Genomic DNA, 144179 nt, shown 5'->3' with positions numbered 1-144179 from the left:
TGTTGTCAAGAAGTAACCTATCTAGGTCACTTATTGTCAAAGGAGGGAAGGAGATTGACCCCAGAGAGAATTGCAGCGATTGCGCGAATGGCTGTGCCACGAACCCAAAGAGATGTGCGTGCCTTTCTAGGTATCACGTCGTACTGTAGGCAGTGGATTCCAAATTTTTCATTGCTAGCGAAACCATTGGTGGCTCTTACGTGCAAGGATGTTTCAACTCCTTTACCATGGACGGAAGAATGTCAGAAAAGTTTTTCTGAATTACGTGATTCATTGTGTTCGGCTCCTGTGTTAGGTACCCCTGATTACAGTAAGCCGTTCACGTTATATGTTCACGAGAGAGAAGGTTGTGCGTTGAGTGTCTTAACGCAACCTTTTGGTGGTAAGCAACGTCCATGTGCATATTTTTCCTCGACCTTAGACCCAGTAGCTAGAGCATTGCCGAGTTGTTTGAGAGCAACTGCGGCAGCTGCGGTCTCCATCCGACAATCAGCAGGATTGGTCATGGATAATATGCTTACGGTGATGGTTCCGCATGCAGTCGACACTCTTTTGAATCGTACGAAAACTCAGCACTTGACGAGTGCGAGGTTGTCTGGGTACGAATTGACGCTCTTGGCAAGTCATATTCAAATAAAACGTTGTAATGTCCTAAATCCGGCAACTTTGTTACCAATTAGTGCAGAGTCAGATGAAGTAGCAGAACATGACTGCTACTTGAGGACTGAGGAGGAAACAAAAGGTCGAGTGGACCTTAAAAACACCCCATTGGAAGATCCGGATGGCACTCTGTATGTCGATGGGTCATGTTTTAAGTTGCCGAATGGTGATGTGACTACCGCTTATGCTGTTGTGACGTTGAATACTGTTGTTGAGACTGCGAGATTGAATCAGAATTCTGCCCAAGCTGCAGAGCTGATTGCTCTTACTAGAGCATGTGTATTAGCGAAAGGGAAACGTGTGAATGTGTACACCGATAGCCAGTATGCTTTCGGTGTAGCGCATAGCTTTGGACGATTGTGGCGAGAGCGTGGTTTCTTCACGTCACACGGCACGAAAATACAGCATGGCCAGCTTGTGAATGATCTTTTGGATGCATTGACTTTGCCTGCTCAAGTTGCGATTGTTAAGTGTAGTGCGCATCGTAAAGTGACGGATGATGTTGGTCGTGGTAACGCGTTTGCAGATGAGATTGCTAAGGAGACTGCCCGGAACCTTAGCACTCGAATGTATGTGACGAGTTCGGTTAGGTGGCCTACAGAATCAAGTATGTGTGTAGATACTTTTGAGAGTGTGAAAGCAATTCAGAATGAGGCCACCGATACGGAAAAGACGAAGTGGAAAGAAAGTACGGGAAAGTTGGATGCGAATGGTTGTTGGATTGATTTGTCAGATCAGAAAAGATGGATGTTGCCTGATGCATATGTGCTGGCCGTTGTGACAATGGCACATGGGTTAGCACATATCAGCGCGAAAGGTATTTGCAAGTTGTTGGCTGATGTGTGGAAGAATGATGGCATTACAAAGTGTGCTGAACGTCTGGTGAAGAATTGTATGGTGTGTATAATGTACAATCCTGGCAAAGGAACCCCAACTCCCCCTGGCAGTTTTGCTCCTCCTTCGTATCCCTTTGAGGTGATCCAATTGGACTTCATCCATATGGAGCGATGCAATAACTTGAAATATGTTTTGGTTGTGGTTTGCGCATTCTCCCGATGGATTGAGGCCTATCCCCTCAAAGACAATACTGCTTTGTCTACTGCGAAAATCCTACTGAAGGAATACTTTCCTCGGTATGGAATGCCTAGAGTCGTGTGGTCAGATAATGGAAGCGAGTTTGTTGGAAGTGTGATGAAGAGTGTGTGTAAGGGCCTTGGAATTAATCAAAAATTCCATAGCGCCAATCATCCCCAGTCAGCTGGATTGGTTGAAGGTTACAATGGTACCCTTAAACTAAAGCTCGCGAAGATTCAGGCTACGACTGGACTTTCGTGGCCTGACGCTTTGCCTCTAGCATTACTGTCAACGAGGGCGACTGTACACTCCCGAATAGGGCTTAGTCCCTATGAAATAGTGTTTGGCCGTCCTGCGAATGTGTGGGGGGTTCCTAGGCCAGGTATATTCGTTGATCTTGAGTATCCGATGTTGATTGACTACTTACATGACTTGACTGCTAAACTGAGGTTAATTCATCAACAGGTTTACGACGCCTTGCCGACGCAGACGGAGGGTCCAGGCCACCAGCTCCAGCCCGGTGATTGGGTAGTTACCCGTAACTTCTCACGCAAGAAGAATCTGGACCCCCGTTTTGTTGGACCTTTCCAGGTGCTCCTGGCCACGAGGACTGCCGTTCGTCTTGAGGGGCGGAAGAATTGGGTACATGCTACCCATTGTAAGAGAGTCCCTATTCCTTTGCCGGCAGACCCGTGGGTAAGGAAAGGCATTGCGTCAACAGAAACAGAAACATTGCCGGCGTTTGTGCCTTTTAGTGACGCACATCTTGTTGGAGAACCCTCAGCGCAGCAGAAAGCCACTGTTGAAAGATTGTCAGCAAAAGACTCAAGACCAAATCAACAAACTGATCAGCAGGACGCTGTCTCTTCAACGGATCCTTTGTTCGACGAGCAGACACGTCCTGGGAAACATCGATATTCCTTGCGTTCTCACACTAAGGACAAATAAAGTTTTTCTTGCTTTGCTGAAATTGATAACTGCAATATCCTCGTTTCCCCTGATCAACTTTGAACATTCGTATCGTTGAAACTTGTTTTGTACATACATCAAGCTTCTTCCTTGTATCTTTTTTCCTTCCACAGCAGAGAATTATTGTGCTAAATAAATACATATTGTGTATTGAGGGCCGTAGGGCCGCGCGCGTACTTCCTTCTGGACAGTAGGTCTTGACGCTAGGTCAAAGGCCGTCGGTTCCTAGGAACTCCTGGGGATTGACTATTGCTGCACAGAACGAAGTGCGTCAAGAAACGTTGCGGACGGTCGTAGGGAAATGGCATTTTCGAAGCTGAACGATTTGGAAGGAGCTCAGGCGTACAGAGTCAAACTGCAGAAACTCAGTCGTACTAAATGTGTTGTATTTCAATTGTTTGTATTGTTTTTAACTGCTTCTGCATTCTTGGCGGGTGGGGTGTATTACACTATGTCTTACTTCTTACTTGCTACCCCTACTCCTACTCCTTACCCTAACCTTACTTTTACTACTACTACTGCTTCTCCCCATTCCTTTCATATTTTACCAGAACACGAACAGGCTAGACGTGTAGAATTCCGCAACAATTCCTTTATCCAGCTCCTCCACCAGCATCAGTTAGTGGTTAATACTACTAATTGTTGGGTGTGTGGGTTGATGCCACATACTACGGGTAAGGGAATTCCATATCTGGTGTTACCGTATAGTTCCCAAGGGTCAGCTCGAGCATTCCAAACAATGCTTCGAAGCGCACTGGGTTTCCACCCCACTCCAGAACAACGTTCCCCCAACTCTGGTCCTACCTCGTATCAGTGGGTGCTGTCGATGGCAATAGAGGATATGGAAGATGAGATCTATGATGCTTTTCTCATCCCTAAAGAAGAGGTACAAGCCTATAGGGTCCTGAGTAGAGGGGAATATAGTATGTTCACTAATGAAAAGCAGCTTAAAAGCTCGCCTCCAATATGGGTCGTACCCCACACTGGTAATCTTTGTCTCGTGGGTCGTGGTTCGCAAGCCTCACTTGGAGTAAGTGCTTGCACTGAAAGTTACCTTCTGCCAATGTCCCCGACCCCTGTGTTTCTGGCTGCCAAGGGTACGTACTTCATCTGTCATGATCGTGCATACACATGGTTGCCCGTAGACTTTATGGGCTCATGTTTTGTTGCAAATTTGTTGCCTCCGACGTTCACTGTAGATGCCGATTACCATAAGACTAGAGTTGTACGAGGCGTAATTAGCGAAGAGGATACTGCCGGTCAAGAGGCAGGAGACTTTTTCAAGGGTTTCCTCCCGTTTTGGGGACCTATGGTTAATAGTAGGAACCTGAGACATTTGACTCGAGTGGTAGAATCGACAGCTAATGTTACTGCCAGTGCCCTTGGTAATATCACCACAGAACTTCAGGCGGAGAGACTTATGACGTTGCAAAACCGTATGGTTTTGGATGTCGTTTTGGCAGATCGCGGTGGGGTATGTAAAGTGATCCATTCGAGCTGTTGCATTTTCATTCCAGATAATGCTCCTACTGTCTATCAAGCCATCTCGAAGTTGCATAAGATCTCCGAATCCATACACGTGGATGTAGGGGATTGGACGCTACTTGGTTGGTTTTGGGGCCTGATGTCGACTTGGGGTTGGAAGATTCTGATGATCATCGGAGTTGTGGTAGTGTTCCTGTTCACGTGTTGCCTTTGTGTGCAGTGTGGTCCTGCCTTATGTGGCCTCTGTGCTACAACGTGTATGAGACAACCACCTGTTACCAAGGGGACTCGGTTGGACAGAGTTATGCTACAACGACATCTTGATGGTCTGATGAATATCGAATATGATTCCGACTAGTGCTTGCCTACATGAGGGCAAAAGGAGCGTCTGAGGTTCCGTGACAATTGTAAGTGGTGTTTCCGACTCGTACGAATATGGTCGAGTCTGGTATCTATGAACCGCAAATGACGAGTTTAAGCAAGTGTGCGCAGTTTCGCTGTGCTGACTTAAACCGATCGTTTGTTATGTGGGCTTTTCATCTGTACCCACGGGTTCCATCTTAGATACGGCATCCATTTTGTCTCTTGCCCTCAAGTAGTCAGCGAACGGACGCTGTCCGCTTCGCGACCCTGGGACTCCCAAGATATTTGCGGAAGACACATGTCCTTTGAAAGTGTCTTTATGACGAGGGGGTTGCTACTGTAAGGCAGGTGGTGCCGCTCGAGGCTCATCTTGCCGCACGGACTTATTGTCTCAGCCGTGCATCTCATTAGGCACGTCCCTTTGATGCCTGTATCTCGTGCTTCCCGACACCTCCCCTTTTACACCCTTTCCGATCTCCCCACTGTCTCCGTCTTCCTCTGCACCTGTCTTCGTTCCTGTTTCAATCTACTTGATTGCTGATTGGAATTTGCTAATGGTGGGAAGATGGGTTTTTACAGTTGGGAACCGCCAAATGTTTCCGCAGTTATGTCCCGGACCTTATGTGTTTCAAAGCGACCAAAGCGACCCCTCTGGGAGCTCGATGTGGGAACTGAGTTGTAAACCTTTGTGTTCAATGTTAGCCTATGGGTAAAAACTGTATAAAAGGAGCGATCCACATAACCAATTTGAAGCAGTCTCCCCGAACTACACTCGATGTACTTCCTGTGACTTCTGTGTTCCCTGCAGTAAATAAACCTTGACTCTTTGACGCCGAAGGAAGTGTCCCGTGTCTCTGTGACTTGTACGCCGGAACAGGTTACCCACGAAGGTTTCAGGTGTTGTGCCCTGGCACCGCTGGGTCCAAAAGAACCCAGTCCTTCACCTCTTGCTAGTATTAGTTAGAGGGAACCGAAACTTCCAGGCCGACACACTGGCCAGAGATGCTGAGGCTCCTGCATGCACACGCTCCAGCTGACAGAGGTCTGACACATCACTCGCGGTGTGTCCAACTCGAGACCAGGACAGAGTCCTACACTCTCTTGCTTCAGGTAATGGGGTTAGACTAAACCTAGAGGGATTCTTGGCTTCACACCTACTCACATGCTGGGTACACTTAGGTACATCTAGATAGGCATCGTAGGAGTATGTGCACTTTTATCATGCATTTTATATTCATGTATGTGTTCATGACTAAAATAGTAGAACTGTACTATCCTTTTATATTTACTGTACTGCTGCTCATATATATCTGCTACTAACTGTTGTTGCAGCACATATATTTTACACTAAAAGAACAACTGTGCAATAAATATTTATTGCAAACAGGCCCAACTGTTTCTTCTGTGTAACTCTCTGAGACAAACTAAGTGAGCATGAGTGACTGAGCGAAAAGTAGTACATTGTTTCCACGATTCTGAGGGATCAGGGTTGTCATGGTCTAAGGTTGCCAGAAACTATTCTCTCCCTGATAAGAAGAGATTCTAGTGGCACTGTGAGCTGGCTAATGCAAACAGGCTAACATACGTGGTGGGGGGTGCTCAAAGTTAGTCTCCCACCAATCCTACAGTTTATGTTATCCAAACGCGCAGGTCCTTCATGGGTACTACAAGAACTACACAACACTACAAAATGCTTAGAAAATGTTCCACTAAAAAGTGTGCTGAGAACCAACTAGCAGCTCTTGTTACTTTCTTCTCCGCTGCAGCAAATCCTTTTTAGTGAGACCCCTCGGTGAAGGCATCTGGCCTCGTAGAGCCCTCATCGGCTACAGCCTGCAGGCTTCCAAAAAAAGTGAGTACGTCTGAAGGTAAAACTCTTCACCGCAAGTTCATCCAGTGGCTCCTTAACTACGACACCTCCTCCTCAGACAATGCTTACTGCCTTGCCCCACTGAACTCTACCTTCTAATTGCAAAGGTAAGAGGAGACCAGGCCAGATCCACCTTGTGTATCAGACCCATGCCCCATCAAGGTCGGCATAAGCTTATGACTTTGCCCCAGATTCACACCTCCAGATACCCACGGTTGGTCCTTTGAAATTTTAGGAGCTATTTTAAACCACAAAATTAAAAAATTCATGACTCTGGATCTACTAATTGGATTTAATTTGCTATGGTGTCATTTTATTTATTAAAATGTTCTCTATTTTTCAATTTTGGGGGGGATTTTTCATGTGGTAAGTTTTCACTTTATTACTGTTTAAACGCTGCAGACATACTTTACTTATTGTTTCCTATTTAAGCATGACTGCTTTTGTGCCAAGCTTCCTGATGGTTAAGCACAGGTTAATATACTGGTGTTTGTGTTTCACCCTAACAAGGATTATGGTTGTTGCTTGAGTAGGGTTCTCCAGCCTCCTCTCATCCAAAATTCCAATTTCTTACATGCACTCAAGTTCACATGTCATTTCTGGAATAGGACAGGGAATTCCGCCTCTGGGTCATGGTGCTAGGGGCAATGGCATTTCCGGACAAGAACTTCTGGATCAGGGCCCATGGGTGATGTCACTTGTGAGCCATGAGCCCAAGAAGTGGTGTCCCTTCTGGGGAGGGACTCCTGCAATGTGGTACCTGCTACTTTTATTTCAAGTGTTTTAATGTTAAGACATTTGTCTTTAAAACATAAATACATAAACAGATTAAAAATGTATTAAAAATGTGGCCCCCTCCCTGACCCAACCCCTCGAATGTTCTAATGCAGATTAAATCTACTTGTCCTACCCCAGTTTGCAGATACTAGTGTCAGATATTAATACAAGTCCCTTCTTCCTTAGCCCTCACGACTCTCAAGTATCCAGCTAGATAAACATAATTCAAGGATCCTTACATTACTAAGCCAAGCATATTTTAAAAAGTTTTTCCAAGGCACATGTAACACCTAAAAAATCCATGTTCAACAAAAGTGTAACTGCATTATTTCGATGTATTGCATCGTATTTAAAAAACAGTAGTTTTAGATTCAAGGGTGAATCCCATTAAAATTACAACAATCCATTAAACAATGAACATTACATTGTTTTAAACCTCAATACACATGTGCAATTATTCTCCTCATTCAGAAAAGCATTACATTCCTCAGCCTTTAATAACCGGACCTTCAAAGCTACCCGGAATTTAAATAATAATAAGCATTGACAAGCATCTGGAAGAGCTGATATGTAGGGGAACACCCTCTGATTTCCACAAGATTTCAGCATATATTTTGCTGAGGGTTTTTTCCTACTTATTCCATATCAGCCAGTCTTGACTCCCTTATTCTGGCCATATTTAGTTCACTTTTTGAAAGGTGAGATGCCTAAGCCATCTTAAAATTTTCAAATTTTAGGGCACCATCAATATTATCTAAACTATTTCTGATCTGTACCACCCACCTTAACTCACTCCTTCCAATATCAAGAGACAGATTTTACTACTGACAATCAAACATTTTACCTCTCTTTAGTGCTTGTTTATGTTGGTCTGTTAGCCAGCATTCTGAGGCTGCTGCTCCATGAGACACATTTGTCTACTGTGTGCACACCACAAGGTATCGCAAAACTGCTCCTAATTTTCAATACTAAGTGTAGAGAGGCAGTCGGGGTAATGATGAGGCGGACACGGGGTACCTGTTCAAGTATTTATTCTCGTTAGTGAGAGCGCCGGGAACAAGCCTTCAGCTCGGATGTCGCTGGGCTATATCGTGACATCACTTCCGCCGGCGCCCCTAGCGTCCACCGTCACAAGATCACGGAGACACTAGAACGCTACACTACATATCTCCCCCCTTTAACAACAATAACACAATTGCAAAAACTACTGGGTAATAACTCAAAAGGATCAGTCTGAAGGTGGTTAGATCTTCATGTCGAACTCCCGATACCTTTTTGGCAGTTCCACGGTCCTGCCTGTGCGGGTCTGTCTCAACGTGGTGCCTGCCCTCGTGTCTCTGCTGCCACTGGCAGGGGCAGCGTTGGTCGTCTCCTGTGGTTGGTCCCTGGTGACCAAGTCACTCTCACTTTGGTCTGCTTGATATGCCTGCTGCTCAGAGTCCTCTGAATTCTCCTGTGTCCCGGCAGTGTTCGCCTCTTCTGTATTGGTGCCCTCCGTGCCACTGCTGGGTGTACGAGTGTCTCTGTTATTTTCCTCTTCTTCCAGGTTCCCGTAATTACTCTCTTCGGTCTTGTCCCACTTCATCACCTTGTTGCATCTGGACATTCTGACTAGGGACCATATCTTTCCATCACTCAATAAGGTAGACCTGGCGTACGCTTCTTTGACCTGCAGAGGTGTGCTATACTTGCTGTTGCCTTTCATTCTCAGTTGCGCAAGCTTTACTCTGACTCACTCCCCTTTTTCCAGGATAGTTTCTTTGACATTATGCCTCTTGTTGTAGTGGTCTGTGTAGATCTTTTGCGCTTTTTCCAGATTGCTGCGCACCACTGCTGGAGACCACTTGCTTTGTACTGTGCATTGTTTCCACACCATATTGTCCCTGGTGAATGCCCTGGTGAATGGGTCCCGGACCCTCAATATTTTGAATGAGCTGTACCCTATCTTAGTGGGAGTGATACGGTGGCCCATACAGTGCACTTTAGTTCCATCTTCCAATTCTTCCCAACATTGATGGATGGCATATCGGGGTGTATTTGATCTGTATTCCATTTCGGTCCATAAATGCATTCCATTTCTCAAACGTGAATTGGGGTCGGTTGTCACAAGTTATGACTCTTGGGATTCCTTCTCTCAGGAATGTGGAGGTGAGGTAGGCCAGTACAGCGTCGGTGTCCACTGACTCACATATCTTTGTTTCCGGCGACTTAGAGTACCAATCGACGAGCACGATGGCATACTTGGGTACACTGTTTGCATCTAATATGGTGCCCAATATGGCCAATGACAATTCTCCCCGGGGATTAGCTGGGTAGATGAACTTCCCTAAGGGGGGTCGCATCGTGGTCTGTGTCTTGTCTGCATTGCTGCATTGTTTACATTTTCTGACATGTCTCTCCACGTGGCTGTCCATTGCTGGCCACCAGTATGCTTGTTTGACTCTTTGTTTTGTTTTCACTATCCCCAAGTGTCCTTGTGCAGAATTGTGAGTAGCCGGCTTACCAGTCGTCCCAGGGGCACCACTTTGTCTCCTCTTAATACGAACATCTTGTTGTCTCCAACTGATAGCTCTTCTCGTACTTCATAGAATTTCTGCTGTTCTGTGGTTAGGTGTTTCTTTTCTGGCCACCCCGTGACTATGAACTGCTTGACAGCTGTTAGGCTTGTGTCCTCCATTATTGTGCGCTTATGACCGCCTCTTGGTAGTCCATGGTGCTATGGTGTAATCTTCTTCTGTAGGCACCAGTGCGTTCTCCATTGTCGCCGCCCTGCTGAGAAAGTCGGCCACTTTGTTCTTGGAGCTGGGGATGTATTGGACATCATACACATCATACCCTGAATCAAGAGGCCGTGGGGGCATTTTCGCTATGCGAGGCATGTCCGGCACGTGTCCACTTGACGTGAGTACCTTCACTAACGGCTTGTGATCTGTCTGGAGTAGGAATCTGGAGCCCCACAGGAATTGGTGGAATTTTTCCATTGCCCATATAGCTGCTCGCATCTCCTTTTCCACCACCCTGAATTTCTCTTCATTGGGAGCCAAGGACCGGACGCAAAGCTCATGGTCGTCATTTCCCCTTCTGCGGACTGCTGCATCAGGACGGCTTTCAACCCTCTGTCACTCGCGTCTGTGGTGAGTATAGATAACGCTTGTTGGTCAAATCCATGTAGGGGCACCGCCTTACATATATCTTCTTTGATTTGCTTGAATTCATCCTGCGTTGACTCTGACCAAGTGAAGGCAGTTCTCTCTTTTAGTAGCTGACTTAAGTTGTGTGTTTTGGTGGCAAAATGCGGTACCAACTTGCTGTAGAACTCCGCCAAGCCAAGGAAAGATCTGACGTCATCTTTGTTCCTGGGGGTAGGTGCGTCATTTATGGCCTTTGCGTTTGCCTGTTTTGTGAGAAGCCTTTGTCCCTTATTTCCTGCCCTAGGTACGTGACGATGACACCCCAAACCTGCATTTGTCCCACTCTGCTGTGAGGCCGTTCTGTCTTAATATGCGCAGTACAGTGGAGAGCTTAGCGTCATGGTCAGCCTTGGTTCGACCCATGATCAGGATATCATCCTGGAAGTATTGCACTCCATCAGTATCTTTGAAAAGTTTATGCATCAGCTTTTGGAAGACCACAGCGGCGAAGGGCATCCACCGGAACTGGTAGCATCCATACGGCGTAATGAACGAGGTCAGTTTCTTGCACGTAGAGTGCAGTGCGATTTGATGATAGGTGGAGGTCAGGTCTATGGTGGAAAACCACTTGATGCCCTTCATCCGGGCTAACATCTCATTGATCCTGGGTAATGGAAATTTATCCACTAAGATATTTTTGTTAAGCTCCCTAAAGTCAATGCAGAGGCGTACCTTGCCATTGGGTTTCCTGGCTACGACCAGAGGCGCCAGCCATTCTGCGCTCTCGATCGGCTCGATAATTCCATTGTCTTCTAAGCGCTGTAACTCTTGCTGTACGGCTTCCCTGCTTTGAAACAGAATGATGCATACTTTGTGGCAGACTGGTTTTGCCCCTTCCTTGAGGCATATCTTGTGAGTGAACTTTGTCAACTTGCCGATAGTGCCTCTAAACACTTGTGGGAATTCTGCCTTTCATTTGTCTGCTTCATATGCCTGCGCGGGGGCCGTCATCAGGACTTGCGTTGCGCCTCCCAGATTGAGTTGAATACCGAGTTCTCCCTGGTTTACCCATCCTAGGAATGAGGGTCCTTTCTCTGCCACGTAGAGTTTCCCTTCGGCCGTGTGGTCCTTGAATTCAAATTGCAGGGGACGGTACCCGAACATGGGAATGGGTTCCCCTGTGAAGGTAACTGGGTGGATGTACGGAGCTAGCAGATGTGTGCCTTTGGTTCACGCGAAGTCTCTGTCCCAGATGCTGCGTTGTATTATTGTGTATGGGGAGCCCCGAGTCGCCACCATTGCCACTTGGATCCCCCCTATTGTGAGTTCGCCCAATGGTTTTCTCATGCGGGAACAGTCAATGCCTAAGATCTGGTCATCTGTGCACAGAACACTTTTGTCGTCATCTTCGCCACCCCCTTCCTCCATTTTTGAGTCTTGTGCCACATATTTGACCGAAGTTTTCTTGGGTTTGCATCTGCAGACCTTCTTAAAGTGTCCCATGATGCCGCAGTACAGGCATTTGGCTCTGAAGGCTGGGCATCGTTTGTCAGTAGCTGCATGAGTTTGACTGCCGCACCTGTAGCAGGAGTTCTTGTCCTCCACTTGGGGCTTCCAGTTCGCCTGCGGCTTGGGTGTATACTTCTTGGGTTGCCTCAAGCTTCCCATGAATGACTGCTTGCGCTCCTGAGGGGTGGCTTCTTTTACTTTGCCTACCGTGGCTTTGCTGGCGCTTTCCTTCTTGGAGGTTTCGGCACACCGTTTTGAGAGTTCTGCTTTTTTTACCATAGCCACTATCTCCATGAGGGGAGCTGCTCCGCTGACCCATAACTTCTCCTGCATGGACGTGTTCACCGTGTGCATGGCGATCTGATCCCTGATGAATTCATCATGGAGGACTCCGAATTTGCAGGTGATCACTAGTCTCTTCAGCGCCGCCACGTAGTCATCCACCGATTCTCCCGTGTTCTGTTTCCGTTGGAAAAAGTTGAATCGGTTGATCCCAATACATACCACTGGCTTGTAATGGCTGTCCAAGTCCTCTATGGCGTGTTGGTACACGTCGTCGTCGTCCTGCACCCTGGTTTTCTTTGCCAAGTTCATGTACACTTTGATGCCCTCTGGACCCAAGTTGTGCAATAGGATCTTCTTTTTTTGTTTGCTCGGAAAAACTTCGCACCCATCGTCCTCTAGGGCCAACAAATAGTTCAGGAAGTACTCTTTCCAATCTTCCCATTTCATGGCCGGTTCCCCTGGTTTCGGTAGGAAGGGGACAGGGTTCATGAGGGAGAAGGTTTGGGCACACATGGCAGCTCTTTGTGGGGCGTTGTCCGTCCTGTGGGGAGAGCTCCCTGGCGCTCTTTGGTCCTGTGGGTCTGCTGCGTCTTCTTGTGCCCTGAGGTCTTCCGCCACGTTGCCTTGAGCCTGATGCGCCATGGTCAGGTAGCCACCGGTGGCTCAGCGTGCCTTCCGCAGTTGGTCAGAAGATGCCTGGCTGCTTCTAGGCTCCCTAGCTCCTTATGGGCCTGCAGGGCTTCCTGGCCTGAGCGTAGAAGTGCGGGCGGTACCTCCTGACTGCTCTGCTCCCCCGGAGTAGGCTGTTCAGCGCTTGCCTTCTGCCTGTGGAGAAGTGTGGCTCAATGGTTAGAGCAGCAGACCCTGGTGCAGAGGTCTGGCCCGGGAACAAAGTTCAATTCCCGCCTCGGCGGCTCTTGGGCTCAATTTACCCGGACCTGATCATTCTCGCCTCGGTGCCTATTCTAATCATGGGTCCCACTCTGCAACTCTGGGCAATAGCTTGCTTAATCTCCACAACAGCCCCGACAACGCTAGGATGCCTACTTCACCTTGGGGGTGCCCAGGAGTGGGCACTTCACAGGGAAAGACCAGGAAGGGTTCCTCAGCGGTATTCGTACAAGCGCCGAAATGCCTCATGGTGATTCGTGCGCTATACAAGTACCACTACATTACTACATTTACATTGCCTAGCAATGCAGTTCCCTCTACTGCTGGGCTGCCCTCTCATAGGAATGCATTGGGAATTCCCTGATAAGTGTTTCAGTGGTTATTCCTGATATGAGAGGAGCAGTGTGGTCAAGTTTAGCATATTTGGAATAGTGAGAATAAATGATACGAAATAATGTGCGCAGATTTATTATAAACATTTTACAAATGCCACTTTTAGAAGTTGCAAAAACAACAGTTGATGGACAGAATGCAGAACAATGTCATACATTCACCCCAGTACAGAGATCTGGGCCTAAAAAACGATGGATTTAGACCCAGATCTCTGTACTGGGGTGAATGTATGACATTGTTCTGCATTCTGTCCAAGCCTGTAATTGGGGTGCCAGAGGGTGTCCAAGTGACACCCCCTGCACCCTTGCAAGAATAGTTAATTACCGAATCGGTAAATACCAAAATGGCGGTTTGTCACTACCAGGACATGTCACACACTTACGGTACATGCCCTACCTTTTACCTACAATGCACCCTGCCCATAGGGCTAGCTAGGGCCTACCTTAGGGGTGACTGACATGCAGTAAAAAGGGGTTCACTTACATGGCACACACTTTAGGTGCCATGTCATAGCGGCAGTAACACTGCACGCACAGGCCCTGCAATGGCAGAGGCCTGTGGCAGGTTTGCAAAACTACTTTGGTGGGTGGCACAATCAGCGCTGCAAGCCCACCAAAATCATTTAATTTACCAGCTTCGGGTATATGAGATACCACTTTACAAGGGACTGACAGGTAAATTAAATAAGCCAAACAGGTTTAGACCAATCTTGCCATGTTTATTACAGAGAGCACCTGCACTTTACACTGGACAGCAGTGCTAAAGTTCCCAGAGTCCTATAACCACCAACACCATGTCAGAAAAAAACTAGGAGGAAGGCAAAAGGTTCAGGGATGACCCTGCAAAAAGGGACAAGTCCAACAGGAGGCTTTTCGACCGAGATCATAATAGGCCCCCAGGTCTGCATAATGGTTCACCCTAAAGGTTGGAACACTCAAAGCCAAGAATAGATCAATTGAACGTGGACAAGGGCAGCAGACCCAGAGCACATTTACAGAGCAACCATTATAAAATAATTACTCCTCCTGCCCCGCCTTTGCTTCATATCCCCCAAAGGAGGCCTTCAGAAACATCTCTTCATTTAAACCGCCTAAAACCTGCTCCAGAGAAAACGGTCCTCTCCCAAAACACTATTTGGTGCTCTAGCCACTAATTTTACAAAAAAGCAGAGGAGCTAAACTTCCTTCTCAGTTCAAAAGTGCAAAGAAACAACCAGCAGAAATAAAGACAGCAGAACATACCCAAATTGTAAGTAACATTCTTAGTACTTTTACCCCAAAACGGGATCAATCAGTTAATGTCAGACTGCAAACAAATCTGGATCATCAAATATCCACCTCCACTGGCTATTTCAAGGAAACGCGATTTATCATACATATTGCAGTAGCTGCATTAATGATTACCCGTAGTGTCTATCTCACTATGGGCATCATAACAAAAGAGCTCAAAAGTAATCTCTGTGTCATGAGCATAGTTGTAGCAAGACAAATTGAAGGATTGGATCAGTCCATGCAATGGACTGCTGAAACGCTTGAAATGGAGGTTAGACATGGTTGCCCTTGAGGTCTGTATCTAAGTGGTTGAGTTTGGAGGCTATGAAGGTGAAAGAGGGTATGAGATGATGTGGCTCCATTTGAATAGGAAGCAGGCATTCCAAGGTGATGTTTTCTTCTGTCCTACAGTTTCCCAAGTCTGGGCAGTGGTTGGGTGGCTTACCATGTCAAAAGTGACAGGGAGTTCTAGAAAGGTCACGGTGGCTGCTCCATTAATATTCACAAGGTAAATTCTTCTATTTGTGTGTAACCTGCCTTTTCAATGAGTTTAGCTAGGTTGCATTTGTTTACTATTTGTCTTTAGTTTGCGGGATTATTTTGTATTCAGAACCGTTTTTTTAGAAGGGGTGTGATAGATTATCTTCAACTCAAGAAGATCAATGACATCACAGCCAAACTGGCCCCATTCCTAATTGCAGTGAAAAAGTGAATGGCCGCCAACCATCTTAACCTCAACCTTGACAAAAACTGAAATCCTTCTTAGATGTGGAAACTGTGTACCTGCATATTGTCAGTCAGTCAGTCAATAAAGCTTTATTTCAGCCGTTTTCAGCCATAAAAGCTGAATACAAAACACAATATAAAATCTAGTAACATTTAAAAACTATTAATCCAAATAGGAAATATAAAGCTATACATAGGACCAGAATAAAACTACGAGGGGAGTCAAAGTGCAAATATGGCATATTATAAGATGTTAAAATGACAATAAAAAATAAAAATAGGCAGGGAAGCATGTAGCGTACACCAATTTACAAAGATATTTGAAAACAAGGAGTACTTGTCATTCATAACAGTTGATATGCAGCAACCTAACTGCACAGACTTTCTATAGCCTTAATCCTAGCTCTGCGAGTGCACCACATCGAAAACAGAAACCTTGAGGTGGCAAAGGCAATCAATGGGGTAGAATCATATTTCAGGATCCTATAAACTGCTAAATAGTTCCCGAAGCTCAAGTTGTTGCATAGTTGCCAAATCCACCTTACTCTGACTTTTTAATATAGGGGGCAGAACAGCACAACATCCGATTCCTCCTTTTCTGTGCAGCCAGGACAACCCAAAGGAGTGGTGAAGACACCTCTCCATTTGTTAGTTACAGCCCTTAACGGAAGCGTTCCATGCCTAAATTGCAGGTAAAGTTTCTTTGACATAAGGGGCTGAATGTTGTCCAGAATCTGCTTAAATTTATAACGTATTTGACCTCCAAAAAGCTATTGGTTAGGACACCCAATAGGCTATTCTGTGTTAGACTTGCCAAATTATATTCATTTAATGCCAGGAAAAGTGATTTCTTGGAGATAAGGGGACATGATTCCTCTGGTAAATTCCAGAGGTTAGGTCTCCCAATTTTAAAGCAAAGGTGTCTGATGTGCTGGAGCCATGGTAGCTTCCCCGCTCCCAAAGTGCACAAGACGTTCTTTAGTTCCTCCCTGTAAATGTCAAGTTTGAGGGGTGCTCCAGAGTCGTCGCCAAAAAAGGAGAGGACGATTGGCGATTATATCCCTTATGGGGTCAACTCCCAGGTCGAGCCTCAAAGGGACAAGTGGTGTACCCTTCGGGAGCCCCAAGAGGCATCTAAAGAAGTTATTCTCTGTCAAAACCAGTGTGTTATCAAAACAGTGGTCTGACAGTTCGACCCGGTAAAGGGCCCCCCTCTGGCTTGAGTCTTATAGATTTCCTCCGGGGGGGGCCACCATTTTCGAACTGCATTTATTGTGGACCTTTAAGAATACCACCAGAGGATTGTAACAATTTACGATTTGCTTTTGTTACTTGAGGCCCTCAATCTATTTGGTCATTAAGACTGACCCCCAAGTATTCAAAAGTGGACATTCTCTCCAATGCTATCCCATTCATTTGGGGATGGGGACAATTGAGAGTCCTTGCATGGAACACCATATATTTTGTCTTAGAGAGATTAATCTCAAGGTTTCTGTTTTTGCAAAAGTTGCAAAACTCTATCAAAGTCCTTTGTAATCCCATAGGGGACTTGGAGAGTAAGAGTGTGTTGTCCGCAAACATGAGTGCTGGAATCTTACGATTCACCAGCCCGGGAGAATCTAAGTCTTTTATGTCCAATAGATCGGCAATCAAGCCATTAAGGAAGAGGGAAAAGAGTGTGGGGGCCAGGACACAACCCTGCCTGACCCCCTTTTCCACCGAGGGGGCTGTTAGTTCCCCTTTTTCCCCAAAGTGTACCCTTGCGAATGTATCTTTATGCAGGCGCAGGCGTTCGATCTGGTGGCATAGGTATGATGGCACACCCATGGCCCTCATTATGGCCCAGAGCTTGTCTCGTCGGACCATATCGAACGCAGATTTTAAATCAACAAATGTGAGGTACAGACTACCCCCTTCCATAATAACATTCTTCCAGTAAATCAATTGCAGTCTGAATACCTGGTCAATGGTAGAGACCTTGGACCGGAATCCAGCTTATAACAGTGTAAGGATCTGATATCCTTCCATCCAAGACTGAAATCTCGCCAATAAAAAGCGCGCATATAATTTCTGGGGGACATCTATTAAGCTAATTGGGCGATAATTCGCCGGATCTAAGGGAGAGCCCTTTTTAAATATGGGCACAATTTCTGCTCCCAGCCAAGTTGGAGGTAACGGCATGCCCTGGAGGAGGGCATTGAAGAGTACCCCAGATAGGGGGCTCAGACCTTACGTTCACTGCGGTGCAAGTCGCCAGGGATTTTATCCAAACCCGGGGCCTTTGCTGGCAATAAAGAATCAAGGGCCACCTCGACTTCTTCCAGAGTACATGGAGGAATGCTATTGTCTATACTACTAGGATCGAATGTACCACTGGGGGTCGTGGGGCGGCTGAAGAGTCAGAAGAAGTATCTTCCATGCCTATAGAATACACATTTTTAAAACGGAGACTCCAAACTGTTTCACTAACATTGGGCTCGATTGCTGGTGCTCCCTCAATCTTGCCAGATTTGACAAGATTCCAAAAAGTCCTTAAGTCTTGATTGTCGAGGGCAAATGTAATATTCTCCCATCTGTCTGCCTCCCATTCCCACTTTGCCTCAGCGATAATTTTCTTATAGTGGGCCCTAGCAGCTCTTATACTCGGGGTGTTCCTCTTTTAATTTCCACAAGTAGGGCGCGTTTGGCTAAACCGCAAAATTTGTTGTGCCATTGACTATTACTATGGGCTCTTGCCTTAAAATCAGCAGTAGTATTAAAAAAAAACGCTAATTTACCACATAACTCTTGGTGGATTTTCTGGAAGGAAGAAAGGTATGCCTGGCTAAGCTGTCATTTGATAGGCTTAAAGCATTCTCTAGAGAGGGAACAGCAAGGTGGTATAATGCAGCAACCTTATCCTCTGCCTGTACAAATTTGCTCCATCTAACTCTTCTCCCTCCATTGACAGCTGTTAAATTAGAATGAGGGACAAGCTCCTCAAAAGGATGTTTTTTACTGTGTCCTACGAGAGATTTCAATTCCAAGACCAGTGAGTTGTGATCACTGTCGGGCCTAGACCTTAACCTGAAGTTTTTTATGCAGCTCCAGAATTCAGAATTGACCATGATGTAATCTATGGTAGAACTGCTTCCAGGCCTGTTGTAAGTAAAATTACCAGGGATATCCAGAGGAAATCTACCATTGCATGCTCTAAGTGAGTGGGAAACTGTAAGCTTATAGAGCTGCACCTCTAGGGGGGTCCAACCACGAGTGGGATACATATTACATTCTGGGATGGACCATACCAAATCTTCATCATGGGTAATAGAATTAATGCCAGGCAGTGGATCATAATGGCAACTGAAATCTCCCCCTATAATTTTATATACAGAGGCAGAAAGAGAAGAAAGCAGGGTATCAAGCAAGGTAAGAGTATGCGATGTCTGTGAAATTGATGTAGGACGGGAGTACACGTTAATGACGGCTACCTTGGGACCATCCACAAAAGATAAGAGAATACACAAAATATCTGGAGTTTGGGTGTCAATCAAATTCACAAAGAAGCCTAAATGGGTACCCACCCAAATGCAGAGACCCCCAAACGGTCTCCCCCTAGCGCCCTGAGAAGCGGGGTTTGAAAATGTAGTGAATCCCACTCTGTGGGGGGCTATCAAGGCCCATGTTTCCTGGAATAGACACAGGTCAAACGTATCTATATATTCCCCCACTCAGGAATATCCAAGTTTGAACTGATTCCTGCGATATTCCAGGATATAATCCTAGTATTAGGGGACTCGACTAATGAGGTGCTAGGAGCAGGGGGGGGCTTGGAGCTAGCTCAGTTCGAATAGAGGAATACCCATTAATTTCTATATTTCCTGGAAGTAATTGCGAAACAGGAGAGGTACTCAATACCTCCCTCCCAATGCATCTATCATCGTTATTGGTCATCTCTAGACAAATGCCTTGGGAGCATGAATAAGTCTCTGTTTGTGTTACTAACGGGAGTTGCAGTCAATCAACTAGTTCAAGAGAACTGAATCTATTACCAACAGGGAAACTAAAGTTCCCGGCAACCACTCCAGATGGAGATTAGTAGTCCCTGTGGCCCCTAGATGTACAAATTTCCCTTGTCATATAGTCAGGATGTCCCGTAGAGGTCATCGCATCAGATTGATAGAAGTAACCCAGGGGGAGTGACTGTATAGTACCAGCTATATTATTTGAAAGTATCACCCCAGGCTATCTTGCAAACAAAACACTAGCTATGTCAAAACATTATAATGTACCAAAAAAGAGCATGAACTATAACACAAACATGAAATTGATATCAAAAATAATTTGTTTTAATTAAAAAAGATTAGTTTCACAATCGAGTTTTGTAAACAGGATAAATTGATGCCATAAAACAGATATTCTTTATAAATAAAACATATGAGTTAAAAACACTGGGAAAACAATGATGTTTATCCTATCTAATATTGTTGAGGCTGTAGTCTGTCAGTCAACGCGTTTCGACACGTCGTGGTGTCTTCATCAGGACAAATTTATTTGCAGCCAGTTTTTCTAGAGAGAAAAGAACATTTTTAGTTCTTATTCACATTTACAAGAGTGTTATAGTTCCTATTCATATCCTGTTTATTAATATCAGAAAAAAGACTCTCGATTCAATTATTCTTGTTCATTTAAGATTATGAGCAAAACACATCTTTTTGTACATAGCATTAGTGTAAGGAATTCATTCTTACATGGAGGTACTATAAGAAAGGTATGTTAAAGAGACATTTTCATTCTGATTATTGATTAACATCACAATGGCGTCATTTTCACTCCTTTATGAAATTGACTATGTCAAATTGATACATTCGCTGTATTTGATAAATCTTGATAAACTACCTTATTTTTGTCAGATCTTATTCAATACATAACATGTGATTCTCTTGTTTTTGTTATGCATTATCTCCAATATCTAAGATCTAATGTACATCATCAATTTTTCCTAATTAACCCTTCTCCCAAGGCGGCAGAGGTGGATAAAAGAAGTATAGAAGAAGAGAAAGAAAACAAGCTTTTCAAAGATACAAAAGTTTAGTCCTATTTCCAATTTAACTATGATCTAAGTTTAGTCCTCTTTTTATTTTTGTCGGAATGTCTTATAAGGCATATCTATCTATGAAGTTGTCTATTATGTCATAAATATTACTCGTTTTTCATTGGGTTTTTACATTTGCATGCCTTAAATCCAACGTCGAGTTATACGTTTACCATTCTTTTGTTTACCTGATGGAACTTTTTTAAAGGTCTTTAAATCTTCAATTTCGTCCACGAAGGGTGAGGCACCTCTTAAAATTATATATTTTGCGGCATGTGAAATCTGAAAAAGATACAGTTGACATGTCTAAATCTTTCAAAATCCCTTATTTTTTCTTCTGGGAACATTCTCTGCCTAATTAGCATAATCGCGATATATTTATCAGCATAATATCGTGTACCTGTTTAACTAGATTTCACTGCTCCCTTCTCACTTCTCGTGGCCTAAATTTTCTTTTAAATACTTTTCACTTTAGGGACTCGTGTCACCTGCTGGGAAAATATGATATCTCTATAAGTTACCGTCTAGCATATAATTTTTTCAGTTGATTATTTATAGGTTTACAATTGATATATCTCTCACCGCTTAAAAGATTACATTCAAGGTTCAGCAGTAGAACACGTTGTGCCGGTAACTAATGTTGATAGGGATATTTCGAGAATCGCGGGCTCAAACAATGTTTATGTTTGATCCTTAAAAAGAAATGGAGAGCGCTAATTATTATTTGCCATTTTTCTAACGGTTATTTTCCACGCTGTGCATGCTGTATGGCGGTGGCGCAAATTCCTACCTTTTAATGTTCTTTTGTGGCTGAACGAAGCAGATGAAAATTTGCGATTTACTGCCCATACCAACAAAAATAAGGTGGAATTCCTTGACATTTATATCAAGAATGACGAAGGGTTGCTGGGGGTGGATTTATACACCAAACCGACCGCCAGGAATACCTTGTTACATTTCAAGAGTTTCCATCCTAAATGTCAGAAAGACAGTATCCCCTTTTCCCAATTCCTTAGAGTGCGGCGCAATTGCACCAACCTAAGAGACTTTGATTTACAATCAGACAGTATGAAGAGAAGATTCATCCAAAGAGGATATCCTCATCGCCTGGTTAGAGAGGCATATAAAAGAGCCAGGTTCTATGATAGAGACGCTCTTTTAAACTCACAAAAATCAAGAACAGATCCAAAATTGGTCTGTATAACTAAACATTCAACCCTTGATGCAACTATCAGGCAGATAATCAACTCCAACTGGCATTTGCTAAATCTTAATAACACCCAACCGAAGATGGCGAAACCCATGTATGCACATAGGCGAAATAAAAATCTTAAGGATCAAATTGTTCGCTCTAGATTCCTTAAAACAACAGAGAATTCACTTTTTGTGCAGAGATCTTTTGAGAATAAGAGCCCGATAAAAGTTACCTCGAGCTGTGGCTCATGTAAGTCTTGTAACAGCATCCACAGAGGAGAAACCAGGAGCCTTTATTAATGTCAAGATACAAGCAAAGGACCTATGGACATGCAATACGCAAAACGTAGTCTACCTAATCACATGTCCCTGTAATTTGGGATATGTTGGGGAAACAGCAAGAGCCATAAAAACCAGATTAACTGAGCACAGATCAGCGATAAAAACAAAGAAGGTTACAGCACCATTAGTAAATCACTTCTTAGATTTTAGACATTCCCCTGAGGAAATAAAATGGCGGATTCTAGAGAAGATACACACACCAAATAACACAGGAGGTGATAGAATAAGAAAAAAACGAGAAATATACTGGATTTTTACCCTTAATACATTTGAAAACGGGCTGAACCAGGAATGTCCCAGGGAAAATGCTATAATATAAGTAACTGTTCTCTATATCAGGCATACAAAACCCCCCACTTTTCCAATTAAAAAAATTTAAAATCCAATGTATAGATACTCTTCTGGTATAACGCGATAATCAGAGAACGACTGAGTTTACTCCGAAAGAAATAAGAAACTGGCTCTACTTTCAATCTGATTAACATACATGCACCCGATCCTAATGACGCTCTTAAAAAAAATAAAAAAAAGAATCCAATTATTAATTCCAATATAATGAACGTTCTTTTTGCTCCTAACTATTATATTGAGTCAAGAGAGCCCCACTATATATTCTAATGGAACTAATGTAAAAGAAAGTCACCTTTAATGACACTACAGCTTTAAATAGGGGTGGTGCTAAGTATAGATGATGTCATGAATACATCGTATAAATACCAATCACAGAGCGGCTTACAAATCCCTACTTTTTCACGAACCAGCCGGTACCTGATTGAATCTCTACGACAGCGAACGCCTTGCAGGTAAAATTTACTCCCCTGGCCCCCGACCCCTGAAGGAATTTCACTCGTACTATGTAGGATAATATACCCTTTGCCTTATCTTTGTTTAATTCCCATAGACTTTTGTAAGGAGAAAAGAAAATTGAGCCGCGGTAACAGTACACGCCCCTTAACGTTACTGCTGAATCCAGCCGTGAGAAATAGTTCGGTAGTCACGTGGCGCAGTAACGGAGCTCCGCACATACGATCCTAGAGAAAAGAACATTAAAAGGTAGGAATTTGCGCCACCGCCATACAGCATGCACAGCGTGGAAAATAACCGTTAGAAAAATGGCAAATAATAATTAGCGCTCTCCATTTCTTTTTAAGGATCAAACATAAACATTGTTTGAGCCCGCGATTTTCAAAATATCCCTATCAACATTAGTTACCGGCACAACGTGTTCTACTGCTGAACCTTGAATGTAATCTGTTAAGCGGTGAGAGATATATCAATTGTAAACCTATAAATAATCAACTGAAAAAATTATATGCTAGACGGTAACTTATAGAGATATCATATTTTCCCAGCAGGTGACACGGGTCCCTCAAGTGAAAAGTATTTAAAAGAAAATTTAGGCCACGAGAAGTGAGAAGGGAGCAGTGAAATCTAGTTAAACAGGTACACGATATTATGCTGATAAATATATCGCGATTATGCTAATTAGGCAGAGAATGTTCCCAGAAGAAAAAAATAAGGGATTTTGAAAGATTTAGACATGTCAACTGTATCTTTTTCAGATTTCTCATGCCGCAAAATATATAATTTTAAGAGGTGCCCCCCCCCTTCGTGGACGAAATTGAAGATTTAAAGACCTTTTAAAAAGTTCCATCAGGTAAACAAGAGAATGGTCAACGTATAACCCGACGTTGGATTTAAGGCATGCAAATGTAAAAATCCAATGAAACACGAGTAATATTTATGACATAATAGACAACTTCATAGATAGATATGCCTTATAAGACATTCCGACAAAAATAAAAAGAGGACTAAACTTAGATCATAGTTAAATTGGAAATAGGACTAAACTTTTGTATCTTTGAAAAGCTTGTTTTCTTTCTCTTCTTCTATACTTCTTTTATCCACCCCTGCCGCCTTGGGAGAAGGGTTAATTAGGAAAAATTGATGATGTACATTAGATCTAAGATATGGGAGATAATGCATAACAAAAACAAGAGAATCACATGTTATGTATTGAATAAGATCTGACAAAAATAAGGTAGTTTATCAAGATTTATCAAATACAGCGAATGTATCAATTTGACATAGTCAATTTCATAAAGGAGTGAAAATGACGCCATTGTGATGTTAATCAATAATCAGAATGAAAATGTCTCTTTAACATACCTTTCTTATAGTACCTCCATGTAAGAATGATTTCCTTACACTAATGCTATGTACAAAAAGATGTGTTTTGCTCATAATCTTAAATGAACAAGAATAATTGAATCGAGAGTCTTTTTTCTGATATTAATAAACAGGATATGAATAGGAACTATAACACTCTTGTAAATGTGAATAAGAACTAAAAATGTTCTTTTCTCTCTAGAAAAACTGGCTACAAATAAATTTGTCCTGATGAAGACACCACGACGTGTCGAAACGCGTTGACTGACAGACTACAGCCTCAACAATATTAGATAGGATAAACATCATTGTTTTCCCAGTGTTTTTAACTCATATGTTTTATTTATAAAGAATATCTGTTTTATGGCATCAATTTATCCTGTTTACAAAACTCGATTGTGAAACTAATCTTTTTTAATTAAAACAAATTATTTTTTATATCAATTTCATGTTTGTGTTATAGTTCATGCTCTTTTTTGGTACATTATAATGTTTTGACATAGCTAGTGTTTTGTTTGCAAGATAGCCTGGGGTGATACTTTCAAATTGTACGTTTTTCCCTGACCCAGGATCTTTATCCTCACCAGGGGGCCCTTGATATTTCACAAAAATAGTACCAGCTATCTTCCACCCCCCCACTCAAGTATATGATTGACCACACCTCAGTCCCTGAAGTGGAACACTTCACAGTCCCCCAGACGTCTTTGTGCCTCGACCCGACCCAACTAACCCTGCGGGCGAACAATATTTCTCCCTGCTTGGGTCCATTGAGTGGTGTATTCCTATTCAACCAGAAGGTTATCTTGTTTTTTAATTCAGGATAAGATTCTGGATGGTCTGATTTTAAAGTCGGGACCCCGGCTAGAATAACTACATAGGGAGATGCCGCTGGTGGCAAATTCAAACCAGGTAGGAGGCTGTTAGTATCATTAAAGTGTGTTTTTTTTTTGCACCAATAGATGTTAGTGTCAATTGTTCGTGCCTTTGTCTTACACCCTGGGTGTTATTTGATGGACTTGGGACATTAACCTCATTTGTGTATTCTTTAGACATACTAGCCGTTGTTGTGGGCTTCAAAGAAAAGGGCATTTCAAGAGGAAACCCCACTGCAGAGGAACTTTTAGAAAGTGCTAGAGCTACTGGGGGCTAACTGTTTTCTTGGTTAGGAGAGTCTATGGTAGTAATGTTCTTCTCAATGGCTGCTGCACAGGTGTTCCCACCCACACAACGTCCCTTGGTGTTTAACAGGGGGACAACTTTGTCAATCCGGCTTAGCACAGTTTTAAACTGTGATTTAATAAGGTTCTCTAAGTGTGTTTGTAGATCTGCCAGTAGATGACACGCCCATCCTGGAGGGGTTTGTGAGTGCTGGGCTGTATCAGTACCCTCCTGGGCTCCCACAGTTTCCTCATTGCCAACTATATGCGATTTTTTACCTCTCCTCACTTTCGTTTATCTCAGACTAACTTTTTTGTTGTTTTTGAGGCCCATGGCGCGTACAGACGTTGTTGTTGATACTTCCAAGGGTAGAGGTTGCGCACATGATATCTCTGCAATAGAATAATCAATCGCAGTAGTACAAGTATTAGAAGTGTAAGAGACCTCTAGCCCTTGGTTCGCTGGTTCAGATACAATCAGGGGGATGAGCAACAGGCGCCTCTCTGTGCTTTCAATAGCACTAGATACGGCGCCAATAGCTTGTTGGAGCATTTTGTCAATCGCAGTGGGATGGGTGACCAGGCCAGGTAATTTAGATTTCTGCCTTGTCATGGGTCGAGCGTTTAAAGGAGAGGATTTACCCATTGGTAAACAAAGACTGTGCTACTATTAAGAGCTAATGTACTCTGTTGTGTGTGATAGGCAGTCTTAAAGAGGATACTACTTAACTAAAATCATAATAGCCCCAGACATAACTCCCAGAACAAGCCCAACAGCTATGTCCCACAGCAATAACAGCACGAGCAAAAGTATAGTCTGTTACCAAAGTCAAATGGGGGGGGCCCAGTCCAGACTCTCCCAGACACGGACAGGCCCGCCCTTTGTCCGGGCTTCGTCCCGGTTGTCGTCCCACGCCGCGTCCCATGCCACGGAGGGAGAGGCAGCGCTTTTGAGCGCGATGGCAACACCTCCCCCTCACTCACGGCAGGTGAGTGGGTCCCGGTGCAGCCTGGATACTGGAGTCCTTGCCCCAAATGCAAATGATAATCCAGCCGGTCTTCAAGCACGAAGGAAACCCGCCTTCTCCAGGAGCCTCCAACAATTGCGCAACACAAACAGCAAAGTCGCCCACACCACTGGGGGAGAGGCAGCGCTTTTGAGCACGATGGCAACACCTCCCCCTCACTCGTGGCAGGTGAGTGGGTCCCGGTGCAGCCTGGATACTGGAGTCCTTGCCCCAAATGCGGATCATAATTCAGCCGGTCTTCAAGCACGAAGGAAACCCGCCTTCTCCAGGAGCCTCCAACAATTGCGCAACACAAACAGCAAAGTCGCCCACACCACGGGGGGAGAGGCAGCACTTTTGAACCCGATGGCAACACCTCCCCCTCACTCGCGGCAGGTGAGTGGGTCCCGGTGCAGCCTGGATACTGGAGTCCTTGCCCCAAATGCGGATGATAATCCAGCCGGTCTTCAAGCTCAAAGGAAACCCGCCTTCTCCAGGAGCCTCTAACAATTGCGCAACACAAACAGCAAACCTGCAAATTGGACTTCACATGGCCTCCAGTGCTATGAAAAGTGCCCCCACAAACAAATACAACAACAATTCTAGTAGTTATCCAAGTTGCAGACCTTACTATGGAACAGCCAAAGCGATAATGTATTGAAATCCAGGACAAACATTATCAGAATCTTAAGACAGAATTTCATCTACTAAGGGGCATATCAGCAATAAGCGTGCTTAGCGCTCCTTTCCCTAAAGCCCACTATCGCAGGTTTTTATCGTAGAGATATCGCGTTATTAGCAAAGCGTATCTTCAAGGCGATAAAAACTCCTGCGATAGCGGGGAAATCGCCGTTTTGCAGGGAACATCGCTGGTTTTCTAGCGATGTTTCCTTCAAAACGGCGATAACCTTGCTGATACGACCCTGTGGTCGTATCGGCAGAATCCACCCCCTATGTTAGGGGTGGCTATGTCAAGAATTTAGCAGACTTTAGTTTTTGGAGAAAACAGCAGTTTTCTCCAAAAACTAACGTCTGCTAAAATGCTAGGGCATCCTTGCTGATAGCGTGAAGCTGTGCTATTGATGTCCTGACATGTAGTGTATGTCAGGAACGCCCACTTTGCATCTCATTAGAGATGCAAAGATAGGCGTAGTGCAAAAGGTTGCGAACATGCGAATATGCATGTTAGCACCCTCTTGCTGATAGAGCGATGGTTTTATCTCTGCTTTTCTGGCTTTTAAAGCCAAAAGAGCGGAGATAAAGCCCTTGGTGATATGCCCCTTAGACTTTCCCAAGAGAGAGCAAGCCACAGCCGCATGTGTGCTTTTTTTCTTGGGCTACACTAAAATGTTTATACTTAGGAACCCAGAAATGACTCCTAAATAAATTACAAGGGGTGCAAAATGCAATGACCAGCTTTTATTTTACACCTGAAACCATGGAACTACATCAACTCAGCTCTTGTAACCTTGCACTGGCCCCTGGGGTCACACCAGATCACATTCAAAGAACTATATATAAAACATTGATTGCTGTACGGAAACAGACTGACATTTCTAAGACAAGAATTCCTGGTCACCTGTCATAGGAGTGGCCTTCGATCCAGGGTGCACTTTCTCAGTCTCAGCCAGAAAACCGTGTAACTTCCTTCCCATGAAACTAGAAAATCATTTTGCTTTTAGGAACGATGCAAAAAGACCCTTGTGCTCTAAGTGAAATCTAATCTACTTTAAGAAATGCCCAACCACCACAAAATCAGTGACCCATAATGCAAAAATGACTATTTATTCTTCCAGGCAAGGTGCCTGTCTCTGTCACATACCCTTTAAATTTCATCACAACTATGAGCAGCGCCATGTTCACCGTGACGTTACCAGACCACGTCAGGACATCACACACCTCAGTCAACTCTACCACATAGCTCATACTACAACCACACACCTCTGCAACCAAACATGCAAGCCAGCCTGTATTGAGCTGGACAGTGAGACTGCCACAAGGTAATATTTAATATCTACCCAAGATTTAAAGTAAATGCGAAGGACATAAAAAAAACATATATATTAATCAGGACCTCCAAAATGCCAATTTCCAACGTTTGAGTGGCACATGTCTTTCACTCGCCTTTGCCATGTTACACAGCATTTTCCTACTGCACCTGCCTTTTAAAATTCTTCTATGAGTCCCAACATCTGGCCACTTGTGGCTAAGTGGTTTCTTGAAGTTTGCAAATTTCCAACATGCTGGCAACTAAGTCTGCTAGTGCTAACCTCCCTTATGATGATAATGTATACAGTGCAGACAGTGCAGACAGACCCGTATAGATAGATGAAAGAGATGCGCCATCCCCTACGGCTTTACGGCACGGGTAATGAGATGCATAGCAGTATTCTAGTTTAATTGTAGAATGTTTTTGAAGTGTCTCTTCACAAAAAGAATTTGGGAACCGAGACGCAAAGCAAAAAGCTCATCAGCCTTGCCTCATGTTGCTGGCTTGAGTCAGCCTCTTTACATGAATGGATCAGGCGGTAATGTTGGCTTCAATCTCATGATTCATGGAAGTAATTGCAGGTGGAATCAGTGTTCAGCAAATCATTTTTATAAACTGATATATTAAAAATCAAAGGAGTCATACGCCAAACCTAGTGCAACATTCCAACTGTTTTTAGGAGGAATCAAAGTGGTCTCTTTAAAAAAACTAGAAGTATAAATGTATCTGCACGAGTTTCGGAGCCCTCTGAAATATTCAGTTTATGAGTAGAGTGCATTTTCCACAAGATACATTTGGAAAAATATGTATTTCTCAGTTGAGTGATTGCTTATTAATAAAGTGTCTTTTAAAAAAAAAAATACAAAAATTGGGACTCCAAACAAATTAGAAAAAAAAAATATTTTTAAACTTCACCGTCCAAATGTTTAAAAATCTATTTTGTAAACAGGCCGTACTTAGCCTAGTGGCATTAGAAAGGTTTGTATGAGCACCAGACTACATCACACCAGGTCAGATTAATTTTTTAGGGCAGGAAAGATCTTCTGCTTGCCTCATCCGTCAATAGTATTTGACAACAGCCCCTTGTCTGGCTGGTTTCTGGTTTTTACGCCCGTATTCGAGTCGAATTTGAGAGATGTACTGGGGGATTGAAAACAAACTCTTGAAAAAACTCGACTGAGCTTGGTTTAAGGCGGCTGCGTCTTTTATGTACATTATTTCCGACCCATATGATATTGTTGGTATGAATTTTGCTGCGATTACCTTCAGCAGGTGCCCTGTTGAACAGCCTTTTAATTTCCTGTCTAGAGTTTTAAAGGCATAGAGGAGTTGTTTTGCTTTCATTTTCCCTTGGTTCAGCTGTTTTTTAAAGTTGAGGTTTTGATTGAGTTGAAGCCCTAGGTATTTGTAAGACTCCACCTGAGATATTGGTTTGTCACCTAGGTTCCAGATGAATTTGCCTTTTGACCCTTTTTTGTGATGTTTTGAGAAGCACAGCAACTTGGTTTTCTCGAGGTTTATTGTTAATTGGGCTGCGACGGTATAGGCTCCTAGTAGGGTCATTGATTGCTGCAGGCCTATTGATAGTTGTGATAGAAGAACAATATTGTCTGCATATTGAAGGCTGGTGATTAGTGTTTTGATTTTGCCCGGTTTTGAGGGGTCAATTTGAAATTGCTGAAGGTGTTTCTCGAGGTCGACGGTGTAGATGTTGAATAGGCAAGGGGTCAACACACACCCCTGTTTTAGTCAGTTTTTTGTTCGGATCTTGCTTGCTGTGCCCATCTCCTATTTTATTTGGACCCACGTATCAGAGTAAAGGTTGATAATCGCCTCCTGAAGCTTTGCATTTTGGCCCATAGCTGTGCCCTCTGTACTTTATCAAATGCTGCTTTAAGATCGATGAAGCATGCGTAGTGGGAACAGGATTTTTCAATGGCTTGATTGACCTTTAATGAGCAGAAAATACCACAGACTAAAGCGCTCCAGTTTGTAGCCGGTTGCTACGGCGTGGGAAGGGCTGAAGGTCTTACACGGCGAGGTGAGGCAAAGTCTACTCACCTGCGGAGTGCAGCTGCGCCGCTAGAGGAACCGGCAGGCATGTGGAATCTACATCATTTGAAGCGGTGAGCTGTGGCATGAAACACGCAAATGCTTTACTGGTATGGTGGGGTGTTGAGGCTGTAGCAGCAAGGTTATCCAGGTGTGGTCTAACCGGTGATGGCGTGTCGGAGGTCATGCTGTTCTTCGTGTTTCTTTGCTGATTCCGATAAAGCCTCATGCAAAAAATAAAAAACACTAAAGTAAAAAAGAAACACAAACTTTTCAGGTACTGTGTGCAGCTTGTAAGGCGGGTGCAATACACTTTGATGTATAGATTTGCTCTCTGGTGAAGAGATGTATTATTCCAGCTTACTGAAGAGGCAGCTCGGATAAGTGAGGAGGTGACATGAATATCTAAGTGGGGACAGATATTGGCGGTGTCAGTTGCAAGTGCTGGGTGATCTGTTGGTTTATGGGTAGGTGAAAAATGGGAGGGGACAGATATGCCTCCTAAAGCAGCCCGAGGTGGGAAGACAAGAGTTACTATTGAACCTGCAGCGGGGACTAGAGCAGCACTGGCAGGGCGCAGCGCCAGAGGAGCGCTGGATGGAAATGGACTAGAGGGTTCTACTGAAAAGTGGTCGCAGGAAGGCGGACAAGAACTTGCGCAAGGTGGGGGGAGAAAAAAGTACCCCTGATATTTATGCCACCCTCTAGAAAAAGCTAGGCAACCCCACAAGCATCTAAGTCTGTTTTGGAGGTGGAAGGAAACAAACAAAGCGCTATTTACAGTGTTGATACCCCGGCGCATCCTTGCAAAGTGACTCGTGAAGAGTTGGGGGACAAAAACAAGACGTTAATGGTAATCCACGCAGATGACAGAGCAGTGGAGATGGAGTTAAGAGGAAGTACGGACACTATGAGTAAGGAGAGCGAGCAAGGGGAGAAGTTTTTTTTCCCTCTCAGAACCCTCGGATACATCAGATGACGATGGTGAGTATGGTCATAAGTCAAGCTCGCTAGAGGGCTCTATAATGAGTACAGGCAGTGAACTGAAAGGAACAAATTTGGAATAGGAAAATCTGGAGATGCCCACAGTGAGGAAACAAACACTGACTAAGGAAAGTGGGGCTCAGACTGAAGTGACAAAGACTCTTGTGTGGGACTTTTCTCCATCAGCTGAAGGGACCCATGAAGGGGCGGACCAAGCTGTGGCAGTAAAATCAGATGATGAAATCACTCTGGAGTCTATTTATAGATGTATGCTGGATCACAGAGTTGAGACACGTGCATAGAATTAAAAAACCCATACGGCCTGCCACAAGCTGCAAAATACAGTAAGAAGAATGGCTAAAGTATGTAATGAATTTACTGAAAGAATGACTGAAGCAGAGACATGAATATTTGCATTGGAAAACCAAATAGAGGAACAGAAGGTGGCTATGGAAGCAATAAGTGCTAATAAACAGACTCCGTAGAAATAACATTAGAATATTAGGGGTGCCATAAGGGATTGAGGGACAGGATGTACGTACGTTTGTGATAGATCTATTTGCTGAGGCTTTTCCTGAATTGACGAAGTGGAATTGGGCTAGTGATGTACAACGGGCGCATAGGTTCCCATTTAAGCAACTAGTTTTGAAAGAAGGACAACCCGAACTAAGACCACGGGTGATCTTGATCTCCTTGAATAACTTCTTGGCGCATCAGGCTGTTTTACAACCTGGCACGACCAGATAGGAAGAGGGCAGGGAAGGGTACATAATTGTTTGTCAGACCTGATTACTGCCACCATACGGTTGAGAAGAGGTGGCAGTTGTGTCACTTAATTAGTCCTTTTCAGGCAAAAGGGGCACAAGTTATTTTGGTAAATCCTGTTACATTCAAGATACTATACAAGGGCAGACCAGATTTTTTTGCCTCAGAGGTCCAAGATAAAGAGTATTCGACTTCTATTTGAACAAGCCCTTGTTTTTACGATTGTCTATTTCTCTGGCTGTGAAGCAATGATGTAGGGAGACTCTTGTCGTTGTATGGGTTAGGAATTATTTTGAATGTAATTATTGTCTCCTATAAAGAGAACAAATGATTGGCATAGAATATACTTCGGCCAGAATTATGTTGGGGGACGGGTGGACATAGGGCTGCCTACTCACTTTCCATCGCCAGGGCTATTCCTACCCCTAATGCCTATGTTTTGGGGAGAGGGTGGAGGGTGGATGAGGGGTTAGAGGCCACGGGGGTGGTGAGTGGGGGACATGGATGTGGGTAAGGGCACAGGGAGGGGGGTAGGAAGAGGTGGGTATTAAAAACAAAAAAGCAATTCGTAGCAGTTTCATAGTGGTAAATGCAAAATATAGAATTTGTGTCAAGAAAGACATGCAAGGGGCCAGTCAAAATGGCACGACATTGTTAGTTAAATGGTCGTAACTGGGTTACGTATATGTGTATTTAATGTGTGTGGATTAAATAGTAATAATAAGAGGCAACGGGTAGCTGCGGATCTCCGCTTGATGAAACCTGATATTCTATGTATTCAAGAGACGCATATACCATGGAGTAAGTGTACCGTATTAAAGAGTTAGGATATACTAAGCATGGGCGAATTTTGCGAATCTCGCGTTCGCAAATTTTGCGGATTTGCGAACTCGCAATCCGCAAAATCCGCGAATTCTCGCGAATTTGCGGATTTTTTTTTTGTGTTCGCACGGGTTTCTGCCAGTTCGCGAGGGTTTTGTACAATTTCGCAAACGCGAACTTACCTGTCGGGTCGCAAGTTTTGCGAACTTGTTGTTTCTACGTGTCCAGCCTGTTTGGGACACTCTTCTTCATCACTGCCACTCTCTGTCACCACTGCCACTCTCTGACTACTCATGCCACCCTCTGGCCCACCCATGCCACCCTCTGTTTCATCACAGCACCCTCTGGTTGTCCAGTCAGTGTACATTATTGTGGCAAAGCAAAGCACACCTTCCCTGCCTCAAGTGACCTGAATTAATTTGGGGCTGATTAATGTGTCACAGAATATTTTTTTAGCTGGCACCTGCTTCCTTAGTGCTTCCTGATTAGTGATCTTTTGCACTTGCTAAGTGGTTTCATTGTTGCAAAATTAGTTACAACACCTGCCCTGCCCCAACTGACAATAATGAATTAGGGGCTGATTAATGGATTTGAACTTCCAGCCTGGCTCCTGCTTGTCTCCCTTAGCTGTTATTCAGGACCTTTGTGGCATATGTGTAACTATTCTGAGGTTCAGAGCAGGGTCACATAATAGTTGCAACTGGCAACTGAACTCTGGAGGGGCCCCTCAGGAAGCACTACAGGAAATGGCTACTAATGATGAGCCTGAACTTTTGAACCTGGTAAGTAGTTTCAGTTTTGCTAAGATCGTATTTCTGCAATTTAGCGCTTATTCGCGGGGCGCGAAGTTGTACTGGGAAGCCGCGAACTCACGCGAACAGTGCGAGCAAGCCATAAAATCCGCTGCTCGCGGATTTGCGGATTTTGTGGGAGATTCGCGAATCTCGCGGATTGCGAATTTACCGAAAATCCGCAAAATCCGCGAGCGAAACGGATTTTCGGCCCATGCTTAGGATATACACTCTTGGCAGCAACCTGCAATCCACTACCAACAGAGGGGTTGCTATTATGGTATGAGGTGGGATTTGTGGGACAGGAAAAAAAATGGTTGAAATTTATGGAAGATGGGCCATTGTTGAGTGTATTATAGGGGGGACCAAGGTGACTATTTGTAAAGTTTATGGGTCAAACTTCGATGAAGCATCCATCTTAGAGATGCTATATGTAGAACTGCCTTTATGGGGTACCCCGCTGATACTCTGTGGCAATTTTAATATACATTTGGATGGGCATGTGTTAGAAGGTAGTAATAGGGGATATATGAGGTGAAAACCCAAGGTCTTTAGAGCATTAAGAATATTGTTAAAAGATCATGGACTGGTAGACGTGTGGACAACCTTAAACTACCCGGATTCTGGCTACACCTTTTATTCACATCCTCTCTGTAAATTAGTATGGTTGGACTATATCTTAATTCTAGGTTACCCATAGTGGGAGCAAAAATGCAGGTATGGCCAAGGATAACGGCAGATCACGGTCCATTATTATTGGATGTACAAAGCCTAGGCCAGATGAAGGTCTGCAGGGCAATTACTTTTAATAGGAAACTCCTGATGGATAAAGTATTTATTGACCATATATTAACCTGGGCTCGGCAATTTCTTGAAGTTAATAATGGATCCACCTAGAGAGCTATAGTATGGGATGCGCTAAAAGCAAGAGTACGCGGGGAAGCTGTTAGTTACGGTTGGGCGAAGCAGAAGCAACAACAAACTTTGATGAGGCAGTTATTGGGTGACTTAAGTAATGCGGAGCAGGAACTGATGCAGGTGATTAGGCGGGGACAAGATGTCGTGGAAGTACAAATCAAGATTGCATGTTGTAAAGCAAAAATTAATGGGATATGGTGTAAGGAAATCACCCATCAATACAAGTACACAAATTAGATGGATATGAATATGGGGAAGCTGCTGGTCGATGTTTGGCTTAGAGGTTAAGAGTAAATCAATCGTCTCAGAAAATAGTAGCCATGTTAGATTCAGCTGGAAATATGGTAGAAACTATGGAGGGTATCCTGGGGGTTATTATAATTTTTACAAAGAATTGTATAAACATAGTGAGTGTACTGAGCAAGAGATAGAGAGCTTTTTTCAACAAATGGATTTCGATAAGTTAAGTTTAGAAGAGCAGAAGGTATTGGACGCTATGATAGCCATGGAGGAGTTGGAGGAGGCAATGAGATCACTGGCGAGCGGTAAAGCGGCAGGACCTGATAAGTTGCCACTCGAGCTCTATCATGTATTTTTTCAAGTACTGAAGATAGATATGCTGACTACATTCCAAGAGGCTCGACTTGGGAACCCGCCACCATCATGGGATGAGGCTAATATAGTGATGTTTAAAAAGAAAGATAAACACCCTAATCAGCCAGGATCTTACAGACCCATCTCACTGTTAAACGCTGACGGTAAAATATATGCAAAAATACTGGCTATAAGGTTGGCGCATTTAATTACGCCTTTGGTATCCATATATCAGCATGGTTTTATACCAGGAAGGAGTACGGTTAACCACATCAACAGAGTGATTAGCCTTATAGATTACTCTAATGTACATAACAATAGGATGGGCTGATTTTCTTAGACGAGGAAAAAGCGTATGACTGCGTTGCATGGTCATTTTTATGGGTATTATGTGGAACATAGACTTTGGGCAGGGCTATATTAGAGCTATACAAACCATGTATAAGGCACCACGAGCTAGGATATGTATTATGGGTAGGGAATCAGAGCAGATTCATATCAGAAGGGGGACAAGACAGGGATGTCCCTGCTTTCCACTGTTAGTGACTATATATATTAATCCATTTCTGGTATTGCTAGAACAGAGTGAACGTATCAGCTCTTTGAGTTGCGGGCAGTATCAGGTGCGGGTTTTAGCTTATGCGGATGATATTGCTGTGCCTTCATCTAACCCTGCACAAGCAATCGTCGAGACAGAAAGGTTAGCTGTTAAATTTGGTGGGGTTTCAGGCTATCAATTCAATTCTACAAAAACGCAGATTGTATGTACAACAATGGCATGCCCTGGGGATATTCGGGTAACTGAAGAAGCTAGCTATCTAAGTATTGAAATTAGAATGTCCCTGCAAGATTTGATCGAGGTCAATTGGGGAGGAATAGTCTCTGGGATAAAACAGCAGCTTGACCATCTGGAATGCTTACACCTTTCATGAGTGGGGAGGTGTAATGCACTTAAGATGACTACCCTACCCAAAATCATGTATTACTTTAGGGTGGTACCGTTGGAATGAAGTAAAATGCAATTACAGAGAGTACATTCTGTATGTGATAGGTTTTTATGGGGACAGAGAAAAGCATGGTGGGCGGCTAAATTTATGATGTTACCACAAGCTCAAGGAAGATGGGCAGTTCCTAATTTCACATTTTATTACTATGCATGTATACTCCAAAAAATTCGGATATTGCTGACAGGGCAAGATGTGGTGTTGGCGGAGGCACCTTCAATATATCAGATGGTGTTGGGGACAAAAGTTAGGAATTCTTTAGTTAAGTTTTTCGAACCGAGCTACTTCAAAAAATCACGGTTCAAAGTCTTGATTGCAGCGTATAAAGTTTGGAAAGTTGTACACAAAATGATAATATTATACTCCATTGAATTCGACCTCTATATTTCCCGCCATACTATGGGATTTTAGTATGCAAAGCTGGAGGGCGAAGGAGATTAGGCAATTAGGAGACTTATTTGAGGGGTTGGGGTATTAGTTGCATTTTCAGACTTAGCTGATAGATATGGACATCGCCAAAATGAATTCTTCAAGTATTTACAAATTATGGATTTCTTGTTTAAACATCATTTGGTGGAGGGAATAAGTAATATTTTGTTAGTGGAGGCAATCAGATGAAGGGCAAGAGTAGGTGTATTAACGAAATATTAATGGAAACTCAGCAGGACGATATGGCTACTCAAGTGGTCTGATAGGCTAGGACAGGAAGGTATGTACATGCAGCAACCAATAGATATTGCAGGAAGAATTTTGATGTCTGCTAATTTTAAAGCCCAGCACTTCAAGACGATATTTAATTTGTATCATACCCCAGAGTAGATGAAGAAGTGGAGAGGCTCTAATGACGGGAAGTGTTTTAGATGAAGTATGGAGAAAGCAGACATCATGCATATATTCTATGATTGCACTTCTCTCTTGCAATTAAAATTACAAATAAACCAGTTCCTATCTAGCATCAGAGGGACGCAAATGTATATCACAAGGGATGCAATGCTATTAGGAGTGGATGATAGTGTTAGGACTGGTCAACAGGCATTTAAGTTAAGTTAAGCTATATTATTTTTATTGCAGTGGCGGTTGCACGCTTATGTATAGCCTCAGTGTGGCTACAGCACGATGCCCCTTCGTTTGAAATGTGGAGGGCCAAATACAATAATATTTTTTAATTAAGAAAACAGTCTCTGCTCTCTTAAATCAATGAGATGGATAAAATTGGCAACTCAGATATGGGGCCCTATGATTGCACATCTGAACTAACTGTATTATTTTGTCACATTTATAGGTTGATTATCTTTTACTGTTTTTTTTCTTTTTTTTCTCTTGTTTAATGTTTATATGGAATGTTTTTGCTATTGTTGTTAAAACAGCTAAGCAACAAAATATGTTTGAAATATAATATGCTATGCATTGAACAATAAAAAATAAAAAAAATGAGTGAGTGCTTATTAATAAAGTGTCTTTTTTGTTTTTACAAAAATTGGGACTCCAAACAAAATACAGAAAATAATCTTTTTTAACTTCAACGTCCAAATGTTAAAAAATCTTTTTTGTATACAGGGCGTACATAACCAAGTGGCATTAGAAAGGTTTGTATGTATACAGCAGAGGGCGTTTTTTTTGAGGCAAGATGGCGTCCGCGTCCGTGGCCGAGTGAGAGGTCGTGGGGGTGACTTGCCCCCAGGACACCCCATCACCGCACGGCCCTCCAGCTGTTGGCGCGCCCCTGCCCTGGGCCACAGGCTTGTCCCCGACCATGGTGCCCCCTCGCTGCAGCTCGTTCTCCCTCCCTCGTAGCTCTCCGCTTTTCCCACCAGCTTGTCTCAATTGTACTTCTGTTTTCGCCAGTTAGTCTTAAATTGTATTTTTTTCTTCTGTTTAATTCATTTTGTGCCTTGTTGTTGAATTGTACCCTCTGTTGTGTGCCGCCCCGCTCCCCGCCGCTGCTCCTTCGCCCCCTTTCCTTCTGTAAACCCCATTGGCCGCCCGCTCCCGCCTCCCAGCTGCTCCTCCCTCCCACTTGGCCTCATATGGAGACCGCACGGCGTAGGCGAGTGTGACCTGCCCCCAGGACACCCCCACGCCGCACGGCCCTCCAGCTTTTGGCACGCCCCTGCCCTGTGCCACAGGCTCGTCCCCACCCTTGTGCCCCCTCGCTGCTGCTCGTTCTCCCTCCCTCGTAGCTCTCCGCTTTTCCCACCAGCTTGCCTCAATTGTACTTCTGTTTTCGCCAGTTAGTCTAAATTGTATTTTTTTCTTCTGTTTAATTCATTTTGTGCCTTGCTGTTGAATTGTACCCTCTGTTGTGTGCCCCCCCGCTCCCCGCTTCCCGCCGCTGCTCCCTCGCGGCCCCGCCCCCTTTCCTTCTGTAAACCCAATTGACCGCCCCGCTCCCGCCTCGCAGCTGCTCCTCCCTCCCACTTTACCTCATAAGGAGACCGCTCGTCCACGCAGCGGGCGCGCCGATTGTGCGCCAAAAGCGCGCCAAATGCAAGCCCGTCCGCGCCTGGACCGCGCCCAGCGCCAGAATTCCTGGTCCCCGACGATGCCAGCGCACCCGACGGACCTACAACTCCGCCACCCTCCACGCACTCAATGCCGGCCGGAACCCCGCCTGCTACCGAGCCACCCCGAAAAACACCTACGGACCCTTCACCTGCCAAGCCTGCCGATTCACCTGCCTCCGGACCTGCACTGCACCCATCAAGCCAAGCAGCAGAAACAACCACCTCAAGTGCATCCTGCTCAACACCCGCTCGGTCCACAGGCACGCCGTGGAACTCTGGAACCTCCTCGACACAACCTCACCAGACGTCGCCTTCCTCACGGAAACCTGGATGAACGCCTCCTCAGCTGACATCGCCATAGCCATCACGGACAGCTACTAGATCACCCGGAGGGACCGCATCAACCAAACCGGAGGAGGCGTCGCCATCGTCCACAGGCACACAATCCGCATCACGACCAACTCAGATGACACCCTTCACGCCTCCGAGCACCTTCACTTCCAGATACACACCGACCCCAAGACCACCCTCAGAGGCACCCTCATCTACAGACCTCTGGGACCACGCACACAATTCAGCGAAGCCATCGCAGACTTCGTCAGTCCACACGCCCTCACCTCCACAGACTACATCCTCCTAGGGGACCTCAGCTTCCACCTGGAGAACAACAAGGACTGCAACACCACCGCCCTGCTGGACAACCTCGCCAACCTCGGACTCAAGCACCCACTACGCCGGACACACGCTTGACCCCGTCTTCTCCTCCAGCAAGCACATCTCCTTCAGCCACTCCACCGGACTACACTGGACAGACCACAGCTGCGTCCACTTCAACTTCAGGAGAACCACAACCCACCACCACCCGCAACAGGTTCCCCGCAGAAGCTGGAGCAAGATCACCGTCGACCAGCTCACCGCCTCCCTCAGCCAGAACCCGCCCATCAACACGACAGACCCCAACGAAGCAGCCCGCAACCTCACACAGTGGCTCACCAACTGCGCCGATGAACTCGCATCACTGAAGAATCCTCCCAGCAGACCCGGCAGCAGGAAAGCCTCATGGTTTACCATCGACCTCAAAAACTCCAAGAAAACCTGCCACACCCTCGAGAAAGCATTGCGCCACGACCAGACAGCAGAGAACATGACCGCCCTCAAGAACGCCACCCGCAAACACAACCAGCTTATCCGAAACACCAAGAAGACCACATTCAAAAAAAGACTGGACAACAACACCCACAACAGCAAGGAGCTCTTCAACATCGTCAAAGAGCTCTCAAATCCCAGCGCCTGCAACACCGACATCACTCCCTCGCAAGACCTTTGCGACGCTCTCGCCTCGTTCTTCCACCGCAAGATCGCCGACATTCACAACAGCGTCGGCGCACAAACCACGAACCTAACCGCCGAACCAGGGCCCCCAACCACCACCCTCTGCACCTGGAACCCTGTCAGCGCCGAAAACACCACCCGCACTATGAACACCATCCACTCGGGCTCCCCCACTGATCCCTGCCCACACCACATCTTCAACAAAGCCGACTCCACCATCGCACCCCAACTCCGGAACATCATCAACAGCTCCTTTGCATCCGCCACCATCCCGGAGAGCTGGAAACATGCCGAGCTGAGCGCCCTCCTCAAGAAACCCACTGCGGACCCCAAGGACCTGAAGAACTTCCGCCCCATCTCGCTCCTCCCCTTTCCAGCCAAAGAAATTGAGAAGACCGTCAATAGACAACTCTCCGCCTTCCTCAAGACCAACGGATCTCTCGACCCCTCACAGTCCGGCTTCCGAGCAAACCACAGCATCGAGACCGCCCTCATCGCAGCCACCGACGTCATCACGTCCCTGCTCGACAACGGGGAAACGGCTGCCCTCATCCTCCTGGACCTCTCAGCAGCCTTCGACATCGTCTGCCACCGCACCCTGACACAGCGCCTCAGGAACACCGGAATTCAAGGAGCGGCACTGGAGTGGATCATCTCGTTCCTTGCCGGAAGTACCCAGAGAGTCCGCCTCCCCCGTTATGATCTGCGGCCACAAAGTCATCTGCAGTGTCCCGCAAGGATCCTCACTCAGCCCCACCCTCTTCAATGTCTACATGAGTCCCCTCGCAGCCATCGCCCGCCTACACAACGTCAACATCATCTCCTATGCCAACGACACCCAGCTGATCCTCTCCCTCACCAACTACCCCGCCACTGCCAAAGCCAACCTCCAGGAACGAATGAAAGAAGTCGCGGAATGGATGAAGATCAGCGGTCTGAAACTGAACTCAGACAAGACGGAAGTCCTCATCCTCGGACCATCCCCTTCCGCCTGGGACGACTCCTGGTGGCCCCCTGCCCTGGGCAGAGCATCCAAACCAAGGGACCACGCACGAAACCTAGGCGTCATCCTGGACTCCTCTCTCACGATGACCAAGCAAGTAAACGCAGTCTCATCATCCTGCTTCAACACCCTGCGCATGCTCCGAAAGATCTTCCGATGGATCCCCACTGAAACCAGGAAGACGGTCACCCAGGCCCTCGTCACCAGCCGTCTGGACTACGGGAACACCCTCTACGCTGGAACCACAGCCAAACTTCAGAAAAGACTCCAGCGCATCCAGAATGCTTCAGCACGACTCATCCTGGACATCCCGCGCCGCAGCCACATCTCTGCCCACCTGAAAGACCTGCATTGGCTCCCCGTCAACAAGAGGATCACGTTCAGACTCCTCACCCGCGCACACAAGGCTCTCCACGACTTGGGACCGAAGTACCTCAACAGCCGCCTCGCGTTCTACACACCCACCCGCCAGCTCCGATCCGCCAGCCTCGCCCTCGCCTCCGTCCCAAGAATTCGGAAATCCACCGCCGGAGGAATATCCTTCTCCTACCTGGCAGCCAAGACATGGAACTCCCTCCCCACTCACCTACGGCTGACCCAGGATCACCTCTCCTTCAGGAAACAACTCAAGACCTGGCTGTTCGAGCAGTAGCGACCCCCCCCCCCCAGCGCCTTGAGACCCTTATGGGTGAGTAGCGCGCTATAAAAATTTTGTGATTGATTGATTGTGAGAGCTGAGTCCCACCGGAGCCCGCCCGTACCTGAAAGTGCCTGCGGTCTTGAGTGAAGCAGTGGAGGCGAGGGTCGGAGTACGGCAGGCGCACTGAAGGTGGAATTTGTGCTAGGACTGGGAGCAGCGAGGGGCGGCTGAGAACAGGAGCACGCCCGGAGGCAAAGCATTCTCAGGAGTTAGAGCGGCCGCAGCTGCACGCCGAAGCGGAAGCGGAATTCAGCGGAGCTCGCGGAGCGGAGTGGAACTCCGACGAAGTTGGAGCGGAATTGGAGCTGGGGCACGAAGCAGCTGGAGAGCTGGTTGGATGCTGAGTGCGGTAGGATTCACTGGTTAATTTCTTCACCAAGGAAATGTTGTGGTCGCGGCTTTGACTGACGCATATATCGAGACTGTATTTGGACTGCCTGTGTGCAGGTGTGCGGCAATGGCTCCAAAGGAAGGGGGGTAAGACTAAAGCTGAGGCCAATGTAGCTACTGCAGCAGGGACAACGGCGTCTACGACTCTGAGTGCAACAATAGCCGCAACAATTGCAGAAGGGGCTGGACATTCAGGGGCGGGCATGCCTGTCAGCCCACCGGGGGCGAATGTTTTGAACCGCCAAAGACGCCCCGAGCTACCTAGCAGAAATGGTGTTGAGGATGGGCTTAATGGGCACACCGGGCTTCAATTAGAAATTCCGGTGAAAGTACGTACTGTTCCTGATATTTTCAGAAAAAAGATTGTTACCCCTGTCAAACAAGTAACGCCTACACCTTCATCTGTAGGCAATAAAGTACCGGTTGGGACAACACCTAAGCCTACCCCTATGTCTATGCCTGGAGGTGTGGGGGAAGACGCTATGGTTGAACTGTGTCAGGCTGTAGACAAAGTCAGAGTTCCTCCCAAGACTGTTGCAGTAGACCTGAAAGCTGCCCAGATACAGGGCTATGCGCTGTGGTGAGTGTGACTCCTTGGACTCTAGATGTAACGAAGGCACCGTCACACCAGAAGACTAGTAAAGATGACAATGACATAGGAATGGTTGCTGTGAACGATGGAGATTCAGCTGGCTCAGGGGGGCAATTTTATTCTATGTCTGATGTTTCTATCACCTGAGAGAATGAGAATGATCCGGACAGGATGAGTAATTCAGGCGATTGGGCAGACGATTGCAGCTTATCACTAGATTCTACAACAAATCAAGATGGTCAAGAGACAGTACGTAAAGTGTTTGAGTCTGGGAAATCGTCGTCAGCCGATAGATCCTGCATTGTTAACCGACCCCAATGGGATACCTCGCTCTGTCCACAGCTTGACCAAGGCAAAGCAAGTGATGAAGTTGAATCAGAAGGCGAGATCACTTTGACAACCATTTACAAGGTCATTATGGCGCATCGGGAGGATACCAAAGCTGAGGGGTTGCGGACCCAGGGGGCGGTATGCAAATTACAAAATACCGTACGCCGTATTGCCAAGTCCTGCACAGAGGTAACCTCTAGAGTAAAATTAGCAGAGGAACGGATATCGTCAGTAGAGGATCAACTGACTTTGCAAAAATCTTCAATTACTACATTACAGAAAAGCGGGCAGGACGTAGACTGGAAACTTACTGATCTGGAAAATAGTGCACGCAAAAATAACCTACGTGTTCTAGGTATACCGGAAGGTAGCGAGGGGATAGACACGCAACGGTTTGTGGTGGAACTATTTAAAGAAGCCTTTCCAGATGTAAAAGATTGGAACTGGGATTTGGAGATTATAAGGGCTCACAGATTTCCCTTTGTGTAGAAACGAAACCCAGGGGGTGGGTTGGAGAAACCCAGAGCAATCCTTATACGCCTTCATAATTATCTGCTTCGGGAAATTCTTTATGATTTGACCAGACTGGATCGGCCGAGGAAAGTCAACGGCTGGGACATTTTGTGCGCCCGGACTTTTTCCAGGTGACTGTACAACAAAGGCGGCTCTTAAGACAAATGATATCACCTATTCAAGCCAAAGGGGGACAGGCGTTTTTATTAAACCCTGCCAAACTGAAAGTGCTTTATAAAGGGAAAACAAGATATTTTTTCTCAGAAATCAAGGCACAGGAGTTTTTGGACCTGATGTGAATTTTGAATTATGTTAGGACTAGTTCTCTTGGGCTAGTAGGGGTTTTGTTTTCTTCTCTGCTGTGTGTGGTGGCATTGTAAAGGAGAGATACGCATATCAAGAGAGGTAACTGAAGCTCGGGTGATGGGTTTCAGGTAGGACAAGGGATACGGGACACGGGACACGGTGGGACCCACTGACATTCACGATCACTTACCATCACTGAGGACATGGTCCTTACACCTCTATTGGGTGGGTTTACAGAGGGTGGGGGGTGGCGGGGTGAGGGAGAGGGAGGGGGGGTGCAGGGAGGGGAGGGAAGGGAAAAAAAACAACAATAATCCATGACCGTGCCGGGCAGGTGACCTGGATACAGGAGTGTCTTTGCTTTATAGCCTGTATAACAACATCTATAAATCTGCCTCAGGGTGATGGCGGATAGGAGAATGTTTAATGGCATCCAATGCTGTTCTTTGAATGTCAGTGGCTTGAACTACTATAATAAACGGCAACGGGTTGCTAGGGAACTGGCAATGTTACAGAGTGATGTGATTTGTCTTCAGGAAACCCATATTCCTTGGGTCAACAGAAAATTGCTTTTTGAGTTAGGCTACAAAGTGCTGATATGTACATACCAATTTACCACTACGAGAGGAGTGGCAATTTTAGCTAAAGATAATATACAAGGGACAGGCAGGGTATCCACGGATAAGCAAGGGCGATGGGCTAGTGCCGAATGTATTATTGGGAGTCAGAAATTGAAATGTGCAATTTGTTCTATTTACGGGTCAAATTTTGATGAGGCATTGATAATTGAAGAGCTTAACAGGGAATTAGTGCAGTGGCCAACACCATTATTAATATGTTGGGACTTAAATATACATCTTGGGCCTACGGGGTTACAAGATAACAATGTTCAATCTAAGGGGAGAAAGCCCAAGGTTTACAAGGCACTTCAATCATTGAAGAGTGATCATGGCTTGGCTGATGCCTGGGCGGAATTGAGAGGTGATGAACCGGGGTACACTTTCTATTCTTGCTCCCATCAAAAATTGGTTAGGCTAGATTATTTTTTGGTACCACGGTCAATATTGGTGGGGGCAAGAATTCAGGTGTACCCGCGTATAACCTCGGACCATGGCCCTTTTGTATTAACTATACCTCTATACCGAACTGCCAAGCCAAGTCTTCCCTGACCCGTAAACAACCATCCTGGTACCGGTTTCGATGTAATACCACTGATCAGCCAGGCTAGCTTGAATCCAGTGGCAAAGTGAGGAAGGGACTAATATCTGGGCATACCCTGCCAACTTAGGGCAAACAAAGCAAACAAAAGAAGATAATGGACAGAGCGCTAACAGTTTTCAGACACTCACCCCCAGTCTCAGATCTGAAACCATCATCGTTCTTTAGCTCACTTTGCCACCTCAGTTCAGACCCTGCTATATGCAAATCAGTCTCGACCCTGTGCCTCATGGAACAGTCCAGCCTGAACTGCCAAGCCAAGACTTCCCTTAACTGGAAACAAGCATCCTAGGATCAGTTTCAGGGTAACACCCCTCATCAGCCAGGCTAGCTTGAATCCAGTGGCAAAGTGAGCAAGGGACCCACGTCTGGTCATACCCTGCCAACTTAGTGCAAACAAAGCACACAGAAGGAGATGATTTACAAAGCGCTGAAACATTTCAGACACTCACCCCCAGTCACAGATCTGAGTTGAAACCATCATAATTCTTTAGCTCACTTTGCCACCTCAGTTCAGACCCAACTATATGCAAACCAGTCTTGATCCTGTGCCTCATGGGAACAGTCCAGCCCGAATTGCCAAGCCAAGTCTTTCCTGAATCAGAAACAAGCATCCTGGGACCTGTTTCGGGGTAATAACCCTCATTAGCCAGGATATCTTGAATCCAGTGGCAAAGTGAGCAAGGGACCCACGTCTGGGCATACCCTGCCAACTTAGGGCGAACAAAGCGATACCAATGGGGATGATGGGCGGACTGTTTGAGCAAATCAAACACTCACCCCCAGTCAACTGATCTGGGTGTAATCCATCACAATGCTTTAGCTGACTCCAGCACCCCCGTTCAGACATGGTCATATGCAAATCAGTCTGGCCCTTTGCCTCATGGGAACAGTCCAGCTCGAACAGCCAAGCCATGCCTTCCCTGGACCGGAAACAATCATCCTCGGACCAGTTTCGAGTTCATAACCCTCATCAGCCAGGCTATCTTGAATCCAGTGGCAAAGTGAGCAAGGGACGCACGTCTGGGCATACCCTGCCAACTTAGGGCGAACAAAGCAATACCAAAGGGGATGATGGACAGAGCGTTTGAGCAAATCAAACACTTACCCCTAGTCAACTGATCTGGGTTTAATCCATCACTATTCTTTAGCTCACTCCAGCACCCCAGTTCAGACATGGCCATATTCAAATTAGTCTGACCCCGTGCCTCATGGGAACAGTCCAGCCCGAACTACCAAGGTAAGCCTTCCTTGAACCGGAAAGCAAGCATCCTGGGACCAGATTCTGGGAAACACCCTCATCAGCCAGGCTAGCTTGAATCCAGTGGCAAAGTGAGAAAGGGACCCACCTCTGGGCATACCCTACCAACCTAGGGCAAATAAAGCAAAAACAAGGAGATGATGATGGACGGAAGCATTGAAACTTTTCAGACACTCACCCAGTAACAGATCTGGGTTGAAACAATAATTGTTCTTTAGCTCACTTTACCACCTCAGTTCAGACTCAGCTATATGGATATCAGACTTGCCCCTGTGCCTCATGGGAACAGTCCAGCCCGAACTGCCAAGTCAAGTCTTCCCTGAACCAGAAACACAAGGAAATGATTGACCGTGAGATTAAACTTTTCAGACACTCACCCCCAGTCACAGATGTGGGTTGATACCATCATTGTTCTTTATCTCACTGTGCCAACTCAGTTCAGACCCAGGTATATGCTAATCAGTCTTGACCCTGTGCCTTATAGGAACGGTTCAGCCCAAACTGCCAAGCCAAGTCTTCCTGAACCAGAAACAAGCATCCAGGGACGGGTTTCAGGGTAACACCCCTCATCAGCCAGTCTAGCTTGAATCCAGTAGCAAAGTGAGCAAGGGACCGACGTCAGGGCATAACCTGCTAATTTAGGGCAAACAAAGCAAACACAAGCAGATGATGGAGGGAGTGCTGAAACTTTTCAGACACTCAGCCTCAGTCACAGATCTGGGTTGAGACCATCATCGTTCTTTAGCTCACTTTGTCCCTCACTTCAGACCCAGCTATATGCAAATCAGCATTGACCCTGTTCCTCATGGCAACAGTCCAGCCCGAACTGCCAAGCCAAGTCTTCCCTGAATCGGAAACAAGCATCCTGGGACCGGTTTCAGGGTAACATCCCATATCAACCAGGCTATCTTGAATCCAGGGGCAAAGTGAGGAAGGGACACACGTCTGGGCATACTCTGCTAATTTAGGGCAAACAAAGCAAACACAAGCAGCTGATGGAGGGAGCGCTGAAACTTTTCAGACACTCATCCCCAGTCACAGATCTGGGTTGGACCATCATCGTTCTTTAGCTCACGTTGTCACCTCAGTTCAGAACCAGCTATATGCAAATCAGCATTGAACCTGTTCCTCATGGGAACAGTCCAGCCCGAACTGCCAAGCCAAGTCTTCCCTGAATGGGAAACAAGCATCCTGGGACCGGTTTCAGGGTAACATCCCATATCAACCAGGCTATCTTGAATCCAGAGGCAAAGTGAGGAAGGGACACACGTCTGGGCATACCCTGCCAACTTAGGGCAAATAAAGCAAAGACAAAGAGATGATGGACAGAGAGATTAAACTTTTCAGACAATCACCCCCAGGAGCACATCTGGGATGAAAACATCATCGTTCTTCATCGTTCTTGAGCTCTCTTTGCCAACTCAGTTCAGACCCAGGTATATAAAAATCAGACTTGACCAAGTGCCTCATGGGAACGGTCCAGCCGAACTGCCAAGCCAAGTATTCCCTAAACTGAAATCAAGCATCCTGGGACTGGTTTTGGGGTAATACCCCTCATCAGACAGGCTAGCTTGAATCCCGTGGCAAAGTGAGCAAGGGACCCATGTCCGGGCATACCCTGCCAACTTACGGCAAACAAAGCAAACACAAGGAGAAGATGGATGGAGCGCTGAAAGTTTTCAGAGACTCACCTGAAACCGGTCCCAGGATGCTTCTTTGCGGTCCAGGGAGGACCTGGCCTGGCAGTTAGAGCTGGAATGTTCCCATGAGTCACAGGGACAAGACTGATTTGCATATGGCTGGGTCTATACTGGGGTGGCATGTGAGCAAAAGAACAATGGATATAACGCAGAACTATCAACTGAAGTGAATGTTTGATTTGCTCTGCATTCCATTCATCATCTGTGTGTCTTTTGCTTTCTCGCCCTAATTGCGCCAGGTATGCTCAGACGTAGGTTCCGGGCTCACTGTGCCTCTGGATTCAAGCTATCCTGGCTTATGAGGGGTGATGCCCCGACACCGGTCTCAGGATGCTTGTTTTCGGGCCAGAGAGGACCTGGCTTTAGCAGTTCAGGCTGGACTGTTCCCATGAGGCACAGGGTCAAGACTTATTTGCAAATGGCTGGGTCTAAACTGGGGTGGCATGGAGAACAAAAGAACAATGGATTTAACACAGATCTCTTGATTGGGTGAATGTCTGATTTGCTCTGCATTCCTTCCATCATCTGTGTGTCTTTCATTTCCCATGCCAGCCATAATGTGCACCAACAGTTTATAATTTACATCTTTATGTACAAGTTCTGAGTCTTTCAGTCAGATTTACAACAAAATCTTTTGATAGCTCCCACCAAATCTTTATTTTAGTCATATGAATAAAGTGTGAGTATAAATACTGCAATATTCTCTAACGTGCATTGGCGCTAACCATAGTTTTTTAATGGCCCATGTTGAACAACAAATATTTGGAATCCCCTGTAATTAGCAAGTAGTACAATGTTGCTCTTTCTCATGCTCTGCTTTGTATTTTCAAGAATTAAAATCAGATTTACATTTACCAAGGGTAACAATCCCTGGTTTACAGTGTTATTGAGAAATACCCACGCACATTCATCAAAAGTTGTAATTCCAAAACCACAGCACTTACCATATCCATAAGTACACATCATAAAGTCCAGAAATGAATGGCAGAAAAACACAAACTTCTGAATTAGTTGCAAAAGGCAAGCAAAAATGAAGATATTTTTCTTCAATGGACAGGTTTGTGAATAAATCCCAAAGTGATAAATCACTGCCACCCCATGCCGTCCTCTGTCCCGATCACAATCCTACAAAGACCTGTGCAGAATTCGCTGGTGTGTTACTTTTTCTTCGTGTCAATTGTTGTACTCCTCAGACAAGAAAAGCGACACACCATTTGACACTTTCGAATTAAATTGATGCCTTTGCGAGGAATTTGAATGCAACGCCCTGATCAGTGGGCGGAACAAAGCCTAGAGACAGCCATTAATTTTGAGACAATGCTGCACTGGATATTAATCAGAACAGGCTCAGTGCGAATTTCCAAGAAATGTGTAGAGGTGAAAAGGGACAGCTGGTTGTGGAGCTAGTCCTGGTACCTCCCAGAGCTTCCCTTCTGAGAGTCCATAATAAACACGGCACTACAATGAAAATCGGGAGGACAGATTGTCCTCACCGCTGGAATGCATTTGTGCACATTCAGAACAGCTATTACCCTTTATCAGAGGGTTTCTGGTACTATCCGTGTACTTAATCCAGTTTACACGTGGAAACAGAAATGAGAAATTACTGATGTTAGGCCAAAGGACTGCGGCAAATAATGTATGTCACAAGCTATCCCAATATTCATTTTATTCCAAGCTTAATGAATTTACAAGAGCCACATCATGCCTTTTTAATTTCATCAGGTTTAGTGGTGCTCGGTGCATGTTATGACTCATTCGAAGCAGGAGAACACAGTAAATTCCACATCTGATGGTATCAGCATTTACTGGGAAGTGCTGGCTAGCTCTAATGAGGCTTTTAGTGTCTGGGCTAAATGTTTACTCTCTTGCAGTGGTCTGAGGTCACACATTGTGTCCAGCAGCCTCCTGAACATTTTACTAAAAGATAATGTTATTTTTTCTCAACTGTGCCCTGACCAGGCTCCTGCTCCGCAGTCACAATTAAGGTTTTGAAGGTAAAAGCAAGTGTGATGCAGACCCTCTTTCATGGTAGAAAGCACAGCTGGGAGTCCACCATGTCCCAGCACCTTTCCATTTCAAGAGACAAACACAAAACCTTACAAGAAAACATGTCTAAATGACTACTCAGCGTTAGCAACATTTCTTATGACAGTTCACAATTTGCAAAAGGGGACAATGCCTATAGAAACCTAAAACAAAACAGTTTGGAAATGTACACAATAGGTTTGTGTTCACCTCTAGTGTCCTCTTACCTCTGGTTGAGCAGGTTCAAAGAAGTAACCCCATTATCTTCTGGAAGCACGTCAGAAGTCACCTGCCACGTAATGCCAAGAGTCACTGCCAATTAAACAGGAGACAGCAGCTTGTGTCATTCCTAGCGGGCCCTACGCATGCAGAAGTATTCATCAAACGTATCTAGCTAATTAGGAAAGGGGAGGGACTTGAAATGTTTCCCTTTTTAGTCAGGTTGTCATGGAATACCCGAACACAGCTCGCCATAGAGTCAAAGGCACAGTTGGGCATCTTCATCCCAAGCGACTGCAGGACAGCCGGGCAGCCATGTCTCAGCCAAGAGCCATCCCTGTCTCCCTCGACTTACCTACGCAGTCAGTGTGTGTGGTGGGGACACCGGCCACTGTGGATATCTGTGGGTAAGCAGGATATGTTTTGTATCTTTGATGAGCACTGATACCCCATCATCTTCCACACCTTTGGCCCGTCATCATATTGAAAGCCTGGGCATTTTACAGGAATGTTGTTATAGGTACAATAGCTGTTGCAAGAAGTTACTTTGATGCTGTGGAAAAGTGGAATGTGATGCCTAGTGGAGCTCAACGGGGGCGAATCAATTTCGGATGGATTCTTGTCTCCTTGGGGGATGCTATCACTAACCTGATCGGGTATTTCCCCTTGTGTTTCTGCACACACATTCCTCCAACGAACAGGATCCGTGTTATACATGTGCGAAAAGGTCCAGGTTTCTGGATTGTGCATCTCATTTGCCTTTTCGGCTGTCCAAATTCGAAATTGCACAGAACTGTATTTCCTACGTGCTATGTAACCTGGAATCTTGCATTTGAGGGAATTAGCCTGGAGCAGCGGAGAGATGTTTGTTGTAGAGAACATTGTTATAACAGGAATCACTTCCATTTGTGATAATAGAAATTTCTTCCATAGAAATGGATAGACTGGAAACATATGTCTGTATCGGGAAATGTATGGGGTAAGATGCTCCATAAGTGATCAGGCTATTTGAGTCAAAGTAGAGCCCCTTGACCCAATAGAGAATGAGGCCAAAGGGGGAGGTACTTTGTAAGGTCTTGGAACTCCAAAGCGAAGTACAGTATCCTTTTAGAGTACACACTGCATTTTTTCCATATAACATAGGTCGGTAGCATAATTATTGTCCCCAACCTCATTCTTTCTTCTCTTCATGATTATGATTAAGACGTTCTTGTATTTCTAGATATACAGAGTAAATTGGGAATGTATCCTGTGGAACGAAAGACATACCTGTATGCAGCTTGTAATTTATTTCACACATATTAAGAGCTTTGATGCTTGCCACTATAGAAGACAGTGTGATGTTTTAGAAATCGTGGGGCATGATCATAGTTTCGTGTTCTCCTGTAGGGAAGTCCAGCAGTACAATACATTAGTATTCTTCCCAAAAATGTCACTTTACATCTAGGCTCTTCAGGTTTTTGACAATTCCTACTGGGCAACTGAATATTAGCTGAGAGCGATGAATAATACATTAGCTTTCAAACTTAGCTAGCCCTTTTCTTCAGATGATATTACAAAATATTTTTCAATAATTACATTAGTTTTATTGAAATGTCACCTTGTAAGCCGACCACTGCGTTTCTTTCTAGATAGAAAGGCAGCTGTCAGGCTACTCTTCACTTTATTGATGTAATGTGCAGTTGTCATTTTGCCCTGGAAGCTCATTGTGATGCTCCCAGCTGGCTCTGGGAGCAGGCACTGCAATGTCACAACTAAACTGCAAGGAATCATTACAGTCCAGTAGTAATGTCAGTATCTTATTACAGGTGAGGAGTGATGTGGGAACCAGACTCTAATATGGATATCGACAACGACAGGTTATAGAAGGGGATTTTAGCATAGATTGCACTCACACAGAACCTGCTAGGGCTGTGGGAAGATGCTCTTTTCAAGGAATCTTCTTATAAAAGGAGCTATTTCCACGGGGAGGCAATGCGATGGGACTGTGGATTGATGGTTTTAATAGTCAAGGGGAGACCTATCCGGAATAACGCGACAGACCCACACGTGGGCTTTGGGGATAGGGTTTCTCCTAGGAAATTCTTCTAGGTCACATTTTTGGGAAACAACCTTAACCACGAAGTTTTAATTATGAGTTACCTGAATCACGAAGTCCGAACCACGAACAATCCTTAACAACGTCTTTCCAGAACCACGACTATTATAAACAACGAACGATCTAAGACTGCCAAGGCCTGACATTCCCCATTCCCAAAACTCCTTGCTCGAGAGAAACACTCTGCATGGTACATCACTCCCCTTTGCACTCCCTGACCTGACAAGCTCATTGACCCCTGGCATGATTCACTCAGGACTGCAGCCACCAGGCAGGCGGGCTCTGAGGAGCACGGGGTCATGCAGTCAGCTTTCATCCTGCCAGCTTTGTACAAGGTCGGGGGCACAGCGTTAATAGTAATGCTGTGCCTCAGCCAAAAAGGGAAGATGGGGGGTGTGGGGGGTCTCCACCCACAAATACACTGTTTAAATTAATCTATTAATAGATTTATTTTAAAAAATGTCAAACATGATTTAAAAGAAAAATATGGTGTATATATTTAATGAGCTATGTAAATATTTTTTGTGGTTAAGGAACTCGTAATAAAAAAAGTAGTGGTTTGGGATTGATCGTTGTTTAGCCATCGTGGCTAAGGAATTTGTGGTTTAGGGAGTAGTGGTTAAATCATACATCCCACATTTTTACTGGGTCGAGAAAAATAACTTTGGGGCATATTATCAAGAACGGTGTTAAAAATTATCGCTGGTTTGGCCGCAGAAAACTGCAGCTAAAGCGGCAATAATGGGCTTGATAATATGCCCTTGGGAATTCCAATAGAAGTCCATGTTCTGGTGTGATAATATGCCCCTTAGTTTCATCAAGAGCAGCTTTATTTTCTCGTTCCATTAGGAGGGAGAGGTTTGCGTTTGCAGACACATTACCATAGATGCCAAGCTTGCTTTTCAGGGTGGGGTCAGCTCTCATTACACATCATGCATTTCAATGAAACCGTTGTTTACATATAATTACATATAATCAGATCATGGAATGTTAGACTATGAGTCAGGTCTTAATTTATTTCTAGAGCCTAGGACTTGGTTACATTGCTTTGATGTGGTTACTGTGTTTAAATAAGCATTTTATAACTCACAAACTGAGGAGAAGGCCTAGACAGAGTTAAGAAAACAGTTGTCTGTCCAAAAGGAGACTGATGAAGAGCTCATCCCCCAGATGGGACTGGCACTGGAGTCCTATAGAGAGGATTCTTTCACTGATTTCAGGTTGAGGCCAACCAAACACGAGCAGGGACCTTGGTCAATATCTGTCCTTAAAACAGGCTGTGGCCAATCATGGATAATCAGATAGGGCTACCAGAACTAATCACAGTAGAGTGACATATATGTACTGATGACAGACAGTGACAGACTAGAATTTACCACCCATCTATTTCTAGGTAGAAATCTATCCATGACGACAAACTGACATCCACTTTAGTTACTTTAAAAGTATTTGTAGGGAGGGTTAAGTCCCACGTCACTGAAAAGAGCCCACAGGCCCTAAAAAGTATCATGTGGGTCTGATGTAGGATCATGTCACTGAAGATAGGCTAAAACTTACCAGAATTCACCATATATATGGAGACCCTTGGGGCTTGGGGGAATCTGTCTGTTGAAAGACGCAGAATTGGGCTTGTCAGAATTTATGACATAAAAGAAGCCTATGTACTAATCTACTCACTGAAAAAAAGAGAACGAGCCGCAGTAAGATATCATATGTAGAAATTACAAGAGCCCTGCAAGAACTGACATTGTTTGAAGCAGATTGACTAAAATTCATTAACTGGGGGTAACTTCAGAGACGCCATTTTACATTTCACTGGAAATAGGTCTGATGCATAGGATATCTTCACAAAACATCGATAGAGCCAACTCCTTTGGACTTTACGGATTGGATTGCAATGCACCTGGGGCTTACATGTTGTCTCCATCGTCCTAAAGTACTCCATTCAATGACTAACCATTTCAGATCTCCAGGAGCGGCCCATGCAGAAAAGAGCGGTGGGGCTGTGGGGCCGGGTTTGGGGGGATTCAACAGATGACCACAAGGGAAATTAAATGAATAATACATTTTCCCTCGTCGCCGTCTTTCTAAATCCCTCCAACCTGTCCCTACCGCTCTTACCTGCATGGGCCGCGGCTGCAGATCTCCAAACCCTTGTTAGTTATTTTTCAATCGGTCCTTCCTTTGCACGCCTCAGACAGGCAACTTGGCCAAAGCGGCATATGTTAATCTGCAGGCCGACATTGCTGGTAAAAAATAATCCTTACTAATACTAACCCATAGTGAGGAGATTTTTCTCTTTCTCTATCCTCCACCCTTGCTGCTACGATCTTTATTCCACCCAAACCTATTGCTCTTACTTCTGTTCATTAAATAGAATAAATATGCCTTATTGTAAGCATGCTCCATCTTGGTTGAGTCCTGATCTTTTAACATTGGGCTATCCTTCATTAAACTGAATCCCACAAGTAAGAAAAAGTAGATGTACATAAAATATTGATTGTTTGTCCTCCCTCTTTGTTCCTGTCCACTATGCCTCTGCTTTGAAATAAAGTAAATGACCCGTGTCAACTATTATGGTGGCCATAATCAACTACTGCCCACCTGACCATATGTTTGATATGGAAGGAAAGTAATTGTTTCTGCAGTATTTCTTTCATCCTTCCTACAAACAAACAAAAGACACAGCACCTGTCCCTGTGGAGGAGGCTAATATAATGTCCTCAAGGGGCTGTGGCAGAAGTACAGAAGGCCAACATGGCAGCAGAAGAGAAGAAGAAATATTCCCAAAAAAGATATTTCAAAACATACATGGAGGAGATGACTGTCAGAACTAAACTCTGAAAGAAGGTCATGGTCAAATTAAATGTGGCTTGGCTAGAGAGGTTCTTTAAACAGGATAAATATGTGCTAAATTAAAGTCAGTGTGAAAACAATGTTGATCCAACACTCCTATATAAGAGGTAGTCAAAGAATGCTATAAACTGAAGATAAGGAGTGCTAGGTTTTGAAGGATGCTCCAACAAGGTCCAGTGGGACGAGAGAGCAGATAACTGTGAAAACTATAGACACTCTGGAGTGAAAGAAAGGGTGGAAGCAGATGATTCTGACACGAGGACACTTACATGCAGAATGACAGAATAGGAAGTGGCAGACCCATCCAAAGAAAAAGGGACAAGCAAAAAGGCTTAAGGAGTTATCATTATCTGCCCAAAATACACAAGCACTGCAAAGGGGACGAAAGTCAATAATACACTTGGGTGCAGTGAAATGCTAGAAAGAACTTAAAAGGGTTATCACGGCCTCATGTTAGACTAAGATCAAATCCGGTAAGCAGAAACAACCAACCTGATAAGTGAATTAAGTAACTCTTACTGCTAGTCAAAAGACACTCCACATACCAACAGTTCTGGTAGACTACTGGTTCATAAGTCACTATTATACTGTAGCTTTTATCTATACACCACACTGGATCCATGATGGAATGATGTATATAGAAAAGCCAAAAGAACAAATGATGGACAGAACGCTGAATAAATCAAACATTCACCCCAGTCACAGATCTGGGTTACATCTATAGTTTTGCACGCCACACCATGCCATATGAAAATCAGTCTTGACCCTTTTCCCCATGGGAACAGTCCAGCCCAAACTGCCAGGCCAGGTCTTCTCTGGATCAGAAAGAAGCATCCTGGGACCAGTTTCGAGGTAACACTCTTCATCAACCAGGCTAGCTTGAATCTGGTGGCATAGCGAGCACAGGACACATGTCTGGGCATACCCTTCCCACTTTGGGCGACAAATGCAAAAAGAACAGATGCTGGCACATAGAAAAGCCAGAATTGAATTTGAGAACTTGACCATATTTGGATAGAAAAAGTCATCAGAAGCTCCAATGAACTCAGAATACTTGTGTTACAACTCTGTGTGGATGAGAGGAAAAACTAATTGGAATTGGAATTGAAAGTGGATTTATAGAGCGCGTAGCTACCCGTGGGCGTCCCAGCGCTGGACTTCTGATATTACATTAAAGAGTGTGAGAAAAATAAGCAGACACTGCAAGCACAAGTGAGTCATGTGCAAGCATGGCTAGCTGGATCCGGTAGAGCTCATGACTAAAGTCCCACATTTGGTAGCTGAGAAAATAATTATTATTTTGCTAGTGACTGGTTCACAAGCATATGATTTTCAAACCATATTACAAAAAAACAAAATATATTTGAAATTTGAATTATTCTAGAGGTTATCCAAATTTGAGGGTGGAGGGCACTCCATACACCTATGTCAGATATGTGAGCTTTTGGCTGCGTCTCTGTCAAGAGAAGAAGGAGAGGTGAGCAAAGAACAGGTAGCACTGAATCTTGGAAATCCTAGAGCCAGCATTAAAGAAGGAACTGACAGCCATACGGTGGTCTCCCTCCAAGTTTTTGCCTTCCTCCCTCCAGTTCTCTGATCTCGTTTTTGCAGGTACTAGGACCCTGCACACTTGACCACTGATAACCAATGCTAAAGTGTTTGTGCTCTCTCCCCTAAACAAGGTAATATTGGTTCATCCCCAATTGGTATTGTTTAATTATTTTTAAGTCCCTAGTAAAATGGGACCCCCATACCCAGGGCCCGCAAATTTAATGCTACTAGTGGAACTACAGCATTCATTGTGCCACCCACTAAAGTAGCCCTTTAACTAGCGCTGAAACTTTTCAGACACTCACCCCCAGTCACAGATCTGGGTTGAATCCATCATTGTTCTTTAGGTCACTTTGCCACCTCAGTATAGACCCAGCTATATGCAAATCAGTCTTGACCATGTGCCTCATGGGAACAGTCCAGCCTGAACTGCCAAGCAAGGTCACCCCTGAACCGGAAGCAAGCATCTTGAGCCTGGTTTCAGGGTAACATCTTCAGCCAGGCGAGCTTGAATCCAGTGGCAAAGTGAGCAAGGGACCCACGTCTGCGCATACCCTGCCAACTTAGGGGGAACAAAGCAAACACAAGGAGGTTATGAGGGGAGAGCTGAAACGTTTCAGACGCTCACCCCCAGTACCAGATCTGGGGTGAATCCATCATCATGCTTTAGCTCGCTTCGCCACCTCAGTTCAGACCGAGTTATATACAAATCAGTCTTGACCCTGTGTCTCATGGGGGCAGTCCAGCCCAAACTTCCAAACTTCCAAACTTCCAAGCCAGGTCTTCCTTGAACTGGAAACAAGCATCCTGAGACCAGTTTTAGGGGGAACACCCCTCTTCAGCCAGGCTAGCTTGAATCCAGTGGCAAAGTGAGCAAGGAACCCACGTCTGGGCATTTTCTTTCTTTAGCCATTTGGTGCCTGCTGCCTGTCCCTGATCAGTCTGGGGTGGGTGACAACTGGGCTTTGTGCACCCCCCCCTAGAGTGCCACACACAAAGTAAGATTAGGTGTGACTTGATGGGTTATTCTGGGAGGGAGGAACTGCACCCCACCCCGTTTACACCTGAATAGGCTGCCCTGTCCCCACACGAAGGGCTGCATACCTCCTCTAGTGAGTTTGGAGTCAGGACTGGAAGGGAGAACTTCTTGACACTTCAATGACCTGTGTTTGAAGTCTCCCCACTTCAAAGGCCCAACTGGAACTCTCACACCAGGACTTCAGTACACTTCTGGACCTGTGAGGATTCTACCAGGAAGAATGACAGCTTTGCTGCTGAAGGATTGCCACTCACTGGACTGCTCCTTTGCTGGACAACTCCCTTGCTGTGCTTCCCTTTTGCCTGCTTTTTCCCTGTCTGGGAGAGAAGGACTGGACCTGCACCACTTGAATGTAAAGTGATTTCAAAGGCAAGATGGCTGGCCTCCTAATCTGACGTCTCCAGGACATAAAGACTTCCAACCTACCAGTTTCTGAACCTGGACTCTCCCATCTGTGACTCCGCCCTGCCAAGTAGTGCAACCCCAGTCCTGGAGCCTTGGAAGTGGGCCCAAGGTGCGTGATGCCACAAAATCCACACATTATCTCTCAAACCTGCGCATCACTGCCTTTGCATGGATACGAACCAGCGCATCATCCCTGTTATATGGATCAGAACTGGCGCATCGCTACCGTTGAGTGGACCAGAACTATCACATTGCTTCTGCTGTGTGGATCAGCCCGACGCATCACCTTCGGAACCACCACAATGTAACGATCTACCCTGTGCAAGGTCCTCGCATACCCATTGTGGCATCCTCAAAGAGGACGATGACGAATTTCCGCATCGCAGCTCTTCACTCATCGGAGCCAACACATTCCCGTTGCTGCGTGGATCAGGATTACGCAACCCTTCAGCTGCACCCCACATCTTCTATGTCAATGCAGCCAGGATTAAGGTACTTTTATTCAGTGGGCATCACTGGGTCTCTGTATCCTGCCTACGGTCCAACGTGGTCAGCCTGATTTTTTTTACTTTGGCCCTGTCTGCACAATCATATAGCCCAAGTAAGCTCTTATTGCTTCTAAACACTATTTTACACATTATTCTTTAAAAATGTTTTGTATTTTGTCATTTCGGTCTTGTTTTATTTATTAAATTAAAAGCTATTTTCTAACCTGGTGTAGAATCTTTTTGTATGGTGTTTTCACTCTTTTACTGTTTGAAGTAATGCACAAATACTTTACACATTGCCTCTAAGTTAACCCTGCCTACTCTGTGCCAAGCTACCAGAAGGTGAACACATGTTAATTTAGCTTTGCCTCCTTTTTACCATGACTAGGATTGTGGTTGCTGCTTGACTAGGTCTCATATCCCAATCGACCTACAACCCAATTTCTTACAATACTAGAATATCACAGTTGTTCAATGTCAATGTAATTATATATTTATATCCTAAAAAACACATCCTCATATGCTTTTCTTACTTGCATGTAGTGGTGTGATAGATGTATTTGATGTAGTATTTAATCATGCACATTTTTACATGTGATATTTGGACCCCGTGTCGCTCAATGTGGACCATGGGTGCATGTGTGTAACCATATTTTCTTGGCCTTGGAGTAGCAAGGGAGCCATGGACTCTATTGCAAGCATGGAAATAGGCCTCCTTTCCTAGGTGAAAACAACTATATTTGGGGACCAGTGGGTTCCTTACATAACTCGGATCGGTGACACTGCACAAGCTGTGGTAATATTAACTAAACCCCTGTTTCATGAGCCACTGACAGGAGCAACACCATAGCAGTGGTTCTGAGTCTGCCAAGAGAGTTGAGTGCCCAACAAAACTGGACTTGAGCATATGTCCCAACAACAGAGCTGGTGATGTTGCTAATGCGCATAAAGGACAATTTTCTAACACACATCTCTGTTCCAGATCAGCCCCACTTGATGCCACCACGTTTGACATAGAAGGAAGTCCTGGAGTAGACGTGAAGGTTGCTAATCGTCTTTCAAGTGAAACTATCCAAAAAGAAGCGGGGAAGTGGCCTCTGGACAAAAATCTGGAGGTCTCAATCACTACCACCAAACCCAGCACTGAAACCAATGACATCAAAGTAAGTTGTTTATCATGCATTGAGTGCACAAATGCCCCAATGAGTTAATGGGTGAATGAGAAAGCAAGTCATGAGTGAGAGATGCCTGGATGAATTTAGGGTGTGAATTTGGGGTTTGTTAAAGTTGTTGGATTGAGTTCTTCTGAAAAGACCAGATACTGAAACTGGAGTAACAGTTGGCTAGAACACTTTGAAACCGCATCTTTATCCTGTGGTAGTGGTGAGGGGTCAGCATGAATGGTAGATGCACACAAGTAAACTACATCCCTCTTCACAGAATAATAAACCTGGAAAGTCCCCAGTATTTGTGAATGGATTAATATTGTGGTCATTTAATTGGCTTGAGGAGGATAATGGCTCTCATTTTTTGGATGCTGATAGCCGGGCGGCCCTTCACACCTCGGGGATAACTAGTTTCAGAACAATTCCAATCCAATGCTTGATAGACTGCTTACTTCCAGTCCGCTCTTCAGTAGATTCCCAGGGGTATATTTATGAAAGGGCTGTGTTGCTTTTGGTGCCATGCAATTGGGTAAAAAGTGTTGCAAATCCTTAAGTATGATTTATCAAGCCACGCAAGGCCACCTTGCTTGGCCCTGAGTGGCTTGATACATCCAGAGTAACACAATGCAGTGCAAATCACTGAATTGCATTACTCTGCTCCAGGGAGGCATTCCATGGGTGGAGCATGGGTGCTCCCATGCATCCACCCATGGTTTTTGGAACATTTCCAGAGTTACCATAAGTGGTAAACCTGGGAATACATCAAAAGGCTACCTCTCCAGGTGAGGCGTAACTAGGAGAAATATCTTTATTTCTCCTTGTTATTTCCTCTTTCTCTGTGTGCTGCATGCTGCAGCACACATGGAAAGAGGAAAATGCCTTGCAGGATTGCGTTTGTGCAGGAAGGTGTCCCTTCCTGCACAAAAAACAATCCAGCTAACAACACAGGCACCCTTGCACCATTGCATCTTTAAGCTGGCACTAGGCAGCACATTGTGCGCCTGCTCTTGAAAATGACAGGAATGAGCTGTGTATTGTTAAATATGGTGCATTCCTGCCCTTTCCCTATTACACAGCACACCAAAGCACAGCAAGGTGACTTGGTTCACTGCACTGCGTGACATTTTGATAAATATGTCCCCTAGTCATGTTCTTGTGCCATTAATGGGCAGAATGCTATGGGGGGCAGAGAACATGGTACTGTAGCGGGCTGGTGTTCTGTAGGCACTGCCAGTGCTATATCTCTCCTTATATGCTACGAATGACAAAGTTTTGCCGGAATTTCCATAAGGTGATCATGTTTTTTCTAGTGAACTTGAAGGCAGGTATTGTGAGGGCGAGGATTGTTGTTTTATCTGAGTGCCTTGTGCGGCCTTTTCATCTCTTGCTGGCCCATTTTGGCCTTTTCTTTCAGGATGGTGCCAGGCTCAATAGATTGCCCTCGCGCAATATATTTTAAGTCAGCATCTCAATTGCGACAAGACTTTTTTGCTTTTTGGTCACCATTGGAACAAGCATTCTTTTTTTCTGGGCCTCATCAGAGTCAACTGTTCTTCTCGTCTTCTAGGTCAGCTTTGGACAGTGTATTTGTTTGTCTTCTAGGGCACTGCTAGGACTGGTACCCTCCTTTTTTCCTCGATTATTCCTGGGCCACATACTTCTTTCCCTTAGGTCCGTCTTTGGGCCATTCACTCTATTTTCTTCTAGGCTTCATTTTGACCATCTTCCTCTTCTCTGAGTCATACTAAGCTGCTTATGAGTGAGCCTTGTTTCAGACCTTTGCCTGTTGTATGGGTCACGTATTCTTCTTCTCTAACTTACTTGACCACTTATTTCTTCCACGAGTGTAGATCTTCTGGCGGTAATGGCTTTCCCCCTGCGCATGTGGCAGGCCCACCTTTCCACTGAGCACTGATGTGGCACAGAGCCCATATAGGGCCTGATTCACAAAGCGCCTCCGCACTCGTAGCGGATGCCCCACAATCGAGGGAGCCGCACTCGAGGCAGAATCTCAGGGATGAGAATTCTCATTGTGAATCAGGCCCTCAGAGCCTTTCAATTAATCAATCAGGGGTTTGTAAAGCACAACTACTCATCCGTGAGGGTCTCAACCTGCTGGGGGGGGGTCGAGGGGGGGAGCGGCGGCTCCGTTGGGTGCTGGGATCATCGTTAGAGCCAGATCTTGAGGTCCTTCCTGCACTGGAGCCTTTCACTTCATGTGTTCAAAACTGAGAGGGTTGACACTTGGCCAGTGTTTCATCGACCTAGCCTGTATTTTTAAGACCATGACAGTTAATATATTGGGAAAAAAGTGAAAACCTCTATTTTTTCCCTTTTGAAAAATTTACCCAAACAGCAAACACATGGAGAAATCACGTCAAAAATATTTGAGAGTCAAATCAATACTCAGAATGTTAGACAAATAATCATTCACCTACCCACTGTTGGCCATTCAATATTTGGAAAAGGTAAACAAATGACCAGCACTTTTGATTTTTTTGTTTATTCTCCCTCTTTTTCTCTTGTGGGTAAGGTAGTACAGTTCTTCGGCCTGGTCGGGGAGAGAGAGCACAGAGCAGGGCACTAGTGGGTATTAGCATGCCAAGGGGGCCCTTGGCTGGTAGCTAAAGAAAAGTTTCCTTCCCCTTTTCAAGCGAGTAGTGCATTGTCATTTACAGCAGGACTGCAGTGAGCTCTCTGCGTCCAAGGCAGTGGAGTCATGGGAGAAGGTGTGGTCGTGGACAGTGTCACCTTAAGACTTTTGGGGTCCCCTTGGCAAGAAATATGCTAGGAGCTTTTGTTTGTAACAACTTTGAAATGTAATACCCATTTTCTGTTCATTCAAGCCCTATGTTCCCCATTCAAAGAACTAACTCCTAAACTTACTACTTTTGGTATTCACAGAAGTTAGGATTCTGTCTTAAGTCTGTCTTAAATTTGTCTTAAGACAAACTTAAGACAAAATCCTAACTTCTGTGAATACCAAAAGTAGTAAGTTTAGGATTTTGTCTTGTTAGTTCTGTGAATCGGCCCCTATGCTACTAGTACACTATAACAAACAGTCTTAAATTATACATTAACGGATGAGTTAGAGACATACACATAAGTGAGCATGCGAGAAAGTTCACTTTCACAGAGGGTCCTTGGAAGGTGGCTCTCTGGGCATATGCCATCTTTCCCTCTGCCTTAAAACGTCTCTGGTACTGTGAAAGCAAGAACAAGTCATGTCTCTACCTAAAATTGTGTCCTGTAGTTATCCCTCTTTTTCTTGCTAGGGCTCCAGTTCCTAGTGTGAGATGGGGTGTCGGAGGGTGCTGTTTGCCCTTTGTGCCTGTCAAGCTTCAGCACCAGGCCAGTGAAGGGTGTCAGATAGCTCGGAGTATGATGCTCACATTGTCTCTTTGGAGAAATGAGTGGGTGTTGTCAGACATTCTTCTACTGTTTCCCCTCAACCTTCCTTTTTCATCCATGCTCTGAACTTGTCCCATGGACTTATCTACCGGTGAGCAGAAGAAGAATGGTGGATTCGAAACCCTTTTTTCTTGGGTGGCAGTGTACTGGATGGGGTGCTGAAAGTTGCATGCTTACTCACTAAGCTTTTCTTACAACTTGACCACCGGAATGTGTGTTCCAGTGCACATGTCAGTGCTGCGGCCTTGTGTCCCATGCTGCAATCCCCCTAGTGCAACAATGTCTCCATCTTCTTCACAAGTTAAAATTAGACCTTAACATTCCATAGTCAGTATACTGTGGTATACTGGAAACAGAAAGTGGCCTTTGAAGATGTGTTCATACCAAAGTGTATTGAGGGAATGTAGAAAGCAAGACATGAACATTGTTTGTGTTTTCCCTGTGGACTGTTTACTAGGCTGGTTAGCTAATTATTTCTTCATTAACACCCCTAAAAGCGCCCCCTGTCCTCCAGGTTTCTTTCCTCTGTGCCATATGGCCCGTCCAGACATGTCCAGAATTGAATGTCTTTCCCATATGTGGGCAAGCCAAGACAGAAGGCAGGTTTGCGCCAAGGGCTTTGATCTAACCAGGCTCTATTTCGAATTAAAGGATGTGCTGCAGACAATCTATGCACTTGCCATATCCCCCTACTTCGTGCAAGTACAGTGGGAGGGTCACTATAATAAGCAAGAATTGGCAAAGCAATAGGTCTGGTCCTGGAAAGCTTGTGGAATGGTTACATTCATTTTTAGTGTTTTAATGCAAGCATATGCCACAATAGGAAGAAAAAAACATGCAGCCATCTAATCATGGCTGACATGTGCTTATAATAAAAAATGTAATATTAAAAAAATAATACTTGACATCCATTTTACAAGAGATATGTTTGAATACCAAGCCTTTCAGCTGTCTCCATTTTATTATTTGTGAAGGAGATGAGAATAAATCACTCCTAATCGAGCACTCAAATTGCCGGCAGTTACACTTTTGCAGTGTCATTTCAACGCATTATTACAGCAGCTTTAGAAGACTGAATATAACTCACGATCTAACAAAAAGTGAGGGAAAAATAAATAATTGATATTTAAAGTTAATATAAACAATTAATAAAATAAAAACACTTTAAGGCAAACGTGTCGCTGAAGAGAAAGGTGTTGTTTTTAGGCATATGGGAACAATGAGCCCAGGCTTACTGCGGTCACTCAAAGTGAAGGGAGCCATTGGGCATAGCTGGCTGGCCCATTGCCCGATGCCCTATAATTTGGCGGGTGGAAGCAAATTGCGGTTGATAATAAAACAGACCCGTGAATATAGCCTGCTGACCAAAACTCTTTGTATAGATATCATGTAATGTTTTTGAGCGGGAAAACTATAATCTGGAGAGAGAGCTAGAGGTGTCACAAAGGCCAGGAATATAAATGCATGTATTTATCCTCTGTAAGAAATTGGGTTACTGGTAGACTGGGGTGTGAGCCCTGGTCAAACGGCAATCACAATCCTTGTCAGGTTAAGGCACAAGCAAACCTTATATTAACCTGTGCTCAATACCCTGGCAGTTTGGCACAGAGCAGTCAGGTGTAACTTAGAGGCAATGTGTAAAGTATTTGTGTGGCCCTTAAAACAGTAAGTGATAACACCGCACAAAATGTATCCCACACCAAGTAGAAAAATAGAACAAACTTGAATAAAGAAAACAAGACCAAAATGACAAAAAGCCAATCAGTAGAACCGGTGTTATGAATTTTTAAAGGACAAAGTGTAAAATAGCACCTAAAAGCACACAATGCCAACTGCGGCTATCTGGTCATGCTAGACTGGGTCAAAGTCAAAAGTTCATACCGACTGCAATGGAACGTAGGTCGCATACAGTTCCAGATTAGTCACACTGAAGATTAACCTTCTCAAGTTTTATGCCAAGAGTCCTGTTTGACTTGGAGAAGGTTAGGGGATCAAGGAGAGCATCACAGGTGATTGTCTGCATGGCGCGAAGCACAGGCTGGCTATTGGGGACGGGCGGGCTAGTGCTTTTCATTGGCTGTCCTCCGCAGGCAACCAATGCTTGTTGTGTCAAAAGATTGGCTGACAGCAGCTGACGCTGAATTTTGGTATGAGCTGCTCCATCCTGGTGTGAACAGGCCAACAAGAGCCCAAAAGCTTAATTTAGGTAGCATCACTTGGGGGTCATGAACTCCCTGCAGCTTAGTCCAGGTGCCTTTTTTGTCCCTGAGGTTCAGATCATGTGGCCAGCAGACTAGTCCTTTGAGTCCCTCTTGGGTCCTGAATTCAAGATAAAGATGCAGGCCCAGTTCTTCTTAGCCAGGCAAGAAAGCAGCAGGTCAGGAGCTCCTTTAGAGCAGCAGTCCAGCAGACTGGCAGTCCTTGTTGCAGCACAACAGACCTTCTTCCTGCCAGAGTATCAACACATCTAGAAGTCTACTGAAGAGTTGGTGTCTGAGGTCCCCTATTTATATCCTGGTGAATTAGTTCTGGAATTTGGGAGAACCTTCTAGACAGTGTCTTTGAAGGTCATGGAATCTTCTGCCTACCCTCCCTGGCTCCAGGCTGGATGCAGTAACATTGTGGGGTCATTAAGCCCTTTGTGGCAAGGCAGAGCACAGGTGATTCATATCCAAGTGGGGCTGTGCTGAGCACCATCCCCCAATCCTCCCAGCAGATGGCCCATTCAGACACACCTAATCTCTCTATTGTATGACTGTCTGGGAAGAATTCACAAAGTCTAGCTGTCAGTTAATCCCAGTCATTTGACCCAAGACAGGCTAGGGGACAAAAAGGGCTAACAGCAGGAAAACGCCAACTTTCTAAAAGTATTAACACAAAAATAAGCAACCCAGTATACCCTTGTGGTCTTCGGTGAATAAGAGTCAGGTAATGATGCCTACAATGGATGTACTTAAAGAAATATTTAAGTAAATAATCTCACATTACTTGATGAGCATCTAATCATGACATCTTGAAACACATTTAAAGCAGAGTAGTCTATAGTATTTAAGTAGAGAATTAAATCAACACAACCAGGCTTGTCTCTTAAAACTTTTTGCATTTCAATCATAGACAAGTGGTTTCATTAGGGGTTCAACATGAATACATGCTTCAACAACATTGATAACTAAGCAAGAAAGACATTCTTTAGATTTCACTAATTAGCAATGTTCAATAGGCCAGTCCTATGGACATTTAGTTTGGAGAGTGTCCTAGACATAGGAACCTAATCCTCAGATTTTAAAATTTAACAGAGACTAAAAGGTAATGGGTTAGAGTGTTCGACGTTTCGGTCTCTTGTGAGGTGAATCTATGAGACCATCATTAAGACAAGGTGTTTCATATGAAGATCCAAGACCCCTTTGCAGCATAAATATTCAGTTAAAGAGAATCTACAAAGGAAGTTCTCGCAGGTAAAGTGCGGAATATTTATGCCAAATGAAGTACTCAATTCAATCCAGTAACGTTATTTTAAGTATCGGTGCAGCAGCCACAGTCAGCCATCCCCGTTAGCACCCACTAATGTGAGTCTGCACACTAGTGAGAGCTAAATGGGCTGCCAGGTTGGTAGAAGAATCTGAATTCAATTAAAGAAAAGATTGAAGAACTTAAGAATGATGGGATGACTCCTATTTGTGTTTATATAACATTGTGTGTGCTAGGAGACGTATGTTTAAGTATCTTACCTCTGTGCCCATGATGTAGGGATGACATCCCTTCTCTTTTAGCACCGCACTAGTATAACACATTACAGCTTCTTGTGTACTGTGTCTCGAGTGCCTAAATCCCTTGATCTCCCCCTAATAGACAATGAAGGGTTTACCTGTTCCCATTTGGAAATTAACTTTTAAGATGTTATAAGTCAACTCCGATGTTATCCTATGTGAGAGATAGGCCTACCAGGACATGCAAAACTTAAAAGTGCATGTCCAACTTTTTAAATATATTGCTCCTGCCCTCTGGGCTGTTGAAGGTCTACACTAGAGGTAACTTATATGTATTCGGAAGGAAGGTTTGGGCCTTGTAAAAGTTTTACTTTGCCAGGTCTACACAGTAGTTTAAAACTGCACACAAATGCTCTGCAATGACAGGCCTGAGACATGTTTAAAGTACTACTTAAGTAGGTGGCACAATCAGTACTGCCGCTCCACTGATTGCATTTAATTTACAGGCCCTGGCCAAATGTTGTGCCACTTTACAAGGGACCTCCAAGTAAATTAAATATTCCAATTGGGTATAAGTCAATCTTAAAAAAATGTAAGCAGGGAGCACAAGCACTTTAGCAGTGGTTAGCAGTGGTAAGCTTCACAGAGTCCTAAGGCCAACAAAAACGAATTCAGCAAAAAAGTTTGAAAGCAAAGGCAAAAAGTTTGGGACACCCTGCAGAAAGGGCCAAGTCCAAAATACTCCCACCCAACTTCCAGGTTGTTTTTAATTATCGTCTAGTAGGTGATGACATAGTAGGTCTTTTATTGATGTGGCTTTTTCTTTGGTTCATAGGATCAAGTCTCATCCCTGGCTCAGCTCTCCGTCTCAAGTTGGTGGCCTGTTCATCTCTAAACATTGCTAGCAGAACAGAGCACCCATATTCTCAGGCTGTGCTTGCCACCTGGCTGTGTCGTAGAATGCCCCAAACCATGGATGTCATTTAACAAAACAGACCCACTTAGTTGCATAGCTGGCATGTTTGATTGGTCCATGTGTGATGTACTTCTCCAGTCCAGGGTTTCCATTGAATTCTGGGACTTGTAGTCCTGTTATATAATGTAATAAACAAGACCATACGTCCCAGATTTCAACAAAGAATCCTAGACTGAAACAGCACATCACGCATGAACCTAGGAAACATGGTAGGCTGCCATTGCCAAATGTTGTATCTGATGCTGTAAATTTAAAGAAATGACATGCCATGTATTACATTTATTTATTCACCATAGCTCAGTGTAAGTACATCTCTTTCCAATTTGAAAACCAACCGTTTCATATTCAACACTCCACATCACTAATATTATTGCACCTCACATTTCTCACACACACACACACACGCACACACACACACACACACACACACACACACTGTGGCTGTACCCTCGCAATACCAAATGTAGGCCTACTGTGAAAAGGGGGAGTAGTGCAAATGTACCATACGCAATGACAGTGCAAAAGTGATATTGTATGCACCATTTTGCAGCACCTTGATGAAATGATCCTTAAACCTCTGTTACTGCATATAAATGTAGTTGAATTCTGACTTATTGACCTTTCATTACAAAGAGTGTGGTATCTCTGTCTGCTTCCACAGATGAATGTGACATATTATGGAAGGAGTGAGAAAAGTCCCCCGAGCAGTGCCGTACTCCGAATCACTAGTATTGGTAAGTGCAAACCAGGATACATCGAGGGAAAATATAAGAAGTATAGCCTCTGTCACCAAACAGGCACCAAAGATAAGCCCTTGTGTGTCTATTATGTAAACAGATGCCAAATACGAGTTATGCAACCTCTATCACAAGTGTAGTGTGTCAAATCAATTATGTCCCCCAGTCTACTGTGATGGCTGAAACCACTCCCTAAAATTAAGCCTGAGCAGATTTCGGAGAGTTCTGCTACGTGGACTTACTTAAAGTGACAAAAAAACTCCGCCAAGCTACATGGACCTCCCCAAGCGGTGGAGTAGGTTTCTTGCGTGGTTCGCACTGATTTTTAGTGCCGGGTATTTGTCCTGCATGAGCAGCATCTTGCACATTGCAAGAGGGAGCTGCTTCTTTTTGCTGCTCGAGTAGAAGCGGTAGAGACCATCCGCGACCACCCACATGTAGAAATCTCGCAGGGAAGTGGTCTAACATTGGATTTTTCTCGCTCACACTCGCCAACTTACCGTTGGCGAGTGAGAAAAAAAACTCTGCTACACATTGCAAGCTTCTCGGAGTGCAAACAACTCTACCAACTCCGTAAACGGAGCGGAGTTCACCACACAGGCATACCTAAAATACAATTCAGAAGACAATTTGCCACTGAATCCTATGTATTGAACATAATATCCTTGAACAGGTTCCAAGAGAGATAATGACCCCAAGTATGTTGTGAAAGGGAGAGTACGTCTGCTAGGAATAGAGAACCAGCAGTTATTTTACCTCAGGGAATGTTGTTGAGGCCAAGTATATAGGCCACAGTATATTTGCAAAAGAGATCATTTCCAGCCCAATGCCCCAATAATTATAATGCCCAACAGCAAGTAGAATGAACATCATCGAATTGTGCCAATAATGTAAATGTGAATTAAAACTGTCTTGGGTGGAATAATACACTAGAGCACGACCACAACAACATGTGGATAATACTCTTAATAATGTGGCACGAGAAACCTAGAGTAGGAAGAAAGATGTCAAGGTCATATTGTGCCAGGAAGATTAACACTCAAAAACTAAGTGCAGAGGAAAGAATTTGACCAAGTACGTACAATAGCCAGTAAATGCTACAGGAGAATGAAAAAACATTAAAAAGTGTATCAGGAAATGTAATGCTCTTAAAATACTGTTTTAGAAACAATAATTATAGATACCATCACTCAAATATTAATCTGTCCTCAGAATACAGTACACTGAAGGCAAAGTACACAGAACATGGTGTTAGGAGGAATATTACACATCAGAACTTTTGTACCAGATCGGACAATGCCATAAGCATTCTATGTCAGGAGAAGGTTGCCTCCTGCTATACTGTGCCTGGAAGAGCAATTCCTGGCAAAGTGTGCTTAAAAAACTAATGTTCACCAAAATGAATGCAGGAAGATCTCTACCTACCAACCAGACACAAAACACTTGTTCTCTTTTGATTGGAGTGCAAGGAGATCCCTGTGTGGGACAAACTCTGGCACCTCTCTTCTTGTGAGTAGACTTTACATTAAAAGAAATTCAGATTATATAAAAAGCTGTATCAGGGTCCAACTACACGTTGTCAAGCATTGCTCATAAAGGGCCAGATGTAGGTAATTCCGATTTACCAACTCTTAAATACTGAATCATACCGATTCGGTATTTAAGAGTCGGTAAATCGGAAGGGGGCAGATGTAGGTAATTCTTATTTTAGAATTACCGAATCTGTATGATTCGGTATTTACCGATTCAGTAAATACCGAATCGGTATTGCCCATTGATTCCTAAGGGCCTTGAAGCCCATAGGAATCAATGGGCAATACCGATTCGGTATTTACCGAATCAGTAAATTCTGAATCCTGCAAGGGTGCAGGGGGTGTCACTTTGACACCCTCTAGCACCCCAAGTACTGGCTTGTGTGACATGTGGCACACATACATGTCCTAAGGGCATGTCTGTGTGTCACTTGGCACAGCTGTACATGCACAGATGTGCATGTACACCTGAATTCGGTATTTTACCACCCAATTGGATTGGGTGGTAAAATACCGAATTCTGAAGGCCTGTAGCACTGTAAACAGTGCTACCTACATCTGGAATTTACCGAATCGGTCAAATTACCGATTCTGTATTTTACAGAATCGGTAAATTTACCGATTTGGTAAATTTACCGATTCTGTAAAATAAAGGCCCCTACATATCAAAAACCAATTACCGGTCGGTAACAACCGAAATCGGCCGTAACCGACCGGTAATTGGCGACCTACATCTGGCCCAAAATGTCTTCATGTGTTGCAAAAAAGAGAAAATGCCTTTAAAAACTGAACATATGTTCTAAAAATATGAAATATTATTGATAAAAAGGAATGGTCAAGAGCGCCACACACATTTTGGTACCATCTTCATTTGTAGGTTCAGAATAAATAATGACTCTCCTGCCTCTGAAAAAGCTTTAATGCAAACATTTAGGAGGTCTATTATGATGGCGGGTGGACACCGTGACGGTCAACGGGACCGACCGCAAGAGGTGCGGCGGTCCGGCTGTGCCTATCAGGATGCGACCGCCTGCATATTTAACATTGTGGCGGGCGGTACTGTATTCAGCACCCGTCACAATGTTAAACAGGCATGTTGTGCACTTGCATGCACAACGTGACAGGCACTGTGCAGTGCTTGCCACGTTGTGCATGTAAATGCAGGGGGGTAGCATAGGTACCCCCCATGGGCCTCCCACCATCCTGGGGGTCCGCAACGGGCCCCAACTGCGATCACCGCATGCCTTTCCATATCAGGCCCCTTTTCTACCCGGTCACCTGTGTGACCGGCGGACAGTCTTTCAGTCCACTGGCTTCCCCCCCCACCATCCTAATATGGCGGGAGGGAAATGGGAGGTGGGCGGTGAATAATGGCTGGTGGATCGCCACCCCCACACGGGAGGTGGCGATCTACCTGACATTATAGTAGACCCCTTAGTGTTGAAGGTAAGACACACACATTTCAGACTAAAACAATACATAATGATCTCATTAAGTAATAGTACATAGGGCCTGATTACAATGGTGGTGGGACCTCCACCATCAGGCCACCGGTGGTGGTCCAATTGCCATCCGCCCTGCAGGTCCGCCAGCCGCATTGGGATGCAGGGGGTGGTAGCATCTGGCAAAGAGCCCGTCCGCTACGGATCTGACAGGGTCAAGGAGCCGGGCGGCCTGTCAGAGGGATAGTAATTCCTAAAATAAGGGTGGTGCCTGCTCAAGCACCGCCGTAGGGATTACAAAGTCCCTTTCGACCTGCCCTTTCATGGCGGTCCGCCAGCCATGAAAAGGCAGGCGGTAAGTGACTAGCAGGCGCCCTTCCCCCTCCACTATGGGGTCAGGGAACACCTATGGTGCCTCCCTAAACATCCCTGCACCGTGTGGCAGGCACCACATAGTGCCTGTCACAGGGTGCAGGGATGTTTACAAACATAGCTCTTAGAATCCTGTTCCTGACAGGATGGCAATTGGACACTCGTCTGACCGCTATCATAATCAGGCTCATAGTTCCTTACCCATTGGGTAGCAGAAAGATTCAACCACATGGCCAATTGTTCTTAACCCGTGGTCGGGAGACCCTTGGGGGTTCCTGACACCCACTCAGGAAGTTAGTGACTGCTTAGAAAATTAATTAATATTACCAGATTATGAAAGAGTATATAAATAAAGAAGCAAAAGGAAAACTGAACATTTTCTAACGTTCTGTATTGTTGAAGGAACTCGAAATTGGAGTCTAAAAATTAAGTTGATATCCTCCTATTGATTCTTGGGAGAAGTGCAAATGTATCAAACAGAATATAGTATGGATACTGGGTGGCCTTAGTTACATTTAGAAAATCTCCAACATTCCCATTAAAATTTAATTCTGATTTTTTTATATTTGTTAGAGAAACAAATAAAATATTATAGCATTTGTAGATTTGTTTGATGAATGGTTGTTTCCCTATTGTTTTATGGTTCAGTTATCAAAATTGCTTAGGCCTGCTCCCGGATTCAAATAATCCCTCAGTGGGGGTCCCTGGATTCCAGCAACGATTAAGTGAGAATCGCTTTAGTCTCTTAAAGACATAGGTGTTGGGCCAGATTCACAAAGGTAAAGGGAGACAGAAGTCTAACTTTACGACTTTCGATATTCACAAAGGGCATTTACTACTTGTGAATAATAATAATAATAATACTCCACATTTTGTAAAGCGCGAACAATCACCCATAAGGGTCTCTAGGCGCTGGGGGCCGTTGGGAAGATTAAGCAAGCTATTGCCCAGAGTCACATGGTGCTGGGTTAATCTGCCGCCGGCACCAGGGATCGAACCGTGATCCCCAGATTTCGGAGTCAGCACTTTGTGAATACCGACAGTCGTAAAGTTAGACTTCTGTCCAACTTTACCTTTGGGAATCGGGCCCATTGTGCTTATCTTGAAAATACATTTATTCGTTCATTCATTTTCATTACTAACACCTGGAGTACTTCTTGTGGCCTTCCCATAGTTTTAAGACACTCGTCTCGTGTGAGTAAGACACCATCAAATTCATGTAAGCCTTTCCTGTGCAAATGATTTAAAAAAATAGCCGGAAAGTAATGTAGTGCACAAGAGAAAGGAACATGAAAATATCTATACAGAAATTAACCTGGGGGTGGCTGGTGAAGTAAAATTGTGCAGAAAAACATAATGGGGCAGATTTACGTTAACTGGCGCATCCCCAGGAATGCGCCAGTTAATGTGCGCCACAGCTCCGCCACCCATGGTGCGCCGCATTTACAATGCGGTGCACCATGGTGCAAGGCAGGGAAGATGCGTGACGCATCTTTCGGCGTACGGGCGGCGCATTACTGGAGTCATGTCACAAGTGCGACATGACTCCTGCAATGCACAGGGGCCACCCCTACATTGCATGGTGCATCACCCTTACGCCTGCTTCAAGCAGGCGTAAGGAATTGACGTAGAAAGTGACTCAGTGAAATCTTGTAGATTTCACTGAGTCACTTTCCAGGGGCGTTCCTGCGATGGAACGCCCCCCCCCCTGCACCGGAACGCTTACATGAAACCTGACGCAGGTTGCATGTGGCGCAGGGACTTACACCGTTACGCATCTCCATAGATGCGTCACGTTGTAAATGCCTCGTAGGGATGCGCCACGTTTACGCCGCCTTGCGTGACGCAACAGCGGCGTAAACGTGGCGCAAGGGCCTCATAAATCTGCCCCAATAGATTTTGTAGGTCAAATAATGTTATCAAAATACAGGAAACAGGAAGCATTGGTAACACTGACGTTCGACAGAGAGAGCAGGCGCCGTAATATATGGATCTGACCTGATGCGCTATATCTTACATCAAGATTTACCTTTCTAAATTCCCTGGGTCTCTAGCCAGAGCAGCTTCAGTGGCTAAACTCCGTGAGAAGATATTTGATTTCATCAAGAGAAACGAAAGGCTGTACTTAAGGTCTCATTGCAGGAGTCCTGAAGTATACGTTTAGGAGGAATACCACAGATCCATTGTTTCTCACCGGAAATACCAAAGAAAAAAATGTGGGAATCGGCAAGATAAGACTGATTCCCTAAAGCTCAGAATTCCCTTTAACCTGCCCGCCCCAGAATTACTGGGACAATCGGTAAGAGTACTTCTAGGGGGCTGATCTACTAGGGCACTCTCAATGAGATTCTAAATCTGTTGTGGCCTCCTGTGGCTGCTCACAAACCATTGGATGTCACGTGGCAGTTTCAGGCTTTAATGGTGTGGACTAGCCTAACCTAGAAGGCAATGACCAGAAGTGCCAACCAATGTGACACCATCACACTAAAGCAAGTAATCTTTCTATTGGCTCATTTTTATTTGGCTCTTAAGTAAAACAGTTGTTCATGACAGCCATCAACCTGCTCCTACATCTCTTGCTGGATAGTGTAACCCCTATCATCATCAAGGGGCTGGCTGCCTGGAGAGGAGGAGGCTAGTGAGGAAAGTGTAAAGGAGAAGTTTTGAAAGAAGAGAAGAGGGTGTAGTGTTGGTGAAGTAATCAGGAATCAGACGAAGTGGTAGAATAAGGTATTTATTCCAAGTTAGGTTACAGGTATAAGTTAAGGAGGAAGAAGGGAAATAATGAACCCCACCAGGAGCAGTATGTTCTTGCTCAGCCCAGTTATCAACTGACTCCTAGAGTCCAGTTCCTAGAATTCCATGACATCATATCAATGATAACATTCTACAGGATAACTAGACTGGCATAGGAGAGATGCCAGACATGACAGAGGGACTAAGGTAAAATGTCAGCTGACCTGGTGTGATGAGTGTTTTTACACAAACCTGTTTAACAATCATTTCTTTTCCAGAACTGTCACTGAACGTTGATGTACACCGCAACGGGACGGTCAGCAATGATAAGACCAACAAGGTAAGGAACCTTCCACCCAGCACACCCGCATACACGAACTGTAAGATAGCAGTCCTCGTGGTTGAGTGAGAGTCTCTATTGGAAAAGTTGGCCCGCAAGTTTATTGACAGGGCTCTCACCAGAGAGATCCTCTGTTCTGATTGCTTACAACACTACCGGACACTGCGTGCGCCTATGCAGACGTTTTCACAGGGACACTTAGGGGCATATTTACAAGGAGTTAACACCACCAGAAAGTCATTTTTTCCAATGTTCTGGTGGCATTAACTCCTTACCCTTAATTACAAGGCGGCGTTAAGCCACTTAATGTGGCCTAAAGACTCCTTGTGAATAATGACCCGATTCACGCTGCCCCATACCTTGCAAATATGGGTCAGCATCAAAATGCAAGGAGTGTTGTAGTGGACGTTCCACCGCAACACCCATTGCTTTTTGACACTGCCCCATATTTCCAAGGTATGGGGTAGTGCCAAAAATGCAGCCAGGAAATACATGATCTTAAGTTGGTGATACAAGGAGAAATATTTCATTTCTTCCTCTTATTTTGCTCTTTCCACATGTGCTGATTTCTGCAGCACACATAGATAGAACAAATCGCCTGTAAAGATTGTTTATGTGCAGGAAGGGTTCCCTTCCTGCACATAAACTATTGCCCCTGCAGTGCGGGCAGCCTAGTAAAATGGTACTACGCAGATTTTTTATCGCCAGCGTTAAGGCTAATGTTTGGGTGCGCCGCATTCTTGTGAATACGGTGCGTCCCTGCATTTTGAAGCTGTTGGAGCTCGGAGTTACAAATTTTGGCCAACACAGCACTCTGCTAGTTTCTTGTCAATATGCCCCTCAGTTTATGGTTCACATAGAAAATGTTGCTCTGTCTCACCTTCCCCTTCCTAGTCCTTTGCATGTCAATGTCCATGCACAACAACTCACATCTGGCATGGCATCATACCCTTTGTGCCTCACACGGCGCCCTTCCTTTAGGTCATCAAGAATGTACCACGGAAGGTAGAAATGAGTCAGAAAGATTTTGACAACTAAACGTGTTCATTGAAAATAACAAGAGAGGAACAACTTGACACAAACTGGATGTGGCGTTCTGGGAGTGGGAAAAGATATTGGAGGCACATAAACAGAGAGCTAAGAGGGATGGTGACAGAAAGCAGGCTGACCATTTTCCAAATACAGACACTGGTTTACAAAAGCCTTTTCTTTAACGTAAAGATGCAGACCTGGACTGGATGCAAGAAAATCAGAAACAATGTTCTAAGTACGGTCATATATCAAAAGCACAGTAAACTGACTTCATAGGAAATTAGATTAAATCCATGCCCTGAGGCACACTCATAAAATGCTGAAAAAAGGCATGCAATAGATATAATAATCAGCAGAATAGAGAGAAAGCGCGTAAAATTCGAGCACTCTGCGAAATGCATCGATCCATCCACTCAAGAACTGAAGTAATTTACACCTGTGACTCTTGACTTGTGCCATGTTAATGGGATTCTTCTAGATACATAGTCACGCATTTCGAGGGATGCGTCAAAGGGCGTGGGCCATCCAAGGTGATAGCCTTTCCCACAGCTGATGAACATACAACGTTTGTATGTCAGAATAGTGAGGACACAAATTTCAACCAATCAAACTATTGTGGCAAGTATATCAACTACCATATACCACAGAGATACGTATTAACTCCACATCTGCATACCTTGGAGATATGTACATATCGTCAGGGTACATACATGTCACTGCTCGCCATGTCATATCCCTGATGTGGACCTTGCACATACGCTATGGTCCTGTTCGACTTTTCAGGGTTACTGACAATCGATGTATACTACCCTGCAGGAGGTCATGGTCATGGAATTACCTGACACCTGCACGTGGGAGGCATGTGCACTTGGCATTTTTAAAAGTAGGAAGCAACATAAGGTGCACCCCCGATTGCGGCTATGGAATCCCTCCTCACCAAGCAGGCACTCACATTCCAGTGGCGTTCTCCGGCGGCTCCACCGGTGGCAGCTTCGCATGGGGTGGTGTTCAAATGGGGCGGGCGGAGGAAGGCTCTCTGCTATGAGGAGGTAGGCCTCCTGCACAAACGTCGAGTCCCCGTCAATGGGCTACCCTCCTCACACACTTTCTACAGGGAATGATGACCATCCCCCATGATCTATACAAGTTGCCTTTGTGATTATTGATTTATGCATGGGACTTGGGGTTCCCTCATCCAGTGAGCCGGTCTGCCATTTTGAATCCTGTCCTGCCTGTACTGGGTGGATAGGGGTATTCCTAGGGGATCCCTCCTCTTCCCCTCCAACTCCCCCACACTTCACACTTGCACTTACCGGCTGAGTCTATCTTGTCTTACTCTTACTATGTGTCTACAGCTACGTATGTCCACTAGCCAATGAATGTCCACACATCTCTCTTCCAAATGACACGGCCTGCCACTGCCAGCTTCTCTACACACCCTACTCCCACCCCAGTTTTTAGCTTACTCCCTGTTTTACGACATTGCGGCTGTGGGCTGATGTTATTCACCAGTATGTCATACCTAGACCTCCATGACTGTTGATAATTTTCAAAAAAATGCACATGCATTACTTTATGATATATGGCAAGATGCTATGTTCATACCGTATGACCGATATGTCTTACATTTTGGAAGGTATTGCAAGTTGCTCCTGGTGTGGTTAATTATTTACTAACTTGTAACTTACGCATCAGCACAATTGTTTAATAACTCTCTGACTACAGTATACAATGTCCGCATTTTCATGTACTAAGACGCTTTGGTTCAATGGTGAAAAGGCATAACTTGAAGAAAACTAAACAAATAACAATAAAAACAAAATAAGGAAGTCACAGGAAGAGATCTCACCATAGTTTGAGAATAGTACCAGCCTTGTTGACCAGCATTGTGGAGAGGCAGCAGAAAGAAAAGATGATGTGGTAAAAGGCGGGACGGGAGTACTGGTAGGAAACCTGTAGTGCTGAGACAGAAGAGACTGGATATAAAGCTTGTACAGTTCAACGTAGTGAGGAGGCGATAGTTGGGTTCAGGCAAACTGGAAAATGCCTGGAGTTGGAAGTTCAAGCAATTGTGCTGCTGTGCTGAGTTCTACCTCCAGATACACCCAAGACCCCACAAGTGTCTCTTACTGCTGTATGCTAGTTAGTGAGCAGATCAGCGCCTCTCTAACTGTGTATGGAAACAAAACTGTAGTCCCCATAGTTACTTTTAGATGTTGTATACTTCAGGTTTTAGGTCTGTCGGTGTAGGCCAACTAGGTTGCTGTAGTTGAGGAATACTGGGCAGAGCACGCGCAACTTTAACTGTAGAGTGCAGTTTGGAATATAGAAGTGCTGTTTGGTGTCTTCTCTGGCAAAAACAGGAGGTTCATCTCCAATCTCCATTCTATTCACTTTTTGTGGTCCAAAAACGGCGCTGCGGAAAAACTGATGAGACAGACTCGCCTTGCTAGGTGAGTACTCAGAACTGGTAAGGACACACATCGGGAATTCAGCACATGCTGACTGCAGGCTTTGTTTGCACCACTGGGGCTATACCGGTGTCTCAGCCTACGATTTGTGTCTAGATGCAAGATGGAGCGGGGCGCTGTCAGTCATGAGCTGGCTCAACTGGGTGTCATGGGGTAATCATATTGGCTCCCTCAAAATGAACATTCAATGTATCAATCCCATTGTTTCTGTTTCAAGCTTCATTTTGGGTGTTTTCAGTAAAATAGTCGATAGAATCTGTCTTTTTGGCTGTAAAGGGATGAGATAAGTGTGGGCAGTGATTGACATGATTTAATTCGTAGATCTTTTCATCATTGGTAGTTTCAGAAAAGGCCTGCAGGCGCTATTTCTTGGGAATTTTGGGGTATCTGATATGGTTAGTGACTACACGAGGGTTCATTCAATAGTGATGGGATCTCTCTTTGGAAACAAAGCTGCAAATGTGTACAGTTTGCCTCAGGTTTTGCATTTCTGTTCAGAAAATTTAGGTCAAATGCTTAATGGTTGTGCTAATAAACATGGTTTGCTACGCACAGTAAATTCAGATTACGTCTGAGACACCGCTTTCTTCCAGAAACATATTTAACCGAGAGTTTTTATTTTATTTAATTTCCTGTCAATATAAAGAAAGACTATAGCATTTTGCACTCTCTGGGTATGCCAGCTATGCAGAAAGTTCCTAATGATGAAACACAAAGGTGGTGGCTGAAATACCTGCACAATTCAGCTGCTTGCAATCACTTGGGTGGCATTGCAGTCCCTCTTTTACCTGCCTCTAATTTCAACCCAGACAGAGAGCAGCCATGTGTAAATCAGACTTCATCCTGCTTTAGTAGGAAGAGTCCATTCCTCTCTGCTACACAGATCCTTTCTAGACAGGAAAATATGAGATCCCTAGTCAGTTTCAACCTTATTGAGCTTCATCAGTGAGGTGCAGCTTAATTCTTGTAGCACATAGAGTATGGGACCTAGGCCGTGGCTTAGCCATCATACTTAGGGAGCCACACAAAAATAAAAAGGTGATGGTGAAATATTTGCACAAGCCTCATCCACCACCTATCGATCAACTCATCTTCCAGTCCATCTTTTTGCTCATTGTATCACTCCGGCAGGGTCAAGTCTTATCCAAATAAAACTTCAATCTGCTCCCATAGAAATAGTCCAACCTGCGCTGCTTGGACAGGTCAACTCTAAAAGGGACCACAAATAATCTCAAACAGATATCAACCTCTTTGGGCCTCCTCATGGGGTACTGTTTGAGTCATGTGGTAGAGTAAACTCAGATCTCACATCTGGCCATACACGTTGCACGTAGAGTGTAAACCTAAAACACAAGGACGAAGGGTGGAATACTACAACAATGCCAAGGGACTCAAACTGCATCTTACCATTTGTATGTGGCTGGTCTTTGTGACAGACTGAGTGGCAAAAACACCATGGACTCCGGGGCGGAGATCTCTGCATGGTAAAGTATGGGGAAAAGTTCCCTGTATTTTACCTTAAAGAAAAAGTAAAACGTTTTTTCAACTTGGATAGATAGATATATATTAAATGTAGAAGTAAAGCAAAAATGCTACAGCACAACTTCAGATTGAACGAAAAAAAATATTATTCAAAATATTTTAAATTGCATTAAACCTATTTTTCTCAAGGTTAAATTAAAAAATAAACCCAACTTAAAGTAAAACAAGAGTTTGTAATATTATGCATTAATTGTTATTAAAGGTGAGAAATGTCATTAATGATAAGTAATTTTATAATATGTATTACAATTTATTGTTACATTAACTTTTAAATGCAAAAAAGTATTTAAAATATGTAATATTTGTATTTATCTTTTAGACATTAAATCCTATTTATTTATATTTTTATCTATTTCAAAAAATGTCATTTAAATTAACACAAATTCTTGTGAGGATTTAAATGTAAATTCCTGCCTCCATTATTTTCAATAGGGGAGTGTTGCACAGCCAGGGGTTGACCATGTGTGGTGCTAGACTTATTGTTGTTTTTTTTAGAAGAAACTTAGACTTGTTAGGTTCCCCAACCTTTATCAGGGAGTGGAGATGTGTAAGGCTATACTTTTGAGTAATGTGTGAATAGCCGAAATTAGTAAAATTATTCTATAGTGCAAGTATATTTAAAATTACTCGTAAGAGCAACTTACCTTTGTGAATAGCCCCAATAGTCTTCATTCACTGGTTTAGGAGTTCTGCATTGAAGTGCTTTTTGAAGGATTGGTATGTAGAGTTTTCATTTCCGTGTTTTTGGTGTGGATTGGTCTTTGAGCTGTTTTATTTCCTGTTTCTTTGTTTTGATATTATCCTGGTTTGTATTCTTTTCAAAATGAAAGGAAGTTTGTAGCATTCTTCTCTGTCTGCTGTCGGGGAATCTTTATGAGCCCTTGTTGGAAAGTGGGTTATTGGTAGGGGCAAATGTAGGTCAGCCACCGGCAATAAGGCCACTAACACATGGTAGGACTCAGCATAGGTCTAAGAATAGTATTTCTATGCTCAACCCTTGGTAACTTGGCTGCGAGCAGGCAGGCTTAACTTTAAAGACAGGTATGTAAAGCATTTAAAAACACCAATTCAGTAAATAACTAAGACACAACACATAATAAAAATCCCAAACCAATTTATAAAAATAGGAAATAGTTTTATAGTTAAAATTACACCCAAATGACAAAAACCCTATGTAGGGAACCAGAGATATGAATTTTCAAAGAATTAGCTAAATATAGCACTTAGAAGATTATAGCACCATATTAGGATACCTGCTCGCAATAGACGGCATCGAAGTCAAAGTTTCAGGCCAACTGCGATGGAGCCCTGAGCGGCCACAGCTCACGGCAGGTCCCGGTCTCAGTTTCTACCTTCACACTTTGCAACATTTCTGAAGCTTTTTCTAACGGGGTCTCTCGATGCTCTTCATGTTGCCAGATCCTGTGAGGATTTGCCGGGCTTCAGATTTCTTCTAGTCCCGGTCAAACTCTGGAAGTTGGACCGATGGAGCTTTTAGCGGGACGAACCTGGTTGGCTTGGGCGGCTCGCTGTTAAAGGCAGGCGGCCTGCCTGGCCAGGCTGAGTCGGTCCCTCTATGGAGCTTTTTTCCAAAGTTGCTCCAAAGTTCTCCAAACGTCTTGAACTTCTTCCTGAAGTTCCTCAAGTGGTCCCAAAGTGTCTCAAACTCACTCCAAGGGTCTTAAGCTCCAAGATGGTCCTTGAAAGTTGATGAATTCAGTTCCCACAATCCACTGCTAAAAAACCCTTACACATCCACTGGTGGTTCTCCAAGGTGCAGATTTAGTTGGTGATGTTCCAGATGAGCTCTATTAACCTGTAGCTTCCGGGGAGTCCACTCTTCAGTTCGTTTTCAGCGAGATAATCCACAGAGCTGTAGTTTCAGATGGTACGGTCTTCAGAGGTCAAGCCTTAGAAATCTTTGCACAGCAAACCTTCTCAACAAGGCACTTCTTGCTTCAGTAAGTTTCAAGCAGCAGATCTGAGAGGCTCTGCTCCTTTCCAATACTTATTCCCAGTTACCTGGGTCAAGCAGGAGGTCACTGCTGACCAATGAGAGCAGGCCAACTCCCCAAAAATATGACCACATCCTGCAGAGTGTGGCATTATTTTGTTCCAGAGTGCACCAGATCTTCCAAATTCATAATGGCTGATTTTCCAGCAGAGAGTCAAGAGCTGGCTAAACACCCCCCTAGTCTGGCTTATTTCCATAGACTCTCCCCCTACTATCTGCATATACCTTCCCTAATCTTAGGTCTGGTTGGGGTAAAAAATGTGGAATGGAAACTGACACTGTGGTCTTCCCTCTGTCTTTGAAAATCATGGTTTATGACTCCTCCCCCTGCTTTGGCATTCCTGTGTAGCAGCACACTGCCCTCCCAGCAGAGCTGGTTAACCCCAGGGGCTCTTTAACACCTCTTCAAGGCAGCCTGGCTAATCCACTTAACTCTGACCAATCAGGGCAGCCCACTGGAAAGCTGAATTTGGACTTACAAACAAGAAAGTTTTATAACTTCTTGTATGTACACTTTAGGAGAAATTCAACAATATGATATTGTTGGATTTATTAATACCATTCTGGGAAGTCTTTGAATGGTATTTCTTGCCTGTTCCTATCAAGAGGTATTAGTTACTAACCTCTTGTCATGTTGACCTATGTGGCCTGGTATTTGCAATGGGGAAAATGACTTGGGCCATTTTTCCAGCACTAGGGCTTATAAAAACATATTTATAAGTTCTTCACTGATTTCTACAGGAACCCCACCCCATGTGCAACTAGGGGAGACTTTAGGGGTTCTGAATCTGTAGAAATATTGCAGATCCTCCCTCCACAGTGCTCCTAGCATCAAAGTCGAATTTGAGCAGCACTTTACCACAATGTGGGGAGTGAAATGTGAAATTCACGTAACCCAGGGCATATCAAACTCATTTTATACGGGTGTACCTTATACATTTCTGACCCCCCACCCCTGGGACACCTAGGGGAGACCCTGGGGGTTCCTAATATGCCAAAACATTATAGGCTATCCATTTTTAAGTGCCCCAAACTCCAAAGTCGAGCTTAGGCACAATTTACTTTTTAAAAGCAGTCCTGGCACCCAGGGCTGCTTTTAAACTGGCCTCAGGCTTCAGCAGTGCACACATGCAAGTGCAAAAAGAGCTGCTGCCCTCCAAAACTGCCATGCCCTAGGGTACTAGGGACATCAAGGTAGTTTCAATCCCCCTGCCCTATTATACACTAGGAGCTTATAGGGTAGGTCATGCCAATCACAGGGGTACCCCACATACCATTTTGTACCCTAGTGTATGCAGGTGTATTAGCTGTATTCTAATGTGTCTCTTTCAGCATAGCACTGGCCCTGGACCTGGTTAGGCAGAGACCAAGGTCAGTCAGAGTCAGTTACCACCAGTATCAGTCAGCAAAAAGTTGGCCCAGGGCACAGGATGATTTTGCAACAGCCCTGCTAGAGAACCCATCATAAAGAGTCCAATACCCGGATTAATAAACATTTTGCACTGGGTTTGAGTCACGAAAGAGATGCAAACCTGTGCACTTTATTATTTATTTCCTTTCTAGTGAAAAGCTTGTTTTGCAATGGAAAGTTACCTCAAAGTAAACGCAAAGCAGCACCAATCGCTTCTTTACGTTAGTCTTAATCAAAGGGGCATTCCATTAGTAGTACATGGGCGTACCCATGCTACCACCTGTGGTATTGGAGCAAAACCCTATCTACTAACAATGGCAGACAGGGTTTTGCATAAAAATAATGCCACTTTGAAGCTGGTGTTAGAAAGGAGAAATGCTTTTATTTCTCCTAAATCATCGTGCTTTGCATGTGTGCTGCACTGTACAGCACACATCGGAAGTGGGTAAATTTTAAAGTTTGTCTAGGCATTATATTTTTCGCACTGGAAGCGTACTCTCCCCAGGGACATCTTAAGGATTTGAGGGCCCCAGGCCGTCAAACATAGTTTGCATTACAGCCTAGGTGGAGAAAATGCCCAGGGCCCAGTCTGAGCACAGAACCACGGCGCTCAGACCAATCACAATGCTGCATTGCAGCAGTGTGATTGGTCTGGGGAGCCTGGGTGTGTTTCCTGGTTCCTGTTCTGATGCAGAGAAGAGACAGAGCAGATACGCTGGACGCGGGGATAAGGTGAGTGGTTATTATTTTTTTACATTCCCCATCTTCATCCTCCGCCTCTCCCGCCTCCGATCCGTGCCGACCATCGCTGGCGCACACTGAATCTCCCCATTTGAATTATTTTTGCCATGAATCCCCACACCCTATATGCTTTTCATGAACCTGGCTTGCTTTTTAATTCCAATGAATCTGCACAGTGCATTTTATTACCTGCCTTCAGCCTGGTTCTTCCATCCTGGTTAGAACTAGTGCGATGTAGGGGTTGTATCCCCTCTGCCATTGCAAATAATGAATCTGAAGGGAATCCCTGGGTTCTATAGTCTGACGAAATCGCCCAGTGCACTTCATTAACTGTTTTATACATTGTTCTTCCAGGTTGGGTGGGACTAGTGTGAGATATTCCTGTTGGTCCATTGAAGTTGTAAAATGCACTTTTTGAACCCGAACCCAAACCCGAACGGAGCCCACTTGGCCTTCTGGCATTGCAGAACGCAATTTAGTAGTTGGTTTAGGCTGGCGGGTAAGAATTATACACCCTCGAGCACTTCACTCCTGGTTTTTGGACTGGTGGATATGCTACACTACATGTTATGACCTTGATTGGACACAGCATGAATGTTACTTTTTCCTTGACGTCAGAATTTGCTTTTAAGCAATTTTAGTCCTTAGAATCATAGCTCACTAAAAGTGCATTCGTATGAATCACTCCATGGTACCACTTTGTCTAATTTCCTTTATTTTTTGATCTAGCAACCTCGCAAATCTTTGCAATTATTTCAAAGTATATTGCATTTTATTATTCGGACTGAATGTTGTTAAGGGAGCGAGTGGGCAGAATAGTGTTTTATTTTATTGAAAGTTTACTTTATATATGATGAATTTATTATTGATTTAAAAAAATGCAATGCTTAAGCACTTTTATGGCTCTCTGAATTGACAGATGTATGCTTGAAATAACTAATATATTATTGACTCTGTTCTGTTTAATTATTGTAATCATCTTTGCTAAATTTTTATGGTTTTAAATAACTTGAGACAATTAAAATGTACTTACTTATTTGCTTCTTAATCCCACATTCCTCCATATTCTTCGATTTCTTACTGCGTTCCACTCTATGTGAATTCCCGCCATGCATCTGATATCTCTGTCCCCTCACACACATCCCAATTTTAAAAAATATTTGCTTTCCCCCAACGCCTGTAGGCTTCCTGGACCTGGGGCCCAGAAGGACACGGAGCAGTACTGTTGGTGAATTGTGATAGAGATAACAAGAGCTCCAAGAACATGGACTGCGTGGACAAGAGCCATCCTTGTTGCACAGGTAGGCAGCAGGCATAGCACTTATTCTTTGTAAGGAACCTGTTCGTTTTTAATATGATTTATCAATGTCCAGAGATTACTCCCACCAGATATGACAAACCACTACTATAGTTGACCTTGTGCCAGACAACAGAGTTGCAACACTGTAAAGAACATCTAGAGCTAGATTTATCACTGTTTGGTGCAAAGCAATGCAGCAAGACAACTTAGAGAGGGCAGGAATGCACCACATTTACCAAGATGTGGGTCATTCCTGCTCTCTCCCTGGAATGCTTCGTAAACAAATGTGAGACAACTGCATAAGCACAATGCTACTTTTCTTATTTGACAAAGCAGCACCATTGCCTGCATCCTAGATTCTTTACGCTAATGATAACTGGTCCAGCCAACAAGATTTTAGAACATTCCATGCACATGTCCAGTGCACCTTACCAAAATAGACCAGAGAATTCAATGGAGACCCCTTCTGTGGACAATCCTCTCCTTTTTTTCTAGTGGTGCTTGGGAACACCTGAGGTTGGAGGAACCCAGACCACCTATTAATCTCTCTTTTTTCCGCTCTGTTGATTGATCTTTCTCTTCATGTGACTTCTCTTCCCTAGATGTGAAGGACATGTCCCTCATGATCCTAAAAAGCCGCGGTCCTGGGGCCATCTTTGAGAAGTATACTGTAGCTCTCGAAATTTCAAAGGATGTAGTGGATAAAGTCGGAGTATTCATGGTGGTTGGTGAGTACTGAGGATGTCTCAGCATCATTTTTTATTTGGGTTGAGTTGAGAAAAAAAGACAGGTTTTTTCCCCAGAGTTTTATATAGCGCAAACTTGACCCGAAGGTATCAGAGTGCTTTACATGAGAACCAGATGTGTTACAGATGGACACATTCAGTTTTGTAAGGCAAGGAGTGATTAAGTAATTTGCCCAGAATCGCAGGATGTTGAGCGTCATTGCCGAGACTCACACCAAGTGATTTGCCCAGAATCACAGGATGTTGAGCGTGGTTGCCAAGACTCGAAACCCGTTCTCCAGAATCGAGGTTGACCGCCCTAGCCATTAGGTCACATCCTCTCCCCACATCCTCTCTTGTTGGCATATCAAATTTAAGGCTGAGAGAGAGAAAGGATTTCGAGTGCCAAATCTGGGTCCATTTTGCCTTGTGTGTAAGCCTGCCTGAGGACAGTGAATTATTTGACTCTAGAGATGGCGCTGTTATTTTTAGATTGCTGGCCGTCTCTGAGCCTTAGGAGTTTTATGTTAAAGACACCCACAGATCTCCCCTACTTCTGGGTTTATGCCTTCGATGAGGCTAACAGTTTTTTCTTGCTGGTGATATTTCTTACGGAGAGTTCTTCTGAGTTACTAGAGACACGATGCACCATACTCACCTTCATCACTTGCTAAGCGTCATCCAATGACTCTCCTCAATGTGCATTACTCTTATGGACTTTACCTCCTACCTAGCACTTCCTCTGTACACCTTGTGGCTGGACGTATATGATACAGTACTTGTGTATTATTTGTGTGGTGTTTTACTGTACTGTCCATCACAATGAGCTGATACCTGTGCCTCCTAATCTCTCCTTGTGCTGTGGCTTGCGTAGGTTCGCAGTACCGTCACATTCTAGGTGGGTCTACAGTCTCCTATGATATTTCATGCAGTGGCAAAGAGGAGACCAAATTCTACGTGGAAGGGCTCAGCTTCCCCGATGTTAACTTTCCAGGCTTGGTTTCCATCAAACTCACTCTCCAGGATAAGCTAAAAAAGGTACGTGAAAAAAAAGAACTCAACATCTGTAATCCAGCATCCAAAAGTCATTCAACAGGTGGCTTCAATGCAAAACACAATGACAGCTCACTCACTAATTGTGAAACATAAATTTACAGTGGGCTGAATTTCTGAGCAAAGCACAATCACATTCTCCTAAGAGCCATGGAATATATCAGTACATAGTATAAAATGTGCATGTAATACATGACCCCTGTGGAGTGCAGAGAGTAGCCCTTGCTCTATTTTGACCAAAGAAAATAGCTTCTAAACTCAGTGTAAGTTTGGTCTTGGATTATATTGGCATTAGTCTGCTCACTCTGTTTCACAATGGGTGGAAGGCAATGGACCTGTATCCTGTGTCCAAGGGTGTTTTAAATAGACTTTTTCTAGGGTCTTAGACACAGGCCTTGTTCCATGGGAGTTGCTCTCTGCCTCTTCCTTAACACTGGCCTTACACTTTGTCCACTGCATACTTGCTTTGCTCTCTGCAGATCGTGGAGTACTGGTATTTGTTCCAGTGTGCTGACTTTGCTCATTGTTGGAAGCGGATCGCTGAACTTTGGCTCTATTGTGCCACCGGAATGTCCTTTTCTTGACGTTCTGGTGGGACAATGTGCCACTGGCATATTTATAAGGCCACATTAAGCCATGTTACATGGCTTTTCCTGGCCGTGTAAATATGTGCCCCTTTCACGCAGAAAACTGTGTGAAAGGGGCGTTCCATGGGTGTTGCTGGGGGCGTACCCAGCAACAACCATGGCTTTTTGACACTGTCCCAGATTTATGAGAAATTGTAAGTCTGAGGAAGCACCAAAAACGTACTCCTCCGCAGGGGAGGTGTAAGGGAGGCACAACAAGCAGAAACATCTTTACTCCTCCTCGTTTTTCCACTTCTTATGTGTGCTGAAGATGCAGCACTCATAGAAAGAGGAAAAAGTATTTTGTGATTGTTGTTGTTCAAGAAGGTTTCCCTTCATGCACAAAAATAATCAACCCCGCAATGCAGACACCCTTGCACCATGGAGCAAAGGTACCTACGTTTGTGCACGGCAGCCCATTGTGCGCCGGCGCAGGGGAGAAGGACAGGAATACGCTGTATCTGATAGATAAGGGGCATTTCTGCCCTTTTCTTTAGCCGTAGGGCAGCGCAGCAGTTGCTGTGCTGCCCTATGGCAAAAACCCCATAAATGTGGCCCAGGGACTTTAGTGTTGTTCTCTTTGAGCTATGGTATAATGGTTCAATTTTTGTGCACTATAAAATCCCTTTTAGGCATGGGATAGTGAGCATATTTGTTGTGTGCCAGGAAATAATGTCCATGTTCCCACTGCACTCCACCAGGCTCTTGTATATTAGCCCACACTCCATACATTCTATGGCAGCTTACCTGTTTATCATCTCTTTAGGGCTTGCCAGACTCAGCACTATTTACTGATGAGGTGGTGTTCCGGGTCGCCCCGTGGATCATGACCCCTAACACCCTCAAACCCCTGGAAGTCTTTGTCTGCAGGTAAATGAGTGCTGGATTGAGAGGCCACTGCATGCATTCTCTGTTTACAACTACACAATTTACTATCATGTTTCCTTCTCTCAATTGTAGCATACCTGAGAACACCGAGTTTTTAGGGCAGCTGATCAGTTTGGTAAAAAAAGCTAATTGCAAGCTGACCATCTGCACAGAGGCGGATCATCGGGGAGACCGCTGGATTCAGGTAACAACAGAGTGCAGAGCGAATTGGTATACTTGTAACGTAAACCATACATGAATGAGTACAATGTTTCTCCCAATCAGTAACTCTTCTACTTTGGGAAAAAAATCCTCTCAATAGTTAGTCTGCTGTTTCCCAAAAAGGAGGAATACCTATTTTCTGTTGTATGTATACACGTGTCCTATTGTTCTAAAAAAATTACAACCCCACTGCCTTAGAACACAGCTGCACAGAAAGACTCTTCTTTAGTGAAAGATGGAAGATGGGCTTCAAAACATTTCAGGCCTGATTCACAAGGATAACTTACACTTTTTAGTGACTTGCACATGTAATTTATTCTTACAATTTTGAGTAACCACTACTTTTGACTATTCACAAAATCTAAGTGTAAAGTTATTCAAAAGTGTAAGCGTAAATTGCATGTGTACTAAACCAAAAAGTGTAATTTTCCGTGGTGAATAGCACCTGCAGTTTGTGAATAGCCCTGAGGCCCTTCATTTTAGTGGAGACGTAATATTTTGTAGTAAACTTACATTTTATAAAAATCCAAAAAGTAGTAAATTTCCTCAAATATTAATTACTCAAAAGTTTAAGTTACCTTTGTGACTCAGGTCCTTTGTCATCTATTCCTTGAGGGTCAGGTTTATCAAATATTCACACAACACAATGCATCAAGCCACCTTGCTGCACTGCATAAAAGGAAGAAGTCAGGAATGTTCCGTATTTAACATTATACAGCTCATTTCTACTCTCTGCCTGCGCTGGTGCACAAACTGTTGCCTAGCACCAATGCAGGCACTCTTGCAGCCTAGCACCATGTTGCAGGCACCCTTATACCATGGTACAAAGGTGCCTGCATTTTAGGTAGGACTGTTTTTGTGCAGAAAGTGACACCTTCCTGCATACCTGCATACCAACAATCCTCTGAGGCTTTTTCCTCTTTCTGTGTTTGCTGCGGAATCCAGCATACATAGAAAGAGGAAAAAGCTAGGAGGAATAAACACAATTTCTCCTCATTGAACCTCCCCTGGGAAAGCATATCATTTTTTAAAACATATTTTTAGGTTTTGAAAGAACCACATGGGCAACAGCCCGTCATAAACCACAGGAAGATAAATGATTAAAGGGTTACCAGACGTGGAAATATCAATGGGTACAATTTGTACACACAACAAAAGCAAAAAACACTGAAAACTGCTCGTAGACTTTCCCACCCCACCCACATTGGCAAGCAAATTTCAATACCTTTGTATTCCAAAAAGATAAAACAATACATTGTACATTGTGGTCTGCAAACCTCCCATAGGGCTACTGTTACGGGTATTGTGATGGGAGAGGAGGAAGATCAATGCCCCAGTATGTGGCCATCGAGACCATATTTTTCTGTTTTTGGAGGCAACCCATCGCTTGAAAAACCGCCATCTCTGCACCCATGATTTGTCTAGCTCTCGTCGCCACTTTCCTATTGTCGGTGGAGAAGTGCCCTTCCATAATTGAGCAATATCCCGTTTGGCGATTGTGAGGGCAAGAATGAGAAGGTGCTGCTTATAGCAGTTCCTACCTAAGTCTTCAAAACTATGAAGTAAAAACAGTTGAGGATTGTGCGGGAGGTACCAGGACAGCACCTCTTTAAGGAAGGTCGATACCCTATGCCAGAAGGGCTGTAGAGCCATACAGTTCCACACCGTATGAAGAAATGTCCCCTCCACCCTACCACAAGCACTGGGGGGATGCCACCACTCCCATCCTCCAAACAAGAAGACGAGTGTAATACAAGCAATACACATACTTAAACTGAATAAGACGGTATCTGGATGCAAGCACTTCACTGCGAGGACTAGCTATCGCCTCCCCCCAGTCATCATCCGTCAGGTCTGGAATGTCATATGCCACACCCTCCTTTTTTTATGTAGGGTCGTGTTAGAGTGCGTCGTCAGGGTCTGGTATATCTGTCTTATTTTGTGTGCACCCAGATCACCCATAAGAAGATGGCCTTCTAGCGGATGGAATTCAGGTTGATGATGTCCACAAGCGAGGGAGTCAAGGCAGACGTAGTTGGAGGCACCTATAGAACTGGGGGGCATATTATCAAAGGGGTTTATCTCCGCTTTTTTGGCTTTAAAAGCCAAGAAAGCGGAGATAAAATGATCTCCCTATTACCTAGCTGTCGCTAACACCAGTTAGCGACAGCTAGTAGGAGATAGCGACCATCTTGGGCCCCACTTTGCATGTCAGTGTTATTTATCACTAATGACATGCAAAGTGGGCGTGCCAAGATGTTAGCGACTGGAAACAGTTGCTAACAACGCTATCTCCTATTACCAACTTCTGGAGATATTCGCGCTAAGTGCGAATATCTCCAAAAGCTAACACCTGCCCTGAGCAGTTCTTAGCCATGTTATCCAATGGCAGGTGGATAACATGGCTAAGAGCATTAGCTCGGTAATGCATGAATATCGCTGACTTTTCAGCGATATTCATGCATTGCGGCCGATTTTTATTGCATTTGCGATAAACCTTGGTAATACCAAGGTTTATCTGCGATAAAAATCGCCGCAGCTCAGCAGTAATTTATTGTCTCTAACCAAGCAATAGCGATAATTATCGCTATTGCTTGGTAATATGCCCCTGGGTTTTATGGAGATGGAACTCCTCCTGTAGTTGCTGAAATGATTTGAGGACAGTACCCCGCATAATGTCCCCCAAAGTGGAAATCCCAATCAGGTCCCTTTGGTGGAACCCTTTCAGTGCAGCCAGCTGACATAAATAATTACTGTGCCATAATGGCGTCGCCTCCGTCATCCGCACGTGCCATCCCATTCATTGAACCGCCACAACCTGATCGTTGTTCGACTGGTGTGTGGTAAAAAGTCAAGACACTGGGTGCTGTAGAGTAACTGCAGGAGGGAAGCCCCCCCCATGGCCATATGTTCTAATGCGAACGTCGGGTCCGTAGGTGAATTATACCACCAGTTGGTAATGATTAACAGATGAGCCCCCACATAGTAGGAGTAAACGTTTGCAGCAGCGATGCCTCGATAATGGGTGGATTGGTACAGGTCTGAAGTGCCACTCTAATTGCCCCTTCCCCCATAAACATTTATTGTGTATGGCATTAATATGTGCGAATCATGCTCCGCGGTATATGGTAAGGGAAATTCTGCAGACGGTAAAGAACCCTGGAGAGAGAGACCATTTTAAAAATGGCAGATCGCCAATATAACGAGAGAGGTAGGGAAGACCAGAAAGCTGTCTCGTCTCGGAGGTTGGCGAGGAGTGGATTTATATTGCGTGACCACGAAATCTGCGGACAGGGGGACACAAATACTCCCAAATATTGAAACCCTTCTGTGGCGTGTTTTAACTCGGCTGCCCAAGTCATTCTGCCCTGATGGCCACATACTGGGAACAGCACTGATTTAGCAGGGTTATTGTGGAACCCAGAGTTCTGGCTGAAGACCCGGAGGATCTGCAGAATACGTGGACCAGAAATCCAAGGGTCGGTCATAAAAAACAGGACATCATCTGCGTAAAGCGCAATACAGTCTGGCTGTAAGCGTGGCCAGTCAAAGACTCTGACCCTGGATCCCCATTGACCCACGCCACCAGGGGCTCCACCGACAGGGCAAAAAGGAGAGGTGATACGGGGCAGCGATGACGTGTGCCTCGATCAACAGGGAAGAAGGGAGAACTGTAGCTAGCTATCGGCACAGAGGCCATAGGTTCCATTTAGCGTAGGCGCTCGTAAACTAGAAAATGTGGACCAAAATGAATCGCTTCTAGAAGTTGGAAGAGGTACTCCCAGCTAAGGGAGTCAAAGGCCTTGTCTATATCGTCCCAGGTCCGGGGCCATCGTGGACCCGGCGGATGTTATGTCAGGTGGGCCGATGCGGCATGAAGCCAGATTGGTCCATATGGACCAGATCCTGAATGCATGACCGCAGGCGGTCCGCCAGGACTTTCCCTAGTAATTTGGATTCAAAGTTGATTAGGGAGATAGGGCGGTATGAGAACGGGTCCTCTGGTGGACGGCCAGGCTTTAAAAAGAGGACAATTTCATCTCGATGCCAGTCCGGAGGTAGCAGCCGCTTCTCAAAGGCTTCAAGGATCGTTCCCAATAAGTGCAGGCCCAGCATGGCCATAGGGGAGTCGAGGAACTCCATAGCGAACCCATTAAGACCCGTAGCACGACTTGGACGCACCACATTGACTGCAGCTGTTAATTTGTCTATTGCAATGGGAGCATGTAATTGATCTCTCATCTGATCCGATAGCCGCTGAGGGGGAATATCCTGCAGGAAATCTGCGATGATTTCTCCTAAGACCTGTTCCCTCTAGGTATACAGCGAGGAAAAATGATGGTCAAATTCCTCCACCACCTCAGTGGGGACTGTACGCAAGACATCATCACTACCCCTGATGGCAGGGACAAAGGCAGGCCCTGCTTGGCTTGACATGATCTGTGTAGCATTTTACTGGATTTTTCCCCCCACTGGTATATCTGATACTAGGACACCAACCAGATTTCTTTCGCCTCCTCTGTAAGATGATGGTGCAGCTGCTGTTGCACAAGAGGCAGGTTCCTCCGAAGGGTCAGAGTGGGCTCCAGCGGGTATTTTGTTATCAAGGAAACGCACTTAGCCTCCAGTTCGGACCTCTGAACGGAGCGCTTGCGCTTGCTCTTAGTCCTATAGCTAATGTCCACCCCTCTAATGGTAGGTTACAGGGCCTCCCACAGGGTTACTCTAGAGGGGGTGGAGTCAACGTTCAGGGAGAGATGATCGTGGATTGCAGTGTGGAGGCACTCCTGGTAATCAGGATCACGCAGATGCCATGACGACATCCGTCATCTAAGAGGGGGCTTGGAAAAATTTAGGAGGAGTGTCAGCGTGACAGACGAGCGATCCGACAACCCTGTCGGAAGATATGAGACCTGGGAGAACCTGTGGACATAACTCCGTGGTGTGAACAGGTAGTCCAATCGAGACATGGAGTCATGTACCACTGACATGTATGTGTAGCCTATCTCGGCGCGATGGTATTCCCGCCATAGATCCACCCAACCCAATGCCCCAGCAAGCGATGATAATTTGGAGGTGCCTGCGGGGGGAGCCAGCCTGACCCCGTCTCCAATCAAGTGGCATCATAACAACATTCCAGTTGCCACCCAATAGAGACAGACCCTCAGGGAGTTCGCCTCACAGCTGAGTCAAAACTTCCACAAAGTAGTCCCAAGGGGTGGGGGAGCATATACACTGCTCAGCGTGAGCAGGTCACCATAAAGCGTCCATGTCAGGAGAACGTACCTACGACCAGGATCCATACAGAGTTTAGTATGGAGGAAGGGGACACAAGCATGAATAAGAATAGCGGTCCCACAGGAGCCCCTAGTGAAACCAATATAGAATGCTTGTCGGAAGCCGAACCTAGCTAGTTAAGGAGCCTTATTACCCAGAAGATGAGTCTCCTGCAATAGAAGAATGTCAGCCCCATATCGTTTAGCTTGCCCTAGGATGGCCCCCCATTTTACCTTGTTGAGCAGCCCCCGGACATTCCACGTCACTACCGTCAGTTTACCGATATGGGAACCCATTGCCGGAAATGCCATATATCTAGCCTGGTCTAAAAGTAAAGGTCTGCCAAGTGAAGAATGGGATGTGCGTCTACGTGTATAAACAACAAAAAACATAACTCTACATTTCTGAACCCCCCCCTTCGAAATCCTCCCTCCCCCTCCCGATACTGCCAAAAACTAGGAGCATCTGTCGCAGTGAGGGGAACCTCGGGACCCAAACCAGGGACCCAAAGGCCCCCCTCCAATTGATCACAACCACCCCAAAGAACGTGAACCATGGGGAGCTAGCGGCTGTGCAGGTCAGCCACCATACGTAACGTGGAACTCTACTTAGTGCAGAACACTTGGGGTAAACCCAACCCATGAACAATCAGTTATATGCTAATCAGAATACCACAGGCCATGGGTCTGTCAAGATGCTTGTGAATGACTAGATGATCGACAGTCAGAGCCAGAACGGTGCTGCCTCTTAGACTTCGTCCTGCGCCATCAATTCCCCTGCGAGCCCCTAGAGGAGTCAGAGTCCAGTGGCGGTGGGGAGTGTTGTTTCAGGTGGGCCCTTTCGTCGGACCAGGCGAAGATCGCTTCGGGCAAATCAAAAAATAATGTTTTGGAGTTATAAATCACCCGGAGCCTGGCAGGATACAGTGACATATAAGAGATGTTGAGTTTCCATAACCTCTGTTTCACTGCTGTAAAAAAAATCATAATGGGCCTGGCGTCGAAGACAAGCTTATCTTTATTCAAGCGGGCATACTGCAGCACTGCGTCTTTGTTTGCATAGTTTAGCAACTTGGCGATGACCGGCAGTGGATTTTCTTCAGGGGGTGGCTTTCTTGTAAGCACCCAGTGAGCCCTCTCGACCACAAAGCACGCCAAAATCTTGTCCGCCGGCGGCGGAGCCTTAAGCCACGAAGAGAGAAAACGATTCATAGAGCCGCATTTGCAACCCTTCGGAAAACCAATGGAGCTGCGGTTATTGCGCCTGGCGCGGCCTTTAGTGTCCTTGGCTCGGGTAGCAATCTCCTGGGAAATTACAGTCAATTTATTGACCTGCTGTTGAAGCGTCTGCACAGTGTCTTCCACAGACCACACCTGCGTCTTGGCCTCGGTGATGCGATCAACAGTTTTACGCAGGTCCTGCTGCAAAAATGCCCACTGTGCCAATCTTGGCCTCCAGCGTGTCCCTTGAATCTGTAATGGCCGCAAGCAAGGCTGCAGTATCCGGGATGGGGCGAAGTGGAGGGCCTCCACATGCAGATGTTGCAAACTGGACCAGGGTGCTCTGTTTCGGACCCGTGGCGCCAGGTTTGTCCTTCCCCATTGTGAATCCCACCAATTAGCAGTTCCGGTTACTTCTGGGGTGAATCTCAATCTGGCAGGGTATACATGGTCAAGGGGGTGGGGATCCGCCGCCTCTGGGGACTCTCCAAGGGGAGCACCGTGGCCGGTCCTCACAGAATCCCTCCCCCACTAGGTCACAAGCCACACTGGATCCAATCCAGCCACCTCTGCAACCCGCAGCGAACAGCCAAGCAGAAGCAGACCCTTCTAAAAGAAATTAGCTTACCGGATTACCACCGCACAGAACACTACTAATACCCTGGCATCTAGGGGCAGTGTCCTCTTCAGCAGTGCAGAATGCAGAGGTGCACAATGTTGCCAAAATCTACATGGCACCACACAGGAGAACCCCACTTCCTGAGCCTCAACCACGGGGCCCAAACCAGTAGTGCAGGATGGATGTAGGAGCCGGCAGAGCCAATGCCGGTTATCTGGAAGCCCTAAGGAGAACAAAGATGGCGGCAAGTGCGTAGTCTAGACCCCAGACCCAATCCGGGTCCCCAAGGCAGCCGCTTGTCTCCAAGACCGCGGGTGGACACCTCTTCACGCACCAGCACCAACAAAGCCCCAGTGCGTCTCAGCCGCAAGCAGAAACAATCCTCGCAACCAAATCAAATAACCTCAGCCAGGTCCACGGGACCCTCCCACAGCCCGGACCCCGACCAACAACAAGACCGTCACCCAGTCAGGCCTGGTAGGGCAAGGACGTGCGGCAGCCGACCACCCCAGCATAGCCCTCAAGCACCCCTCTTACCTCGCCTCGGGGCGGCACCCGGTCCAGGCCCCGGACACAGCCACACAGGATCAGATGGCAAGTGAGGGGACACCAAGCATCAGCCGCAGTACGCTCCTCACCACCCTCGCACTTGCCCGCAATCCACCAGCGGAAAACCCTCTTCGGCTCACAGCGGCACACCAGTGACTTCTCCGTCTTGAGCACAGAGGATTTGCTGCACTAGAGTAGGATGGGGTAGGATTAATGGCACATTAAGGTGGTGGGTGTACGGAGCTCATTCAAGCTCTGTCCGCCATGATTGCTGGCCAAGCCACACCCCCCCAAAGCATAGCATTGTGACACATTCCCAGGTCAGTTAAGTTCATGTAACTCTCCACTGAAGAAAAACAAAGGTTTTTCATTTAAAACCCTCACCCACCAGATGTGATGTTGTAATGTTGAATCATACCTGCGGTCTCCAGAGGAATATCCAAGTAGGTGGAAAGAAAGAGGCGTCACCTTGATGTGAGTGTGACAACAGACCACCCTCTCCCCTCGGAGGTACCATGATGCAACATTGCAGCATTATATTTATTGCTAAATAATGAACGCCTATTAGGTGGTAACAGTATATATGTTTTTTGCATGAAAATAGTGTGCATCCAGTGTGAATTGACAAGAGTGTTAACAGGGAACCAGCTTCCTGAGGTCCTGAAAAGGAGCCAACTACGGGAATGGCTCGAACATGTTGACCTTTTAGGGAAATAGACCCATTATAAATCTCTTATGCTAAAACTCCACCTATTTTTTAACCATACAGACTAGTTGTTAAAATAAATTAAGGGACACCTACTTGCCAGGTATTTTTAACTATACACCAACAATCCCCACTCCCTCCTTTCAGAACAACTTCGTAATCATTGTATATAAGAACAGAAAGTGCTCCCATGTAGGTCATAGGTTGTAGCACTCCCCAATCCACAGCGGAACCGGGTGGACCTGATGATGAAGCATGCCACCAAGGGGTAACCCTGGTAGGTGAGGGTTTTATTGTTCCATCTCACTAGGTGATGACCTAATAACTTATGAAAATGTGGCATGTGCAATATATTCAGGCTACAAAAGTATGTCTTTCCATAGTTTCTAAGCTAGGATAGTTAGTTATGTCCTTAATGCTCTAAAGTCCAAAACAGCCAAAAAACCTTGTTCTAAAAATATGAGCCAGGATGTGAAAGACATCTGTAGATTCCATTGTGTTTAAAATATGATTTCTCCCAATCCATTCTCTAAAGTACAGTTTGTTTCTTTTTGATATCTCCCTGAAATTCTACTTTTATTTCCTCAGCCTATTGGGACTCTTATAAATTCCAGTGGCAGCTAGATTTCTATTTTCTTCCCAAACTCAAAAAGTATAAACGCAGTGGATTCCAACTTACTCTTCATCAAAATACTAACTATTGTTATTTTCTTACTCCTATAACTGTAGTCAGGGAAGTTATTTTCTAATGGTCCAGATCTAATTCTCAGGACTTTTCTTTTTCTATTTTTACCTTACCAGGATGAAATGGAATTTGGTTATGTGGAGGCTCCTCAGAAATCCTTTCCAGTGGTCTTTGATTCACCCAGGAATGGACCTCTGCAATACTTTCCATTCAAAAATATCTTGGTACGTTGAATTTTTCCATATTTGTCATTCTTGAATTGTAATCACACCTTCCACATTTGGTTCCTTTTTTCTCACAAAAGACTGCTAAATCCCAACACAATCTTTGTCACTCTCATGAGCAACCATAATGACAACACCTCCTCTGCCTCATAAGATCTCCTTCCACCTACAAGACACTGCCTCATCATCTAAACGTGATCAGATCAACCCAACAAGGGAACTTGTCTTGTTACATTCAAAACTTTCATTCCGATCCAAAACCATTTTACCCCCACCGTATGCCCAGTCCCTCCCTTGGCATCATTATAAAAGATCTCTTCATCCTCCATATACACCTCATTACCCTCACACAATATTTGTGCAGGGCTCTCTATGGCGTCAAGAACCCCATGATACCCTTCAGAGTTGCACAATAGACTTCAGTCCTTATTTAGAGTTTGGCAGATCTGATACTCTGTCACAAACATAACAAGTGGCATATGATATAATGCGCTTGTAATATCGCAAACGAGATATCAATCATGTTTGTGATGGAGTATCTCATCCGCAAAACTCAAAATTAGGCCCTTCACCTTTCCATGAGACCATGATGACCTAAAAACAAACTGATCTATATTTTTAGAATGATATGTCCAGCCGGACAGAGGTCATTCACGTTTACTTAATAAACAAAATTCAAACATAGAACAAGGATACCTTCCACAAAGCCCCTGTGAGGTACACAAGCCTGTGCCCAACACTAGCGGGGTGATTTACAGTTGGAGAGGATAGGAAAGGTTTTAAGGCAAACAAGCGTTTTTCTGTTTACATATACATTGCACAGAAAATATCAGACAGCACCATTACATCAGTTTCATCAACCAAATATATATGTATAAGGTGCATGAGCAAGTCGACGGCGTTTCGGTTCCCCTTAAAGGGTCATGGGAACCATCATCAGGACAAATAAATAATTGCCTTATTACACTCAACCTCAAATTGCCGAGGCAGTGCGTAGTTTACACGGGGCAGGTCGATGCTCGAAGATTAGCCCGGACCGAAAGCCCAAAATGGGGCTGCGGATTTCCGTGTTACAGAGTCGTAACCGGACGGCGCCAGGGTAGCCAGAATCGGCTGTCATGGAGGAATTCCCTGGACGCCGATTCTGGCTACCCTGGCGCCGTCCGGTTACGACTCTGTAACACGGAAATCCGCAGCCCCATTTTGGGCTTTCGGTCCGGGCTAATCTTCGAGCATCGACCTGCCCCGTGTAAACTACGCACTGCCTCGGCAATTTGAGGTTGAGTGTAATAAGGCAATTATTTATTTGTCCTGATGATGGTTCCCATGACCCTTTAAGGGGAACCGAAACGCCGTCGACTTGCTCATGCACCTTATACATATATATTTGGTTGATGAAACTGATGTAATGGTGCTGTCTGATATTTTCTGTGCAATGTATATGTAAACAGAAAAACGCTTGTTTGCCTTAAAACCTTTCCTATCCTCTCCAACTGTAAATCACCCCGCTAGTGTTGGGCACAGGCTTGTGTACCTCACAGGGGCTTTGTGGAAGGTATCCTTGTTCTATGTTTGAATTTTGTTTATTAAGTAAACGTGAATGACCTCTGTCCGGCTGGACATATCATTCTAAAAATATAGATTTGATTTCGTCTATATTTATTGAGTATGAATTGAGAATTGCATGGGACCACTGTTGTTTTAGAAAATTGTTCCCCGAGGTCCCTAGCTGACTGAATTGGGGTCCCTTGTTGTTAAAAAAGCTAAAAAAAACTGGACATTCAAATTCGACTGTTCTTATTGTGTAAGAGGCTATTACATCTCAAAAGAAACCTCTGCACCTCCCAACTTTATAAAATACCTTGTGACCTTACAGACCGACCTCTTCTTGCCTCCATTATGGTGTGTTCTAAATATCTGACATGACATGCAGAGTTGATGACTGTACACAGACTCATTGTAAGACTACTCATTGGATGTAATACAAATGTGTGCTTTGATAACAGTTTTAAGACACTTCTATTTCTCTTAGAATGTAAAGGAATGTTTCTAATTCTGTACAAAAACTTCTATCATATACCATTCTCAAGGGGCCGGATTTTGGCTATGTGACAAGAGAACCAGAAGACCCCAAAGAAGTCAACAGCTTGGACTCCTTCGGCAATCTTGAGGTGTGTCCTCCAGTGACAGTGAACGGAAAGGAGTACCCATTGGGTAGGATCCTGATTGGTGGCAAAAATCCTGTGTAAGTGTATGAGTGAATGAAGGCAAATGGTTCTACCACAGGAGTCCAGAGTGACTCAGAGTTACCAAAGGGATAAGATGAGGAATAAGACAGGAAGAGAAAGGACAGATAGGGAGCGAAAGAAACATTGTTGCTATGAAAAAAGATGGATATAAGGTAGGCATAGAGAAAGCGATGAGAGGAATCGACACATATATATGGAGAGATAGTTAACAGACTAATGAGAGAAAATTGGAAGAGGAAAATCACATGAATGAGAGAAGTGTAGGCTATGGGGTGGAACATGGCAGACAGTACAAATTAATTCAGAGTTAAAGATTTAAAGAGCGATGAGGAAGAGAACACTTGTATTGAAGAGGGATAATATATGGTGAAAATGATAGCGAGGATAGGGAGAAGAAATAATAAGCAAAATGTAGAAAGGGAAAGACATTTTAGATAAAGAAAAAGAACTGGTTCAGGAATGGCAGTAGGATGATATTCTCAAATTAGTTTATATGAGGAATTGTGAGAAAAGATCAATGTTTTCCAGTGTGAATCTTTTCCAACTCTTTTAGCCTGCAGAAAAGGTACATGATTACACTATACTAATAGACATATTAGTTAGACTGTTCAAAGTATTACCTTGCTAATGTAGTTGCAACTCAGCTTGATCAAGATAATGGCTTGTTAGATGTGGACACCCCCAGCAATGAATATGTGCACTGCACAACCCTCCCTGCGGTCACTGGCTCCCGACCTGCAAGAGCCGTCCCCGTTAACTGAGTTAGGAAGCATAAATTGACCACCAGAACAGAAGCATAAACAACCAGTCTCTGGAAGAATAAATTCTATGGGGCTAACTTAAGAGAGGCTTACACTGCGTCATTTTTGTTTACACTTCCGCTGCGCAAGCCTCTCAATCATATCTATAAGGCCACGCAAAGTAACTTTGCCTGGCTTTGCATGGCCTCAGAGATATGGAGTGAGACAAAATGGCACAAGTCGCTGCTGTTGCCCTAATCTGCACATGGGAGGTGTTCCATGGGTGTTGTAGTGAGTTTTCCTGTGGAACATCCATCAAATTTGAGGCTGCCCCAGATTTACTTAATCAAGGAAACCTTGGGCTGGTCCAAAACCTTAGGCCTCCCCAGAGCAGGCGTAACAAGGAGAAATATTTTTATATTTCTCCATGTTTTTTTCCTCTTTACATGTGTTCTACATTCTGCAGCAGACATCGAAAGAGGAGAATGCCCCTTGGTATTGTTTTTGTGCATGAAGGTGGCCCTTACAAAAACAATCCTGCATGCAAAACAGACACTCTTGCACCATGGTGCAAGGGTGCCTGCATTGGCATTGGCACTATGCAGCAAATTGGCAGCAAATTGTGCACTATCTTGGGGGAAAAGGAATGCACCGTATTTCAAAAATGCAGTGCATTCCTGCCCTTTCATGCTGGTGTAGGGAAACACAGCAATAGGGTTTGCGGTGCTGCCCTACATCAATTCTCCGTGAATGAAGGCCTATAATTTGAAACCCAACACTAGTAAATGACACATATCAGTAAATAGTATATCCGTAAAACATACATGGGGCTACAAATCCAAGCATGATGTACAGCCCCAGCACAGGCAGCCCTACCTCACAGAACACATAATCTGTCAAGTACCACTGAGCATGCTCACCATAGAGTTGACTCCTGAGATTCACCTCAATAAGACTGAGCATGAAAGGATGCGTCTGCTCAGTCTCTTTTGCATGGCCACCATATTGTCAACTTAGTGAAAAGGGGCTTTTGGAGATTTGATCTGGAAACACATAATAGCCTCAACTAACCCCAGACTTTCATTCATTCTTACATTTTCTACACAACCATTATGCTTGTCTAAATACACGCTCCCAAAAGACCACTAATCCTATCTCAGGTTTAGTTCCATTCTACATGGGCATAAGGAGAAACATGGACACTCCGAAGTGGACAGTCCACAGAGAATAAACCACCTTCCAGAGAGAAAATGTACCTTTTGAGGCTAATTATTTAATGGGTTAAAAACAGCACTTGTAATATGAAAAGGCCATCTTAATTTTGAGAAATCTATGGCCTAATTTGTAGATGGGCAATAAGGGACAATCTTCCCAAAAATAAAGGATTTCCTAATCAACCATCAATTGTTCCCCTGCCTCATTTAAAGGTGGGTACCATTTTATTCACACCAGTGGAAATATTGCCATATGTAAGACTTTCCTGACAGCCAGCTACCAAATAACTACCACTTGCAAAGTTTTGGACAAGCTGCCCTACAAAGGGGAAGTCTTCCAATTAATTTTTTCCTGCCTGGAACTGGATTGCAAGCACAGAAATCCCTGGCAGGGCAATGTACTCCAGGTGTACACCAGGGGACCTCCTTTTTTTGTTTCCAAGTTTCCAAATGCACAGTGTTTCCAATAGTGTTCCAGCTGAGCCTGAGAAAGCACTTTACATATATAATATACTATATAAGTGAACCAGCGCATATATTTAACCACTATGCTTGGAATAAAGTAGACATCTTTTGACACCATCCTCTGCCAGAACATGTTAAGTGTGAGCAGGTGCCTGTGCCAGCTCAGCTTGTGGCAAATCTCCTGCCCAGCTTGCCTGCAGCCCGCCACCCTCTGTTGCCTGTCTACCTGTTGCCCTCTGTTTGTGCCTCCTCTGCTTATTTCATGCTATGTTTTGCCTTTTTCTGCTTGTTTTTCTGCCGTCTGTTTTTCCTTTTCTGCTTGTTATTCTGCCCTCTGTTTTACCCTCTTCTGCTCTGTTTTGCCTTTTCTGCTTGCTCGTTTTTCTGCCATCTGTTTTGCTTTGTTCTACTGATTTCTTCCCTCTTCCAACTATTTGATTCATTGACATTTTCTGTTTCTGTTGCGCTTTGATCTATTCCACTTGGGGTCCCTTATGCTGTGCATTTTATTTTTGCACATGATTTTTAGAGTGGCAGGGAGTCTCATTTGGGCAGTGGGCAAGTTACGGGATATACTTCCCCAACTCACACTGTCTGTCCTGCAAGGCTCTAGAAATATCAGACCATATACAGAAAGATCACTCTCCTTTTGTGTAGCTTCCAGCTTTAAAGGATTCCTATAAACTTCTCTATTGCAGTGAACATGTCTTAAAATTATTCAGATTTTCCCTTGGGTTCTTCCTGTATACATTTTTTGTGAAAGGATTGCAATGAACCCTTTGTATAGCTGCCTCAAGCTCTATGGGGTCTACAACAAGGATACATTCTTTCAACATACTAATCATTAAACCCTTAATATTTTGTCCTTCTAAAACTTTTGAGATGTTCAATACTTTGACATTATTTCATCCCACATTATTTTCCAAGGATTCTATTTTGTCTCTGAGTTCTTTCTCTCCTGTTTTCAAGCTCTGAATTTCACCATGACTGGCTTCAACCTCTCTAAGGAGCTCCTCTAATAAAGCCTCCATCACATACATTCTCTCCATTAAGGTGTTCATTTTGACTTCAATGGCAGTGCAAGTTTCTTGTATTCTTCCTTGATTCTTCTCCAATATTGTGAATTTGCCTCTTATCTCGTCTGGTAAGGTCACTAGTAATCTCCCAACACCATGCTGGTTTTTAGAGTCTTGAATGCCAGGACTGAAACTTTGAAACTGTACTCCATGGGGCTGTACATGTTTATGCACCTCCTCTCTTGCTAACACCTGGTACCTGGTACTTTCTTCAAAGATCATCCTGTTACCCTCTGCTCCCTGCTTCTCCACCTCCATTGTGCCACATTCTTTTTTGGACTGGACCTTGAAGAAAGATCTTAGGGAGGGGGGTGACCTTAATGCGCTCTGCTGGTTTAGACCCTCTACCCCGAGATACTTTCGATTTGCATTTACCCCGGGGCCTAACGGAAACTAGACTTAGGTTTACCCTTTGCACTAACATCCTGGATGGGATGAGACACCACAACTGGCTTCTGAGTCAACTCCCCAGTCGTTGCCTCCAAACATATGTTTCTATTCCTCAAAGCCTATCTGTATTTTCTCCCCTCAATTCAGCCTCCTCATTTCTCCAGATCCTTGTTGCAATCACCTTTTCTCTTTCTCTCTCGTGTCTTGAAAGGGGAGTTTAGAGGATTACCGGGTTACTTCTTGCTACTTTTCCTGAGCCCACGCTCTGGAGTCATATGGCTCCTATCCTCCTTCTGCTCACTAAACACAGTTTTTGCAGGAAACTGAGCTGGGGATACCCAACCAGTGCTGAAGCTGCCTGGTATGCTCCGGAAACAAATCTGCACCGAGGCTCTATGATCCTTACTGAGTCTCAATGTCGCCTGTGCCAACAGCCAGGGACTACCACGGTCCACAAGGGTCAGTTCCCCTCTAGACCTCTGCGGAAAGCTCACCGCAGCAAGTTAAACATCCTGCAACTGCACCTCCAAGATGCGTGAGCAGGCCTGCCAAGTACAAACGCATTTCAGTGTGGTGTTCCCACATAACCGCACTGAAAAGCATTGTCACGCATTTTTGCCACTGACCGCACTCTGTCTGCTGACCACTCTGTCTGCTGACAGCGCTGACACTTGCTGCCTATGCCACGTACTAGTGGGCGCTGGCGCCTCTGACACCTGTGCATACGCCCGACCTGTGCTGCAGCAGATTTCACTTGCCAGCACTGGCTCAGGAACAGTTAAAGAGCTCTCCGTGCCGTGCTACAATGTTACAATCTGTGCTCTGCTGCCTGGAGCCCCGGGTCGTTGTGTTACAAGCGCTGATGGGGCCGTTAGTAGAGATTAAGCAATAGCTTACTTAATCTCTACTAACGGCCCCATCAGCGCTGGGGATGCATGTCTTCACCTTGGAGATGCCCACGAGGGACCATCTCACAGGGAAAGCCATGATGGGTTCCCCAGCGGTATACAGCGCCGGGACGCCCCTTTGCTGGGGCAACTGTGCGCTTTAAAAGTATACGACATTTAACATTTACCATTTGTTGGCTTCCATTCTTTACCCGGCTGCTGTCTCAAACACTAGGCGCATTAGCATTGAATCGATAGGTTCCATTGAGGCTTAGGGGTCGTTGGTTGTAATTTTACTTCCAGCGCTGCTATTGGAAGGAGCTGAGAATCAAGCAGTTTATGTCAATTGCATCCTCCTTCTAAAGACAGGCTCCACATGGGGTTCATCTGTTGCTGTGCCCTGTAATTGTTTCCCAGACTTTGTTTTCTTTTGCCCACACTCCCGTCTTCCAATTACTGCCGTTGCCCTCTAGCATCTATTGGAAGGTTGTGGAGTCTTTTATTAGAGGATCTTTCTGCTTGTCGGTTTTGGCCTGGTCACTTGAAAGAGGTAGCAAGGTGGATTCCCGTGCATAGCTGATCTACAGTAGAAGCACATGAACTCACTGAGGACAGCTGGCAAACCGAAATGATTGCCTGTCCGGGGTGGCTCCCAGCCTGAGCCTGCTGCCTGCCAGAGTCACACTGCCTGCAGTGCTGCAAAAGTTGAAATAAGTACTAGTTATCAGGTACTGCCACCTGTGTGTCACTGTGCTAATAATTATAAGACATTATTTTCAATGGCAGGGCGCGATGAGCAGCTGCCTCAGCCTTTAGTCTGGATCAGTGGTTGCACTAGCCGCGGTCACGGGTCAATTAGGCATAGGTGGATCATCCGTGATAATTAAACAGTTCGTGAAGTTGTTGGGGCCTCTCTCATCCTTGCTATTGGGCCGGGGTGCGTCACAGAGAGAGGCCCCGAATCCTGGGATGGTGCTCTCCAGATTGATTTTGCAGGGAGTAGGGCGGGGGGGCACATTGGCTGGCAATCTGTTTTGTTTTTCCGCCGGCCTATCCAGTGCAACACTAGGCATGCTTTCACCACTGTGTTTTTTGGGCCTCCAGTCCGAGCCGCAAAGCCAAGGCTCAAATGGGTGTCATTTCTGATTTTAAATGTTTCCCTCGTCTTCATTGCTTGCTTGATTTTGCTTGCAAGAAAGTGTCACTCATAGTGTTTGAAATGTCACCCATAATTACACTGAAATAATGAAAATGTCACACATAGCAATCTGGAACCTTGGCAGCCATGCGTGAGCTTAGTCCATCACCGAGAGGCAGGTAGTTTAATTTCCTTATGTCGCACATTCACGTTACAACGCTACATAGCACCACAGAGAAAAGAGAACTCCTGGCAAGCACTCTATGCTCGCCGCCATGTTCCCACTTCATTTACCTGTCCCTTACAATGCTACATAACACCGCAGAAAAAAGAAAGCTCTACAGAGTAATTTGTAATGTAAGTTTACGATTTAATATATATTTTATTCGTAAGGACTTCAATAAATAAAATATTGGATTTCGGAAATATCTATATCTCTTTCTTTGTTTTATGTGTCACTTTCTTGGTGTCTGATTTTTTTCTCTTCCCCTTTTTCTCAGCTTTTTCTCTTGCATAATGTCTTATCTTTGTATTTTTCCATTAGGTCTGATATTTGCCCCTTCTCCTCTGCTTGTCCGATCCTTGTCTCTTTTCTGTATCTCCGTTTTTTCACTTCCCTTCTGGATAACCTTTGTTTATCTCTTTATGGTTTCTTTGTTGTATCTACAGCCTTTGCCTCTTTTGCACATGTTTGTTCAGTGTCTCTTTTCTGCATCTCTGATCACTGTTTCTAACAGGCCTGATCATTTTCTTTTTCAAATCTATGGATACTCCTATGTCTTATCTTAGCCACTACATCTCTTATGTATTTACACTGTGTCAGATTGTTGTCTCTTTTCCATGTGTTGGAACTTTTTCTTTCCATTACAATAAATATTGCTTTTGTCACTTATGTCTGATCCATGTCTCACTCCCTTATGCCTGATCGTTATCTATTCCTCCTCCATCTGTTCCTCTATGTCCCATGTGATCTGTACCTCTTGTGCTGTGCCTGATTTCTCTCTGACTCTCTCTCTCTCCTGTCCTCCTCCCACTTTCTCTCGGTCCACTTCTGCCCCTTCTCACTTTCTCTCATTTCTGATCTCTTTCTTTTCTTTCATTTTGTCTGATAATTGTTTTCTGCTTTTTCATTGGTATCAGTATTTATTTTGTGTGTAGTATCAATATTAAATTGCTGAAGTAAAACACAATATAATTACATTATAGGAAAGACACCATTTTCAGATCACAGATACATGAATTTGTGCAGAAATATCAGCCTACATACTTTTTGGTCGATGAATGTAAAAAGAAAGAACTGCAATTAGGACAAATAATGACCACTAAAGACCAATCAGATTTGTGAACAGAGCCTTAAGAAATTAATCACAATGCATTTAAAGTTTAATATTTGACCACAAGATCTGTATATTCTTTATGGCGACCAACTAGAATATCCCAAGAAGCTATCAAAGAATAATATGATAAGACCTACATTCCAAATAGAGAGAATGCGCCTCTTAAGAACCATCAACTCTTTTGTCATCGAGAGTATCTCGTCAGTATGCAAATACTTGGCAGTAGAAAACATCATTAAAAATAATATTTCTGATGTTAATCTGAAGTTCACAACCACACAGTATGCCATGGCTTGGATATCATCCCTTATAGATTGCCTAGGGTATGACAAGAATAGATGAAGCCAACTAGCCTAACCTCCCCACATATCCTCAGGCACTGGAATCCATTAGATCGAATTTAGCAAGATTTGCATATAACCGAAATAATGATGAAACAATTTGTTATACCAATCTCAGTTTACAATCTGGTCCAGTTCATCTGAACATCAGAACCATACCTGCCCCAAGAATCTAGCAACACATTTTTGCTGAGTGCTTTTGAAGCTATGCTATGATTTTTTTTTATATAAAACAACTGTTTATAGATATTTGAAGCCTTCAGTATTAAAACACCTTTTAGATGTGGCTAATTCTCACAAACAACCAGTAATCAGCTCCTAGTCAGCAAAGCACACCAAAGATATATCAATCTATTTCATTGAATCCATTCACCACCTAAATACTCTACAAAACATTTTGTATATCCAGACCCACCTAAACTTCTTAAGGATTGATAGATCTTATTTACATTGTACCATTTTGAAAAATACCCGTTTTGTTTTTTCTAAATCAAAAATATTCCAAACTAGCCCATGCCTGTTTAGGTACCTCAACCACTGTAGACATTTCCAAAGTGCCTACAAAACACTTGGGGCTTCATTTACATTCAGGTGTTAACAGCCCTAATGTTAAAAATTGCTGCTCACCTGGACCACTTTTCTGATCTTGCAGTCTTTTGAATTGATTTTATATCTATCCTCCAAGGTTTTCATGTATTGTTCACCTTGTAGTTTCTCCAGTACCCACTTTTTGTAGAAATGTGCAGTCCACATTGCGACTACTTGTAGTATTCAAGAGTATGGAATACATATACTTGCATTACGTAACTGTGGTATTAATTTCCCATCCTCATTTCTTTGCGAGTTAGATCATTGTATTTCTTCGAATGAGTGATACATTATGTTTTTCAAGAAAAAGTACTTACTGATTTTTTCTCACAGCAAATATAATACTCCTCCATACCAAGTGGTGGTAGCCCATCCAGTTCCGTGTTTCCTTGCATTCTGATGCTTGTAGATTTGTCTTCTCGATTAAGAATGCAAAACAACAGTTACTAGAATGCAAAGTAAAACATCTTTTTGATGAACTACTTACATGTTTCCTTTCTCATGTTGCATCTTCCTTTCCTTTCCTTTTTGGGATCTTTTCTGCTCCTTTTTCTTTTGTGTCAGAACAAGTCTCTTTTCCCGCTAATCTTTCCCTTGTGTCGCTCTCTCTTTCTGATTCTCTCTATCTCTCTCTCTATCCTCTCTTCCTTGCCTGTAAGTGCCAGATCAAGTCTCTTGTCCTTTGTGTTCTACTTGTCTGACTGCTATTTTTTCAGATATGATTATTGTGTCTTTTCTTGTGTCTGATCTCCTCCTTTGCTGTGTCTCAGTCTTGTCGCTTTTCCTTACTTTTGTTAATATCGCCACGTGTGATCTTTGACTCTTTTTCTTGTGTTTGTTTCTATCAGAAATGGTGGACTACAGATGGCTAAGGTTGTCAGAGACTTCCTTAACGCACAAAAGGTACAGCCACCCCTGGAACTGTGGTCTGATTGGTTGGAAGTGGGTCACATAGATGAGTTTTTAACATTTCTGCCAGCCCCTGACCCTAAGGTAAGTTTGAAAATTGAATTACATGCATGCCAATAAGAAATGCCATAGAGAAAATCGAAGCTCTTTGCTACTATAATGATTGCCTCTATTGTCATCTTAATTCACTCATGCATCCTGTGGTGGCTTGAAGTATTGTCTGTACTGTAATATTTAGATTACAGCCATCTGAACCTCATGTGCCATTTGGGCCACCTCTGCCTCTGAGGCTTCTCCAAGCCTGAAAGAAAGTGTTTTTTATGTTGCTTAGGTCCCAATTCACACCTGTTCAAAGCATCCTTCTTGACACTGTCAAATAGGTCCCTATAGAGTAAAGAAATCCCCAAAGCAAATTATGGGGCAAATGTTCTTTATCAATTAGCAGTACACTCTTACGACCAACCCTGGCAAGCCCTAGACTCCAGCTGCCATGTTCGCCTTCTTTGAACCTAACATTCCACATTCCACCTTCCAATAGAATAGCCCACACAGGCCAATTAAGACAGTGTAATATGCTTAAAACATGCCTACAAACACAACATAGCTCTCTTCCCAAAAAACCCTTCACAAAACATTACAAAAGAATACAATGCATGCACAATTATTACCCATACTTTGCATACAATTAAAAAACTAGTTACACACTCTAATATACATTAATGCATTTCAATACTGCAGGTAAACAATATTTCAACTTCTTGATCAGAACATACTCCTTTAAATATCCAGGCAACATTTGTATTCTGTCACTCCTCTTTACAAACATTCCTTTCGGCTCATCCTGAACAATCCTTCTACTGCACTCCTGCATCCTCACCACAGCTTCTTCCTCACCTCTCGTTCACCTCTCTAGCTCATCCTCACCACACACATCAATATTCCTCATATTGCATCGCTTCCCATCCTCTAGTTACATGCTACATTTTCATACTTTCACATCCTTCTAAGGAGAGGACCATTCAGACAAACCTTTTCTCATACCTCGCAACAACCGCATGTGTACAAAATTGCCACTCCCATACTCTCTTCCACCACACATTCCTTTTTTCTTATACCTAGTCTGTTTACCTGGTCTGTTTACTTTGTACTCTACTAGAGAACTCCTCCTCATTCGTTACCTTTTTTAAAAAATTTCCCATCCACCAATGTACAGCTTGTGTGCACAGCTTCCTGCCCTTCAACAAAATAAAAGGGCATTTTCCTGTGGATCTCCAATTGCTGCACTCAGGGGCTTCATCCCACACTGTTCTAGATATGCCTCAAACTCTTCTGAAATAAACTGGGGCCCATTTTCCATCAAGCCTCTTCAGGGTACCCTTCCCTTCTCCACACCTCCATACAGAATTCAGTTATGGTGGTAGACTTAATCTCACTCACCAAACTCACCTCTGGCCACTTAGAATGATAATCTACCATAACTATGGCACATCTCTTTCCACTGCTTTCCAGCCCGAACAGACAACAGATATCCATCCCTACGTTCTTCCATGGGTGACGTGCAAATGCTGTGGGAACAACCAGTGTCTCTCTCACACCATGTGACTTATCACTACACACACAACCCACACACATACCTTCTTACACACCTTTCTACATCACGATCAGCCCCCGGTCACCAACAATCCTCCCTCACCTTCCTCTTCATACTTGACATCCCCCCATGATCTTCATGTAAAATTTCCAACAACCTTTCCTTCAATTTGAATGGTACCACTAGCTTATTATCTCTCCTCCCAACCCCATCCTGACATGACAGTCCAAACCAAACATTTTTATAATTCTTCAATCCACACACATCTTCCACCACTGACCAATCTTTCGGTAAATTATTTATGAGTACTTGCATCTCCTTATCCTTCACAACCTTTTCTTTCCACTCCTTTTCAGAAATGGCTTTCACACTTGTGCATGTTACATCTGCAGACATCCATTCCTCCTCATTGTCTTCAGAATCCTTTGAAACAGCAACCATAGCTGGGGGACGGAGTTGTTCAGTGAACTGATCGACAGATGATCAAGGGCAGAGCGTAATTCAGTTTCAATCTTAATAGTCTTATCCGTGAAGAAATCAGCGAATTCTTCACAGTTCAGCACTGACCCTTGACCCAGAGACGAGAGATTAGGATGGCCGTTGGCTTGGGACTTGATGAATTCGAACAGGTTTTTTTGAAAAAAAATGTGTTTGGTCTAGTTGAGTTCTGAAAAAGGTGGCCTTCGAGCATCTGATGCGCTTATTGTAAATGCTTCTCAGGGATCTCAAATGGTAGAGATGTTCAAGGGAGGGATGGGATCACCACATCCTTTCAGCAAGTCTTAAATTTCTTCTTTTGGAATTAAGACTATCATTGAACCATGGTATGGAGGGGCAGATTTATGAGGCCCTTGCGCCACGTTTACGCCGCTGTTGCGTCACGCAAGGCGGCGTGAACGTGGAGCATCCCTACGAGGCATTTACAACGTGACGCATCTATGGAGATGCGTCACGGTGTAAGGCCCTGCGCCACATGAAACCTGCGTCAGGTTTCATGTAGGCGTTCCGGTGCAGGGGGGGCGTTCCGTCGCAGGAATGCCCCTGGAAAGTGACTCAGTGAAATCTACAAGATTTCACTGAGTCACTTTCTACGTCAATTCCTTACGCCTGCTTGAAGCAGGCGTAAGGGTGATGCACCATGCAATGTAGGGGTGGCCCCTGTGCATTGCAGGAGTCATGTCGCACTTGCGACATGACTCCAGCAATGCGCCGCCCGTACGCCGAAAGATGCGTCACGCATCTTCCCTGCCTTGCACCATGGTGCGCCGCATTGTAAATGCGGCGCACCATGGGTGGCGGAGCTGTGGCGCACTGTGGCGCAACCCTGGGGATGCGCCAGTTAACATAAATCTGCCCCGGAGAGTTTAGCGGACATTTTTTTAAGCTGTAGGGGTGCAACCGAGTCTAGTACCTTAAGCATTGATTGGTTATAGTGAGCGGTAAGGTCATGGGCATCCGACATGTTCAAGGGAGGGGACAGGATGTTATCGCACAGAACAGTCAGATCTTGAGAGTTGATGTTCTGTAGACGTCTTTTTAGCTGTTTTGGGTTCTTAGGCTGGGCTCTACTTGTTCTTAACGATTCCAAGATGAGGAAGGTGATGCAGAAGTGGTCTGCTCAATCAAATGGGAGGATCGAATCAAGGTGGATGGAGTTGGGCTTACCAATGACAAGATCTAAGGTAGCTCCTTTGATATGAGTAGGGCTCTCACAGATTTGGATTAGGTTTAGGTCAAGTAGGAATGATTTAAGGCTATTGACCACCACATCATTACGATTGTTCCAGTGGAGGTTGCAATCTCCCAGGAATATCTGAGTGCCATGAAAATTAGCATTGGCTGAGATGATGTCGATGATCTGCTCTGTGGAGGGAAGGTTGTCACGAGGGGAGTGGTAAAACGTGTGCAGTTTGCATGAGTGGGTATTACAACTAGACACCTCATTACAAAGGTATTCACAAAATGGCAGGAGGTCAGCATGTAGTACTTTCACTGCTAGATTGCTGCGATGTAAACATGTGATGCCTCCACTATGACCACTAGATCTGTTGAACCTAATGATATCATAATTGGGAGGTATTAAAAAGTCCATGATGGGAGCAGCTGATTCATTTAGCCAAGTTTCCATCAACATAACAATTGCCTCCATTAATTTGATCTTGGGTGATATTCCATCATATGACATGGTGTGGCCAAAATATTCCACACTCAGACGATCAAACTTACATTTGCTAGCTTCCACAGTGAGACCTGCCTCCTCCAAGATCCCACACACCTTCCACAACAACTTATCAGGCGCTCCCTTACTTGCCGCCCACACCAAAATATCATCCTTCCTGGAACACTCTCACATTTTCCACTCGACCCTACAAATTATGCACCACCCATTGTTACACTGCTGAAACAGATGCTAGTCCAAAATGCATACGAACAAAACAGAATGCTTTAGTTGGCATTATAAAAGAAGTCAAATGCTTTGACTCTGTGTGCAGCAACTCTTGATAATAGACGCTTGAGAGATCGAGTGTAGAATAAAATCACCCTCCTTTCTCACCAGCCAGCAGCTCATTTATATTGGGTATAGGCTGGTGATCCACTCATATCTCTCAAATACACACACATCCTTATACTACCATTGGGCTTAGGAGCAATGACCACTGGACTTAACCACTCTATTTGTTTGATGATATCCTTTTCCAACAATCTATCCAATTCGGCCTTAAGAGCATCTCGTAAAATAACTGGCACATTACGTACTTTGTGAGCCTTAGCAACAGCTCCTATTTTTAGAACAATTTTGAGTACAAATTCCTTTAAGTATTCTAATCCATTTCCAAACAAAGTTGGAAACTCTTTTCTCCACACATCCCCTTGATCAGGTGTCATCAACATCACCTGTTCCTTTGCATTTGGATTCAGCACAATATTTAGTGCCCTCTGTTCTCTCAGTCTAAGCAAACAACATCCTTTTTCTAGCACATACACACCAGGTAGTAACTCTATCCTTAAAATGCAAATCAGCCTGAAAACAACCCATAATAAGTAACCATAACACTCCATACCCCACCAACTCCATATTGGATGTCAACAGCTCCACTTCACCCAGATCACACCAGATCTCTTGATTGATCAAAGGATATGGTGAACAAGAGTCCACCCACATCGCAACATCAACCCCTCCCCATTAGAGACACCTTACATTTAGGTGGGCAATACTGATCATCTTTGGGGACACCTGTATGAGTTTCACACACTACCTTCATTTCAACATTGCCCAACATCAAAGCTTCAACTTCCTTCTTTGAACCACTTTCTTCAACCTTGTGTCCTTCCCTTTGCTGTTGTACCCAGTTGACTCTTTCCTTATGGTCGGTTCTCTTTTGGTTGCACATTCTAGGAAAATGCCCAACCTTATTACATTTGAAACATCTGGCCTTTACAGCTGAACAATTCCCAAACATAGCAATGTTCTTAAAACTGACACATCTATAGCACATTCTTCTTGCCCCCTCTGTCGGCTTCTGAATTTACTTCCTTGCTTCTGAGTGTTCTCCATCTTATTTACCACCTGTACCGTAGCTTCATTTGGTCCTTTTTTTCCTAGTTCCCTTACATAGCGTGATGTGTCTTCTATATGTTTTGCTACCACAATTGCCTTCTCCAACGAAGGTTCTTTCAATCTTAATAACTTCTCTTGTACCTTCATGTTAACAGTGCGATTTATTAGCTGATCTCTTATGATCTCTGCATGTAGTTCCCTAAAATTTAACGTAACTGCTAAGGTTTGCAACACACTTACATATTGGTCAATTGAGTCCTGAGCAGCCTTCACGTGTGAAAAGACACATGGCGCTCTACCGTCACACTAATCTTTTTTCCATAATGCAATTCGAACGCCCCCATAGCCATGCTTCAACATGGCTATCCTTCTCTGTGTGACACAAATGACACCTCCAACTGCTTCAAGATAAGTTTCAAGGGCTTCTGGCCAGTGGTCCCATGGCATGACCGCATCACCAGGGACAGCCAGGAAAACTATAGGGGCCTTGATAACTTCATTGCTGTGTACACCCAACAAAAAAAAATAAACGAAAGTCAGTTCACAGCACAACAAACTAATACAATAAAAGTAGTCACCGTTGCCATGATAAAACACAATAAATGAATACAATAAAACTAGTCACTGCTGCCCACTTGTCCTTCTTCCGCACCACTTGTGTTACTCTTCAATTCCAGTATCCATGTATGCATCAAACATGGCTCCCAAAAAACTCCATGGTGGGAGACCACCAAGTTCACAAACTAGTGTTCAACCTGTGCTTCCTCTGATTGGCAACAATAGATACCTTCCAACACCATTGGCCAATTACTTTGTTCAATAAGTGAGGCACACTTCGTTCTGGCAGCACAGAAAAAGCAGTTGGTGAGTGACCTTGCGGAATCATTTAATGCACACAGCACTATTGCTAACAGTCGCACACGCCGCTTGTGTAGCCACTCTTCACAGCTCACTTCCCCTTCGTCTACGCAAACTCTGCTAAAAGGCAGTGCACACGGAGTTGCTCTGACATGCTCCACTAGCGCTCACAGTTCACGCACAGCTGCTATACACGCAGTCCGCTCGAGATCATGGTCACATGCACTCCTCTCAACCATAGTGATAAACACAAACTTGTTGGTGACTGCCAAGGATCCAGCATGGCTACAGACTGCAAATGCAAGGGTCACCTGCCTCCTAAGCTCAGAAAGCTTATACTGCAGCTAAAAAAGCAGTATCAAAGTGGAATCGCTGACAAGCTATTCAACTGTTTGTTAAGCGACTCCATGCCATCCACCATGGCATTAAAAGGGGAAGTGGAGTAGCTAGAAGCGTATTGCAATGTGGTTGAAGGTGTGCTGTCCAACTCAATCAAACTCAAACCTAGAATATAACTTCCTCAAAATAGCAATTGAGGCTCACCATGAGAAAAGATGGAAGAAGCTATTCCAGAGTAACAGACAATGCACCTCGAAAGTGAACGTGTGTACTCTGATCTTTAGGATCATTTGGTAGGGTGGAGGTGTGTGTACTTATCTTTAGTGCACAATAGGTGGAGAGGTGTGTGCCATGGCCCTGTTTGCAATTAGTGGTAAGCTGAGTGTTCCATTTAGTAATCCTTAGTTTGCTTACAGAGGAGGGTGAGGTGGTCCTGCATGTACAAGTAGGAGGGAGGTGTTAGGTAAATATTTTGATTTTTTAGGACTGTGTTTGGTCGCAGGTGTGCATCTGTAGTTGGTGTTTCATGTGAACAGGTTATTTTTTAACATGTGGACAGATCCTTTATTTAGCCTCATGTTGCCAATGTTTTTCCCAGGGTTTCCATTTCAATCCCAGATGTTCTTGACTAAAGTCAATCACTTGCATTCTGGGATCTAAGTGCTCAAGTACGCCTCTTGTTCTAACCTAATATTTTATCTTCCTCCAGGGGTTCAGACTGGTCCTTGCAAGTCCCACTGCCTGCTACCAGCTCTTCAGGCAGAAGAGGCTTGATGGCCATGGAGATGCTGTTATGTTTGAAGGTAAGTGCACGCTCATGGCATGCAAGCCCAAACCAGCCTCAGATGGTCTCTTAAACTTACTTCCACTCCCAACCTTTGTGCCTTTACCTTGTGTCTGTCCGCCTCTCCTTCTGACGACTCTCACCAGTGGCACTACAACATTCCTTTTCCCCCTCCCAACCTTTTATTTTCATGACCATCAAATCCCCTTCTCTTTTTCTTTCTTTTATAAAATTATGAATATGTTTTGCAAACCGCCCTAGTTGTACATGGCGATAAACATACTTAAGAATCCATAGGTGTAAGTAAGTTAAGATGTAACTATAAGCACTCTCATGCCTGCTCATTACAAAATATGATGCTAGCACGGGGACCTTATTGCACCAAAATATTGTCTTCTGCTTTTTGTATGTTAAATAGCTCTACTCGTATTCTAGGAGTGTTACCTGACTTTGCATTGAATATTCAAAGTATGGGGTCCATAAGTCACATTTACAGAAGGGGATGGCCATGGGCGTCCGGAGTGGGGGGGGGGGGCAAGGAGGGGCGCTTGCCCCCCCCCCCCCTCTTGGAGCACCTCTCCATGCCCCCCCTGCACACGCCCATGTCACAAATGCTTCCGGGAGGGAGGTCTGACGCCCGGGCTCGTCCTCAGGCAGGACATCACTGCAAAAGGCCTCAGCTCCCTCTAAGCACAAGAGTAGCCCCACCCCGCCCATTATCATTCTGTGTGGGGCTGATTGCCACATACAGAATGACAATGGGTCAGTCTGGGCTGGCACAGCATGTGGCGGCCTCCTATAGCCTCAGTCCAGGGCAGGGCATTCTGTCATATGGAAGTGCAAAAACGCCCATGCTGCTGCTAGGCGAGAATCCAGTTAGACAAAGGAATGCGGTGAAAGAAGTTGAAAGGAAAGGATTATAGTTATAGTATAGCAGCCATGGTTGCTGCTTTTTTATTTTATGCAACAAACAACCATTGACAAAGCCAATAGTTCTGGCTTGTTGTAGGTGTAACGTTTCTTGTTCTAAGTGTAACGTTATTTGTTGTATTATATATCTGGATGCAATGACAAAAGCAACAAGAATACCAGTTGGGCGGCACATTATATTAAGCACAGGTTTTTAGCTTATGTGTTTTAAGCCACACATTTTATTACATCAAACACCCTTTTAGAGAGACCCCCTTAGTTTTTTCATCCCACTTAAAGCTCTGGAAACAACACCATGTCACAATCGCCCCACGCCAAGGCACTGTGCATCATGCATGACTCACACCTTCCACTTTTTCAGATTGCCTATGTGCAGGGGCATAGTGAACCCTTCTCCACCCCACCCCTACAGCGAGGGTGGAGTTCTTGATCGGTCTCATAATTATTGTGAAAAGGTGAGTGAGTAAGTAAGTGAAGGGATGGGTGGATGGATAGCTGGATACATGAGTGAAATGCTGGATGGAAGGATGAGTGAAAGGGTGAATGACGGGCGAGTGAATGGGTGGATGGATGAAAGAAATGATGGATGGATTGATGACTTGATAAGTGAAAGGGTGGATTGATGAATTGATAAGTGAAAGGGTGAAGGGATGGACGGATGAGAGAAAGGGTGGATGTAAGGCTGGATGAGTGAGTGAAAGGGCAGGTAGATGGACAAAGGGGTAGATAGATGAGTGAAGGAGTGAAAGGGTAGATGGATGAGTGAAAGGATGGATGAATGATTGGTTCAATGGATGGATTCATGAGTGGATGAGTAGATGGATAGGTGGGTGGATGGAAGAATGGATAGCTAAGTGAAAGGGGAATTGAAAGAGGAAGGGGGATAGGTAAATGGATGACTTATCGGGTGAATGGCTGGATGGATGAGTTAATGGATGGATGGGTGGAAGAGCGGATGGATGAGTGTACAGATGTATAGGGTGAAAGCATTGGATGGATGGATGATGGATGAGTAAAAGGATGGATTGAGGGATGGATGAGTGAAATGATGGATGGAAGGAAACGTGATGGATAGGTTTGTAAATGGATGAATATGGACATGGATGGGCACTAGATGGAAGGACAGAATGAATGGTGAAAGACTGAATGATGGATGAAAGTATGATTACACATTGTAAGCCCCATTATCTTAAGCAACATTTCCTATACATTGACTTTTCCATTTATATGAGTGATTGTCTCTATATAATATGTGTTTTTTATAACGCACTCCAAAACTCTACCCCACATACTTGGGATGAATAGCACTATACGAGAAATTAAATACACATGAGAGAGGGTCTATGTGAAGTTGAGGGGCGCCATTGGAGGGTGGTATCAAGGCCAGACTGGCCGGACCAGGCATCAGGCGTTTTCTCTGGGAGCTGGAAAGGTGGGGGCGGTTTTGTTACCACAAAAAAACCTGCACATTTGCTTAAAGCTGCGCGTATACTGACAAACCATGAAGTGCACAATTGTCTCAACCTAATATAAACTTATTTTCACTTGTACTTTAGTGATAGTCTATTTACTTACTTATATACTATTGTGCAACCTTCTCTGATGTGTCTGTAAACCTTACCTTTTGTCCTGAATTTTGACCTCCTATCGTGAATTTTTTTCCCGAATTTGGACCCTTTGTCCTGAATTTTTACACTCACTATCCTGAATTTGCACCCATGCCAGCTGGTCCCCCTAGGCATCACGGTGACCCCTCCAGGTGCCGGTGGATTGGGGGGCGGTGATCCTCAGTGTTCAGATGGAAGCAGGGGGTTACCAATGATAGAGGTGACAAGTGCAGGCGCCCTGCAACCCACTCATCACCACCACATGAAGGAAGAAAAGAACCCGATCAGCTCGTCGACCCAACTTCAAGAAAAAAACTTTCAGACGACATGGAAAGGCAGCAGCATTTGCTGTCTGTGAGTCTGTCAAAGTAGATTTGAACGATAATCCCATTGGAAAGGGAAACTGCATTAAATGTATGCCCAATCACGGTCGCCACTCAGAGTCTTCAATCCCTCTTTCACCCCTCTTTTAAACCTCACGTCAACTCGTCGCCCTCAAATTTCGGGAGGGGGGGGCGAACTCATCCAGCCAAAGCCATGTGCATAGTGGAGATGCAGGGGCTCTAAGTAGGGGTGAAAACACAACAAAGTCTCATTACCAAGTAAATAGTCTTTTAAAGACCTTTGTGAAGTACTCAGGTGTGGCTGTGTGTGAGTGGTGTGCCGGGAAGCTGTCTCAGCCAGGCACACATATTCTTATAACATTCACACCCCTCAGAATGACAAATCACCACTTCTAGCTGCCTCGTCATGGGGTGGGAGTGGGAAGATGTGTACAGCAGAGGGAAAGGGATAGCCAGTGCAGGTGATGCTTTTCTTTTGTTTAGGAATTTCTGCTGTCATCATAGCCCAGGATTTGCTGTCTGTGCACTTGTATAGATGTGTATTTTATACTAGTGCACAGACAGCACACCCTTGGCTATGACGCCATCAGGAATTACTTTACAAAGGAAAAGTGTCACCTACACTGCCATCCCTTTCCCCCTGCTGTCTGTGCACTTGTATGGAATACACATCCGCGGCGCTGCTCACCAGGTAAATGGTGAATAGGGCCATGGATCTGTCTCTTTTTGCATCCAAGGGCACCGACGAAGAAGCAGAGGAGGCTCAGGCTAGGAGAATCCAGGAGACATTTGAACCACACCTATCTAGAAAGTGAGACCTTCGGGAGGGGCTGGATGCCAGGCCGACAGTGTTACTGATAGGCCTGACTCCACTGAATAGTATCAGAAGAGAAGGCAGCTATTTTTAAGTAAGTTCCAGTAACTTTAATGCATTCTACAGCATCACCAGCATTACCTACTGGCTGCATATCTAGGTTACGGTGTTTTAGACTTCCATGCATGGAAACGTCAAGGAGGACACTCCCCTTCGAATATGCAAATGTAGTGTAAGCTTGTAGGGGCAGATTTACAAGCGGCTTGGGCCCCTTTTACGTCACCTTTGCCATGTTAAAAGTGACGCAAAAGTGGCACAAGGGGATTGTAAATCTGCCCTGTAGCGTTCAGCTTTTGGGATGCGTGTGGGGTGATTTTAGGGTTCAGGGTGGGTATGGGTTTTGGGGTGGCAGGGGTAATTTCTAGGGTTTAGGGTGGGTATAGGTTTTGGGGTGCCAGGGGAAATGTTAGGCATCAGGGTGGATATGGGTTTTGGGGTGCCAGGGGCAATGTTGAGTTCAGGGCATGTATGCGTTTTGGGGGGGGCAGGGGTAATTTTAGGGTTCAGGGTGGGTATGGGTTTTGGGTACCAAGGGGTAATTTTAGAGTTCAGGGTGGGTATGGATTTTGGGTTGCAAGGGGGGGACATTTTGAGGTTGAACGCGGGTATGGGCTTTGGGGTGCCCAGGGGACAATTATAGGGGTCAGGGCAGGCAAGGGTTATCGGTTTTGGGGTGCCAGGGGGCTAATTTTAGGGATCAGGAAATGTATGAGTTTTAAGGGGCCAGGGGGGTAATATTAGGGTTCTTATGTGTGCTCTAATTGTTGTCCAGTTTCAAATGCAGAATTCACCACTTTTTTTCTCAGCTTGGCCTGAGAATTACCCTATCCTGATTGTCTGCCATTTTAGCCCCGCCCCTATTGATTAACATTAGCCACGCCCCTTTGTTTGCCAGGTTTCCCCCCCCCCCCCGGAAACATTTCTGCGGATGCCCATGGCGATGGCGGATAGGGAGGAGGGAGTAGGATAGAGGAGAGCCTAGAAGTTCTTGATAATAATCCATTGAATAATATATACTAATAGGAATTGTTGAACACATTCATTGAACAAAGTTTAGATTCACTGTTATGAGATAAACCTGTTTAGGATGACCGGGCTCAGAATACTATAAAGTAAGGATTTCAGATTATGGACAAGATAAGAAGGCACTGAAGCTGTGGCATTAACCATCCCTAAACACCATTTGGTCATGGGCTTTGGACCTCTTAAAAAGCTTTTCACAACCTGACATATCTCTTCCTCAGACACTTACTTAGAGGTAGACAGTCTGATAGCCACTCTTTTTTTTAATGTTTAAATAGTCAGAAAGTATATAATTAAAACACTATCTATCTTTATTATTAACCGTGCAATTACTTAAAATCTTTACAGTATCAAAAACACATAAGCCCGTCCGCCCTCCCCCCATAAATATCCAGGCATTCAAGGTAAAAAATGCACCATGCCAGGATGCTCCGTTTACTGCTTTAAGTCCCTTTAAGACTCCAAAATAAAATGAGTTAAAATGTGGGATTAATTCATTTTCACGCCAGTTTTTAACTGTAAGGATCAATAGTTATATAAAGACCTTCAAAGTCATTCCCGCCGTGATTTCTGTTGCCATAAATAATAAATTCTTAATATACCCCCTGCTGGGTCCCACACACTCTTTATAATGCACTTGTCCATAGTGAGAGCGCCTAGGTTGATTGACATCTGTATAGGTATGGCTGCCAGCGGGGTTAATTACTGAATGATTTCGACCCTAGAATCTGCAGCCTGTTGCTGATAGTCGAGTTCAGTTCTAATTTGGTGAGTGCACTTTCCGGCTCTAAGGCTTCCATATAGAATCAATGGTTGTTACAGAAGACATAATCATGAGTCAGAGGCAACTATCAATTGATAATAGGTGTATTGAAATCTCATGTGCATGAATTATCCTTTTATGGCTCCTGTTGCATCGAATGACAGCTCAAGCACAAACTGGCCATACCTACCCCTGGTGCTGCTGACATTTAGTGAAAGCAGGAGCGAAAAGGTGGAGTGTGAAGGTGAGAAGATCGTTGCAGCTCCTTAGCTTACAAGAAAGTGAATGAAATGGGGGTTGCTAAGGAAATCTAAGCATTCTCATTAGCCAGTGAGACCCAAACATTGTCCAGTATCTTCCAAGGCAGCTTTTTAAAGTCTGACATTGCACCCTGGTCCTGTGAACAGCATTTAGATGGTCTGGACTCCTAAGATCTACCCAACAAAAACTGTTTCAAATTACGAGGTTCAAACAAGCACGATGGGGAGGCAGGAGCTTCCGGCTTAGATATGCCAAACCCTGGAATCTTCTACCATTAGTAATCAAAAACAGTGTAGATCTGAAAACATTCAGGAAAGCAGTACAAACATGGCTATATCAAACCGACCTCTAACGCTCACCCACATGCTAACTTCACACTAGTCTAGTACCTAGCGCCAAGACGCCTCCGGGCAATCATTGCGCTCTATAAATCTAAAGATCAAATCAAATCAATCAAATGAAATCAGATCCCAGCTAACCTCTAGTCAATCTGAAATACGTCACTCGGACTAAAATAGCATTAGATAGATGGCTGTCCTCAAGCAACTGTACAACCCTGTGTGTGTTTTACCAGGTATTTGGCGTTATAATACAGAGCTGTAGGACAATATATGTTATTCCAATGTATGACACATGTAGATAGGTAGATACCCAGGGCCTTGTTTATATGGCCGTGCATCAGTTTTACGCCGCCAATGTGTCACTTTTTGTTACGCGCCAGCGACGTAAAAATGTGCCTTGTTGCACCATATTTACAAAGCGACGCATCTAGGTAGATACGTCACTTTGTAAATTCTGCGCTGCATTATACCTGAGCCAGATATAATGTATGCAGGGGGTCGTTCTGATGCAAGAAAGGGTCATAGAAGTGACGCAGTGAAATCTATAAGATTTCACTGCGCCACTTTTACGACACAAATGCATCAATTTCTTACGCCTGCCTCACAGCAGGCATAAGACTGATGGAGGCCCTTTCACATGGGGCTTGCCCCATGTGAAAGGACACATTGCTGGAGTTGCGTCACTTTTGTGACACACTTCAGCAATTCGTCACTTTTGCGCCATACAGATACGTCAGAAATACTGACGTATCTGTAACTCCTTGTGACATGATGCGTCATACAGTAAATATGACTCATCAATCATGTCGCAAGGAGGGCGCACTGAGAAGTGACGCATCGGTGCTTTCACGCAGCGATGCGTCACTTCTCATAAATGAGGCCCCCAGAACTTAATCCTAGCCCTATATTGGGTTGTCTGACTGCTCATCCTTATCTTTACACTACATTAGGCAATATGCAGAGAGTTATGCCATTATTAAGAATTAGAAACCGATGTTACCTATTATTAACATTGATTTTGGCAAATTTCCTGAGTACTTGCATAATTTGTTCTTTGTTTTCATACGGCAGAAAACACACAATCTTTACCAATTACTGTGTTGTCTACTGAAAATGGACACGTTCCATAGATGATAACTGCCTACACACTACTACTGCCCTTTAAACATTTTATTACTTTTTCTATAGGATTGACAGTTAAGAATCAAACTATTAATGAAATCCTTTCTGACCAACAATTGAAGAAAGACAATGAGCATGTGCAGGTGACTATAACACTACTGTTATATTTTTCTATATATGACCCTGTCTCTCTATGCATTATTTCAATCCTGATGGCTTTATATGCAAATCATGACCTTGTGCCCCTTTTCTTTCTGCCAGAGCTGCATTGACCACAGCAGGGATCTTCTGAAGAAGGAGCTGGGCCTGACAGAGAAGGACATCATCGATATCCCTGTCTTATTCAAACTTGATAGTGCGGGCATGGCTGGTGCCTTCTTCCCAGACATGGTAAGTGATCAAGCCTTGCCTCACTATCACAGAAAGTATTTTCAGGTGCATCCTTATCAGATTGGTTCAGTATTCTGAGAGTGGTCTGGAAGGTTTGATACCAAGCGAGAAGAGTGTCTGTGAATGAATGAATGAATACGCACTTGGCTAGCGCATGGCTACCCAAGGGCATCCCAGCGCTTCCTGTGGCACCTTATCCTTCACGCCGATCATGGAAAGAGAGAAGTCTTTAACTGCTTCCTGAAACTAAGATAATCGGATTCAAGACGGATGTTGCCTGGAAGCTAGTTCCAAAACTTGGCCGCGTTGTATGAAAACCGACGGCCTCCAGACCATGTCCGTTTGATCCTAGGGACTACAAGTAGTCGCTTATTGTTGGATCTATGAGTCCTGTTGGTGCGATATAATTGTGCCATGGGCTGGATCAAAAGGGGGCCATTACCAGTAATGTACTTATGGACAATACACATTGCCGTAAACCTGATTCTTTCCTGAACAGGAAGCCTGTGCAGCCGCCTAGGTGCCACCATAGCAGAATTGCATTTTGGGTCCTTCATTAAGAGTCTGGACAATCTGCAGGATCTTTATAGCTCCTTGTGATGTACCCAAATAGACTGCATTTGCGTAGCCCAACTGGGATAGAATGAGGGCCTGGATCAACATACGCCTGGCTTCAAACGGAAGAAGAGGAAGTATCCTCCTTATCAGCCTAATAAAAAGACAATTGCTGCTGGCAGCAACTTTATGTGCTTGAACTGTAAAGTTCAGGTTACAATCGAACCAGACACTCAGACTCTTAATCAGTTTTTTCGGAATGGGAGGGGGACCAAGACAGCTAGGCCACATGGGATCTAAATTCACAGGGGCCGAGTAACCCAATATCATAACTTCTGTCTTGGAACCAATTAAATTAAAAAAAAGAAGATCCATCCACTCAGAGACCTTCACAAGGCAAGAAGTTAGTCCGGAGTCGGCAATATCTTGCTGACTAAGGGACACCACCAGCTGAGTGTCGTCAGCATAAGTAACAGTCTGGATACCCCAGGGGAGTACCACATCCGCAAGGTACCTCATGTAGATATTTAACATGGTAGGACTTAAAGAGGATCACTGGGGAACTCCATACTGTAAAGGAATCTGCTGCGAGAAAACATCTTCTTCAAATACCGCAAATGATCGATCTGCCAAGAAGGACTGCAACCATTTCAGGGCAGTACCACCTACCCCCACCTCCCTGAGTCTAGGGATCATAATTTGATGGTTTACAGTATCAAAGGCTGCGCTGAGATCTAACAAGATAATAGCAGCGCAGCCTCCGTTCTCCAAGATTTTCCTAGACTCTTCAACTACGGCAAGCAGGGCAGTCTCCGTGCACTGATGATGCCTGAAGCCGGTCTGGGTGGGGTTGAGGCAGTTATTTTCCTCCAAGAAAGCCACCAGTAGGGTGTTGACATATTTTTCTGCTAATGTACCAATACCTGGCAGCAGAGAGATGGAGCGATAGTTGGCCCAATCATCAGGATCTAAATTGGGTTTTTTCAAGAGCTTTGACTCTTGCTTGTTTCCAGAGAGGAGGAACCTGCCCGCTTGAAAGGGAGGAATATATTACATCCTGAATAACAGGAGAGACAATCTCTAGAACCAGATTAAACATAGCCGGCGGGGCAGGATCTGCCGGGGATCCCAATTTAAGTTGCATCAAAAGTTCCTGCAAGGATGGTAGAGTCAGTGGAGCAAATTACTCCAGCATAGCTTGTTGTGTGGGCAATGGAGCATTTAAATCCAGATTGGTTTGCAGGTACATAGAATGGATGTTATAGACTTTAGTAGAGAAGAAATTCGCTATCTCCTCACAATGACTTTGAACAAAATCGCATTCAGGAGGACTAGGAGGGGTGATCAGGGATTTTACAATTTAAAAAAATTCTTGAGGGGAATTAGATGCAGAAACAATTTTTCCATGGTAATAATTAGCCTTAGCAGCTTTTCTTTCACTTTTATAGAGCTTAAGTGCTTCTCTATATTAGTTGCCCAGCTTTCCACAGAGAGTTTGGGCCATATACGGCCAAACTTTTTAGTCCTAGCAAACGGCTGTAGCAGATCTTGAGGGGTCCAAATAAAAGATAGTAAAAAGTGGTCAGACCAGGGAACCACATTGGACTCAACCAAAGTAATACTTGTAAGATTTGTAAAGAAAGGATCAAGTAGATGGCCAAGGTTGTGAGTAGGGCCGGTCACAATTTGTTTAAGTTGAAACGTTTCCAGACCTTCAATGAGGTCCTGCGAAGTGGAAGAGTCAGGATCATCAAAATGTAAATTCAAATCGCCCAAGATCGAGAAATTGGAAGTAAAACTCGCCCCATTAGTTGCTATATCTAGAAGAAAAATTACCCAGTGCTCCTGGAGGACGGTATATAAAGATTCCTGAAAAAGTGCAGGTAGGTGAAAAGCTTATACCAATAGGCTCTCACAATCGACTAAAAGGCTAGTGAAAGATCTACATCTATAAACATTTTTGTATAAATAGCAATCCCACCCCCACGGCCACTGGCCCGATCTTTCCTAAGAATGCAATATTTAGAAGGAAGAGCTTGAATCACATCAGCATCAGAATCCTTACTGGTCCACGATTCCGTCAGAAAGAGGACATCTGGGCTCTTCTCTTCCACAATAAATGGATTTCACTGGAGTGTTTGGGAAGGGAGCGACAATTAAGTAGTAACATGGATATGGATTTATCTTTGCCTTCTCCAATTGCCAAAGGGAGAGTGGTGTCGGAGGATTTGAGGGTAAAATTGCAGAAAAAACAGGAAATAATCCCCTCCTCCATTGGCATAGCATGCAAACACTCACTCCTCATCTCACCCTTAATCCTAAGGAGCTGATCCCTATTATAACAATAATTATCAGAAAGGGAGCCAACAGGGATCCTGGCCCCTGGCCCCGTCATCGGTTCGATTTGAGTCCGAGAAAGCAGAAGTGCGCGTGAGTGTCCCCAAAGAAGCTAGAACGCTGACCTAAGGAAGGCAGAATCGAAGGATCAGTTCCCCCTGAGCATTACACACAGCTCAGAATGTCCCCCACAAATAATAAAATACGTGCAAAGATTTGGATTCATCAATTTAAAACAGCAACAATAAAAAAAGCCTCTAGCTCCTAGCAAAATCAGTGCGAGGAGAAAAAGGTGCCACATCGCGGCTGCGTCATCGGCTCAATTTGAGTCCGAGAAAGCGGAAGTGCGTGTGAGTGTCCCCAAAGAAGCTAGAACGCTGACCTAAGATAGGCAGTTTTGAAGGTTCAGTTCCCCCTGAGCATTACACACAGCTCAGAATGCCCCCCGCAAATAATAAAATACGTGCAAAGATTTGGATTCATCAATTCAAAACAGCAACAGTAAAAAAGCCTCTAGCTCCTTGCAAAATCAGTGCAAGGAGAAAAAGGTGCCACGATAGATGAGCTATAGAACCTTCCTCCTCAGTTAGGCATTGATCACTTCTCAGGCCTCTTACAAGTGTCAGGTGTTCACCATCACTGCTGGCATTGTTGAAGAGCATGAGCAAGTGCATTCATCTGCCCCAGCTATCAGTTCAAGCCTTTTTAGTAGTCATATAATTTTACGTCCCTAATCTGTTCCTCTTTACAAAAAAGTTTCCTGTCATATCCAGAACTGCCCAGGTACTTTGTATATTTATTTTTGTTCTTTAAAATCCTCGTGGCACTGTGTAAGGTAACAGGGTGATTGACAATTGCTTTATTTTTGACCAAGAATATTTACATGTTTAACTTTTAGAATGTTGTGACATATGAAATCTGTGTCCACATATTCTAATGTATGTGTTAAAGGCCTCCCACAATAAACAGAAAGCAACCAAAGACACTGAATTGTTCCTAGTTAAATCACTCATACTTTTGCTGAGATTAGGTCATAGACACAGCTCTCAAATATGACATGAACTTAGAAGACAGTGTCACAGCAGACAAAACAAATTCATGTTGAGCTCCGAAACAAACACTAAACCCCTCCCAGAAGAACTTGGGGCATGGTGCACAACTCTAGTTCAAATGTATTTCTGTTTCAAATGTAAATGCACTGGCATCCTCTGTTGTTTCATTTCATTTTCTTTTCTTTTCTTTCCCCACCATTTGTTCAGGTGAATATGCTGGTTCTGGAAAAACATCTAGGTATCCCAAAGCCCTTTGGCCCAATTATTGGCGGGAAATGCTGCCTAGAAGAGGAGGTGCGATGTCTGCTGGAGCCCCTGGGACTGCAATGCAACTTCATTGATGATTTTTACCCTTATCATCTGAATTGCGGAGAGGTGCACTGTGGAACCAATGTCCGGCGCAAGCCCTTCACTTTCAAGTGGTGGAATGTGACTCTGAATTAATGGCAGGGACTGGTGAATAAAGAAAAGTGATAACATTTTCTCTAGCCTTGCACGTGGCACACTACCTCAAGAAATGCTACATGATGCATCTAAACCCATAGAAATATTTTTAATTCCATAAATGTTATTAGTTATTCTGAGACATTCAGTCAAAAGAGATCATGAGAGATAACACATGCCACACAATGATACACAATACTAGGTTCATTAGAATGATAGGAAACAGTATGATATACATGAAGTATTTCTGGGACTATTTGAGGTATCGAGTTGCAGCTCCTTATATCATTTCTGCCTTCAGCAAGTAAATTGTTAAACCTTGTCAGTGCATCCAGATTTGTCTTGTGGTGGGTGAGTTAGGAATTGGGTATAGTTCTAAGTAAGGGCACCTTCTATGGTCATTCTAGATGAAGAGGTGAGTCCCTTGAGAACATGAGAAGGTATGTATATCATCTTGTAGAAGGTATATCATAACGTGTTTCACAATTAGAACAAATGAAACAAGTAGGGGAAGGGGAGGAAGGGCGATGTGCCCAGTGAGATTACGAGAATGTAAGTGTTAATGTAATGCCATAGATAGTGGTTCCAGTTTGAAGCCGAGGGGGGAGGTGTTGTTATTGTGGTCCATTTATCTGTCTAGCATCCGCTGGAGTTACTTCGATACATTAGGATTGGTTGGGGAATCATGCTGAGAGTTGCGAGTAATCCATGCAGCCCACCTTGTGTCGGCGATACATTGGGAAACGATTTCCATTCTGATAGGATGATTTTCAATACAATTGTTAACTGACGGTTCAACGGGCCATGTCATTGGACTTGAAATTTAGAGCTGGCATGGACCATGGCCCCAGGGAAATCATAGGGAAGTTTAGGAAGATTGGTGTGTTGAATAGAGTTGCTAAATGGGTCTGGAACAAAATCCGATACGGTTTCAAGAGGTGGCAGCTAAAGGACATATATTCCTGAGAGCATGCTGACAAATTGCAGTTTCAACAAGTCAGCAGTTCCAACAAGTGTCACTTCCTCAAAGTTTTTGTTTATATAACCTGGCTGGAGTATAGTGAAATATTTTTACAACTATTGTAGGCACTGGAAGTGGGGCTGTGTATCAGAACATATGGGTACAAGTTCACACATGTAAAAAGTGTTCTTGTAAAAGTGGGGAACAAGCTGTTCCTTTAACTACAACCTATCTTGGTAGATAATCATTTGTGCTGTCTGAGTAAGGGATCAATTATGAGTTGAATGCTGCAAGGGAACTAAAATTCCTGTAGCTGGAATCACTGATTCTTGCTGGTAATTACACACCACCACCATGCAATTGCAAGTTCAAGTCCCCAGAATGGGGAATAATCATGATGATCCGGAAGTAGAGGAAATAGTTAACTCCAATTTCAGTTACTTGTTTGTTCACATTTACCACCTGCTCTGATCAGGTGGTAACTGGAATTGGAAGAGTGGAGGGGGGGGAATGTGTGTCATTGGGCAAGGATAGGGGTAGGGGAGTGTCAGCTACAGGTGAAGCATACCATTCTTCCTCCATGTTCTGGAGTGGGTTGGGGGTGCCAGGCTGCACCTGTGCCCTTTGGTGTTTTACTGAGTGCACATTTGCATCTAGTAAAATGAGTCCCGATGTTCTCACAATCTTTAATCCCAGGTGCAGGCATTCAAGTCTACTTGCAATCATCCAGAGTAGAATCCTCCGGGGGTAACACAACTCATATTGGTCCAGAATCGTCCCCAAGGCATAAAAGATGGACATATGGCAACATTGATGTATTCTGTTTTTTGCGCAATGGCGAGAAGAAATGTTGGGCTCCATCAACCTTCTTGAATATTAAACTACTGCTTAAGAAATTTGACTTTTTTGTAATTTGGAGGCCTAAGTGATGATGGAATGAAAAATGTAAAAGAATATGAATGCACACACAGACACACACACGCACATAATTACATCCACCAGGCTATTCACTTTCTACCCACCTTCTCCATAACCACTTATTATATCTCTTTATAAATGCGCTGGCATGGCAATTGTGTGTTTTCAGAATTTGTAGATGATTACCAAGGCCCAACGTTAAAAATGCTGCAACTGTTCGCCTCTCTGCAGCAGCGCAGCAACTTAGCGGAGTCAGTGCGTTTCAGGTACGCTCTGATTCGCCATGCATTATGGTTGCACCTCCCGACAGGCTCTTCCCCTCCAGAATCCTCCCCATTGGAAAACCGACTGCTGGTGGCCATCTGCCCGAAAAAGCCATACACTTAACCTATAAGAAACTAATCAATAATATGATAGACCCTCTTCGGCCACTACGAGAAAAATGGGAAAGAGATAGCCTTGAGCTAGATGATGAGGAATGGCAGGAAGCGGTTTCCTCCCCGAGGGTGGTGGCAATTTCGGCTAGACTTAGATTAGTGCAACTCAAAATTCTCCACAGAGTGTACGTTACAGGGCCTTGCTTGGTTCGCATGGGAGGACTGAGGGAAGGGATCGTAGATGACAATGTGGTCAAGTGGGCACATTCATGCATATAATTTGGGAATGCGACCAAGTAGAAGCATACTGGTGGAAAGTGCATGACATCATTGGGGAAGTGCTCACATCTGTTCTCCGCCCGGAGGCGCTGCCTTCTGAATGGGTGGGAGCCTACAGACCTGAATAGCCATAGCAAACAATGGGTCACACTCGGGCTAATGATAGCAAAGAGAAATATTGCACAAAAGTCGGGTGCGACGCAACCACCCAAAATAGAGGATTGGAAGGCGGATCTAGATTGGCGCATGTATAGGGAAAAGTCTGTATGTGTTGCGCTTGGTTGCCCTGGAAGTGGTCAAGGATATGGGGCCCCTGGAATTAATACAGAGGGAATATTTGCAACACACCAATTGGTATTGAGAAGGATGATTCCCCCACCCCATAGTTTGTCCTTGCAGTGTACTGTTGTGCAATTCTGTTTGACAATGTATCTGATAATCAGAAGTTATAATCGGCTTCCTCTGTACTGTATCTTGTCTGTCGATGAATATTTAATAAAAAGAACAATAAAAAAATGATGCGATTTAGCACTAATACCGCACACCAATGATTCTTTCCTATATACATTCTAGCAGTTACTACTTGGTGAAGTTTTCACTTGGAATGGAGGCAAGAAAATTGATAAATATATGGAAATCATATTTTGATAACTAAGATACCTACCGTTCAATTCGACATTGAAAACTCAGAATTATGCTCTATTTTTGCCTCAGGACACAACTGCAAGTTGCAATAACAGATGAATCCAGATTACAATTATTGCATGGCTATTCATCTGCGGTGAATTAAGGACTTTAGCGTGTTATTCATTTACATCACCTGGTCATTAATTATAATATCATCAGAGGAGGAAACAACCATTACAACGCAGCCACATCCATGACATAAAATTACAAAGCAGCCGTTACCACGCATGAGTCTTTATCATGCATGCAATTACCACTCAGCTTTTTACAACGAATACGACTTTACCAGGCATTCTTTTACAATGAATTTCGATGTAAAGGCATGAATGGTAAAGGCATATGTGTAGTAAAGGTTTCACAAGCAAATGTAAGTATTTTGCAGGTAAGAATTAAGGGGGCCATCACGATGGCGGACAGACTTCAGTCCATCCGCCATCGTGTCGGGAGGTGGGACCAACCATGCAGTGCCTACCACATGGTGCAGGGAAATGTGGTGCCCCTTAAGTGCATACACAAACTGCCTCTGGTCAAAAGGGGCCCACAACGGACCCCCAAAGTACATCACCGCCACCCATTTCATGGCAATTGAGCCGCCATGGAAAGGCTGGTGGGGATCCTGCATCCCAATCAGGCGGGCAGTGCCTGCTAGGCACCGCCACCATTCTAGGGATGCGTGCGGTCCGCCAGGCAATCAGAACAATTGTTTCTGTCAGACCTGTGGCAGTCGGGCTTTCGGCCCGTCAGCAAACTGCCCACCATCACAATCTAGCGGGCGGGAAATGGCCACACGATCGATGTGAACCCAACACCGGCAGCCTGTCTGTGGTGGGTTCACCACGATTGTAATCCTCCCCTAAGTGATTGATATATATATATATATATATATATATATATATATATATATATATATATATATATATATATATATATATATATATATATATATATATATATTCAATAATTTTCCTGCTCGCCACTCCATGGCGAGAACCCAGGTAAGGACCTCTTTCCAATGACCATCACAGCATCAGGCAACAAAGAAAAACTCCAAAATTCTCTTCAAGTGAAAAAGCAGAGTGCATTTAATCCATACAACGAAAAATAGTGGACATAATGTCATCCATAACGCGTTTCGCTCCTCAAGGGAGCTTGTTCACATAACGCGCTCCAAAATGTTCTACCAATTTATAGGTATACACACAGGTGGATGCTAGTTGTGTTTCCAAGTGTTTCAAATTGAGTTTGTTCCACGGCCGATAGGTGGATGGATGTAAAGTAGTTTTAGGTGAGTCGCTTAGTATTGTTTTATGTTGGAAAGCAAGCAGGTGGTGGTCTGACCATGTGACTGGAGTTATAGTTTAAAAGGTAACTAGTTCAGTATTAGCAAAAATGACATCTAGGATATGTCCAGCAGAGTGTGTCGGATTGTGGACAATCTGATGCAGGTTCAATGCGTCTAGGCCGGTGATTATTGTTTTGGGATGAGTCATATTGGTTTTATCAAACCAAATGTTGAGGTCACCCAGAACGCATCGGTTGGAGTGTATTGTTATCAGGTTTGAAACTGTGTCTAGAAGTGCATCTGGGAATGTTGCCTTGCTAGGTGGAGGTCTGTAAAGGAGCAGGAAGTTACAGGTGGAAGACGGTATAGGATTGTATCTTGTAAGAAGAGCCTCACAATTCTTTATGGATATGATGTCAACTTTAGTGATATGTATTGTTTGCCTGAATACAACAGCTAGACCACCTCCTTTTTTTGGCAATACGATTTTGGGTGATTATTGATAGCTTAGAGGAATGGCTTCATGCAGGACTGGAGCCATATCCTTCATCTCGGATCTGGAGAACTGGGTTCGAGTCTCTGCAATGACAGTGAACATCCTGTGATTCTGGGCAAATCACTTAATCTCCCCGTGCCTAACAAAAATGAATGTTGTGCTCATGTAATGCAACTGGTGCTATGTGAAGCGCTCTTATACCCGATTAGGGTCATGTTTGTATAAAACTCTGTAAAATACAAAAATAAAAAAATAAAAAAATTTCGGTTATGAATAGTATGTCTGGTTTTGCCTCCGTGAGAAGGTCTTAGGTGTTGTGCGTGGTGTACATTTGGTGTTGCTCTGTTTGTGGATCTGGTTGTGTGGGCTTGGTATTTCTAAATGAGAAAAAGGGCAGCATTTCTGGCCCTAGTCCTGAACCGGCTCAAACCAGCTCAAACTGGTTGAAACTGGTTGAAACTGGTTCAAACTGGCTCAAACCGGTTCAAACTGGTTCAAATCGGCACAAACGGGTTCAAACTGGCTCAAACTGGTTCAAACTGGCTCAAACTGGCTCAAACCGGTTTAAACGAGCACAAACCGGTTCAAAATGGCTCAAACCGGTTCAAACTGGCTCAAACTGGTTCAAACCGGTTTAAACTGGTTCAAACCGGCTCAAACCAGCTCAAACCGGCTGGAATCTCAAACCGGCTCAAACCGGTTCAAACCAGTTCAAATGGTTCAAACTGGTGCAAACCGGTTTAAACTGGCTCAAACTGGTTCAAACTGGTTCAAACCAGTTCAAACCGGCTGGAATCTGAAACCGGTTCAAACCGATTCAAACCGGTTCAAACTGGCTCAAACCGGCTCAAACTGGCTCATACAGGTTCAAACTGGCTCAAACTGGCTCATACCGGTTCAAACTGGTTCAAACCGGTTCAAACTGGCTCAAACCAGTTCAAACTGGTTCAAACCGGTTCAAACTGGTTCAAACTGGCTCAAACCAGTTTAAACTGGTTCAAACCGGTTCAAACCGGTTCACACTGGCTCAAACCGGTTCAAACTGGTTCAAACCGGCTCAAACCAGCTCAAACCAGCTGGAATCTCAAACCAGCTCAAACCGGCTCAAACCGGTTCAAACCGGTTCAAACTGGCTCAATCAAGTTCAAACTGGCTCAAACTGGCTCAAACCAGTTTAAACTGGCTCAAACCAGTACAAAATGGCTCAAACCGGTTCAAACTGGTTAAACTGGCGCAAACTGGTTTAAACTGGCTCAAACCGGTTCAAAATGGCTCAAATCGGTTCAAACTGGCTCAAACTGGTTCAAACTGGTTCAAACAGGTTCAAACGGGCTGGAATCTGAAACCGGCTGAAACCGGTTCAAACCGGTTCAAACTGGCTCAAACCGGCTCAAACTGGCTCATACCTGTTCAAACTGGTTCAAACCGGTTCAAACTGGTTCAAACCGGTTCAAACTGGTTCAAACTGGCTCAGACCAGCTCAAACGGGCTGGAATCTCAAACCGGCTCAAACCGGTTCAAAACAGCTCAAACCGGTTCAAACTGGCTCAAACTGTCTCAAACTGGCTCATACCGGTTCAAACGGGTTCAAACTGGTTCAAACTGGTTCAAGCCGGTTCAAACTGGTTCAAACTGGCTAGAATCTGAATCCGGCTCCAACTGGTTCAAACCGGCTCAAACCGGTTTAAACTGATTCAAACCGGCTCAAACCAGCTCAAACCGGCTCAAACCGGTTTAAACTGGTTCAAACCGGCTCAAACCAGCTCAAACCGGCTGGAACCTCAAACCGGCTCAAACCAGTTCAAACGGACGGGTGACTTCAAAGCGGGAGAAGGATGCCAACTTGTGGTTTAAGGAGGATCTTAAGACCATTAAACTAGCGGTACGCCGAGCCGAGCGTGCCTGGAGGAGGAATTACTGTCCCTTACTCAGATCTGAGTTCACTACTCTCCTGGCTCAATACAAGAAGGCCATCTTGGCTGCAAAAACGGCCTACTTCTCCTCAAAGATTCTTGCAGCTGAGAATCAACTGAGGGAAATTTTCTCGATTGTCCACAATTTGGCATTCTCCGATAGGACATCTCTTAAGCCCTCCCCTTCCCAGGACCTTTGTCACTCCTTAAATAATTTTTTTATTGAGAAGATTGCTATTATTAAAGCCAACATTCCCTCACCCCCCCCTCACTTTTGTTGACCCTCAGTGTCCTCCACCTAAGGGACAACTCGATGCCCTTCCCCCCTTGACTAAGGAATCCTTGATCTCGATAATTCCTCTTGTTAAATCCGGCTCCCCATTGGACACTTGCCCCGCGCACATCCTTTGCCACATTTATACAACTTGTCCAGATCCCCCTCTTCACTTCCTTAACAGTTCTCTTTCCCAGGGGGTTGTAGCCAACTCACTGAAAACAGCTGTTATTGTTCCCATCTTAAAGAAGCCTGGCGCAGACCCCTCGGTCCCTGCCAATTATCGCCCCATCTCCCTCCTACCATTTTTGGCTAAGGTGCTCGAACGTCATGTTACCAGGTCTTTGAGCACTTTTGAGGAGGAGTATGGGGTTTTGGCTCCCCACCAGGCCGGCTTTCGCCCCGCACACTCTACGGAGTCCGTAGTACTCTCGGTCCTTGACAACCTCAGGGAGGGAATGGATACCAACCAGGCCCAGGCTTTGGTCCTCCTCGATCTCTCAGCCGCCTTTGACACGGTTGACCATACCATCTTGCTTTCCCATGTCGGGCGGCGGGGATCGGGGGTACCGCCCTGGTATGGTTATCCTCCTTCCTGAGGGACCGCACCCAGGCTGTTCGCCTGGGTGATTTTTCTGCAGACTTCCGGAAAGTTCAGTGCGGGGTCCCCCAAGGTTCCTCCCTTTCACCTCTTTTGTTTAACCTCTATATCGCCCCCCTTCTTTTTTCGTTGCAGCAAATGGAGGTCAGCGTATACAATTATGCGGATGACCTCCAACTTGTTTTCAACCTGTCTTCTTCCTCTGCTTCCATCTTAAATTTCCAGTCTATTATGATTTTTATCCGGGACTGGATGAACTACAACCACTTGAAACTTAACCCGGATAAGACCGAGCTGGTGTTGACGGGTGGTTCCTCCAGTCCCTGGTCTTCACTTTTTTGGCTCCCTTCCCTTGGCTCTCCCCCGGTTCCTTCTACCTCAGTTAAAACTTTAGGTATCAAACTTAATTCTCAGCTCACTCTTCACTCCCAGGTTAGCTCTGTGGTGTCCTCTTCTTTCCTGTCACTACGCACCATCCGCAAGGTATCCCGCTTTTTTTCCTTTGATGCCTTGAAATTGATCATCTTGGCGATGGTTATTTCCCGCCTGGATTATGGCAACTCCCTATATGCAGGTATACCTGCATATAGTTTAAGGCGCTTGCAGTTGATCCAGAACCAGGCGGCACGGTTGGTGTTCAATCTTCCAAAATCCCACCACGTAACACCCCTTCTCAAATCCTTACACTGGCTCCCTGTCCGTGAACGCGTCCAGATTAAGCTTGCTTCTATCATCTTTCAAGCACGACTGGGCGCGGCTCCAGCCTTTATTACATCTGAGATCGTTCCCTACGTTCCAACTAGGGAACTACAATCATCCACGCAATCCCTGTTGTTAGTCTCCCGTTTCCGGAGGAAGAAATGGTGAGGATCGAAGTTTGCGACCCTTGCCCCAGTCCTGTGGAATTCCCTGCCTTTAGAACTTAGATCTCTAACTCTCTACCCTCAATTCCGGAAAAAGCTTAAAGCCCATTTATTTGCTAAATCTTTTAACTAGATCACTTCCTGCTTTTGTTTTCTTTCCTATCATTTTTTTGTTACTCCTACTCTGGGGATCTGTCTGTTGCAGCGCCATGAAACCGCTGGTGAAAGTGCGCTATATAAATATTTTTAAACTCAAACTCAAAACTCAAACCAGCTCAAACCGGTTCAAACCGGTTCAAACTGGCTCAAACTGGCTCAAACCGGTTTAAACTGGCTTAAACTGGTTCAAAACGGCTCAAAACAGCTCAAACTGGTTCAAACCGGTTTAAACCGGCTGGAATCTGAAACCGGCTCTGGCTCATACCAGTTCAAACTGGTTCAAACCGGTTCAAACTGGCTCAAACTGGTTTAAACTGGTTCAAACTGGCTCAAACCAGCTCAAACCTGCTGGAATCTCAAACCGGCTCAAACCGGTTCACACTGGCTCTAACTGGCTCATGCCAGTTCAAACTGGTTTAAACTGGTTCAAACTGGTTGAAACCGGTTCAAACTGGTTCAAACCGGTTCAAACCAGTTCAAACTGGCTCAAACAGGTTTAAACTGGTTCAAACCGGCTCAAACCAGCTCAAACCGGCTGGAATCTCAAACCGGTTCAAACTGGCTCAAACCGGTTCAAACTGGCTCAACTGATTTAAACTGGTTGAAACCGGCTCAAAACGGGCTCAAACCAGTTCAAACTGGCTCAAACCGGCTCAAACCAGTTCAAACCGGCTTAAACGGGTTCAAATTGGCTCAAACCAGTTCAAACCGGCTCAAACGGTTTCAAACTGGCTCAAACGGGTTCAACCTGTCTCAAACCAGCTCAAACCGGCTGGAATCTCAAACCAGCTCAAACCGGTTCAAACCGGTTCAAACAGGCTCAAACCAGTTCACACCGGCTCAAACCAGTTCAAACTGGCTCACACCGGTTCAAACTGGCTCACACCGGTTCAAACCAGCTGAAACTGGCTCAAACCGGTTCAAACTGGCTCGAACTGGTTCAAACTGGCTCAAACCAGCTCAAACCGGCTGGAATCTCAAACCAGCTCAAACCGGCTGGAATCTCAAACCGGCTCAAACCGGCTGGAATCCAGAACCGGCTCAAACAGGCTCAAACAGGCTCAGGCTACTACCCTTGTCCTCTCCGCCCTTAACAGGCTCAAACAGGCAACTACCCTTGTCCTCTCCGCCCTTAACAGGCTCAAACAGGAAGCTACCCTTGTCCTCTCCGCCCCTAGCTGAGACGCCCCAAGCCTGGCATTTTCTAAAGCCCTAGTAATCAGGTGACCCCTTCAGCCAATGGGAACCCTAGCCCTAACACTATCCAATCACAACACTAGCCTTAACATCTAGAACCAATAGGAGACCAGGACCTTACAGCCAAAACGTAGCCCAAGCACCCAATCAGTTAAAAAACCCTGATCTCCATCTCCAATTAAAGGCCCTAACAGTAGTCCTAATCCAAGTCCAAGCAGCCAATGGCACAGGTAGCCCTAGTCCCTACTTCCAATAGAAAGCCTAACCATACTCTTAGTCTCACTACTAGTCCAACAACCAATCACACCAGAAGCCCTAAATAGCTACTTACAATTAAAGGTCTAACCCTAGCCCTAGTCCCACCCTACTCCCAACCAATAACATAGGAAGCCCTAGTCCCTACATCCAATAGAAATCCTAACCCTAGCCCTAGTCCAAACCCTACAATGATTGAATCACAGACCCAGAAACCAATTAGAACCCTCAAATATCCAACCAATTACCCTAACGCAATAGAAACACCAGATACAACCACCAATCAGTGTACACATGTGCCAACCACTAGCAGACCATATAAGATCCCAGCGACCTCAGACAAGGTTTGCTGGCCAGGGAGTTGGAAGCTGCTTCTCCTGTTTAGAATCTCCTAGGAGACAAACAGACTCAATCCCAACTTTGGACTTCTGCAGGTAAAGTCTTCACTAACTCGAAATGTAATAATACTGTTTGAATAAAACTTTACTCCCCCTGCTGGCCAAAAAACGAAGTGCACAGGCCCCAGTTAAGTACAGTTTAAACAGCTCACAGAAGCACCCTATGATGTAGAATATCCCTGTTGCGGGGAGCAGGGGGGCTGGCCTCACTGGCTTGTGAACACAAAATGGTGGCTGGGGGTGCACTGTTTTAACACACAGGTCTTAGCACAGAGCAAAGGAGAAATTTGTAGGGAAAACAGATTTGTCACCAAGGAATGAGAGGGACAAACTACAGAGGTTGGACTGAAAATCCCACAATTTAACACAGTAAATGCAAGCAATCATGGGCAGGGAAAACCACAAGTTTCAAACACAAAACAGGTGATTGTTGCGCTTTTACGGCATTTCGTTTGGATGGTATGCAAGCATTTATACTCATGGAACATAGCATTGGACCACAATGGATACATATACAACAGGTGAAAATCATTGCAATCGCAACACATAGAATAGTCAATAATCTCCAACCCCAGGTGGAAACCAGAGTCCAAAACCATCCAGCAAAGGTCCAGGTGCCATTCTTCTCATGAATATCAGAAGCTATTTTATGTAATTTTAGAATTGCTTCATACACAGAAGGCGAATTGTCCGGTATAAAAACACAACAACTACTCCCAATGATCTTGCATGCTCCTCCTCTATCCGCTAACATTATGTCTAGGACCTTTCTATTTTGAAGGGTCACAATTCTGGCAACTTGCAGCTCTTCCGTAACATTTCCTAGAGCTACAGCAGTCTCATTAGTTACCGCTTCCACTACTCTAGTCAATCGCCGTATTTTCCTTAAGTATGAGTGGAAAATCCGTTCCGCTCGCGGATTTTGCGAATTTTCGGTAAATTCGCGATCCGCGAACTCCCGCAAATTTACCGAGAATTCGCAAATCCGCGAGCGGCGGATTATTCCGGGGGCAAAAGTTGAAGCCTGGCCTGTTGTAACTATTTCACGATGGCGCCGGCAAGCTGCCAGCGCCATCCTAAAATAGTTACTAAGTTAGCTTCAACAGGAAGCTCTAATAGATAAAATAAAGCAGGTGCTCGATTTTATCTATTAGAGCTTCCTGTTGAAGCTAATTTAGTAAGTATTTTAGGATGGCGCTGGCAGCTTGCCGGCGCCATCGTAAAATATTTACAACATGCCCTTCCTGTGAGCCCAAAAACAATCGTGAGCGTCGTCAAGGCAGGTGTGCCTTCTTCACAAATCTACCGTGGAAAATCAGCTGTGATGCTGGATAGAGGCTTTTGCATCCTTGACTTTCACGAGCGCAATACCCGTGCTGTTTCTGTGACCAGGAGCTTAGTTCTCTTCATCTGCTGAACTGATCTTTCTCTGACCTTTTATACACACAAGAAGCATGTGTGAACTCGCATGGTAGCCCTGCCTGTTTGGCCCCGCCCACACACTCGCGGTTTGCACCGTCTTCCCGCCATTCACCCACTATGATGGACAGCTCACTCAAGGGACCCCTGCGCCCTTCGGGGCGATTGCATAGTAACACACACATGGTCGCTCGAACTAGTTGATGCTCAAATTCAGTGACTCATTCATTAGCCCAAAAACAATCGTGAGCGTCGTTGAGGCTGGACAGGTGTGCCTTCTTCCCAACTCTACAGTGGAAAATCAGCTGTGATGCTGGATAGAGGCCTTTGCATCCTTGACTTTCACGAGCACAATACCCGTGCTGTTCTTGTGACCAGGGGTTTCTTTCTCTTCATCTGCTGAACTGATCTTTCTCAGACCTTTCAAACACACAAGAGGCATGTGCACTCGCATGGAAGCCCCGCCCCAAATCCGCGGATCCGCAAATCCGCAAAATCCGCGGATTTTGCGGATCCACGATCCGCAAATCCGCAAAATCCGCGGATCGTGGATGCGCAAAATCCGCCCATGCTTAATTTTCCTACTGTTTAATGCAGCACCCACGAAAGAAAACAAACCCAAATTAAAATCAACATATTGCTGCAGACTAGTGTCCCTCTGGTCTACATCATCAATTTGTGTCATACGTTTGTAGCGATTCATAGAAATGTTCCTAAACAGTTTAAAATCTCGATGATATGAAGCTGGTGCTAGAAAAACAGGTGGTAATAGGAAAGAAACATAACATGTGCCAGACCACCCTACAGGTAATCTGTGATATCCATTGCTTCCACATACTAAATATGTGTTATGTGAAGCTAAAAAGGTACTCTCATTTATTCCATCCATATTTAACACAACAGCACAATCACTATCTCCTACTGGAATTCGTCCAGCACTTTGCACACATAGGTCTGCTTTAGTCCATGTTACAGTAATTACAGATTCATTGTTCGTGGAAAAGTCTCTTGTATGGGTGAAAACATAAGGCGTAGCAGCATTATCCGGTTGATATTCTTCCCATTCCCATATAGCTCCATTTGCTTGGGGATACCCATGTTCATCTTGGTAACACTATTTATTCAAACGGAAAAGAAGTCCACCTACTGTAGGTTTCCTGTTTGAAAAGAGAAGAGTATACCAGGCCTGGCAAGAACCATTATGCGAAAAAGGAAGTGGAATAAATGGTGTCCCACCTTTCTTTTGATGCGCTGGAAGCATACCACATATCCAACAATTTGTAGTATTTGTAGCATTGTGAGTATGGTGGAGCATCTGAACAAACAAATTATTCAAGTAAGACTCTCGGTGCTTATACTCATGGTATGGAAGAGTAAAATGCTGATGCTCTTCTGGAATGGGAGTAGTAAGAACCACAACAAAACCACGAGCAGGAATCATCATTTTAACAACCCAAGTGGTCACTGCTACAATTGTTAGAACGGCAAACACTACTGATACTCCCAAAATCCATCTCTTAGTAGTATTCATAGTCATAAAGTCTTCTACAAACTAAAAAAATAGGAAAAAGCAAAAATAGTCAATGAGCTCTTCACCCGTGGGCAGACGTTGGTTTCTTCACCACAGACCAAGACAGGTGTCACTACACTAAGCAGGACTGATCCCCCTCCCTTGTCATATTGGCTCTCCATTTCCACTACCCAGGGCGGTTGCTCAACCAGTCTCGCAACAAAAAAAACGGCTAATCACTTTCTTAATCTCAGATTGTATCGCGTTACTCCAGGAGTCGTCTGGTCTGGGAAGAACTCCTCAGATCCGTCAGGTGATGCAGCAGGGCCTTTCTCCGTAGTCAAGATATCTCGATGATCGGTCAGCACAGCAGGTTCCACCAAGGTCGGCAAGACCTTCCGACAATAGGTACTATGAACCCAGTTCTTCTTGTTGGTCACTCGAACTGCTGTTCTCGTAGCGAGGAGTACTTGCTCTGGTCCACACCACCTCGGCTCCAAGCTGCTTGACCTCTCAAATACCTTGATCATCACAAAATCACCGGGACGGAGTTCATGGCCCTCATCTTGGGACTTATCGGGGAGCGCTTCTCGAACCTGTTGATGAATAGAAACCAAGCTGTAGGTTAATTGTACCAAATAATCATTCATCAAAACACAAGGTACATCATACACAGAACTTGGTTTCGGAACTCCCCATATATTCATAGGCCGCCCAAATACCACCTCATACGGGGTAAGACCCGTCCTAGAATGTGGTACTAATCTAATGGACAACAATGCCAGTGGCAATACGTCTGGCCAAGTCAAATTCGTGGAGGCTTGAATCTTCGCGATTTTCAGCTTGAGAGTAGCATTATACCTCTCCACCAATCCTGCAGATTGTGGATGGAATACAGCATGACATTTTTGCTTGACTCCTAATCCTTTCAGGACATACTTGATAACTTCCCCGACAAAATGAGGTCCGTTATCATTCCATAAGAGTCTACAAACACCGAATCTCGGGAAGAACTCCTTCAGTAGCACCTTAGCGGTAGTAATAGCAGTATTGTCTTTCGTAGGGTATGCCTCGATCCACTTACTAAAAGCACAAACCACCACTAAGACATACTTCAAATTATTACGCCGCTCAAGCTTGATGTAGTCCATTTGCAGGACTTCGAAAGGTGCAGTCGGTGTAGCGAAACCTCCAGATGGAACTCATGTCCCTTTCCCAGGATTGTATTGCAAGCAAATCAAGCAGGACTGTACTACTCTCTTAGCCGTGCTAGCAATCTCTGGATGCTCCCAAACTTGTGTTAGCATTCTCGTTATTGCAGAAGCTCCAACATGTGCTAGCCCATGTGCCATTTGGACCATAGGTTGTACAAAAGCTATAGGCAGCTTCCATCGATCCATCTGCTTGTTTCTCCAACAACCTTCATCATCTAACTCTCCTTCTTTCAACCACTGCTCACATTCTTTATCAGAAGCTGATTTCTGGATCTCTCGCACTTCCTGTCTAGCATCGTGCCATCTTTCAGCTTGTGACTTTACTACGTACATAGAAGTGGTACTTCTCTGCTTCGCAGTCTCAC

The 144179-nt window shown here is 44.6% G+C and overlaps 1 protein-coding gene across 1 annotated transcript; it reads left to right on the top strand.

Moving 5' to 3' along the window:
* Positions 1–50605: 50605 nt before the first annotated feature.
* On the top strand, positions 50606–130868 carry LOC147711063 (protein-arginine deiminase type-3-like). The gene is made up of 16 exons (XM_086921885.1): positions 50606–50770; positions 59783–59963; positions 68722–68794; positions 75158–75219; positions 85614–85731; positions 86333–86458; positions 87330–87493; positions 88901–89004; positions 89095–89206; positions 98396–98503; positions 100594–100748; positions 109777–109921; positions 116894–116987; positions 124300–124376; positions 124495–124623; positions 128775–130868. The coding sequence occupies exons 1-16, from the start codon at positions 50679–50681 to the stop codon at positions 129009–129011; spliced, it is 1977 nt and encodes a 658-aa protein (XP_086778011.1). The 5' UTR covers positions 50606–50678; the 3' UTR covers positions 129012–130868.
* Positions 130869–144179: the final 13311 nt, after the last annotated feature.

This window comes from Lissotriton vulgaris, chromosome 5, assembly GCF_964263255.1.
Source record: "Lissotriton vulgaris chromosome 5, aLisVul1.2, whole genome shotgun sequence".
Classification (NCBI taxonomy): Eukaryota; Metazoa; Chordata; class Amphibia; order Caudata; family Salamandridae; genus Lissotriton; species Lissotriton vulgaris.
Note: the sequence above shows the minus strand (reverse complement) of the source record. Positions and strands in the feature narration are given on the sequence as shown.

Bases quoted from the DNA above. Each gene is read 5' to 3' on its own strand.
- LOC147711063 (XM_086921885.1), top strand. From the start codon at position 50,679: ATGTCTCAGCCAAGAGCCATCCCTGTCTCCCTCGACTTACCTACGCAG. The intron at 89,005-89,094 runs GTAAATGAGTGC...TCTCAATTGTAG, and splicing joins CTGGAAGTCTTTGTCTGCAG to CATACCTGAGAACACCGAGT. The intron at 98,504-100,593 runs GTACGTTGAATT...ACCATTCTCAAG, and splicing joins TTCCATTCAAAAATATCTTG to GGGCCGGATTTTGGCTATGT.